Consider the following 141,440-nt stretch of genomic DNA (forward strand, 5'->3'; position numbering starts at 1 on the left):
GTAGATGGCAGCATTGCTGGCCCTCCGGCTCTCTCCTGGCCTCCTGGACCCTCCTTGCCCTGCACAACATGTCCCCACGGGGCTGAAGCAGAACTCCTTGGCCTGTACTGGCTTCTCATGGGCGGTGCTGGACAACACGCAGTTTGAGTGCCTGGGAAGCAGCGGCACACACCAGCACACACACAGTGGCCAGGGCCACATTGGCCACGTGGTCCTGTCCCTCTGCACCGAGCTGCAGAACAAGGAGCAGGTGGTGGAGGTGGACCATGGGGCCTTAAGAGCTCGAGTTCTCAGGCTGCCAGAAAATCCATTATTTCCAAGGAGGGGTCTTTACCAAATTTAATACAATGAATTTGAAGATGTGGTGGCTGAAAAACTGCTTGTCCCAGATGGCCATGGGGTCAAATACACCCCATGGACCCTTGACAAATGGTGGGCCCTGAACTCACAAGAGCCTCAGAGCTGCCCCTCCTTAGTCACACTCTAATAAGACCCAATTGCCATGCAAAAATGTAAACATTAAAATGACAGATAAAGCATGGGAAATTCCCATCACCTTTCCACGTTTTGGGAGCTTGCTATTGTAAGCACCACCATGGAGGGCACCGTAACTGTATCCAGGCTTAGTGCCTCCAAGGACTCAACCCTGCCTTGTTCCTCACCCCTCTGCAATCAAACTTCGCAGAGCTGTGAGGGAGTACTGGCACAGCTGACAAACAGGGAGCGCTGCTCGGGCAGGGCAGCGGAAATGCAGAGGAGTGTGCGCCGGCTCGAGTTGTGTGTGCGTGTGTGCAGCCTGAAAGTTCAAAGCACGCTGGAACATGGAAAGAAAGGTATTTGCCTGAGTGACTCAGACATGTTCCAGCATTTTCCCACAGGCTCCTGCACGGCCCAAAATAACTGCAAGCCTGGATCCGGTCCCCTGGCATGTGACCGCATCTGTATAATGTTACAGAACAGCGGGCACACCAGCCACGCTCACAAGGGAGCTGCAGCCATCACGGGGAGAAACAGCCATGGGAGGCATGGGCTCGCCGACACCAGAGGCCCAGTCCCTGGTCACCTGTCATAGACGGGGAGAAAAAAGTCCGGAGGGCAAACAGTTTATCCAAATTCACACCGCTGGGGATGAGAAGAGGCCAGTGGCAGAGCCAGCCCTAAGCTCCCATCAACTCTGTTATTTATGGGCTTGGAGTTCGGGCTTTATGGTTCTCCTGGGTGCCTACGTGCCACAGTGTGGACACATACAGAATTAAGGGGTGTCAGAATGGACCTGCCCTTCAGGGATCTATGGTTCTGCTTTAGAAATGATGTTAAAACAGCTAGAACACAACACACCAAAGGCCCAGGAAAGTTTGAGGAGGGCCGGCCTGTCCACAGGGGAAGAGTCACGAGAAGGTGGGCTCAGGTGGGCAAAATCTGGGAAAGAGAGCGGAGAGGCAGAGCTGACATCAAATGGAGGGGGTGCTGAGCTGAGAGGGGAACGCAGGGGTGCTGTGGAAGGCTGTGGAACGCAAACCCAGGCATCTGGGCACCAGCCTTCAGGCTGCAAATGGCTCCCAGTATGGACGCCATGATTTGCTAGTTCCAAGTCACCTGCTTCACCTGAGAAAGAGGGATAATCCCCTAGCATTTTTTTTTTAAAGATTTATTTTTTTTATTTTTATTTATTTGTACAAGCACTGGGTACAGTCAGAAGCGCGGGAGGGTGAGAGAATTCACCAGAGCCAGAGCGGGGAGCAGAGCAGGCAGAGTGACGAAGTACACTGCTGAGGGGAACAGCGGGCGGCAGGAGAGGTCTGCGGGCCATGGGGGACCCTCCTCCAGTGTCTGGGAAGCAGCTGGGGACCGAACAGGTGATGCAGAGGCTGCAGGCAGCTTCGCGACCCAGCGCTCAACCGCTGCGCCACCAGGGAGGCCCAATCCCTAGCATTATGACACATTTTTTAAAATGTGCTGAGGAAGAGGCCTAAGGTTACTCTCATACTTGTGGGGTGTATCATCCTTCCTTCATGGCCACCCCACTTGCCACGGTGGTGGGCCTAACATGGCCTTCGGGGTCCTGGGCCTTGGATTCAATTCCCGCCCCTGCTTGCGACTCTGGGTGTGTCACTCGTGTTTCCTCACTCACCTTGTGAGGATGTCAACAGCAGCTAGTGCTGACCATGGGCCAGGTGCGCCCCTCGAGTCTGAACTCCACCTCCCCTGCTCCATTTTACAGCTGAGGAAACCAGGAGAGGACAAGCGAGGTGATTCGCTTGTCCCTAAGCTGATACGTGAAGCTGTGGTTTGAATCCAGTTCTGACTGAAGCCTGTGTTCTGGACAACGATGTTCTCTTGAATTAGGGCGTGGGGATGATTAAAGAAGCCAACTCTTGGCAGATGCTCAGTGGATATGACTCCTGAATCCCTCATGGGCCATGTCACTTTCGTTAGGAAGAGCCGTGGCAGTTCTAGACCCAGCCAGCACCCCCTGTGAGGCCCAGGGACCACCCACACGGGTCTGACAGCTCCCACCCTGATATCCAGGCACCACCTAGTTTGGAGGATTGAAAATACTCTAACTACGTTAAAGGTAGTTGATGATGGCGATAAGCATTAAAAGTAATATTAGTCTAATTCCATAACAACCCAAGGAGGCTTCGTGTTGAGATCAATTGGAAAGAGACGCCCGAGTCACAGAAAGAAATGATCACGTGCTTCCTCTTTGTTCCTTTACAAAAAAAATAGGCTTTTCCCCATGTACACCTCTGAGTTTGTAGGATCACTCGTGTCTTTGGCCGTCGGCTCGTACTCCCCAAATGAGTTCACCCAGGAATGATGCTGGCGGCTTCCCATGGGAATGACTTCAAGCTTCCTCAGCAAGCACACCAGTGTGTATTTTTGTGTAGCCTCGTCAGGCACCAATATTAAACTCGATACAGTCATGGGGAATTCAGCCTGGGGGCTCTGAAGTCAGCAGGCTCCCTGGGAGTTCCACGGTGTCAGGCCTATCTTTCTCTTCCTTTTTATTTTCAGGTTCACTGGGTGAGCAGTTAGAAAAACAAAATCCAGCCCATTAGGGAGCTATGGTCCTTCCCAAGCTTTTAAAAAAACATTGACGCAGAAGGAAGGATCCTTCCACCTGGTGGCTTCCGGGCACATCTGATCCCTCACCCGAGGCTTCTAGGAATCCAACCTGGGGAGACACCCAGTCCTGGACCGGTGTGGGGGCTCTCAGAAGTGTCAGAGAGAGGACCCCAAGACTCACAGGCACATTCCCCTTCTCTGGGGACCTGGGCCCCAGCCTGGGCAATACTAGCAGCGGGCTTCCCTGTGCTAGCCTGAAGCAGCTCAGCCCGGAGGGAGGTGAGGCCGGCAGGCAACTGAGGCCAGGTGGGCAGAGCAGCTGTCCAAGGGCCCGGGGCTGGGCCTGTCTGAAGAGGTGCGCACTCATCTCTGGGTCCACAGCCGAGACCCCCTGGGTTCTAGTTGCAATCTGAGACTGGCAAGTGACCGTGAGTTGGTCTCTCAGGAGCTGGGCAGGGAAAAAGGTTACCAAGTCCAGGCCAGGCTTGTAAACACCCCTGCCATTCCATTCACCTGAGCCAGGAAGAGACACGCTAGGTGCTATTGTTCTTTTCAAAGTTTTAGAAACCACAACATTTGGCATTACATTATTTTATTTTCTTTTTTTAAAATGTAGCAGTTAAAGTCACTCCACATACAGATATCCCTATGCTCCTTGCACATTTTATCCTAGCTACAATCAGGTATTTCAGCTATGAGATGAAGAAAATCATCCCATTTAAATGGCAACATTTCTGTAAAACGGGTTTTTTACTTTTGTGATGGGAAATAAGACTCCCCACCTGTCCCCCCAAACTCCTTCAGTCCAGAGCTCACAACCATGGCCTATACGTGGTAGCCCGGCACAGAGAGGGCCCCCAAACAATAGCAATGGGGTTAAACTTTTGAAACAAGCAACTTCTTTATGGTACAGGGTAAGAATACAGAAGAAAAGCGTCATTTTCCTCTTAGCCCTTTTATTAGTGTGTTTTACCTCCACCCAGGTTACTACGGATCAAGCAGCTATGAATAATAAAAACCAACTGATTTAAAGTCTCTGAAATGCATGCAACTTAAAATTCCCTACAGCACACAGTCAGTTCCCAGTCTCTAGGTCGGAGCCGAACGCGGTGAGACTAGGGTGCTGGTGGGTTTCCAGCTGAGTCTGTCGTGCTGCTGGGGTTTGGCGTTGCCCCTTCTTTGGTTTCTGGCGGCTGGGGTTCAGTTTTGGGGTCTTCTCTATTTCCAGCACTTTTCTTATTCTTGTCTGCTGCCATCTCTATGATTTCCTGCAACGGCTGATCGGTCTCAAGGTTGCTGGGCTGGAGTTCGTAAACCTGCACTTGACCTGGGACATCTATTGCTTTCTGTTCCAGTTTTTCCAAGATGGTCTGAACCTTCCTGACGCCATCTCTCCGGGCCTGACGGACGTCAGCTCGTCCTTCAGGGTCTACGGAATCCAAGGCCAGCAGCTCTTTGGTCAAATACTCTTCTATCATCAGATACTTTTTGTCTGTCTTCTTGCCTTCAAAGTTGTCTACGGCCTGCTCCAGCCCCTGCACCTTCTCCAGGATGGCTTCTACTTTCAGCACACCTGGGTGTTTTGGGGGTGCCTCAGCTTCTCCTGGTTTGGGGGGTGTGGCTTCAGCAGGGGCAGGGCTGGGGGCTGCTTTCTCTTCTGCAGCCACGTTCTTGGGAGAAGAAGAGGCAGCAGGAGCAGCGGGGCTGGGAGGACAAGGAGCTGGGGCAGAGGGAACCTTCACTTCTACTTTCTCAGCGGGAGGTGGGGGCTTCTGGGAAACAGGCTGAGAATCCACCTCCTTGCGGATCACCTGAATCGGGATGTGTCCAGGAAGGAGTTCAGGTCCAGCTGGGCCTGGCTTGCTTTCTGGTTTGTTTTCAGGTTGGGGAATAGGCGAAGATCCTCGATGGGTCATGGGCTGCTGAGGAGAGGCAAGGACACAGAGATATTTTTAATAACTGGCTGAGAGTCACAGGCTGTTGCTTGTAGCTAGTACCGATTAGAAAGAACTGGGGATTGGCTTTTTAAAAGTTTAACAGTATAAAGGAGATTTTCAAAGTCAACCAACAGCTGTTACAGAGCAAAAATAAGGTATTAATCATGTATGAGGCCAGGCCATTTGTCATGCCTCCATTTACCACCTGAGACTATGGGCCTGTTACCTCTCACTGTAGAGGTGTTCCTTTGGCAGTGAAAAGACCAATCTGATTTTCAAAAATGCCTAAAGCTCACGTGGGCTGCTGGGCTGGTTTAGCTCCAGGCCAAGTCCTGTGACTCGGGTCCTTGGGTGGGGGTGTGGGGTGCCCTCTTCCTGTCCACTGTGGCACAGTCCTGCTCAGGGTGTGACCTTCCCATCTCCTGCTTCAGAACAGTTACAATTTTTTTTTAAAACCCATGACAGCCTAATGGTTTCTCCCCAGACTGATGCATTTTTTGAGAATAAGTGAGTTGCCCAAAATAGTTAACCCTAGAAGCTTTTTTCATGGGCACAGTGTGCCAGAGCTAACACTAGCCCGGGCTGAGACACTCTTTAATGTGACAATAAGCCACAGCGATATATTCTGAAATGAGCACAGCCAGAACAGAAACATCTGGGCTCTTCTGAGAGTACCATGAGCTTTAGAAATCACATACACTCCAATTCCATCAATTGGGAAGTAAGAGAGGGACAACATTATTTTTTAAAGTCCTCTCAATTCCAATTATAAAATTCCACTATGTTTGCTAAGGTCAAATCCTTGCAAGTCTCCAAAAAGGGCTCTTTGAACAAGCTATAAAAGGGAGGTCAAACAAAGATAAGGAGGTGAAAATAGGAGTAAATATTGTTCAGTGCTCATGGGAAATACATGGGAGAGACATGCACTGCTCTGCAAGTAGGCACTCAGGACGCCTGAGCTGGGGTGAGGGCCTGGGGGTCACTTAGCTAGTTGAACCCAGCAACCCCCATCTCATCAGATGTCTTTTGCCAACTCAGATGTCCTCAACTTTGGCCCTTAAGCACTCACGCGAGGGCCACAAGCCCCCTCCTTGGATCTCACAGCAAAGGTTGAGTAAGAAGTGACTTGAGACACACTTCAGAGGGGAAGCCCTCCAGCTGTATTCTTCAAAAATGTCAAGGTCATGAAAGCAAAGGCAGGCCGAGGAACTGTTCCAGACTGAAGGAGATGAAAGACACGACCTCTCAGCGTCGTGCTCACGCGCCTGGACGGGACCTCAGGGAGGGGGGAGACGCTGTACAAACTTGGAAGTGGTCTCTGTGCCAGGTAACAGCACTGGGAGGATGTAGATTTCCTGTATCTAATCAGGATTAGGAATGAGAATGCCTGTTTCTTGGGAATATATTTGCTGAAGTAACTAGGGGATAAGAGGGCATGATATCTACAACTCTATCTCAGTTATATAAACCATTTAGAGAGTGAAGAAATGACAAAGCACATGCAGCAACATGGTAACAAGAGTGAAAAGGGCACACTGGTGTCTCTGTACAAGACTTGTAATGTCTGTAAGGTTGAAATTATTTACAAATAAAAAAAGCTCAAAAAAAGTGGTGCTTTGTTACAGGGTGCTGGACAGGATCACCAGTTACAGTGAAAAGACACCCACACTTGTTTACAGGAGGTCTTCCTTCCAAAAACTGTGCCAGCCAGAGGCGGCTCAAGGCTGCTGCCTGCTCTGTCACTAAGGAAGCTACAAGTTGCTGAAATCAGAAGACCCCTCCCCCTCCAGGATGACCCCAAAGTCTCCAAAGAAAGGAGCAGACCAGGCCTGCAACCTTCACCACCTCCGGCAGCTACTCAGCAAGCTACCGGTCCTCCCTGTGGAGGAGGAGGGAGGTGTGAGCCAGGGCCCGGGTGCCAAGCTGGGAGCTGAGCTGAAGAGATAAGACACACACCTGATAAGGGGGCAGAGCATCAAGTGCTGAACTGAGGAGATTCATAAGAGGCGCCGGGGGAGGAAGAGGAGCAGGCTTCATGGAGGAGGTGACAGGCTGGTGCCTTTGAGGATGGGGGAGCTTGGGTTGTGAAGGCATTTCTGGGGGTGGATTGAGCATGAGCAAAGGCACAGCGCGAGGAATGGGCAGCACGGGGGTGCACAGTGCAATGGGGGTAACAGTGAGGAAGGACACAAGCAGAAGAAAGGCTGGGGTCGAGGCTGAGCTGTGTGGAAGAGTATGTGAGCCTTGAAAGGGCATGGGGGGCACTAAGGAACCTGCACCCCAGGTGTGTGATGCTAACTAAGTTCTACCCACAGTTTCCCACCAGGGTGGCTGGAAGTGTAAGGAAGTTGCAACAAACTATGAGCAAAAGCTGCAGAGAGGGCCTGCTGAGCGTCTGTATCCTTGTCCTGCAGCTCTGCTGCTGACCAGCCATTTCTGGGCTCCCCCGTTCTCCCAATTTCACGTGTGTGAACTAGTTAGGGCTGGCGGGGTCCCAGGGTACCTGCATAGAGCTCTCCGCCCCCCTAGAGTCGCTGCCGTGGCCAGGCAGGACCCCAACTCCCATACCTGAGGCCTGTCCACCACGGTGTGCACGCGGAGGGGCGACGGCGGGGGCACGGGCGTGGTGCTTCTGGCCGGAGAGCCCTCTCGGCTGGATGTGCCCCGGGCGGGCGGGCGGAACGGCGACGCGGCCCGCAGGGGCCGGGGGTCCCAGTCGTCCCCCTGGATCTTGTGGTACACGGGCTGGTGGGTCTGGTAGTCACCCTGCTGGGCCGGGTAGTGGGTCTTCTGGGCTTGGTGAAAGGAGGGCTGGGCAGCCGGCCGGGTGACGTTCTGCTCGTGGATCACAGGGATGGGGATGTAGCCCCGGGGGAGCTGGTGACTGCCCAGGCTGCTCCTGCCGGAGGAGGGCAGGCTGGCCGAGGAGGACGAGGATGAGCAGTCGGAGGCGGCTGGAGACTGGGATCGCTGCAAGACACAAAGGGTGGAGGAGGCCGGCCCCATGAATGACCCCGAGCCTTGGCACTATGACCTCGATCCTGTGTGCAGCTCAGGGACACACCTCTCAGTGGGCCTCCTGTCAACCTTTCCATTTTCAAAATGTGGGGTGAAGCCTGGGAGCTCTGGCGTCCAAGAGGCCTGGGTTCCAATTCTTAATAGCTCAACAGCTTTCAGAGTCTCAGGTACAACACAGAAGAGCTGCCCCTCTGTCCCCGTGCCCAGGCCAGCCTGAAGATGCAGTGACAGCCCCTGGAGGCGTGGCTCAAGGGCCACGCACAGAAGGGACTCCATCCACTGGTGGGACTGCTGCTGACTTCCCTTCCTCTTTCCTCAGTCCTGTCCCAGCTCATTGGCTGGGCACTGGGAGCTGGGTGGGTCCCTGTGTGTGGCCCAGACAGGCCAGGCCCCTTTCTCTGCCACATCACCTTCTGTTCACCAGGGAAATCAGGAGGGAAGGGTGTTTCCCCAGCTGGCTTCCCAGGGTCCTGTTAGCTCAAGATTGTTAAGATTTCTCTCATTAATGCGTCACTTTTGATTTTTGCAATGAGAACATCACCCGCATAGGTACTGCTTCTCCAACAAAGGCGAAGAGCCTCCAGTGACCCCACAATGTTGCTGAGTTTTTACCCCCAGGTTGGCAGTGGAGCCAAACAGATAGGGGCAGACGATCCCAACTGGGTGCAGAGTGGCATGATAACTGGTGCTCAAAAGCAGTGCCAGAGGACACGGGGCACGGCCCGCAGACGGGAAAACCAAAAGGGCTACTGTTTGGAATCCCTCGGGGGCACCAGCCTCACCCTCAGCTAAGAAGCAGCTTGAGAACTAGGCCTCAGACACCAGCTTAGTTAGCGTGAGGCTCACCGCCTTCTCAGGAAGCAGCTGCTGTCCTGCCTCCTTACTGTGGAGGCCTACCTGGGAGGGCAGGGAGGCTGTCTCATTTTCATATCAACACAGCTCCGAGCAGTTCTCCCACCACCTGCGTGCTTCTGACACAGAAAGCCCGGTGGGACGGCGGACACTGACCGGGAGCCGGAAGGCCAGGCCTCTAGTTCCAGCCGCACCACTTGCTTTTTATGCATTTGCACCCAATTCCGTAACAACAAAATAAGCCACGGGATCCCTGCAGCCCACCTGAAAAACACTCCTGTGACAGGCCGGGGCACCATGCAGGGACAAGGTCAGCCGTCCTTGCTGAGTGACCTCGATGCAGCAGGCCAGGCCCAGATGCCCTGTGTTTCTCAGGTGCCTGAACCTGGGCACTGGCATCAGGGTCTGGGAACAGCCGAGGACGTGGCACGGCTTCCTGGTGGCACCCCACCGGCATGGGCAGGACCTCGCCTTACCTCAGGTCCGTGGGAGGCTGGGGGCTGGGCTGCTGCAGCTGCAGCTGCTGCCGTGGCCTGACCACACTGTTTATCTGGCTGGGTGGCTTCCGCCACACCCCGCAGAGGGGACTGGGACCTCTGAGGAGCCGCGGTGGCCGCCTCGGTTCGGAATCGCTGCGTCCCAGCCAGGGGAGAGGCGTGGAAAGGATGTCGGCCCTCGGCGCCCTCGTGGAGCACAGGAATGGGGATGTAGCCTGGTCGGAGCTGGGGGTACACCGCCTGGCCTTCTCTAGTGGACAGCAGCCTGGGGCCTTCCCGAGAAGGGCCATTTGTAGAGGATGGCGTTTCCTAGAGCCGAAAGGAAAACACAGGCAGGTTAGAATCCAGGCAGGATGGCTGAGCACAGGGAGCGCGGCTGCTCCAGGCACCTGCGTCTGCCAGACACCCCCTCCCTTCAGAGGTTTCAGTTTGGCCAGCATTTTAAGAATTAGGAGCATCAAGAAAGGGGCCAAGGTACTTGCTGAGCACAAGAGAAGCCCCAATTTCCTGAACTGGTGAGACAGGCCCCTGGGCGCTAACAGCAGCGGTCTGTGCAGGAGCTCACAGCCCACCACTGTCTCCCCGGTCAGAGGAAGATGCAATTCCTCACACCAGGGACAGTCAGCTCCCCGGCTTCCAGGAGGCCCTCACACTGCCTAAGGAGACTGTGCCGTGCTGGACCAGAACCCAGGCCACAGTTCGGAAAGTTCTGCAGAGAAGGGGCAGTCAGCAGGGGCTGCCTCCTCGGGAGTAATTTCAGAACAAGCAGCAAGAAAGGGAGAGACACACGCAGGGAAGCAGAAACAGCACAGGAGGAGAACAAAACCGGGATTAATTATGTGGCTCTTAAAACGCAGCCAAGCCTGCTGGGCAGGCCGGGGTCCCTCTCCAGCTCTCACGCAGTACTCCCTGCAGCGGCCTGGCTATTTTGGGACCCCTGGGAAGGCCAAGTTCCAGCTGCACCGCAGAAAGAGCTCTCGTTTCAGACAACAAGGCCGGCGCTCACCGGGCGATGTCACTGCTCCCCAGGAGAGGCTGGCAAGCCGTGTCGGGACCCCCGCGGCTCCGGGGCTTATGTCCTGAGGACTAGTGAGTCCTTTTACAGAGCAGGGGGCTATGGGTTTGTGCCATTGGCCCATATCCAGTTAGGGGAACTATTATGGAGAGCTCAGTTAAGGAGGCAGCTCTCCGCACACAAACGCCGGAAGCTGAGATCTAGGAGCAGGCAGTGTGCACCGCCACGGCCGCAGCCCTGGCCACCAGCAGGGAATGCCGAGGGCTGATTCGTGTTTGGAGCTCTGGAGTTCACTTCTGTGTTTGTGTGCAGGCGTGTGCACCAAGAGGCTGAGCCCAGAATTTAGCCCTTTCAGAACCACAGGCAGCTTCCCTCCTGCTGAGACCCTGCCCGAGGGCCTCCACCCCCGGGAAAGGCCAGGGTGACACCGTGTCCTTGTGGACACCAGCAGACCAGCACTCTCAGATTAGACTGCCACGTGCTCAGGCCGCGGCATTATTTTTGCCTGCTTAACTCCCGGGGCACCTAAGAGCAGGGGGAGGGTCCAGGCTTCACAGTCAGATCTGAAATGCTGCCGTGAAACAGGCATCAAAAGGACTGGCAGCTCGGGGTGCTGCAGAAACCAGGCAGGTCCTTCCAACCACACGCTGGCACCCTTCCTTCCAGCCCCAAGAGGGGCCTGGACAAGTCCTGGGACCCTTCTCTGCTGGTCACCTCAGGGCACTGTTCCTCTCCACCCAGGCACCCCAGGAGCTGAGCCGTGAGCCAGCCTCCACTGACTACCTCCTGCTGAGTGTCCTGCTACCAAGTGTTAGGGGGAAAAGGATGTCCCAAAGCTATTTCCATATAGGCTTTGTGGACTCCACCCCCACCCCAGGTCAAAGCCAAAGACACTGGGAACTCCAAATCCCATCACCACCAAAGGGAAGGTGGCTGGGACCTGAGGGTGGGGTTAAGCAGCCAAGTGAGTATAAAGGCAGACACGTGGGCTTTGGGGGCACCCATTTTGGGCTCTCCACCAGCTCGCAGCGTCCGGCCATCTCTGAGAGTGACTTTGGGTTTCCAGGTCTTCGGATCGGGTAGGACGCATTAAAGACTTTATTTCCCTATTTTCTCCCTGAGTTGTACATTTTCCTTATTTCTTTTTCTCTTGTAAATAAACCTTTTATTAACCCTTTTGTGTGTGTCTGTAGTAGAGTATTCATAAGTCCCTTTAAAGCGCGCGGGTGAGGACACACAGCCAGGAACCCGTTTAATATCGGGGTTGCTTTATAACATAAGCACCTGGGGCACCCAACCAGCAAGGCATGATCCCTCCTAGCCAGGGCCTCTGAGGCAGTTTAAGGAAGCATAAAGCAAATAGGAGGCAAACCTACCCGGAAAGCAGGAAGCCCTGCAGATGGGGGAATGCACAGGCTCCCCTAGACAGGATCCAGGTTTATTCTGATCTGGGGTAATTCTCTCAACCATGGTGAGCCTCAGTTCCCTTCCCAAGGCAACACCCACCGGGCAGGACTGCTGTGGGGTCACTGGGAGCCACCCCAGGAGGCTGGCAGGAGGCACACAGCACCCGATTCCCCTCCCCCAACAGGCACACAGTCTGCTACTTAGACCCCCCCAGATGTCAACGGAATCAAGACTAAAGGACTAACTGATGGTGACAGGAGTCAGATGGAGGTGGCCCCCGAAGGAAGGGGTGGAGACTGGGAGGGTCTTCAAAGACCCTGCTGAGGGGGTGGCAAACAGGCAGGTCTCCCTGAACAAATCTATGGAACTACATACCTCCTGGGAGCCCCCACACTGCCGATCCCCTACCACATTCCACCCACATTATCCAGGTTTAACAGGCGAGGGTCGCCGGCCCCACGATTCAGCCTAGACGTCCTAGGGGCCTGGCTGAGGCCTGGCTCCTCCCAGGATAGCCCACCAACAGCTGGGCAGTGATGCAGCTCACTGGAGTTTGCACCTCCATTAAAAGAGAAGAAAAGGGAAGGAGACAAGGGGAAGGAGGAAGAGGATTCGCTCTGCACTTCCCGGGAGACAACCTCCAGAAGTCAGTTTAGGACCTGGGTCTTAAATGGCTTAGGATCAGCAGGGGAAACCTCCGCTCACTGCAGGGAAGGTGGGGTCAGGGGCAGTGAGAGGGGGTGGGGCAGACGCCACAGGGAAAGATAAGGCTGGAGGCCCAGAGGGTGGAGCAGCAAGGGAGGCCCCATTCGCTGCCCTGAGAGCTGCTGACTCCAGATGCCGCAGCAGGACAGGAGGGCAGAAAGGACACGCCAGGAAATGAGGTGAAGAAGTCAGGGCAGAGAAACAAGTGTGGGCAAAGCAGGGCTGAGGGCCTGGGCAGGAAGAGAGTCCTAGCATGAAGACAAGGAATGGAGGGGCTGCCTGCATGAGGGAAGCCTGCGTGCTGCCGCAGGCGTGAGGGCCGAGCAGCCTGGGGTTGACCAAGAAAGGGTGTGCCCAGCGGCACAGACTAGAAGGCGTGTGCGTGTGTGAGAACGATGGTCCCGAGGCTGCTGTTCCTCCAGCCCTCAACTTTCTGTGAGTTAAGCCTCATGTAATAAAAACCCACATCTTTTCAGAAGTTTCCATGAGAAGGCAGGCTCCCCAGCTTCCACCTTGGTGGGGATTTGTTTTTTCTAAACAAATCCCTGTGGGCCTCCCTGGTGGCACAAGGGGTTAATAAGCACACCACTAGGAAGCTGTTCGCAGCCTCTGTAGCACCAGTAAGTTCCCCAGCCAGGGAGCTGACCCACATGGCGCAGCAGACCTCTCCTGTCTCCCCGCTGCTCCCCTCAGCAGTGTGTTCCAGTACATCCGCCTGTTCTGCTCCCCACTCTGTCTCTGGTGAATCCTCTCACCGGCCCCCCCACCCTGCACCTCTGGCCTGTACCCCAGTTCTTATATGCATAAATAAATCTTTAAAAAAAAACAACACTGCATTAGACAGTAAGTTAAAAAAAAAAAAAACCCACATCAACCTTACAGGCTAGAAAAGCAAACATTTCTACCCGACTCATCAAATCACAAGTGAAACACCCCCCTTCTCCCCAGAAGGTCACCCAGGGAATACCAGCCTCATACCTTCATGATTTGACTCTCATTAGTCCTGCCCATGGCAAAGCCCAGTGTTAAAAGGCACTGCCCGAAAGATTCAACTTGTCCTTGGCCTCTTCTATGGTGTTCCTATTACAGACTAGTTTTCTAAAGGTAAATTTCAAATGAAAAAAAATAAAAGAAATAACGGTACAGTGTTTATGTCCTCCGAGATCAGGCCTTTTCAGTCCCATGAGGTGTCTAAGTTCAAGCACAGGTTCAGGAAGAACCTCCTGGCCACAACAGCACCTTCCGGTGGACTCTACCTGTCCCCCTCTGACTCCACTGGAGGCGGGATTCTGGGGAGTTGCTATTGAGTGGTCACAGGGACCAAGCAAGGCCTGGTGCCTCCTCACTGCCTGCCTGCAGCTTCCCAAGGGTGCTGATGGCGTTCTAGGCTCCTGTCCCCCAGCTCAGCTTGTCACCCTTCTCCCTGGGTAGAGAAGCCAGGCGGGCGCACAAGCTCATCAGATCCATCAGCAAATAAGAGGCGCCTCGGGCCTGCACTGCTGACCTCACTGCACTTATTTGTAAAATGGATTAGTTGATTCTCCATTCCTTGTGCAAGGATTAAAATCCCCCCCAGGTGTGTCTCAGTGCCCCAGGGCACTAAACCACTCCATGGGATAAAAACCAGGAAAATTTACTCCAGAAGCTGAAACCTGCCTTCTGAAGTACCAGATATTATTACCAGAGAAGCCTGCGGTCAGGTCTGGGCCTGGGTGACCCTTGAGCTTAAGGCTGAACTTCACCCCAGCAGCGTGGGCAGGCAGGGAGAGGCAGGTGAAAGGAGACTGTCCTATACTCCGGGGTCTGTCCCTAAACATGTGGGGCCTCACATTTCTGGGCCTGTTTCCATAGCGGCAAAATGGCAGGGGGAAGGGATGGTGTGCGGGACGGGGGAGAAGAAATGTTCTGGGAAGCAGTGGTCCTCCAGCTCCAGGGGCCAGGCGTGCAGGGAAGGCAGAGTGCACCACCAGCCAGCCCCAGGAAGTCCACTTCAGCAGGTATGTGGTGAGACCCAGCAAGACTGCACCGCACCCGGGAACTGACCGCGTCAGGGTCCTCCTGGCTCTCCCCTTTGCAGTGACCTCTGATTTCCATCTACCTAAAACTCAAAACCCAGGAAAAGTTGATGCCTAAAAGTCAAAAGTGACCACGCTAGCTGCTCTCGGTTAACTATCAGAACCCTCTGGAACTCAAGGTGGCTCCCAGAGTTTCAGGGCCCAAATGAAGAGGTGGCAGCCCCTGCAGAGATCCCAGAAGGACTCTTCCTGTGTCATAAAAGCAGGTGGGAACAAGAGTCCTCCAGCACCCGCAGGGTGCCAACCTCCGCACTGGGGTTGCCTCAACCCATCCACATCCATGCCCTGTACACTGTGTGGCCTCTAGACCCTAGAAATGCCCCTCAGGACTCCCCAGCCCACAGCCCCATGGCACAGCACTCTTAACCAAGTGGGCTCAGCACCTCCAACAGCAGCCTTCGCAGTGGTCTGATTCGAGAGCAACTGGCAACAATAGCCACCGAGGGCCACCCGAAGCCCTGGAGGCTTAAGTGGGACACGGAGCCGATTATCTGGGTTTTTAGGCCACAACAGCCACGCACTGGTTCAGTGTTGACTTTTACTGATTATATCTAAAACAAAGAAAAAAAGATGAGGAATCCTGGAACTCCCCATGTATCTAGGACTTGGCTCAAAATTAACTGGTTTGGGACACCTTTTTCAGGCTGCAAACAAAAGGAAAACTTCCTTCTATAGTGCAAATCCCAAGTTCAGCTTCAACCTCCTACCCCAACTTTCCACTTGGTCCGGTGGCCGTAGATGTGACTCAAGTATGGTTCCAATTTGATATATAAAATGGCCATTCGCATTCCCACAGCCAAACTTGGAATTGCTTCCGTTTCCACTGGAGTGTGATAAGGGGTCGGAACCACCGCGCCGGCGCTGTGCGGGGCACGGAGCAGACACAGGCCGATTGTGAATAACAGGCGGGGTCCACATCCACCAAAGTCCACTTACAACACTTCTGGTCAGACCAGTCTGTGCCAACCACAAACTCTAAGCAATCCCGTCCCAGGTGACTGGACACTCACCTGATACTCTATCCCCGGATTAATGAGATGCAAGGCCCAATGTGCCTCTGCGGGGGGAGCTTGTTTTTGGAAGAGGAAACTCAACATTGCTTCTGTGTCCAACAAAAGGCCAGCCCAGCACGAGCACTGGCCTTTGAGCTGCCATCTAGGGCTCCTGGCTAGTAAGACTCAGTTTCCCCAGCTGTACAAATCCCATACCCGGACCTCCCTGGTGACAAAGGGGTGAAAGACAGCGCTATCAAGCTATCGCCAGCAGCACCGCGCAGCAGACCTCTCCTGCCTCACCGCTGCTCCCCTCAGCAGTGTATTTCAGTAGACCCTCCTGCCTCCCTACTCTCTCTGGTGAATCCTCTCACCCCCCGCACCTCTGGCTTACACCCCAGTTCTTGTATGCATAAATAAATAAATCTTTAAAAAAAAAAATCCCATACCTCCAAGGGATCTTTGCAAGATCTAAGTGAAATAAGGCAGGAGGAAGTCACCAGAAAACTCTTTCTCCACAAGAACAGTCCATGCTCCTATATAATCACCCTCCCTCATTCCACAAATAGTTATGATGGACCTGGTTTTTCTTGAGCAGCAGTTGACGTGGCCTGTGGTTTACAAAGGCTGGCTCCTTGATGGTCTCATCATGCTCAGTCAGAACTCTCACCTGGTAGAGTTAGAAACCCCTTTATCTGAGAACCTTAAGAGCACAACTTAGCTAAGATGCCATTTTCTCTGAGAACTGTAGCTGAAATTTCATAACCTGGAATTAAACACAGTCAGAACCAACTCCAGGTCCTCTACACTCCTCTCGTCCACAGGCCCCAATCCTGCCTGCACTCCGGGCAAACTCAGGGCTGAGCATCAAAGCCCAATCTGCAGAGACTGCTCCTGGCACACATGCCCCTGGGAGCTGGTGAGGAAAGCCAAGTCTAGCAGGGGTAGGAGTATCCCCCGGGAGCAGCATCTGCTGGTGCCTCCCCAGCATCCTACCACCAGCGAGTCTCTGGGCGCTGCTCCCCTGCCGGCAGGAGAGCTGGAGGCTTGGTCAGAACACAGCCTCCCCAGTGTCCCACCCACCCCTGCAGCCCCCTCAGGGACCCATGGGGCAGATGTGGCCACGGTCACAAGGGAAGTTACTGCAAAACCAGGCCGAGAACCTGGGGAATTACCAACTACCTACTTCCCTCCACTTCAGAAAAAAGTAGCAGCACCTGCTTTAATCAATGGATGGAAATCACAGTGGAAAAGTACCTACAATTTGCAAAGCAGGAAGCAAACTGTCTGAACTGAGACGGAGACCTCCTCAGGGTACAATTCATGGTTTCTCAAGGACTTGCCTCGTGCTCCAGGGGAGCACTGGTCTGTCCCCAGCCTCTGCCCGCTAGACACCAGCCACGGGGGTCTTTCCTGGTATCAGGGTTGCAGCGCTTTGTCAGACATGCATTCTCTACAAAGCACAATTTCCCCCCAAGAAAGAAATCTCCATCCACTACCTGCAGCCTGAGCAAGAGCAGACCTTCTCGGACCAGTGTGGGGACCTCGAGGGGGAGTCCTGGGGGGGGGGGGCAGCTTTTCAAAACATCCCTGCCCCAACCACCACACGGGCAGGGGGGGTATGGCAATGAGAAGACCCCTCCCTCTCCTTCCACCTGCACTCAGAACTGGGTCCAAAGCACTCAGAACTGGGTCCAAAGCAGCAGTAGCAACAGCTGGCCCTGACTTAGCTGTCTGTTCCTGCCAGCACAGTCCCAGGTCCTCACAGGGGCACCAGTGGAGACGCCTCCCAAGTAGTCAGAGCGGAGGGTAAACAGTGCAGGAGCAACACCCCAGGCCTGTTTTCAGGGGAGGGCAGGTTGGGGGTGGGGAAGTCTACGGGCTGATGGGGCTGTGGGCTGCATGTCTGGTGGAGGCTGCAGAAGGCCCAAGAGCTTTCATCGACCTCCTGGCTTGAGTTCCTGCCCGATGCCTACAGGCCCCCGGCAGTGGGGGTCAAAGATCAAGGCAGTGGGAAGTGGCACAAGGCAGGCAGGAGAGGAGGCCTTGCTTCTGAGAAACAAGACTTCAGGCCTATCTGCTTGCAGACACACCCATGACCAAGAAGGGCCCTTCTGTGGGGAAAGCCAAGTGTCTACCTGTCAGTCCTACTTGTGGGTGGAGGCACAGGCGTTTCCATGGATAGCGTGCTCATGCGTGTGATCACACCCTGACTCAACATTTCCCACAGCCCTGGGCCCCCACAGCCCTGCGCCCCCACAGCCCTGGGCCCCCTGATGCCTAAAAGTCCAAAGTGACCACTGTAGTTGCTCTCAGTTAACTATTAGAATTCTCTGGAACTCAAGGTGGCCCCCAGAGTTTCGGGTCCCAAATAAAGAGGCGGCAGCCCCTGCAGGGATCCCAGAAGGACTCTTCCTGTGTCATAAAAGCAGGTGGGAACAAGAGTTCCCACAGCCCTGCTGGACAGGTACTTGCTATGCCCATTTTACAAAAGGGGAGACTGAGGCGCACGAGGGCGGGCTGTTTATCTGAGATCACCAGACTCCAAGGATCTGTTACCTCTCACTATTCCTGCCACCTGTGCACTGTGTGACAAGTGTCTGTGGTAATGTCCTCAAGCCATCTTCCTGGGGTAAAAGGCTGAAGGAAGAGAAGCACTTCATTTTGCCCGGTCAAGCTGGGCTGAGGCGCAAACCTGGAACATTCAGTTCGAGCGTGCTCCGTGTCAGGGAGCCATTGCTCCCTGCTGAGTCATTGCCTGGCCAAGGCTGGCAGGGAGAGTAAGGGCAGCAGCCAGTTCTGAGTCACCACAGCCCCGGGCCTCTGCACGCGCCCAGCTTGGGGCTTCTGGGGGGAGAAGACCCAGATCCACCTGCAGGAGAGCTGGAGAGCGGGTCTCTGCTCCAGCGTGCCCTGGGGTAGGACTACCTGCAGGAGTCAAAGAGCGAGGGCAGCCTTGTCCTCTGCACCCCCGTGCTGACCTGCCCTGCAGTTCCAGCATTTAAACTGTTCACTCATTCGCTGTCCTAAGCCCACCAAAATAACTGAAAAAATAAAAAGCCCACCCTCAGCTCTACTTTAATGAATACTAAGGAAGTGATTTTGAAAGTGGAAATGTTTGCTCCCCAACAGAATGGCAAGGCATTTCCTGAAGGAGGCTCATCTCCTCTTACTGGGGACTTGGCGCTGTGCTGGGGGCACCGGGGCAGCCGAGCCATTTCCAGGCACTTGATGTCAGCAGCGAGCAATCAGCAATTCTGGGCTTTTCTGAATTGACAGTGAGTAAGAAGCAGTCTGAGCCGACTGCCAGCCACATGGGGAAAAAAATGACGGGAGACTTGGTTCCCAGCGCCCCAGGCAGCTCGCTGAGCAGCTGTGGATTAGCGTGTCTGCCGCCAGCAGCTCCCAGTGCGCAGCAGGCCCGCTCCAAGATGCTGTGTCACTGCTGGGGACACAAAAGAGCTTCTCTAAATCCAGCAGGATGAACCGACAGAATCAACACCCACATCCTCGGTGGAGAAAAGGCCATTCAGAAATTCAAGAAAAAAAGAAGCAGGCCTCTGGAGGTGTGTGCAGTCGGGGGCCACACTGCAGCGTGGGGACCCCGCAGAGGGACACCAGCCACACACAGGGGGTCTACACGCCCTTTAACCAGCCTGCCCTCACCAGAGCCCTGGCCCACATTTTACTCTTCTCCACACCAAATCACTGGATTCTTACTGGGCCCGAGGCCCTGCCAGGCACTGCAAGGGTGAAAGATGAGACAGTCAAAGGCTCAGCCCACAGGGACGTGACCCCAAGGCAAGGCAGCCAAATGGCACCTTCAGGAAGGAAGACTCCAGTTGGAGCCTCGTGGAGTGCAGAGCAGGGACAGCCTGCTCCCAACCAGACAATGTGGGAAACGCTGTGGAAAAGAGCATCAAAGCAACAGCACCGCGCTCTGCGTGGCGTTTGACAGGGAGGTGGTGGCCGGCAGCAGGACTCAGGGATGAATGAGGAGCGAGGACTTGGCCCATCTCCTGGGTTCAGGCAAGAAGCCAGCATTTCTGACCGGCCCGTACAGAGGTGAACTCAAGGCTGTTTATCCCTGGGGCTGTGCCTGGCAAGCACTGGGTAGGAAGGACTTTGGAGAAGCAGCTGGACCCCCAGGGACAAGTCTGTCTCTCCCTCAGGTCCTCCCAGCCCCCCAAGGACCTTCTGTTCTGTCCCAGCCGACAGGTCTCAGGACACCCATGTCCCCTCTCCAAATCTGTTTTCTCACACATTGGACACACCTAGTAGTTTCTAGCTCAGAGAGCTGTTTGGAGGGTTTGAAGAGAGAAGTTTGTACAGGAACCTTCCAGTGTCTGGCACATGTATATAAATATGTTGACAGACAAAAAGATATTAGGTTTGTTTCTTCCTAAAGAAGCTTTGCCAGCTGCCTGGCTTCCTGAAAAGCTGCCATGGCCCCCAAAGAACTCTCCATGGGAAAACCTACAGACTTCATCACGTCAGGTGCAACATGAAGAGAGGGCGGTGAGGCACTTCCCACGTCCGCAGAAGGAGGGGATCTGGAGTTTAGCTTCAAAAGTCCAGCTGTGAGTCTGAGACCTGGGTGAGCTGGGAGAGAATAGGGGGGTGCAGGTCAGATTCGCTAGCACTGGGGAGCCAGGAAGGGCTGAGGACACCACAGTCAGGTGACAGAAGGTTCTCTGGTCTTCATCAGGATGCAGGGTCTCGGGGTTCCTGACAAGCAAAGCCCTTGTGTAATGCTCCCAGTTTTCCTATGTAAAAGTGCCTTTAATATTCAGGAGCAACATGAAAACAGCGAAAGTCTGAAGGATAAGAGTAGGTTTGGATGATGCTTGGCTTCCTATTTTTGATGATCAACATCGGGTATTTTTAAATGTCAATAGGAAGCACTGAACATGTAGAGTGGTTTATGGAAGTCAACCGTGTGTCATTCCAGAAACAAGGACAGCACTAATCAAGCCTCATGGGTGCTGTGAAGCTCTCTGACTCACCACCAGCTCCCCCGGCCCCCTAAGAGCATCAGACAGCTAAGCCTTCCTGGGTCCTGGCTAACATCAACCACCACCACCATCCCGTGTACCACGCTGCCCCCATAAAGGACGAATCCACGCTACAAAACAGGGGACAAATCAGCGTGTGCCAAGCCTAGCACAGCCTTCTTGAAAGGGGAAAAGAAAGGTCCTGGGTGAGCTGGACTCCTGCGGCACTTGGCCACCCGCTTTATCCTCCCCAGCAAATCACTGTTCATCAGTCTCGAAGGAATTTGCTGCGCTGACTCCAACTGGCTCGAAATACAGAGGAAAGCATGGCCACTCGCTCACTTCCTGACTGTGCTCTGGCTCCGCTAAGAGGCACAAGAGCTTGCAATCGATCCCCCACGAGCAGAATGAGCTCATCTTGAGGAAAATTCAGGAGGCTCTGCTGAACCTGAAGCAGAATAAATGGGTTTCTCTCCTTCAATCATAACTCAAAGCATTTTCAATTTCCTCTGAAAGGCTGGTCCTGCCTCTCTCTCTCACAGGCCGGAGTGTAATCTGTCAAACGTCTATGGTGAGCTTGTGCAGGGGGGGCAGGGCAGCCAGGGAGGAAACACTCCGGCTCACTTCTTCCTGGAGAACAGGAGGCTCTTACCGCTTCCCCACACCCATCCTGCCAGTCTCCATCCCTTCCCATGCCCACCCGCTTCATTCACACCCCAGAAGCCAGTTTCACCAAGACGGAAAATGGAGGGTCAGGTGCTAGGCAGGTGCTACTTGAGGGGTTCCAGGGCCCACGTATAGCAAACACGGAGTCACAGCTCCCCCACAACCAAATGGGATCACCGTCCATCAGTGGCTCCCAGATATCAGTCTGGTAGAAGCAGAATCATCAGGGAAGATTTTTTGACTTACAGATTTCTGCGTCCCACTCTGAGCAAACAGATTCAACATGGGGGGCTGTGGGGGTGGTGGCGTGGGGGTGATTCGACCAGCAATCTGTGCCCCTGAAAGTCTTTGTTGGAGCCTGCCAGGCTTAGGACTCAATCTCCTCCTACAAGGAGGGTCTCCTAGTCCCAGGGAGGTTGGTGAGGGAGCGGCCAGTGCCCTGCTCCTACCTGACCTGTTTATCCCGTAAGGAGAGCAGGGGGAGCGGCTGCCTGGGCACTGTGCATCTCCCGACTCCAAGGAGAACACCAGCCTCCCTGCCAGGGAAGGGGCCAAGACTGGTATGAACTTGCCAGGAGATTAACGGGAAACCCAAGTGCGCAAAGAATTGGACCACAGGGAGACTGCAGAGGGGGAGGCTCCACTGCTCAGAGCAGAGCTGGATAAAGTCCAATGTTCTGCCTCTGCCAGCCCCCCCTTTGCAACCAGGGGCCAGACACTTGCTTTCACTCGCCCCACCCCCACCCCCTCACCCAGAAATGGAGAGGGTCACTCCAACACTTCAGGGGCTCTGGGAGGATCGCCTGTGAGTGCCAGACTATAAAACAAAACACAAAGTTCTGCTGTTTTTCTTCTTTCCGCAAAAGTCCTTTTCCTTTAGTAACATGGTCAGACTGTAACACCCAAAAGCTGTCTTCCTGCAACCCCCACCCCACCCTCGAAGGGGCTTCTGCTGTTTTCTATGCTCAACAAATAGCTTTGCAATGACTGAGGGCACCTCCTCTCTAAGGTGAGGATGCTCTGAGGATCCTCGTAGCTCAGCTCTCCCCAAATCGCCCTTTGTTTTACACCAGGGTCTTTTTTCATTATGGATTAAGAAAAGGATTTCTAACATAAAATAGTACTGAGGGATTTTCTGTTGTCTTAAGTCTGGAGCAGATAGAATTTAAAGAAGCGAAAGTGAATTAGTCACCCTGATGTTCTGTGGCTATCAAAGCACTGAAGCCAGCCCAGAGAGCAATGAGCTGCACGTCAGTCCTCTTAAGTTCTGGTGCCAGGCCAACCAGCTTCGAGTAGTTAATTTGGTAAAGAGAACTCATTTCTTCAGCTGATGACATCCAGTGACCGCCATCCAAGCAGTCCCAGCACAGAGGTCAGCCACCCAATGCTGGGAGGACACAAAAATAACCCAGTATGCCAGTCTGCATACTTCTCCGTTTCATAAAAATCCAAGCCCCTCTCCCTTCTACTGAGCCATGCACTGCCTCTTAACGGGCCTTTCGGCTGCAGTTCAATCTGGGCTTCAGTATCAGCTGAGTGACCTTTGGAAACACTCTTGAGCTTTCTTTACCAGGAAAATACAGAGGCTGATCTAGAAGATCTCGAAGGGCCTTTCAAACTTCTGTTAAATCTTCAAATCAATTTTTCCAGCATCAGACTTCTGATTGGGTAGCTCAGAATTTCTATTTACTGAGAGCAATTATAGCAGTAACTCAACCTGTTTTTTCCCATGAAAAGGTTTACGAAACCATAAGCAGGGCCAAGCCCATTCACAGGACGGGTGCAGGAAGATCTCAACTTGCTGGGTGAGTTTCACATTGAAAACAAAGAGCTGACAACCCGGGTCTTACCCTGCACTCAGGTGGATATGTTCATACTTGAGCTTCACTCACCACAAAGGGTGACAGCAGATAATTTTTTTTAAGCACGCTAACAATCCACATTCATGCAGGCCGTAGGAACCGGGCCGTTTTGGGATGAAAATTAGTTTCACCCAATTACTGCCGGAACAGATGTGTAGAAAAGCACATACGTGTGTGTGTGCCCATCTCAGATAATTCACATCATGCTCATTTTCACATCAATCACACAGTTTTGAAGAAATGTTAAGTTGCCGAACGTACATCTCACCGTTGGGCACCAAAGTTTCTATATTTTTAAGGAAAAAAAAGTGCACAGAAATGAAGGTGATGATTCAGGTCTTTCTTTGTACAAAGTGTCTTTCATTCTGTGAATTTCTGAATCTTCAAAATAATGTATCAGCTCTTTATGGGTTTTACTTTTATTTGGCCTGGATAGCATATTACCCTTTCTCTAACTTGGTCTTTTTTGCCAAGCTTTTCCTTTTGGAAAATAAAATTTATAGCAAGTTGCAAGAGTAGTACGAGGACACTTTTTTTTTTTTAAATTAAGAGGATGATTCCATATTTATCTTTCCAAACGAGCGTGCTCCTAAGGGTTCAGGAGTATATCAGGCACACATCTGCTGCGCTCACAAAAGGACTACGACTCAGTTACTTGGGTATTAGAAACAAATCCGAGGTATTTTAATGCCCTAACAAAGAAGGGAACGTATGCCATTACCACATCATTCTCGCCCTGGCCAGGGTGAGGCAACGCGGGGCGCCCGGGCCCTAGAGGAAGGCGCACATCCTCAGCCTGGAGACTGCCCGGGAGAAGAACGTCTTGGTTGAACAAGTCATACCAGGGTTTATTCTTATTGAAAAGTTTCAAAACAACACGGTTTTAATTTGAAATCCGGGCGGGGGGAGGGAAGCCTTTGCTCGGGTTTCCTGAGTCACTGTCCGAGAGGAGAGACCCTCGCCCGGGGCAGGAGCTCACCGGGGCGAGCCCCGCGCCCCCCGCGCCAGCCGGGCCCCGGCCTCTGCCCCGGCGCGAGCCCAGCCCGGAGGGCGCCGGACCTCGGCCCAGCGGCGGCGGCGCAGAGGCCTCGCCGGCCTCGGGGGCTGCCCAGGCCGCTCTGTGCGCGCCCGGCCGGCGCCCGCCCTGGGCCTCGGCCCTGCGAACCGGGCCGCGCGGATCGCAGCTCCGGGGCTGCGTTTGGCCCCGGGACGGGCACCCCCCCCCACCTCCCTCCCTCCCTCCCGAGCCCGGGCCCCCAAGGGTGCGCTGGGCGACCCGGCTCCGGGCGACCCGGCTCGAGGCACGCGGCGGGGCGCCCGGGGAGCCGGCGCCCGGGGTGTCCGGGCGCCCCGGGGCCCTCGCCGACCTCGGGGCCCCGCGCCCCGGCCCGCGCCCTGGCCGTCGAGCCCGGCTCACCTTGGGGCCCTCGGGGGGCACGCGCGGGTCGTTCCACGTGGTGGTGCGGCTGTTGTGGTCCACGAAGAAGGGCCAGCCGGTCTGCGGGTCGATCTTGATCTCCCAGCCGGGGGGCAGCGGGTCGCGGTCGCCGCTGCCGGACGCCATCGGCACCACCGGGGAGTGGGTGGCTGCGCTCATGCTGGGCCGGGCCGGGCCGGGCTGGGCGGTGCGGGCCGGGGCGGGCGCGGGCTCCTCCGGCGGGGCGGGTGCGGGCCGTGCGCGCCGCGACGTGTCCCGAGGCCGGCGCCGGGCGCCCTTATGAATTGAGGGAGGGGGTGACGTGGCCCGAAAGGGGTGGAAGTGTCTGGAAATAGCCTCCCCGCTGCCAAGGGGGACGGAGGCGACAAAGGGAGGCAGCAACTGGCCGGCTAGAAACTTCTGGTCCCATCCAGAGTTGGCGGCGGCTCGGGTTGGATGCGGAGCTCCGCCCTGAGTCATGGGCTATAATCGGGGCGGGGCGGGGCGGGGCGGGGCCTGGGGCCGCCCCTCCCCCGCACCCCGCGCCCCCCTGCGCCCGCGGGGAGGGGGGCGTCGGCGGGTGCCCGGCGCCCCGGGGAGGGGCGCGCCCGGCGAGGGGCCTGCGGGGCCGGCGAGCCCCGGGGCGTCCTCCGTGCGCCCTAGGCCGGCTTCGGGCTCAGCCGCGCCCCCACTTCTTCCAGCTTGTGGGTGTTCCCGGGCCTGGGAGTCCGCGCCGGGCCGCCGCCGCTCCTGCGTGTAAAAATAAAAGTCATCGTTAGGCATTAAAGCCTTTGGTTTCGGAGGAAGGAGACTCGCCCACCGCCGCACACCCCCCCCTTGGCACCCCATGTAATGAATGGCTCGGGACGAGGACGGCCCTCAGTTTCGTTTTAATCACTCCGGGATTAAGGGCCTTGGGGAGCAGCTCTGGAACTCACCTGCTGTCCTTTAGCAACCCCAGAAAGACTGCGTGCGCCCCGGGCTTATCCTCGGGAGCCTCCTAGCTCAGCTGCAGAAACTTTCATTGCAATGAACAATTTTAAAGAAAAATCATTTTGGGGGCTTTGGTCTGTGTGTGTGTGTGTGTGATAGAGGCTGATTCTTGCCATCTTAATTGTTAACTTCCACTTGGCAAGTGGCGACTGAACCGAATCATTGACGCTCATTTTTTGGGTTGATTCCATGGTGGTGGCACTTGTAAACTCAACCAAGCCCCACGATTCCTCTGAGAAAAGAGATCGTCTGGGAGGGTCCATTTTAGATCTCTGAGCGTGCGGAGTGGTTCCCCTTACCAGAAACGTCTTTGAGAAGTTGCCTTGTACTAATATTGGGCCCAGTTTTCAACTTGGATTAAAATACTTGAAAACTGGGCCTCCCTGGTGGCGCAAAAGGTTAAGCACCGCACTATGAAGCAGACCCGCAGCTTCTGCAGCACGAGTTCAATCCCCAGCCGACCAGGGAGCAACCCACATGGCGCAGCAGACCTCTCCTGTCTCGCCCACTGCTCCCCTCAGCAGTGTGTGTATTTCAATCTGCCTGTTCTGCTCCCAGCTCTGTCTCTGGTGAATCCTCTCACCCCCCTCATCTCTGGCCTGTACCCCAGCTCTTGTATGCATAAATAAATAAATCTTTGAAAAATAAAATAAAATACTTGAAAACTGTCAAAGACAACACCTCTCCTCTCTTCCTGCCCTCAAATTACTTTTTGAGCAAATGCTAAAGAGACCTTTGCATCATGTCCAGTGCAGATTCTAACTTGCATAGATCTGCTTGTCAGCTCTGAAGTCCAAAAAATCAGAGGTTATTCAAGTCTCTGGACTGATCAGGTCGCCAAACACACACATAAGCAAGTGCACTAACTTAGCATAAGAAATACTGCTATTGGGCCTCCCCGGTGGCGCAGAGGTTGAGCGCTGGGTTGCGAAGCTGCCCGCAGCCTCTGCAGCGCCGGTTCCATCCCCGGCGGCCGGGCGAGGGTCCCACATGGCGCACAGACCTCTCCTGCCACCCGCTGCTCCCCTCAGCAGTGTACTTCGGTCCTTCTGCCTGCTCTGCTCCCCGCTCTGGCTCTGGTGAATTCTCTCACCCTCCCGCGCTTCTGACTGTACCCAGTGCTTGTATAAACAAAACAAACAAATAAAAATCATAAATAAATAAAAATACATGCCTCTTAAAAAAATAAAAAATAAATAGTTAAAAAAAAAAAAGAAATACTACTATTGAAAAACCTGGGCCCTCAAGTTCACTGGTCAGTGTCTAGCTTCTTCTTCCTTACATCCAAAGCCCTGAGCCCAAGGATGGGCCCCAGAGTCCATATTCAATAAACATGGGTGTTTATTGAAGTTGTAGTCCAAAGTGGATTTTATTTCTATCTTCTTCCTTTGCTCAATTTGTTTTCCGCTACGACTACAGTTTATAACCGGGAACATTTTTTGCTTTGCAGGCTGGCTTTGCTTTTTTGCTTGAGAGAAGCAAGTCTGGGGTTGACATAGCCCCACCTGAGGGTTGTACTCCCCTGGGGTCTTCATGCAGGTTTGTTTTAGATGGAAAGGTATGTCCCGGAGGGCTGGCTGGGAGAAGCCACTTTGACCCATGCTGAGAAACAAGGAGCATGTGTGCCCTTAGTGACTTTTTCCCCCCTCCAGATCTTAGGCTGCCTGTTCCCCAGCTGCTGTGGGCTGATGGCTATGTCCCCTCAGAATTTGTATGTTGAAACCTATTACCCAATATCGTGCAATTTGGAGGTGGGGCTGTTGGGAGGTGATCATGTCATGGGAGGGAGGTTGGAATCCTCATAAATGGGGTTGGTGTCCTTATAAAAGAAGATCCTAGAGAGCTCCCTCCCCCCTTCTTCCATGTGAGGACACAGTGAGGAGATGGGAACCAGGAAGTGGGACCCCCCAAACGCCGAATCCTCTGGTGCTTTGATCTTCTATTTTGAAACCTCCAGAACTGTGAGAAATAAATTTGTTTATAAGCCACCCAGTCTATGATTTTCTCTTACAGCAACCTGAACTGACTAAGACACTAGGCCCTCTGGAGTTCTTTGCCCAGATCAGAAGCCTAATCATGATCCTGGATTCTCCTTACTCTCTACCTTCCAGTTGTCACCAACTCTACCAATTCCATGCTCCTTGACTCTATGCTTCTATTTCTTCAGTCCCCCAGCCAGATCCAAGTCACCCATATCTTCCTTTTTAAATGAATCTTTTCTGTTGAATTCTTTTAAGATGTGGTTTTAATTTTTAAATCATTTTTAGCTCCTTTGAGATATAATTCACATACTAGATAATTCACCCATTTCAAGTGTACAAATTCTGAGTGTATTATAGGAAGACTAATGCTCCTTCTGCCCTCTTAGGTTCTCGACTAAGCCCCTCAGTCATAAAAGTCAGATTAGCAAGAGAAAAACAAACAGAAGTTTAATAATATAAGAGATGCAGGAAAACTGAGTGATTCCCACCCTTATCTTTCCTGTGGAACCTGGCAATTGCCTCTAATCTTGTCCATGTCCAGTTCATTACCCACGAGGCAGCCAGACCACCTTTTCCAAGCACCTTTTCCTAGTAACTTTTCTCTGGTTACAAAGCTTTAATGGCTCTTATTTCCCCTTCTATATCCAAGTGCACACACCTTGGCCTGGTGTGCCCCAGACCCCTCCCCCTCTCTCAAGGGTGCACACATACTTTGTGCTGGCCGAGTTGAACCACATCACAGGCACGCTGCACCTTCTCTTGTCTGTGCATGTTGCTCCTCCACTTTCTTTCCCACCTCAGCATCTCCCACTCCCTGGGCCTAGCTCACACCTCTTCATCTTTAGGGATCAACTTTGGCTTCACTCTCCTTCACCGTCCTAGCCTGAGTCACCTGTCCCTCCATCACATGACCTGCATTCAATTGCTTGCTTGACGATCTGATTTATTTGTGGATTGAGTTTCTCAAGGGGAGGAGCAGAATCCTGATTGCCACTGTGTCTTCAGCATCTAGAACAATGCTGGACAGGAGGTTATGAAAACAACAGTAATTGGAATGGCTACCACTTATTAAGCATCAACTCCAGGCCAGGTACTGTGTTGAAGGCTGCATGTGAATTATCTCCTTCCATCTTTGTGGTGGAGGCTTGTGATCCTGAAGAATTTATTCCTCCAGCTGCCAGGAATGCTGCAGGAAGACTAATCTCAGTGTCCTTTCCAGTTGACTTAGCTGAAGGAAGCTGCGTTGCCCAAGGTCATACCTCCTTCCAGTGTGCTCTGCAGCCAGCAACTGCTCTAGTTATTGGTCTAACTCAGGATAGGGCTTACCTGCTAGCCCAGCTCCAGAGCGCCCTCTGGGGTTGGCTGCTGCTTTCCCTGAGGCTGCTCCACCCACCACCCAACTTCTCTGCCCAATCCTACTTCCTGCTTCCCCTGATCAAATCCTGCCACCTGACTCCTATCTCTCAGTCTCCTTTCCAAGGAAGCAAACCTGGAACAATCCTCTTAGCAACCTTAAGGGTAGGTATTATTATGATTCTCCCTTGATAGATGAAGCAATTAAGGTGTAGAGACACTAAGTAAACTGCTCAATGTCAGAAAGCTCATGATTTGTAGAGGTGGGATTTGAATTAAGGCAATTGATAAATATTAGCCGGACACCCAATAAATATAAGTGTATCGATGGTTTAGTCCCAGCAGGCTCCAACAAAAAAGATTTATAATTCAAAACAAAGCTTTGTGTACGTAATTTCTCTCAATGTCGAGGAAACAAGGGCAGCAGCAGGCTGCCAGAGTCACGTGGCTGCCCTGTCTGTGACAGGCCGACCTGGTTGATGCATAGCACAGGTCACAGAGGGGCTGGAGCTCAGCTATAATGGGGAGTTTTTAATGCAAATGTCACCGAAAAGACGTCAGGGTCTGGATGATTTCATCCTTTTCTAATGGAACACATGACCTGGCATAGAAAAACCATGTCTCCTGATCTGTGAAAAATGCTCAGCATCCCAAGTTACTTGTGTTTGCCTGTGGGTGTTACTGGAGATGAACACATGGGGCCGTGTGCACCTGCTCCAGCCATCTCCTCCTGAGGGCACCGTCCACTATGGACAGTGTAGTCAAGGGGAGGTCTGGACCACTGAATGGAAGTTCTGGCCTCTTTAATACCTGAAGGTCAAGTGCATCGACAGCAGGTCTTAGAGCAAATAAGGTGACAGGAGATATCTGGTCTGGTTATGCTACGGAGACCTTGAGGATAAACTCTGGAAATACACCCTGGTGGAGGGAGAGGTGGGAAATCGATATGGCTTAGCTGCAGAGGTTCAGATTCCAGCACTAACTTTGCATCTGTTTGTTATTAAAAGTTAAACTCTGTGCCTGCAGCAGCCCAGTGCCCCTGACCTAGTGTGACAGGTACATTCTGTACCAGGTCTCTGGATCTTTAATTTTAAACTATGCTATCTTGCTATTTACCTGCCTGTGTTCTTCCCTGGAAGCTTGACAGGGGCCACAGGAATGGACAACTTAGCGTTGGCAGCTATTTTTTAAAATATCAAGGGCACTTCAGGACCTGATCTCATTGATTCCACCCAACCGCCCTAGGAGGCACAGATTAGGAAGCAGACTTAGAGATCAGTGACTCGCCTAAATTCACATAGCAGACCAGCAGGTAGCACCAGGCTTTGAAACCCATTCAGTCTGATTCCACAAACTGTGCTCCCAGAGAACATGGCCTCGCCCACACCTTAATTTCCAACATTAACCTCCACCGCTGTGGAAATGGTACATTTCTATTGTTTGAAGCCTGCCTGTTTGTGGTATGGGCACACCTTGTTTTATGGTGATTCACTTTACAGAGATTCACAGGATTTGCATTTTTTACAAATGGAAGCTTCGTGGCCACCCTGGTCAAACAAGTATAATGGCGCTATTTGTCCAGCAACACGTGGTCACTTCATGTGTCTGTGTCACATTTTGCTAATTCTTGAAATCTTTCCAACTTCTTCATGATTATCATATCTGTGATCAGTGACCTTGATGTTACTGTTTTGACTGTTCTGGAAATCACTGCAGATGTGGTGAAAATAGGGAGAGAACTAGAATTCGAAGCCCGAGGATGTGACTGCCTGGCCGCCACGTCATGACACAACTTTTAAAAGATGAGGAGCTGATCCTTGTGGGTGCAAAGAAAGTGGTGCCTTGAGATGGAATCCACTGATGGTGAAGAGACTGTGAAAATTGCTGAAACGACAGTAAAGGATTTAGAAGATGATGCCAACTCAGCTGATAAAGAAGTGGCAGGGTTGGAGAGGCTGGATTCCCCTTTTGAAAGTTCTATCGTGTTATCACACACCATCACATGCTGCAGAGAAATCTTTCCTGAAAGGAAGTCAAGAGTGGCAAACTTCATTATTGTCTTATTTTAAGAAATGCGAAGCACCCCAATCTTCAACCACCACCACCCCCATCAGTCAGGAGTCATCACCATGAAGGGGAGACCATCTACCAGCAAACAGTAGGCCACTAGGCTCTCAAATAACGTGGTTTATTGAACGTGGTTTTGTTAAAACATTGATGAGGAAAAAAAAAAAATCCCAGCGATTGTTGACATGGTTTCCTTATACATTGTTTCACTTAAAATTAAGGTCCTTCTGCCTGCTCTGCTCCCCGCTCTGGCTCTGGTGAATTCTCTCACCCTCCCGCGCTTCTGACTGTACCCAGTGCTTGTGTAAATAAATAAATAAATCTTTAAAAAAAATTACAGTTTCTAAGAAACTATTGAGCACAGTAAGGGGGAATTTTCCATACTCTCCACTGAAGGCTCAGATGACCATGAACCATTACTAGCAATAAAGTATTTTAAGGTATGTGCGTTGTTTTCTCTTAAGATATAACAGTACTGCACACTTAATAGACTACAGTATAGTGTAAACATAAGTTTTCTATACCCTGGGAAACTCCCAAATTCCTGTGGCTTCCTTTATTGTGAGGGTCATGTATGGTGGTGGCGTGGAACCCAGCCTGCAGGGTATTTGATGTGGGCCCAGCAAGTGCAGCCCGCACACTCTGTTGCCCCACCCAGGGGTGGCTTCTGTGATCCACCAGAGCAGCCACCTTGGGAGCTGGATGGACTGTGTCACCTGTCCCTGCCCAGGCCCTGCAGTGCAGGGAGGAAGGAGTTCTTGATCCACCATCTCCCCATCAGGCAAAAACTCTCCCTCTCCCATCCGAGGAACCAAACCCTCGACTCACTGAAGTGAAACTCTTAAATGTGTTTTTAAATGACCTTTTTTCCTACCATGCATCAAAGTCCTCTCACTCTTAAGGCTGGGTTCAGACAACAAGGGGAAACCTGCTCCGGCCTTTCTCCTGGCTTCTGGTGGTTTGTGGAGAGTCCCCCATTCTCTGCCTTCATCTTCACATCGTGTTCTCCCCAGGTGCCTGCCTGTGTCCAAATTTCCCCCGTGTGTGAGGACACATGTCACGTGGGATTAGGAGCCCAAGCTGCGGTATGACTTCATCGTAACTGATTTTAATATCCTTGACCTTGTTTCCAAATAAGGTCGCATTTTGAGATACTGGAGGTAGGATTCAACTCCTGACAGTTACTTAGTGGAAAATAAACCTCCTTCCCTCTGGTGTTACCAAGCCTCTAGAGAAAACCAGCACCCCTGGGTTCCTGGGTATTCTTCAGGGGTTCTCTATGCATTCACCAGTGTGAGTGCACACGTTCTTCCCTGGCACAGAGGCTGGCCCACCGTGTGCCCATCCCTCCTTACTCTCCTCAACAACGCTCCTGTGGAATTTTCCATATCAGCCCTCACAGACCTTCCTTGTTCCTTTAAGTGGCTGTGCACTAGTCTATAATTTATTAAACTGGTCCCTATTAATAGATATTTAGAGAGCCCCCAGTCTTCTGCTATTCCAAACAATGCCACAACGTATATTCTTGGGCACATCATTTTGCAGGAAGCAGAAGTTCATCTATTAATACCTGGAAGCGGAGGTGCTCAGCCAAGTCGCTCTCCAAGGAGGTCAGGGAAGGTCAGCCTTGCCCCAGCCACGTCACAGTGGTGTTTCCCCACGGCCTCATCCAACCGAGTTAGCGAACTTTCTGGTCTTTGCCAGTCTTGTATTTCCTCATGTACTTTTAATTTAATTTGCATTTCTATCATTATGAGCATAATTGAGCATCTTTTCATGTGTTTAAGAGACATTTGGAATCCCCTCCCTTGGAACATTCTGTATTTATCCTTTCCCCATTCTTCTTCTGCGACTGAGGAGGAATGAAAAGGACTTTTGCAGATGCAGAAGGAATTTTTAAAAGGGCACCAGGTAATTGCAGGGCACATGAAGATGGGAACTGGTGTTGAAATGCGGCTTGGGAACTCCCATCTCCCAGTTGCTGGAGATTTCTATGCCAGTCTTCTCTGCTCCTCCAGCCTAAGCAGCAGCAGGCTCAGGAACCTAGAAGAAGGCTGGTAATTTGATTCTGGGTTCAGCACTGAAATCTGAGCTTGCACTATGCATAGGCTGAGCTGCAGCAGGCCCCTCTTCTGAGGCTGGGTTAAGCCCCCTAGTGCAGGGGGCTGTTAAGTGTAGTTGGGGGCAGGGACATACCAGTTGGGGGCTCTCTGTGTGATCTGGTACTAGACTTGAGAGAAAGGCGAAGCTTGGAACAGATACTTATGTCATATATACTAAGAGACGTGGGTCAGACATGTCTCCCTAGGACACACCATGCTTTTGTGTTGGTCTTTTGTCTTTTCATCACTGGCCAGGGCTGTGCTGAGTCCAAATCCAAATGAAGAAACATTTCTGTCTAAATCTGCAGGTGTCTTGGAAGGTGACTTCCAAGAGTATGGCTACAGAGTTGTTTTCAGAATAGTTTATGTAGATGGAGAGCGAGAGTGTGTTCTATACACAAACACACACTATTGGTTGTTTCCCCGGTGAGCCCTGGCTAGTACAACCGCTAGGGTTGTGTGATCCTCAAGGCAGCATCTGACCTAGCACAGGACAAGAGAGATGCTGAGGGAGGAGGAAGTGAGGGCCCCAGAAGTCAGAGAGACTTGGAGCAAGAACTGGAGACCTGTGAGCGGGATTCTGAAGTAAAGTCAAGTTTGTTTTTTTAAAAAAGATTTATTTTTTGATACATACAAGAACTGTGGCACAAGCCAGTGGCGTGGGGGGGGGGTGGGTGGGTAGGATCCACCAGAGACAGAGGGGGGAACAGAACAGGCAGGCTGACTGAAATACACTGCTGAGGGGAGCAGCGGGCAAGTCAGGAGAGATCTGCTGTGCCATGTGGGTAGCTCCCTGGCCGAGGATCGAACTTGTGCTGCAGCAGGTGCCGACAGCATCATACGTTGCATCTTAACCCCTTGCGCCACCAGGAAGGCCCAGCAAGGTCAAGTTTGAACAGGTACAAGAAGGAACGCCCTTCGGGTAGTAAAAGGGGAGAGCAAAGGTGTAGAGCTAGGCCCAAGCAGGACATGTTTCTGGAGACTCGGGTACATGGCCACAGCAGCTGTCATAGGTGCAAAGGACATTGGTTAGTGGAAATATGTGTTTGACGCTTGTTTCTCTCTTCAGGTTACAAAACTGGTGTTTGGAGGTCAGGGGACATACGCATTAGCTAGATCTGCTAATATAAGTTGTTGAATAATATTTGTGGAATGAACGAACTCACTTTGCCCTTCTATTGAATTATAATCTAGGGCAGAATTAATTTCCTTCCTTGTTGCAAAAGGGGTCAAGAAATTGGCAATGATGGTTATGAGAATTACTTTTTTCCCAATGGGGAAATAATTGCATTACTTTCCATTTCCAAACATACTCATTAGCTAGGACATGGAAGCAGCCTAAATCTCCTTCAACAGACAGAACGGATCACAAAGATGTGGTGCGTACATCCCATGGAATGTCACACAGCCACGTGAAAGGATGAAATGCAGCCATTTTCAACACAATGGAAGAATCTGAAAAACTGACATGCAGCAGAGGAAGTCAGAACAATAAATATTAGACTTAATATAACACAGACAATTCGACAATGTGCACCACTTTCAAAAAACAACTGGACATCAACAAGCCCGGAGGGCCCCGATGTTCCGAGGAAGGAGAAGGCCAAGGGATACAGAGTTGGGGGGAAGGGAGAATTCAAACCCTTCCAAACCCCTCTCAAATTGACATTCCATCTCAACTCCATTTGACTCACTGGCTTATCATTTCATTTGCTTTTTCTTATAAATGCTTATGTTGCCGTTGGTGCCATAGCAGTAGGTGAAATTCAATTCAAAATATGTAACAACTAAAGCCACCCACTCACCAAGCCTTCATCTGCCAAGTGAATCTTCAAAGGAACTGAGAAGTAAGTGGTTCTCATATAAAATTTTCAGCTGCAGGCACAGGTCAGAAAGCACAATCAAATGTTTTTCATCACACCCAGCATACCTTTCATAAACAAGATTAAGAGGAAAGGGAACTATTATTATGAATCCAATTATAGTTGCAGCTTGTGGGAGATGAAGCTCCATGAAAATCAGTCCAATTCAGAGAGGAAAAGTTTGCTGAGGATGCAAACAGATGGGGTTTCCTCTAGAACTTTACGATCTGTGAATGTCACTTTGAAGAGTTTGCCTGGAGGAAAACAACCTACAGGTGGGATTTCCAAACGCCATCAACAGACGAGGACAACGAACAGAACATCCCAGGACTATCTTGTCTACCTCACCCCTCTTCCGGCTCTAGGAGCCCACGTCAAACGTGGAGTGACTTCTGAGCAGAAGCCAATAAAATCAGGAATGTATTAATTATCATGCAAGTATCACTTGTACAAGAAACAAGGCAAGGCTACTATTTGTTGTAAATATCAATATTTCATGAGGCCTTGCACAGCCCATGGCAAGGGGGGCCCTACAGAGATCCACCCTATATCATTCCTGGTAGGGAAGTGGAGTCAAACATAGACTTCTTTTATTAGAGATTGCCTCAAAACTCCAAATAAAATATGGAATTTTGGGGCCCCCCTGGTGGTGCAAGGGGTTAAGACACAACCTATGAAGCTGTCCGCAGCCTCTGCAGCACGAGTTTGATCCCCCCGGCCAGCCAGGGAGCAACCCACATGGCGCAGCAGACCTCTCCTGACTCGCCCGCTGCTCCCCTCAGCAGTGTATTTCAGTCAGTCTGCCTGTTCTGCTCCCTACTGTCTCTGGTGAATCCTTTCTCACACACACTCCCACCCCGGCATCTGGACTGTACCCCAGCTCTTGTATGCATAAATAAATAAATCTTAAAAAAATAAAATATGGAATTTTGTTGGGAGGGTTAAAAAACAAAGCTTACTTGTAAACAACTGAGACAATGCAGAAAAATATAAAATAGAACACCTGGTACCCAGAGATGAGCAGGGAATGAAAGCGTGAAGTCACCATTAGCTGTAAAAGGGGGTTATTGTTGCCATGTGATCAGATCTTTCCTTTTTCATATTCACTGAGCAACTACGACTGTGTGTTAGGGACTGAAATGGTATGTTAGACACGGAGCTTCTCTGCCTTCGGGGAAGGGCTGACTGATTCGAGGATGTGTTCTAGAATCAGAGCTTTTCCCGACTGTGCTGTCTCGGTGCCACCTCTTGGCTGCTGGACACACAATCTTTTGTTGTTGTGTTTTCCTTTCGCCTTCCAAGGCAGTTGAACAAACTTCTCAGCGCATTTCTCCATTTTATACAAACGTTTTTTTAAATTTGAAGGGCTCTTTTCACTTCTCTCCTTAGACCCCTCTGGAAACTCAGCCTCCTCCATTTAGTGATTTTATTTTAGGTTGTTGTTTGCGTTTAAAGATCACATTCTTTTCCTGGGCAGCAGCTCTGCACCCTGACAGGCTAAACTGGTTTTGTTTTTATCACTATTCACTAACAAAAAGTTAATACTAGTAACTTTTTTTTTTTTTTTTAAGATTTATTTATTTATTTATACAAGCACTGGGTACAGTCAGAGGCATGGGAGGGTGAGAGAATTCACCAGAGCCAGAGCAGAGAGCAGAACAGGCAGAGTGACGAAGTACACTGCTGAGGGGAGCAGTGGGTGGCAGGAGACGTCTGCGCGCCATGTGGGACCCTCGCCTGGCGGCCGGGGATCGAACCGACGCTGCAGAGGCTGCGGGCAGCTTCACAGCCCAGCGCTCAACCGCTGCGCCACCGGGGAGGCCCAATACGTAACTTTAAAGTGCACAAATAATATATAAAGTATGTCCTTGTTTGGAAATGTGTTTTAAATTTTAAACTCATGTGTAGGGCCTCCCCGGTGGCGCAGCGGTTGAGCGCCGGGTTGCGAAGCTGCCCGCAGCCTCTGCAGCGCCGGTTCGATCCCGGGCTGCTCCCCGGCCACCAGAGGAGGGTCCCACATGGCGCGCAGACCCCTCCTGCCGCCCGCTGCTCCCCTCAGCAGTGTACTTCGGTCCTTCTGCCTGCTCTGCTCCCTGCTCTGGCTCTGGTGAATTCTCTCACACTCCCGCGCTTCTGACTGTACCCAGTGCTTGTATAAATAAATAAATAAATCTTAAAAAAAAAAAGAAAGAAATTTAAACTCATGTGTAAATGACCCATTTCATCCAACAAGACTTCATCTGGCCTGTCTGAGCCACCTTTAGTTATTCTTACACCTTGTAAACTGGAGTTTAACCCACTTGTACCTGGGGGAAATCTGCTACGATTTCCCCAAGCCCCTTTATTTTGCCAGATTAATTTCGTTCAAAATCCTCCTGGCTATCCCTGGGTGTGGATGGGCCGCAGGAGGCCAAGACTGATTGTGGACTGCAGCTGACTGTTTGCCTTCCCAGTTTGTCTACGATCCTGCAAGGCAGCCGGCACCCTCTGGGACAGGCCTGGCGCCTGCCCCCCTGGGAGTCTATACAGTATTCCAGGCCCACAGCTCTGGCTGCTAAAGTTAGAGGCAGCCCCCTAGCAAATAGCAGGTGGGCCCAGGAGACAAAGAAGGCCAAGCTGAGCACCCCTGGGCTGTCCCCAAGCCACGAAGCCCATGGGAGGATTTCTTCTCATTTTTCTTTCTTGCTAATATAAAGCACAGAACTGGAGTTTGTGGTTAAATTTTTAAAATATATATTATTTTCTTTTTAATTACAAAAGCAAGGTAAATAAACTCTGTAAAAGTTGGAAAATACAGAAGGCACAGGAGAAAATAAAAATTTTACAAGTGGGTGGGAGCTTGAGGGGACGACCTTAAAGAGGGGATGGGGAAGAGCTTGCCAGCAGTTAGCTCCTGTCCACCTGCAGAATCCACAGAGCAGGGAACCGGAGGGCCAGTCACTAGAAGGCCTTCCTGCTCTGACCTGTGACTAGACAGCCCTCAGCCTGCTGGTCTGGGCAACATGACCCTTTGCCCCCACCGCTGCTCTCACATGGTGGGTGAGAGCCAAGTGAAGCAGGGCTGTTCTGTAGGGAAAGGTCCCAGGGACGGAATACCACATCTGTTTGTTCATTCATCCACAGTACTTTAAATATTTATTGAGTGACTACTGTGGGCTGGGCACCATGCCAAGTTTGGTGTATGTATGTTTGTGAACATACATAGACATTGAAGTTACGCAAATAGGAACTGAATCCCAATTGTCAAAACCAAGAAGGAAAAACAGTCCAGGTCCAGAAGTCAGGGAGGGCGTCTTTGAGGAAGTCACACAAGAACTGCACCTTGTTGGGTGAGTAGAGTCAGCTGGACAGAGAGTGTGGGAAGGAACCATCCCACAGCATGTGTGAAGGTCAGGTCCTGCAGGCTGAAGGTAAGGAGATGGACAGGCGAGCCCTGATTTTACAGGGCAGAAGGGCCTCTAAGTGGGTGGGAATTTATCCCAAGAGCAAAGGGAATCATTGGCAGAATTTTATTTTATTATTTATTTATTTTTTAAAGATTCATTTATTTTATGCATACAAGAGCTGGGGCAGAGGCCAGAGGTGTGGGGGGTGAGAGGATTCACCAGAGACAGACTGGGGAACAGAACAAGCAGACTAATGGAAATACACTGCTGAGGGGAGCAGCGGGCAAGTCAGGAGAGGTCTGCTGTGCCATGTGGGTAGCTCCCTGGCTGGCCGGGGATTGAACTCATGCTGCAGAGGCTGCGGACAGCTTCACAGGTTGCGTCTTAACCCCCTGTGCCACCAGGGAGGCCGCATTGGCAGAATTTTAAACAGAGGAGTGACGTAATCAGAGTTGTTGTTATGGGAAATCATGTGCGCTGTGGAGAATGCCTTGCAGAAAGGCAAGAGAGGTGGTCAGGAGAATAGTTAAAAGGCTGACATGAACATTTAAGGGAGGGATGCTGTGCTGGGACTAGAACGGGAATGATATTAATGAAAATTGGGTTTGATTGCATGTATAGCTGTGTTCTTGGCATTTTGCCTGCATGAGCTCAATCACTACAAAAAACTAAGAAGCAGGCATCATTACTATTGCTGTTTTATAGAGAACACTGAGGCTCAGAGGAGTTGAGAAAGTTGCCCAATGTCACATAACTAGTGAGCGGAGAGCCAGGGTTTGAGCCTGGGCACTCCAGGTCTGGAACCTGCGGGCTTAATTACAATCTATATTGGAGACAAGTAGATAGATCCAAAACTTGGTAACTGATTGGTTTCTTCCATGACCCCAACTAGATGACTGATGCCATTGTGATGATTGAAACAGCAAGCTCAAAACAAAAATGTGTTATAAGTACAGCTTTGTGGGAGAAACATTGCAGATGAATTAGTTTACATGAATGTAATAATATTAGCAGCAAACACTTATATGGAGCTTTCTGTATGCCAGGTGTTCTTCTAAAACCTGTATGTGTATTAATTCACTTCATCTGCACAAGAACCCTAAGAAAGTGTCAATGTTGGGCCTCCCTGGTGGTGCAAGGGGTTAGGATGCAACCTATGAAGCTAACTGCAGCCACTGCAGCACAAGTTTGATCCCCAGCCTGCCAGGGAGCAACCCACATGGTGCAGCAGACCTCTCCTGACTCGCCCGCTGCTCTCCTCAGCAGTATGCCTGTTCAGTCAGTCTGCCTGTTCTGTTCCCCACTCTGTCTCTGGGGAATCCTCTCTCTCCCCCTGCACCTCTGGCCTGTAACCCCAGTTCTTGTATGCATAAAACTTTAAAAAAAAAAAAAAGGAAGAAAATGTCAGTGTTGTCATCCCTTCTCTGGTCTGTATGAATGTCTGTGTCCCCCGGAATTCATATGCTGAAATCCTAACCCTAAAGGTAACGGTATTAGTAGGTGGGGCCACTGCGAGGGGCTTAAATCCTGAGGGTGGAGTCCTCATGAATGGGATTATTGCCCTTATGCGAGGCTCCAGAGACACCCCTCATCCTCACCATATGGGGACACGGTGCGAAGGGGCCAGCTGTCAACCAGGAAGAGGGCTTTCACCAGATCTGACCACGCTTGTGTCTTGATCTTGGACTTCTAACCTCCAGAACTGTGAGAAATAAATTCCAGCTGGCTTTAAACCACCCATTCTGATATTTTGTTACAGCAGCCAGAAGGAACTAAACCAATCCCTATTTCACAGATGAAAAACTAAGGTGCAGAGTACAAGTGACTTACCAAAGGTCACAGAGCAAGAGGGGTCGGGCTATTAGCCCAGGCAGGCGGACTGCAGAGGGCAGGCTCTTAATTACAGGTGGGTGGCTTCCGGAAGCTTCTGCAACACAATGGTCCCCCTTCCCAAGGCAGGTCTCTCCAAAGCAACCCACTTCACGCAGGGGCTTCTGCCTCCTAAGTGACTCTGTGAACATGACCTGTAGGACAGAAAACCAGCTCTGGAACATTTCAATAATAAAACCTGCAACCAAGCACGCTTAGGTAAGAACCACGAGTCTGCAATAAGTTGCTTCTTGGCAGGGTCTGCACTGCCAAAAAATGGGGTTTCCTTTCCAGATATTACTGTCTGAATTGGTTGGGAGGTTATCTATAGGAGGATGAGGAGTTATTTGTTGAGGAGTCCAGAGGGAGACTTTTCTCAGGCTCCGGATGAAATCCTTTTACTATACAGTCGGGGCTTCTGGTGCTCAGTAAAGCTTGCTTCATTTGGAATTACATTTACAGGGATTACCATTAAAGGGAACCAGAGGAGGGACATCATCAGCTGCTCATCAGCGGGGCTGTCTTTGTGTGCTGGAGAATATTGCTTTCTTCACATCATAGCCAGCCCTGGCGAGGTAGAACCTGAAGAGTGAAGGAGGCTCCTTTCCGGGCCTGCTGTCAGGTAAGTTCCCGGAGCCACCCACAGGCCTCCTTCCAGTTTCAGCTCCTTCCAGAACTCACTGCTCTCGGGAAGAGTCCAAGGTCTCGGCTGGGCCTGCCAAGCTTGTCACAGTGTCAGCGAAGCTAACCTCGCCAACTCTTCTCCCATCCACCCTGCCTCCAGCCCACTACAGCATCTCACCTTCCCCCCAAATAGCCTGTCGGAAATGCCATTCTCCCTTCCCTTCTGCTGCCGTCACTCATCTCAGAGCGGAGGTGTTCTTGGGGAGTCTTCTCCTATTTCCCGGAGAGAAGGGGTCATCCCCACCGTGTTCCCCCAAAACGGTGGGAGTGCTTCCCATCTGACCTCATTACACAAGTTATAATTACGTGCTTATGGATGTCTTCCCCTCAAAACAGAGAGGCCAGTGTCAGCCAATGTCTCTTCACCTGTCCTCCGTCTCCCCACCTGTGGCCCCTCCATCCATCACAGTGCCTGACGAGTAGCCACGCTGGACGGGTCACATTCCTGAGATCTCTCCCACCATGGTCTCATCTTAGGGAGACAGTCCCGACTGCGGTCTTGAGTGAAGGTGTCTGTTTTGGAAAATGTAGATCTTGCCTCCCCCAAATTTCCAGGCTAGGAGTGGGTCCCCAGAAACCAAGCCATGGGCTGGCACGTGACATGGAATGAACTGGCGGGAGAAAACATGGCCAGCGCTGTCTTGGCTCTGGGCTACCATCTAGCACTTGTTTCTGGGAGGCCTATCTGGGGTATGGCCTTTTTTCTTGATTTCTGAGATCCATGGAGTCTCCAAAGAGGCCTCCATGATCATGGGCTCCTGGTTCTTGCCGTGGTAGAGGCCCCTCCAACCTTGAATCAGGCTGACTCATGTGACCAATGGGATACTGCAGAAGAAGGGCGTTTTGCTCCCAAGATGGAACATAAAGACATTACAGATTCTGCCTTGTTTTTGAGACTCCCTCCCCCAAGGGGAACCAGTCACCACGATGGGAAGACCCTGGGTAGCCTTATGGAGAGACCCGTGGGAGAGGAGCTTGTGGGTCACCTTGGAAGTGGATGCCCCCGCCCCGTCGTCAAACCTTTGGCTACCTGCAGACCGGGCTGCATCGAGCTGTATGAAACACTGAGCCAAAACAACGCAGCTAAGCCACTTCCCAGCCACGGAAACTGTGTGAGATAATAAATGTTTGCTGTTGTGTTAAGCCACTGAATTTTGGGATAATGCATTATGTAGCAATAGATAACTGATAGACATTTTCGCGTCCTTAAAATAAAAATTTCTCGTGTTGGCGTGTGTAAATACTTGCTATTTACTCACTGCTGCCTCGTGTGGTGATAGGGATCCCACCATGTAGGAAGGGACAGTTTATCCTTGGAGATTAGCACCTGCTCCAACAGAAGCAGACTCAAAGAGAACTTTCTCGAACTCTCTCTCTCTTTCTCTAATATATACCAAAAGTTTGATCAATTAGAATTTCTGAAGGGGGGAGAATAAAAAAAAAGAATTTCTGAGGCATTTTTCACATACATTTCATTTGATCCTCTTAGCAATTGACATAAATGATTGTACGTCTCAAATATACTTACAGCTACAGATTAACTTTACATTGAGAATGTCTGCATTAATACATGGATAAAGCACGTTTTGCAGGCCCTTCACATCTCTGTAGATTTGCTTATTCGACAAATATTTACTGACTTCCCACTAGGGATAAGGAGTTAGAAGACATATAGAAAGGAGGCAAAAATTAATCTTGCCTCCTGGGAATTTATAATCTAGCAGCGGCCCTGGAACATTAGAACATGACCAAAGATAACTAAAATACAATGCAGAAGCTTCTGAAGCCCTTCCACCGAGAACTGAGCGCTGGCCTTGTCCTGAGTAATGTGTTGGAACACACCGTGGAGATTTATTTAGTGGATCTCACTGAATAACTCACAACCTTATGAAAAAGGCAGAGTTGGGGGCCTCCCTGGTGGCGCAGCGGTTGAGCGCTGGGTTGCGAAGCTGCCCGCAGCCTCTGCGGCACCAGTTCGATCCCTGGCTGCTCCCCGGCCACTGGAGGAGGGTCCCACATGGCACACAGACCTCTCCTGCCTCCTGCTGCTCCCCTCAGCAGTGTACTTCGGTCCTTCTGCCTGCTCTGCTCCCCGCTCTGGCTCTGGTGAATTCTCTCACCCTCCGTTCTTCTGACTGTACCCAGTGCTTGTATAAATAAATGAATAAATTTAAATAAATATAAATAAATTTAAAAAAAAAAAAAGAAAAAGAAAAAGGCAGAGTAGCAGAGTGGTCAGTTCAAAGATTCTAGAATCAGTCTCCTGCATTTGGACCCTGAGAGAAGGGATCCTGGAAAGTTACTGACCCTCTCTGTGACTCAGTTTCCTCACATGAAAAGGGGGGATAACAATAGGTTCCTGGTTACAGAACCTGATAATAGTGTCACACACAGTAGAGGATCATAAGAGATATGTCATGTGAAACACATGGGACAGAGCCTGACACCTGAGCAGCACTAATATGGCGAGTCTCATACTGTCACCTCGAAGATCCCATTTTAGTCTAGCAAATGGAGGCTTAGAGATGTTTAGTGAGCCACGCCCTTGCTTTTAACTGTCTCACTCTAATAGGTCCCCAAAGGGGGTAAAGGGAGGCAGACCAAGAGCAGACCAGAGTAGTTCCAGCAAAGATAAGGGCGAGTTTGTTCACGACTAAATGCAGAGTCTCATCTGAAAAGCGTCCTAAAACGAGGCCAACTGGCTTCTGGCCACAGGTGGCTTTTATTACTTCTCCTCACAGACAACTGGTTGTTTCTGGCAGAGACGACCCACTAGGGTGGGGGAAGACAGAACCATTTTTGCACAGTTCCCCAGACAGTTTATCGAACAGTCTAGAAACACCAGGGATAGCAGGATTACTAATCACCCTGTCTGCTGATGTAAACTCTATTTAGATACAACAATGTCTTTAAAATAACCTGAAATACAATTACCACCCCGAGGATGGGGCTGGCTGAATGACTAGAGAAATGTCATTCAGATTGTTCATTAACTAATTACAGCGCACTGCAAACAGCGCTCTGTGAGGCAGGCCTGTGGGTGAGTCACCGCGAGCGCAGGAGCCAGACGGGTGCTCAGTGAGCAATTCTGGCGCCAGCATCCAAGGGGGGTTGGGGTGGGGGGGCATGTTTGAGCAACAAAGGAGGACTCTTCCCTGCCTTGAGATCCCCCGAGCATCTGTGGGAAGATGCTCTGAGAGCGATCCAGAAAGACTTCATGCCAGGGTCACAGGGCTTCAGACAACACCCGGAGGCAGAATCTCAGAGCTGGGGCCCAAGGGGCGGGTGGCCCGTCACCCGTTCCATGAATGAATCTGGTGACTCTGCCGCCTTGTGTGTGTGTGGAAGAACGTTTATTAGGCGCAGAAGGGCACCTGCTGTCCTGTGGCCCAGGAGTACCTGTCGACCTTAGCACGGGGGCGTAAGGGACTGAGTCCCACACCCCAGGATGGCCGGTCACCCCGAGGCAGGGCTGGTGGTATTGCTGCCATAAGGGGTTTGAAAAAATTGTTTGAATTCATCAAAGTATTTGCAAAACAACAAGGCGGCCTGCGACTGTCTGTACCTTGGTTGCCTCCACTGTAAATTGGGTCAACTGGTGTCATCACAAGGAGTTGCTGGAGCAAATGACATGAAGATGTCAAGTCTAGCCTCATGCTTGGCAAGGGCCCAGGGCTCCATAAATGTGCATGCTATTCTTCTTGTCATCGACCACACGCCTTGGGAGAGCGGGTTCAGACCCCTGCTCCTTCCCTCACTCGCTCTTTCTCCTGCCTTTGGCCAGCCTTGTGATGAAGAACGACTCAAAATTCTTTCTCTGAGCTTTTAAAATCAAAGATAGTGACGATACACTCTCTCCTGAGCAGCAAAAGCACCTGACAGGTAGGGGCTAGAATTGGCAGATTCTTCCCCACCTCCACTCTGTTTAGGGAAAGAACCTATTTTTTTTTTTTCGTTATCAAGATAACTTTGGTTTACAACACTGTATATAATTTATTTTATTTTTTAAAAAGATTTATTTATTTATTTATACAAGCACTGGGTACAGTCAGAAGCGCGGGACGGTGAGAGAATTCACCAGACCCAGAGCAGGGAACAGAACAGGAAGACTGACGAAATACACTGCTGAGGGGAGCAGCGGGCACAGCAGGAGAGGTCTGTCCTGCCATGTGGGACCCTTGCCGGTGGCCAGGGATTAAACCGGCGCTACAGAGGCTGCGGGCAGCTTCGCAGCCCAGCACTCAACCACTGAGCCACCAGGGGAGGCCCTGTATATAATTTAGGGGAAAGGGCTTGTACCTCTTCAGATGTACGTCACTATATCACCCCCCCATCAAAGCATTTTACCCCAGGCCATTGGGCCTTCTCCTCCCTTTGTTCCAACCCTATTCTCCCCTCCTTCTGTAGCAACCTCAATTCTGCAGTCATATTTCTATGGTATGGTTTGTCAGTTCTTTTCTTTATATTATTCCACATATAAGTGAAATCAGTGGTTAGTTGTCTTTCTCCTTCTGAATTATTTCACTTAGCATTATTCCTTCTGGTTCCATCCATGCTGTTGCAAATGACAAGAGTTCATCTTTTTTATAGCCGAGTAGTATTCCATTGTATACATATAACGTATCTTATTAATCTACTACTCTGCCATTTGGCATTTAGGTTCTTCCCATAACTTGGCTATTGTAAATAGTGCTGGGCCTCCCTGGTGGTGCAAGGGTTAAGACAGTACTATGAAGCAATCTGCAGCCTCTGCAGAATGAGTGCGATCCCCGGCCAGCCAGGGAGCAACACACATGGCGCAGCAGACCTCTCCTGACTCGCCCGCTGCTCCCCTCAGCAATGTATTTCAGTCCATCTGCCTGTTCTGTTCCCCACTCTGTCTCTGGTGAATCCTCTCACTCCCCATATCTCTGGCCTACACCCTGGCTCTTGTATGCATAAATAAATAAATCTTTAAAAAAGAAGAAGAAAAAAAAATAGTGCTGCACTGAACATAGGAGTGCATATATCCCTTCGAATTAGTGAATTATCCCTCCTAGGTATCTTTCGATAGATACCTAGGAGTGGAATTGCTGAATCATAGGGTAGTAGATGTATTTTTAATATTTTGAGGACCCTCCATACTGTTTTCCACAGGGTTAGACCAGTCTACATTTCAACCAACAGTGTACGAGGAAGGGTTCCTTTTCCTCCACACCTTGGCCAATGCTTGTTGTTTTGGTCTCATTGAAATGGGCCATTCTCAGCAAAGTGAGGTGATTTGTGGTTTTGATTTGCATTTCCCTGATGATAAATGATGTTGAACTTTTTTTCATGTGTCTGTTGGTCAACTGTATGCCTTCTTTGGGGAAGTATCTATTTAGCTTTTCTGCTTCACTTTTTATTGTGTTTTTGTTTGCTTGTTTATTTTCTTTTTATTAAGTTGTATGAGTTCTTTGTAAATCTTTGAATATTAGCTCCTTTTCAGATGTGTTATGTGTAGACATTTTCTCCTAGGTGGTAGGTGTCCTTTTGTAGAAAAAAAAAAAACAAATTCTTTAAGATAACACAATTGAATTTCTTTAAGATAAATAAAAATAAAATTCTTCAAGATAAATGCAACGGGCTATACAATCTGATCTTTCCATTGTTCTCCAGAATGAATGCCCAGACATTTCTGGGGCCAAAGACAGGATTAGCATTTCTCAACCTAGTAAACACACCCATCTGGCTTCTGCACGGGGAACATTAGTGCTCCAACCGTTTCCTGTAATCACTTGAACCATCTAGGCCGCAAGCTTGGAAATTAAATTCAAGAAGTGATTTTTCCATCCTGGAAGCTGTTTCAATTACAGCTTCTTACTGACGAATCTGGGATAAGCTGCAAAGGAACAGGCCTAGCACTTCGGTAACGGTCTGCTCAGCAGGAACCTGAAGACTGAGAACATCACCCTGGACAGAGCAATAACCCGGCTCTGGGCTCCTGCGACATGCCAGGGCTGATGGAGCTCAGGGGCTGTTGTGGGGGGTAGAGGGAGGCAGGGGCAAATGGAGTGTTCATGTGAGGACTCCTGCAGTGCCTGCTGGGGTCATGGGTGTTATCTAGGTGCCCCAGCATTGAAGGCTGCAGCCAGTGGCTAATCTTGAATTGGTCTGGCTCCTTGGGGGACTACCCTCCAGTTTGGAAGCCTCCCCGTGGGGGCAGTGGGATCAGCTTGTGCATAATCACACGCTTAGGGAACCAGTCCATTGCTCCTGATTATAACCTCCAGTTGGCCTTTTCTCCCTCCTGCATTCCTGCTTCTGCTGAGCTCTGCTTATGATTCCAGCAGCTTCAGACCATCTTCTCCTCGTGGAAAAAAGGGCACCTGCTAGAAGTGATGCAGTCTCGGTTTTAATTCACATCATAATAGAACTTGTTGAGACTGAGTATTTCCACTGCTCCTCTAAGGTTCTTAAATTATTCATGAGTTTGTTTGTTTTTTGTTTTTTTTTTAGATTTATTTTTTTTATTTATTTATACAAGCACTGGGTACAGTCAGAAGCGCAGGAGGGTGAGAGAATTCACCAGAGCCAGAGCGGGGAGCAGAGCAGGCAGAAGGACCGAGGTACACTGCTGAGGGGAGCGGGCGGCAGGAGAGGTCTGCGTGCCATGTGGGACCCTCACACGGTGGCCAGGGATCGAACCAGCGCTGCAGAGGCCGGCGGGCAGCCTCGCAAGCCAGCGCTCAACCGCTGCGCCACCGGGGAGGCCCCTCATGAGTTTGTTTTTTATGATAGAAGTAATGCAGACTCAGGGTTTTGTTTGTTGTTTAAGCTCACCTAAAATAATAAAGGACACTGAAGTTCTATTACTTTACTTCTGACCTCAGTTTCCTAATCTGTACATGACAGATCATAGTCACACCTTCCATTTAGAGATGGAAACAACTGAAGATGCCTGACAGGGAGCCTGGCACCTGACATGGTAGTGATGATCATCCTTGGCACTGTATTTCCAGAGATGGCTTAGGGTCTCCTCCAGAAATATTCCATGCTCACAAGAAAATACATGAACCGATTCCAGAACACAGAGAGATACTAAACCTTATGTCTGCAGCTTGCTGTTTTCACTTAACAATAACCTTGGGCATGTTTTCACATTAATACATATTGATTTCCCACATTTCTTTTAAAATAACTGAGCAGAACTCGATGTTCTGCAATATATATGCCCAGAAGTGGACATTTAAAATATATAATTACATATTTGTTCCTGGAGGTTTATATTTGCAAATGCTTACAAACAACGATTAGAGGAATTCAAACATCCTTTACAAAATTTACAAATCTTGTAAACTTGACCTCCAATCTGTGCCACCAGGCGGCTGAGACACATACTGGAGCCTCAGGCCAAGAGCACTGGGAACCAGACTGGACATGCATGATGGGGCTGGTTAAAAGCAGGGTGAATTACTATGCTGATTCTAGATTAATTTGGAACAGAATAGAATGTTAAAGGAGGTGTACTAGTTGTTAGTTTAAGCCTTAAACTACAATATTGAGACCAATAGCTTTACTATTATTTTTCCACTTGGCTTACCAGCTCCTCAAATTCAATCAGTGTCCTGCTGTTGGAAGGTATTTTGAAGTGTGCCAACTCTTAATTGAAATGGAAGTGCCTGAAACCAGAGTTAATACTAAGAGCAACAGGGAGTCCAATTTATGGAGGTAAACTGTTGCTAGCTTTGCATTTCAACTACTTTTGGGCCTAGGAATCAATTTACATTCTGAGAATAGCCTGGATGGTTGAGAACTGAGTTGGGTTGGGCCCGAGGTGCAGCTCCAGCGGTTCTGCTGAGCTTTGGGTTGCCGCGGACCAGCACAGCGATGGACGATGAGGCCGTCTCAGGGTTGAGAGATTGCGCAGGGTGGTCAGGGATTCGATGAATAAATGACACACAGACACACCTGAAGAGAGTGAAAATCTGAGTGCGTCTCTATTAAGCTAGTGGTCAGTATATATATGTTTTTCTAAAAGCATAGGAACAGTGAACATCAAAGAGATCAGTTTGCTCATAGACTTAGCTTAATTGACAGGGCAGTGATTTATGTCCGAAGTTACATCTGGACCTAGCCTCATTCCTAATTGGACAGGCTATAAATTCTTTCTACTGTTTTATATAATTATTTTCTAGTTGCACTAACTATCATTTTTACTCATAATTAATTGTCATGGGTGAATTTATTTTATAATGCAGTTACTATCAAAGGTACTAAAGTTAAGCACATAATAGAAAGATTATTAAACCAACAATTCTATTATAACACAGCGTTTAGTAATGTTTCATTTGCATTAACCTAATTATTAAATTAGGTATGTTTTTTAAATAGCAATCAATGACCAGAAAAAAGGAAAGATTTTAGAAAGACAGTTGTAGCAGAATAAAGTTTGTGGGCCTTGAGAAAGCGAGATAAGGTTCCAGGTGGTCAGCATTTCTTTTAATCATCTTTGTGGCAGCTTCTGGTGGTCATTATTTCTTGGCAGGCATTCGGCTTCTCTGCATCTTAGGGAGTTTGCTGTTCTCCCCCTGCGCGCATGGTTCCTTGCCCACGCCGGACCTCAGGGACCATGGCAACAGCCATTAGCCCTGAGGGTCACTGCAGGGGGGGGTGCAGCATTGGGTTCCCTTGGAATGTAAGAAATGAGTTCTGCTAGGGTCTAGAGGCGTGACTGGGTCAGCACCTGGCATGCCTTCCATCAACAATTATGAGTGCACTAGGCACTGTGCTGGGAACTAGAGCGACCGTGGGCAACAGAATGGGATCCCTGTCCTGTTAAGATTCTACTCGGGGAGACACATAAACAAGCAGGCAAACAAAATAATTGAGCTTATGATTAGCACCAACAAGGAAAGAAACAGATGAAAGGAACCAGGGGAATCCACGTTCCCTAGGTGGCTAGGAAGGGACGTGTGAGCAGAGAATTGATAGATGAATAAGGCTGAGCTCCAGGAAGAGCTAAGAAAGACCATTCTAGGCAAGAGGAAGAACAAGGGCACAGGCCCTAGGGCGGGAAAGAGCTCTCAGCGTGTTTAGTGATTCAAGGGACGCACAGGGGGCTGGGTCATAGTGAGGAAGAGAAGGAGAACTATGTCAGTGGGGTTCTTTGGATCATGGCAGGTATTTTTTTTCCCCTTATTCCCCACTGGGTCAGCCAGCTGCAACCTGGGTCCTTTGGGACAGAGCTCCCTCTGCTGGTTCACCAACTAGAACCTTCGGGATGTTGACCCTTCCTATGGTGTCATGAACTTCAAATAACTGCCATCATCGTAATCCATAGCAATCTGTTTATTACAGAGTACGAGTATCTGTGACTGCAGATTCATGATGTTAATAGGAAGTAGAGCAAGGGCTTTGGGATTGGCCTGGGGGCCCCATCAGCAGTCACCTTTGGCGTATTTCTCAATATCTTTGACTCTCAGTCTTCTCATCTGTAAAACGGACATAATGTTGTGTCAGCTGGGTGTCCAGTCGGGGAAACAGAAATTAATCTAGTTGGTTTAACTGAGAGAACGTGGAAACATCATTAAACAGGTGCTAGCGAACTGAAAACAACATAAGTTATGTTGAGGAAAATAATAACTAGAGGAAGCAATGCCCATGTCTTGGCTGGGGAAAGAAGTAGGGGGTGTCATAACTGTACCAGTCATCTTGGCTGTGTAACAAGTCAGCCCAAATCTTGGCGCTCGGCATTCAAGCCTAGAGCCCTCCAGGCTGGCGAGGCAGTTCTCCTGATGGTCCCTCTGGGCCAGGCTGCAGCTTTCAGCTGGAAGGTCAGTTGGGACATCTGGGTGGCTTGGCCTCTTTCTGTCCATGGGAAGCTAAACTGGGCCTCCTCACCTGCAGTGGGAGTAGCCACTCCCACTGAAGAAAACAAGCCCCAAATGCACAAGTGCTCCTGCAGCCTTTGTGTCCTGTTTGCTGGTGTCCCAATGCTCCAAGCAGGTCTCCTCGCTCACCAGAGTCATGGTGGAGGGACTTCAGGGGCAGGAGCCATCAAAGGTCGTTGGTGCAACAACCCATCTCAAGAATCTACACGTTGAGAAGAGGGGGTTCCCAGCTATAGCTGTCCCCTCGGCAGCTTGGAGGTGGGGTCTCACTGAGCAGGGCTCAGACATCTGAAGAGTGGGAGCCTCCCGGTTGTGCTGGGAATGTGGAAAGAAGTTGGAAACTGGAACCATCTGCTGCTTTGGAGGAATCAGTAAGCAAGGAGGAAGAAAGTGTCCCTTCTCTCCTCTTTCTGCCTTCCAAACTCCCTCTAGTGGCCCCTTATTGACCAACTGACAAGGAAGAAATGTAGTTTGCAGACTCCCAGCCCCGCCTCACAGAGCACAGTGCAGCATGGCGGCAGCTGATGCAGAACCCATGGCCTTGTTCAACGGTGCTCAGCCCAGGCGAACGACCGCCCCATTACATAACTACCTTTACTATTATTAACTCAATCTTCTGTAATTGCAACCTGCAATTGCACTGAACTTTGACTGCAATAAGTACCATGTGGTGGGAGAAACTGAAGAAAGAACTGAGGTTTTATTCTATCCTAATAGTTTCTTATTGACCAGTGACCCTTATTGATGAAGACAGTAACATTTGTCATCTCTGGGGGAGCCTGTGTTAGGGGTGAGGGGTGTCAGGGATGGCCACAGAGAGTCTGAGGGGATCTCGCAAATATTTAAATAAGACACTGAACTTGAAATCTATACTTTGTAATTGCAAGAGCTGGGCTTACTGAGAGAGAAAAGGCTTCCTGCTTCAGAGACGAAGGGCCTGGGGAGCTCAGGGCACAGAGCTCATGTCAAAAGTGCAAAGCAAAAAGGAAAGTACAAGGCCCCAGGAAGAGTTCTCATGGCCTCAAAGGAGAAAACAGTGACCAAGTGGCAGGAGAGTGAATCACAGGGACTTATTTGGATCTGCTGTGTTGGGTCAGAGAGAGAGAGAGAGACAGAGACAGACAGACAGACACACGCCATGCTTTGGCCTTCTCCATGAGTTACAAGGTATACACAGATGAAGGAAAGAGCTATGTTCTGTCTCAAAGAGTCAGGAACAGCCTCATCTATGTCTAGCAGGAGACAGACAACAATGTTAACTGGGGAACTGAAAAGAATTTAATCAAAGATCTATCTACAAAATACGTGGGCCGGGTTGAGTAAAGGCAGCAAGGAGTTGGTAGTGTGCTCTGGTGCTACGAGTAGCTGGGAGCTGTTAACTACCACTCTTAGCCATGAGGGAGCAGGGATAGGACCAATTATTCGAACCCGGTGAGCTACGTGGGAAGGGAAGCCTGACAGGAGATGTGATGGGAGACACAGTCAATCCATTGTAGTGAGCCTGCAGGCAGGACATTGGGGAAATAAATGCTCTTCTCTCTCTCTATCGTTCTTTCTCTCTCCCGCTCTCCTTCTTGCTTGCTCTCTCACTCTCACTCTCTCCTAGTAGGAAGGCTGCCAGATTACATGGTACATACTTATGCCAAAAAAATATTTCTTACGAAGCTATAGTAATCAAAGTATGGTATTGGCATAAAAACAGACATATGGATCAATGGAACAGAATAGAGAGCACTGAAATAAACCCACGCATATAGGGTAAATCAATGTAAAACAAAAGAGTGAAGAATATACAATGGGGAAAGGACAGTGTCTTCAACAAATGGTGCTGGGAAAACTGGACAACTCCACAAAGAATGAAACTGGACCACTATCTAATACCATGTACAAAGATTAACTCAAAATGGATTAAAGACGTGCATGAAAGACCTAAAGCCAAAAAACTCCTAGAAGAAAATTAAGGACCTTAAGTCTTGGGGATTTTTTTTTTTAATATCAGTGGTTTTTTTTTTTAAAGATTTATTTATTTATTTATGCAAGCACTGGGTACAGTCAGAAGCACGGGAGGGTGAGAGAATTCACCAGAGCCAGAGCAGAGAGCAGAGCAGGCAGATGGACAAAATACACTGCTGAGGGGAGCAGCGGGCGGCAGGAGAGGTCTGAGCGCCATGTGGGACCCTTGCCGGCGGCCGGGGATCGAACTGGCGCTGCAGAGGCTACGGGCAGCTTCGCAGCCCAGCGCTCAACCGCTGCGCCACCGGGGAGTCCCTTGGAGATTTTTTTTTTTTTTTTGCATTAACACCAAAAGCAAAGACAGAAAAAGCAAAGATGAATAAGCAGGATGACATGAGGCTAAAAGCTTCTGTAGAGCAATGAAACAAAGTGAAAAGTAGAAAATATTTGCAAATCATACATCTGAAATGGGGTTAATATCCAAAATATGTAAAGATATCATACAACTCAATATCAAAACAAACAAACAATTCAATTAAAAATGGGCAGAGAATCTGAATAGACACTTGCCCAAAGGAAACACAGAGGTGGCCAACAGCTACATGAAAAATTGTTCAACATCATTTATTATCAGGAAAATGTAAATCAAAATCACAATGAGCTATCACCTTATGCCTGTTAGGACTGCCTATTATCAAAAAGACAAGAAATTAAAAAATGTTGGCAAGAATGTGGGAAAAAAGGAAGCTTCATGCACTGTTGATACAGTCACAATGGAAAGCAATATGGTCTCCATCTAAAATTAAGAAGAGAACTACCATATGATCCAGCAGTTCCACTTCTGAGTATTTATGTGAAGGAAACAAGCTTACTATTTGGGAAAGATAGCTGTGTTCCATGTTCACTGCAACATAATTTGTAACAGCCAAGGCATGGAAGCAAAGGAAGTGTCCACTGATAAATGAAGAGATAAAGAATATGTGGTATAGATAAGATATAATGGAATATTACTCAGCCATAAAAAGAAAGAAATCTTGCTACTTGCTACAACATGGATGGATCAAGAGGGTATTATGCTATGTGAAAAAATGAGACAAATATCATATGATCTCATTTATAATTTAGAACTTTAAAAATAACACCAATTCACATAGAATTTTGGTTTGGGTGTGATGGGACTGTTTTATTTTTTTTTAAGATGTATTTATTTATGCAGACAAGAGCTGGGCACAGGCCAGAGATGTGGGGTGTGAGAGGACCCACCAGAGACAGAGTGGGGAACAGAACAGGCAGACTGAAATACACTGCCAAGGGGAGTAGCAGGCGAGACAGGAGAGGTCTGCTGCGCCATGTGGGTTGCTCCCTTGAGGACCGGGGATCGAATTCGTGCTGCAGAGGCTGCAGATTGCTTCATAATGCGGTGCTTAACCCCCTGCACCACCAGGAAGGCCCCATGATGGGACTGTTTTATAGCTTGATTTTGTGATAGTTATATGACTGTAGGTGTCTAGTAATTTTCTGGTTACCAGAGACAAAGAGTGAGAGTGGAAAAAATGGGTGAAGGTGGATAAAAGGCACAAATTTTATTTATTTATTTATTTATTATTCATTTATTTATATAAGCACTGGGTACAGTCAGAAGCGCGGGAGGGTGAGAGAATTCACCAGAGCCAGAGTGGGGAGCAGAGCAGGCAGAAGGACCGAAGCACACTGCTGAGGAGAGCAGCAGGCAGCAGGAGAAGTCTGCGCGCCATGTGGGACCCTCCTCCGGTGGCCAGGGAGCAGCCGGGGATCGAACCGGCGCTGCAGAGGCTGCGGGCAGCTTTGCAAACCAGCGCTCAACTGCTGCGCCACCGGGGAGGCCCTCAAATTTTCAGTTACAAAATAAACAAGTTCTGAAAATACAAAAAGATTAAAAAGTCACCCCCATTGAATGGGAGAAATTATTTACACAATATATAACCAATAAGGAGTTAATATTCAAGATATATTTAAAATTTTCAAATAATTCAACAATAAAAAATTAATAAATTACCAAATGACTAGACAATTCACCAAAGAGGGTATCCAAAATGCCCATAGATACGTGAACAGATGTTCTTCTCTTCCAGTAAGAGAAATGCAGATTAAAACCACAATGAGGGTCTCCCCGGAGGCGCAGCGGTTGAGCGCTGGGCTGCGAAGCTGCCCGCAGCCTCTGCAGCGCCGCCGGTTCGATCCCCGGCCGCCGGGCGAGGGTCCAACATGGCATGCAGACCTCTCCTGCCGCCCGCTGCTCCCCTCAGCAGTGTGCTTCGTCAGTCTTCCTGTTCTGTTCCCCTCTCTGGCTCTGGTGAATTGTCTCACCCTCCCGCACTTCTGACTGTACCCAGTGCGTGTATAAATAAAAAATTAAATCTTTAAAAAATAAATAAAAATAAAACCACAATGAGATACCATTTCATGCCCATAAGAATGACACATATTAGAAAGACTTCCAGGCCCTCCCTGGGGGTCCAAAGTGTTAGTCTCAGCACTATGGAGCTATCCGCAGCCACTGCAGCACCGGTTTGATTCCCAGCCAAGGAGGTGACCCACATGGCGCAGCAGACTTTTCCTGTGTGGCCCGCTGCTCCCCTCAGCAGTGTATTTCAGTCAATCTGCCTGTTCTGCTGCCCTCTCTGTCTCTGGTGCATCCTCTCACCCTCCACACTTCTGGCCTGTACCCCAGTTCTTGTATGAATACATAATCTTAAAAAAAAAAAAAAGGACCTCCAACAAGAAGTGCCAGAGAGGATACGGTGAAAGAGGAACCTTATTACACTGTAGGTGGGAATGTAAACTGGTGCAGTCACTTGGAAAGCAATCTGAATTTCACTTAAAAAATTAAAAATGGAAACACTGCAAACCTACTCTGGGGTGTCTATCCAAAGAATATGAAGCTATCCATGCAAAAAAACCACATGTTCCACAATATTCATAGCGGCCTATTTACAATAGCCAGGACATATAAGTGATCTAAATGTCCAATAGAGGATTGGATCAAGAAGATGTAGTGTCCATGTTATAGAATACTATTCAGTCATAAGATGAAATGCAGTCATTTTCAACAAAATGAAGGGAGTTTGAGAGAATTACATATAGGAAAGCAAGTCAGGATGATAAAAACAAATCCTGGATGTTTTACATAGCAGACAATTTGATATCATACAATACATTAAAAACTGGGGGGCATCAATAAACACCATGAGGGACAAGGGGACATAAGTGGTGGTGGGGGGAAAAATAAAAACAAACAGAATGCCTTCAGAGTGGCTCCCAGATTTGTAAAAACAAACAGCATGATGGCTCTAGTTAATAACATCATATGACTTATTTAAAAAGTTGCTAAGAGAGTAAAGCTTAAAAGTTCTCATAAGAAAAAAATAAGTATGTGTGGTGATGGATGTTAACTAGACTTATCATGATGATCATTTCACCCTATTCAATCATTATGTCATGCACCTGAAATGTTATATCCCAACTACATTTTCATTTTTAAAAAAATGAGAAATGATGTAAAAAATATTAAAAAATAAATAAAAATTTGAAAAAAATGGGAAAAAAATTTTAATGTTTTTTCCTGAAATTCAAATTTTATGGGTGTCCTGTATTTTATCTGGCACATCTAGCCAGCGCTCCCCATCAGCTGAACCTAGATGGAGAAGCTGGATACCAGGACAACCCTCAGATACGGTCATAAAGGTGCCCTGGCATTTTATCCTATAGGCAATGGAGACATTAAGGAACAAATACATTTCTTATGACTGAAAGGAATATTCAACAATACTTTAACATTCATGGAAACATTACAGATGGTAGTATAAAATACACATTAGCAGAATGAATAAACGGCAATGATCACACAAAAAAATATAATAAGGCAGTGAAATTCAACTGTGGCTACTATCAACAATGTGAATTGGTTGTGTTGTTTCTACCAGTCTGTTTATTGGTGGCTTAAAAAAATTAAATTTCTTAAATGATGAGATTTTTAAAAATCAAAGCATATTTAATTGATGTAGGGTACGTCTTAGATTCAATAGATAGGACACATATATATTGACCATTATCCCTATTTTATCTTTATTTTTTTTTATTAAGGAAGCATTGGTTTACAAAAATCAGTATGGTTTAGGGGCATATGTTTACACCTCTTCAGATGTCACCCAACCACGCCCAGCACCAAAGCACCCATAATCCTCTGCCTCAGTCCATTTGGGCCCCTCCCTGTCTGGTATCCGCAGTTCTGCAGTCAGATTTCTTGGGTTTGTTTTGGTTTAACTTTGTCTGTTCCTTTGTCTTGTTTCTTTTTATTCAACATCTTCGTGAAATCATCCGCTTTTTGTCTCTTTCTTGTTTCTCTCGGCATAATCCCCTCCAGTTCATCCATGTAAGACGTGTAATTTTTAAGATAATTATTACATTGTAGAATTATTCTCCATTGTGATGCATCCTTAATATCTTTAAGTAGGCAATTTTTGTGTTACCATAGTTTCTTTTCAATAGAATAACTGTCTCTTATTCATTTTGGGGCATATTTTATGAAGCTATAATTACATATAGTCATGTAACTATCACAAAAATCAAGCTATAAAACAGTTCTATCACACCCCAAAATTCCCTCTACCCTCCTTTGTCATCAACTCCTCCTCCAGCCCTCACTCATCTGTTTTTCACCCCTACAGTCTCATCTTTTTCAGAATTTCATATAAATGAGGTCATGCAGTATGCGGCCTTTTGAACCTGGCATCTTTCATTTAGCATAATGCATTCAAGATTCGTTCCTGTTGTGAATGCTTATTTCATTGCTAGCCACTGTATGGGTAACGTACCTGTTATCCATTCAGAAGCTTCCAAATAAATAACCCCATTTTATATCTATAAAGGAACTGGCTCATGTGTTGTGGGGGCTGGTAAGTCTAAAATCTATAGGGTACACTGGCAGGTTAGAAACTCTGGTATGTCTTCTATTTTAGTTTCCAGACAGAATTCCTTCTCCAGGAAACTTGTTTTTGCTCTTCAGACCTTCAACTGATTGGATGAGGCCCACACACATTACTAAGGGAAATCTTAGACTGAGATCAAGGAAATCACAGCCAACCTGCTGTGACTAGTGACCACAACTATAGCAACATTTGCACTGATATTTGACCAAGTAATTGTCACTACAATGGTGTCAAGTTGACACATAAAATTAATCATCACAAAGTATTTCCATATTTTGATGAATATGTATAAAGCTTCTATAAACACTCCTGTATGGATTTTATGTGGACACAAATTTTTAATTCACTTGGTAGGGTGCCCATACTACCCTCCACTGGGTATGCCAGATTTGAAAGAAAAAAATTTAGCAAAGGTAACAGACATAATGGAGTTAAAAAAGCAAAACTACATGTGCTCTATGCACATAGTATTATATATACTTTTTTATAGTTATAAAGATGAAAATGAAATACATATATACATAAAATTCCATTTTAGGAAATAAAGGAATGGTAAACTCATAATTCAGGATAAGACTTACATATATTATCAAGGAGGAGAGGAGTGGGAAATAAAAGAAACTTGTAAGTACCTGTAAGTTATTAGCAGGGTACTAGTTTCTAGGTTAGCTGGTGAGATCATGGTTCACAATTTCATTAAAACATGAATAAAATGTTTAAAAGAAACCAATAGTGGGCCCTCCCTGGTGGCGCAGGGGTTAAGTCTCAGCGCTATGAGTTCGATCCTTGGTCAGGGAGCTGACCCACATGGCGCAGCAGACCTCTCCTGTTTCCCTGCTGTTCCCCTCAGCAGTGTATTTCAGCAAATCCGCCTGTTATGCTCCCCACTCTGTGCATCTACACACACACACACACACACACACACACACACATCTTGCACCTCTGGCCTGTAACACACATACACACACACATACCCTGCACCTCCAGCCTGTACCCCAGCTCTTGTATGCATACATAAAATCTTAAAAAAAAAAACAAAAAACAACCCAACAGCAATAGTGTGTTACAAACCAAGGACTATGACAAATCCAATTCCATGCTCAATGTCTGATTTTTTTTTTTAAAGGAAAAGCTCCTCTGTCTCTGGAGAGTGACTGTCACTGAGCTGCTTCCAGTGTGACTCTATGACAATGACAGTGTGACAATGATTACATATTTATTTTAGTCCTAACAAATTTGAATGAAAATATCTGGGGAAAAAACAACGAACAAACGAAAAGATCAGCGGCAAAGGGATAGCATATTCGATGGAAAGAGAATAACCAGGAAGGAAAGGTATGAAATTTTATAGGCCAAGGTGGTAAAGACGGAGAGGGAACAGATTTAGATGATATCAATGACAAATCAGAGGGAAAATGGATAGGAGTCTGCCAATCAAATGAATGCAGAGAACAAGGGAGATGGTGGAGTGGACAGCTGATGTTTCTAGCTTGGAGAGTGATGTCATTCATAAAGATAGGGAATGCCAGAGTACAATTTTGAGGGGGGCAAAGAGCCCAGATTATTTAAAATTCAAGTATGGAGCTCAGGAAATGGGGTTAAAGACGGGGAAACTTTGCATATCATAATTTTTATTCAGTGCCTTGCCAGACCCTGGGCCAAATGCCTATTCCACTGACTTTTTACGACAACACTCTGGTGTGTTATACACACCTGACAAAGGAGAAGGCTGAGGGACCCGTGGAATGCTGAGCAGTTTTGAGGACCCCACTGAGATCAGAAACTGTGAAGTTTGTAATGGTGCCCATTTGCAAGGTTATCCAATTTTTTTCTCTAGCAGTCCTTGCCAGCTGGTGAAAGAAGTGCATGAAAGCAAGCTAGTTAGGAATTTCTGATGAAGGGCAAGGGGATGAGAAGTTAAGATAGAGACTCTTAAGTGACTGTGCCCAGATTAAGGACCTGGTCTAAGAGACTGAGATCAAGGACATGAACAACCATGCAGAGGAGCATGTTTTAATATCTTTGGAGGATTAACAGATTCCCAGTTCCCAACTGTCTCAGTCTATAGATTTGGGGACTCTATATTTTTGTGTAGATCGTGATTTTTTCCCAATTGTTTCTAAATGACTTACATTGTAATCTCCGTCTGGTAACAGTAGAGGTTGAGACTGCAGTGGGCCATGCTTTCAATGTGTTTCTCATTTGTCTAATTTCAAATTTAGATAGACCTTTTGCCATATGTTCTAGCTGTTTGGTTTTAGAAATAGGGCCTTTCATCATCTGCAGGGCACTTTCTGTCCTGAACTCCAGTATTGGGGAGGGGAGTTAGTTTTCTCACTGAACTGGGGTATACAAGAACTGGAGTACAGGCCAGAGGCACGGGAGGGTGAGAGACAGAGACAGAGACAGAGCAGGGAGCAGAAAAGGTAGATGGATGGAAAACACTGCTGAGGGGAGCAGAGGGAGAGGCAGGAGAGGTCTGCTGTGCCATGTGGGTTTCTCCCTGGCTGGTCGGGAATCGAATCCGTGCTGCAGAGGCTGCGGATAGCTTCACAGAGCTGTGTTCAACCCGCTGCGCCACCGGGGAGACCCTGATTTTTATTTTTATCAGGTTTATGCATATATAGTGTAAAGAAATTGATCTTTAAATTGATCTCTAGAGCTAATTAGGAAAGATAGAAATTACCCTCCTGGAACCTCTCTCATGTGCTGTTCCCTAGAATCATCCATTTTCAATTCTTAATTGTGTTTTAGTGTTATTCTCCCTATCTTTAGACAACTTGATTATATCACCAATTCCTGGCTTCCCAGTTTCCGGTATTATCCACTGACCTTCCACTACAGGAGATAAGAATTTCTCATCTACCTCTCGCCTACCACCCCCACTCATATTTTCTATCCTCCCATCCTCCTATGTGCCAGATTATAATTTTGGTTAAATATTCAGTTTTTGTTATTATGACCCTAGAAATGCTACACACGGTTGAACCATGTTTTTCCTTTCCTATACAACTGTCTTTTCAAGGAATTGGTAAATGTCTTCTTGTTCACTCATTCGCTCCATATCTAATTAACACATTTCCCCAATTCTCCCTCAGTTGGTATTCATCACAGTTCATCTTAAGTGTGCATTTCAGTGCCATTAAGAGCATTCATATTGTCATGCAACCACCACCACTATCCATCTCCAGGACATTCCCCATCATCCCAAACTGAAACTCTGTACCCACTAAAAACAAGCCCCCATTCACGCTCCACAGTTCTATTTTGTGTCAGAGTTTGACTATTCTGGGTACCGCGTATGTGTGGAATCATACAATATTTGCCCTTGGCAACTGGCTTATTCCAATTATTACGATGTCTTCAAGATTCCTCCATGTTGTAGCATGCTTCTCCTTTTTAAAGGCTGAATAATATTCCCTGACAGGCCACATTATGTTCACTCATTTATACAATGATAGACACTAGGGTTGTGTCCACCTCTTGGCTATTGTAAATAATAGCAATATGGGTATGTAAGGATCTCTTCAAGACTCTGGTTTCAATTCTTTTGGATATATACATTCAAAATGGAATTGCTGGATCACATGACCCTTCTAAATTTTGAGGAACTGTTATACTGTTTTCCATCACAGCTGTACCATTTTACATTGCTATTGACAGTGCATAAGGGTTCCAGTTGTTTTTTTTTTTTTTAAGATTTATTTATTTATGCATACAAGAGCTAGGGTACAGGCCAGAGGTGTGGGGTGTGAGAGGATTCACCAGAGACAGAGTAGGGAACAGAACAGGCAGACTGAAATATACTGCCAAGGGGAGCAGTAGGCGAGACAGGAGAGGTCTGCTGCGCCATGTGGGTAGCTCCCTGGATGGCTGGGGATCGAACTTGTGCTGCAGAGGCTGCGGATTGCTTCATTGTGTGGTGCTTAACCCACTGCGCCACCAGGGAGACCCGGGTTCCAGTTTCTTAATTTCTTTACATTCTTGCAAACACTTTTTAAAAAAATAACAGCCATCAAATGGGTTTTGTTTTTTTATTTTTTAATTTTTATTATTATTATTATTTTTATTTTTTTATTTATACAAGCACTGGGTACATTCAGAAGCACGGGAGGGTGAGAGAATTTACCAGAGCCAGAGCGGGGAGCAGAGCAGGCAGAAGGACCGAAGTACACTGCTGAGGGGAGCAGCGGGCGGCAGGAGAGGTCTGCGGGCCATGTGGGACCCTCCTCCGGTGGCCGGGGAGCAGCCGGGGATCGAACCGGTGCTGCAGAGGCTGTGGGCAGCTTCACAACCCACAGCTCAACTGCTGCACCACTGGGGAGGCCCCCTAATGGGTTTTGGATAGTAGTCTACCCTTTTGATTGTTCCTTATCAATTCTTTTACATAGTGCCTCTTCCTCGGGCTCCTTGTATGTTAGTGTCCACTCATGTTCTCTGCCCTCTTCTTCCGTGATACTTTCTCTAACTGTATGTCTTCAATTACACCCACAGATTTATTATTCCCAAAGCCAGTCTGGGCCTCTACACAAGCTCATACTTCTATATCCATTTGTATCTTGGGCATCTTTAAATACATATCCCCTTAGCAAATACAAAACCAAACTAACTTTCCCTAAAAGTTCTCCCTCCTGGATTTCCTCTGAGTGAAAGGCCCTACAATCTGGGCAGTTAGCCAGGCCATTAACATGGGAGTTATCTTAGCTTTCCCTTTCTCTCTACCCTTATCTCGTATCCATTGCCTTCAGTCTTTTTGCATTGCTGCTGCCGATGGTCATTCAATCTATACTTCCTTATCTCTAGCCTGGACTACTGAAGTAATGTCCCAGAAGTTCTCTCAGCCTGAAATCTCTCATCCCATTAATAATCCACATAACTGCTTGTTATTCTGCTGCAATACAGATCCAATATTAAATCTCTGCTTATAACTTCCAAATACATATGGAAGGGTAAAGGGACCATGAATGGCCAGGACGCGTCTAAAGAAGAGCAGGGAGACATCAGCTACCATTGTTAGAATTTACTATAAAGATGCAGTTTGGTACTGGCATAGGCACAGAAAATCTGATCAAGGAAAGAGAGCTCAGAAACAGACCTCTGCATGGAGAATGAGGCTCTGATATGAGACTATGGTGGCCAGGAGGTGCCTTGCTCACACCTCGCTCCCGGAGAACCTCCGCAAGGAGTGTAGCTAGTGGACAGCTTCCCGGTCTCCTCCGGGTGAGAAACAGCACCTCCAGGGCCTCTCTTCAGGGCTGCTGTCAGCAGTGAGGAAGGTGAGGTGCTGGAGCTGGGCCATCTATGCCCACCATGTGACTCCTCTAAAAGACAGTCTTTGCTCTGGAGCTCCCCAGTGGCCCAGGCAAGACTTTCTTAGAGCCACACCAAGTGTGAGTTCATTCCTAGCCAATCCTCCTTCCTCCTTTCATAAGAGTCCAGCCTATATTGTGAGCATCCTTCCTTCTTTCATCCTTTGTAAGAATTTCCCTCAACACATCTCTTGCACATTTAATTGAATCTTGGTATCTACCTCTGAGAGAACCCTAGCTGCACAATGACAGATGGGGCATGCCGGACCCACTGGGAAAGGCTGGGTGTAGTTCTTCAATAAAAGGAGTGAAAAAATAATGATTTTTCATGTGAAAAAATATTAAATTCCCACACTCCTCATATACAAAATTTACCTCCAGGTACGTAAATACCAAACACAAAATTTCTATAATTTATACCCTGAGGCAGGGGTAATATTTTCTAAATAAGACACACTCATACAGGTGGCCTCCCTGGTGGCGCAAGGGGTAATCACAGCACTGTAAAACTATCCACAGCCACGGCAGCACGAGTTTGATCCCAGCCAGGGAGCTGACACACCTGGTACAGCAGACCTCTCCTGACTTGCCAGCTGCTCCCCTCAGCAGTGTATTTCAGTCAATCTGCCTGTTCTGTTCTCTGGTGAATCCGCTCACCCCCACACCTCTGGCCTGTACCCCAGTTTTTGTGTGCATAAAAAAAAATAGACATACTCATACACAATAGATTTGCCCTCTTTAGAATTCAAAATTTTTGTTCACCAGAGGCATTTAAAAAGAGAAACAAGTAACAAAATGGGAGAGGATATTTGCAAAAAACGTAACTGGGAAAAAATTAGCATTAAGAACTCCTAAAAATCAACAAGCACATATAACCTTATTAATAGAAAAAGAGGGAAAATATATCCAGCATACATTATTTCCCTATGACTGTCTTTCTTGTATTGAGGTAGCACATTTGTTGCCATTGATAAACCAATTTGATACATTATTAAAGCCCATAGTTTACAATAGGATTAGCTGTGTTGTACATTCCTGTGGGGTCCACCATTACAGTAAAGTACAGAACAGTGATACCACTGTCAGCAAGCCCTACACACTCCATTCAATCATCTCTCCTCTCTCCCTCTGGCAACCATTGATCTTTTACCTTTTCTATAGTTTTGACTTCAGAATATCACAGTTCTGACTCATACACTATGTAACCTTTTGACTGGCTCCTTAGCAATTTGTATTTAAGATTCCTCCATATCTTTTTGTGGCGTGATAGCTTCTTTCTCTCAGTGAGTAATATTCCATGGCATGGATGGGCCACAGCCTACCTATTCGCTTATTGAAGGTCACCTTGAGTGTTTCCAATTTGGGACAATTATGATAAAACTACTGTAAACATGTGCAGATTTCTGTGTGAACAGAAGCATTTCATTCATTTGGGTAAATACCTAAGAGCTATTTTTACCTTCCTAAACAATTGTCAAAATGTCTTCCAAAGTGATTCTACCATTTTGCATTCACTCTAGCAATCAATGAGAGTTCCTGTTTCTTTACATCCTTGTCAGCATTTGGTTTTGTCAATAGCCTGAATTTTAGCCACTTTCAGAGCATACTACATTAAAAACAATTCAAAATACGTGTACCTACACAACACTTTCTAGGTATATACACATATATATACATATCTATATATATTCATATTTTAGAGAACATTTTAGATAACATATATATGCATGTACATATATGGAATAAAGCTTTGTAAGGAGGAAAAGAAGACATAGTAAAGACAGGACTCAGAAAGGTGGTTATTTCAGGTGAGGGGAGGAAGGAGAATGAGTTAGTGTGTGTAGGAAGCAAACCACACAGTTAGTGGTAAAATACTGTCATTATAGGGCCTCCCTGGTGGCATAAGGCGTTAAGTCTCAGCACTATGAAGCCATTGGCAGCCACTGCAATGAGAGTTCAATCGCTGGCCAGGGAGCTGACCCACATGGCGCAGCAGATCTCAACTGTCTTATCCACTGCTCCCCTCAGTGGTATATTTCAGTAGATCCGCCTATTTTGCTCCCCACTCTGTCTCTGGTGAATCCTCTCACCCACCCACACCTCTGGCCTACACCCCAACACCGGCTCTTGTATGCATAAATAAATAAAATAAATCTTTAAAAAATATTGTCATAACTTTTTGGGTGGAAGTTTCACAGTTGTTATTGCATTATTAAAAGTAAGTTAATAAAGGCAGATGTGGTAGATTGAATCATGGCTCACCAGTGATGATTATGTTTTAAACCCCAGGACCAGTGAACATGTTATATTCTGGAAAAGAGACTTTAGTGTTGTGATTAAGAATCTTTGTAAGTGAAAGAGGCAGAAGGATCAGTCAGAAAGTTAAGGTCAGAAACAGAGGTCAGAGGAAAGGAGGCGCTACATGGAGAAAGGGGTGAGGAGGCAGAGAATGTAGCAGCCTCTAGCAGCATAAAAAAGCAAGAAAGCTATTCTCCCCTCGTCTTCAGAAAGAAACAGTGCTCCCATATGTAGTGAAGGGATTTCAGACTTCTGACCTTCAAGACCTATGACATAATAAATTCCTCTTGTCTTCAACCACTAACTATAGAAAGCTAAAACAGTGGGCCAGACATGGATCAATAATGAATTGGATCATATATCCAGTTCTATACCTAGATCCAATAAAAAAAATAAATAATGATTCCTCATTAACTGGAAGGCAAAGCTAAACATGTTATAAAGCCCCTACTCACCTCTCTAGCTCTCGAGACCCCTATTTCACGCCTCCTTCCCTTCTCACTTCCCCTCCCCTCCAAAAAAAAAAAAAAAAAAACCACTCTAATTCACATACTTTAGGCAAGAGTCCTGGCCTCTGTGCCACTGAGCTGTCCACACGGGACTCCTATGGGGCTCAATTCCCTTATCATGCTCCTATGAAGCTTTCTAGGTTGAAATTCCCCTCGGTCTCCTTATCGACATTACAAGTGCTTTGGCTGCAAGGCTGACTCGGCTCACAGGATTCAGGATTAGGATCCAGGGCAGGGGAACCGTGGCTGGCAAGAGAATGGCACCTCAACATGCAGAGCCAACCCTTCAGGCGCTGTTTATTTGGGACCCCTCAGCTCTGGCAATAGGTTGAAAAGTCTTCACCACCACCTTCCACTAAGCAACTGCAGCGTGGACGAGATCAGTAACATTCACCAAAAATACCTGCTTGGGGGGGGGTCGAAGCGCACCGCGGGCCGTGGCGGGGCCGGGGCGGGGGTGGCGGAGGAGCAGACCCGACCGTCACGGGGTGGGAGGAACAGCTCCCAGCAAAGCAGAGCCGCGCGAACATGGCCTCCCTCATCTCGCCAGGCTGCCATCTGCCGCCCACGGGGGGTGGGGGGGCGTCTGTAAACAGAAACGTAGGTCGGTGCACGTCCCCATCCGAAGACTGTTCTCTCCGCTCTCAGGTTAAGTGGGGGGGGGGGACAACGCCCCCCCGGCAGAGGAGTCATCTGAACGGGGGCTGCGTTTCTCCCCCACCCCCACCCGATAACGGTGGGGGAAGCTCTGAACCGTGGACAGCAACCCACAGGCAGCCCACCTAGGCCGGGAACGCCCATCTGCAAGGAGACGCACCCAAGGACGCGGCCAGCCCTCGCGAAGCCCCAAAGGCCCTGGAGAGCGCAGCCCCCCGCTCGGCGGGGCCCCCGGGCCTCCGGGGCGTCGCGCGGGGCGGCGGTTGATGACCGCGGGCCGGCCGTTTTGATTCACAGAGGAGGGCGGGGAAGGCCCGCGGGCTCCGACACCACGCGGAACCCGAGCGCCGTCTCAGCCGCAGTTGAAGAAACCGCTCTCGGCCCGGACGGAGGCGGAGCAGCAGTTCACACAGAGCCAACCGAGGAGCCGCAAGATGCCCGGCGCCGTCCGCAGACGGCCCCCTGCGCGGGGCACTCTGGGACTTGTAGTTTACTTCCCAGACAGCGTTTTTTCCCACCGCGCTTCCCCGCCTTTCAACGTCGCTTTTATTCTCCTCCTCCCTTCCCAGCACGCTGACTTCCTGGTCGCCGCACGACCTTACGTACGACTACGCTACCCAGAAGTCTCCTCTTCATGTCTTGGTGCGGCGCGGGCGCCAGCCGTCCGCTTGAACTACAGTTCCCAGAAGTCTTCTGGAGAAGTGCTTCCCTCTCGCCTTCCAGGACCACAATTCCCAGAGACTTGAGTGTGGCGGCGCTTCTCTTTTTCCTCAGTCTCTCCTTGAGTTGGTTGGGTTCCGCTCGGCCGGCAGGCGCACGGTGGCGACGTGGCCGGCCGTGGCCAGGCCCGGGATTTCTTCAGCGGCCCGTTTTTCTAGCCCCCTCAGCTATCCCCCTGGCAGGCCGTCGCGGTTGGCCTGAGCGGTGACCTGGCGGGCCGCGCCTGCGCTCTGCCCCGTTTCCTGCCTGGCTGGTGGCGGCGGCCATTTTGTTCATCCTCCTCCTCCTCCTGCTCCTCCTGGTTGGAGCGCAGTGTCCGGAGCGGGCTGGGGGGAGAGCGCCCTAGAGCCGGGTTCGGTGCCTTTTCCTCTGTCCCCAGCCGGTGCCCGGAGCCCCCCTCCCCTTCCTCCCCACCCCCTCCCCTCCCCAGCCCTGCCCTCCCCCTTGTCCCGGGATCGCTCCGTCGCACCCACCATGATGGAAGACGACGGGCAGCCCCGGACTCTGTGAGTACCGAGACGTGGAGTGCCGGCGCCGAGAGGCCCGGACACCGCGGGCCGCTGAGGGAGGGAGCAGGAGATCGGGCCCAGCCTGGACTCTCGGCAGCTCCGCGGCCGGGGTGGCGCGGCCGCGCCGCGCGTTGCTCCTCCGTCCCCTTTTCGGCGGCAGGGAAGCCCTCCCTTCCCCCCAGCGCAGTCACTGCTCCGGCTGGGGCCGGGGGCGCGTCTCGACCCCTCCCCCGCGCGCCCCTCCTCGCGCGCCCCTCCTCGGCGGGGTCTCTGCCCCGCGGGGGCTGTCAGACCCGAGCGAGCCCCGGAGCTCCCTCAGCCTGGGGGGCGCTGGGCTGGGCTGGGCCGGGCCTGCGGGGGGTGGGACGGGGGTGGGACCGGGGCCGCCTCCCCTGCGGGCCGGGGGGAAGGGGCGCCCGAGCCCCCCGGGCCCCGGCTCCAGTCGCTCCCCGCTGCTGTCCCAGCCAAGCTGTGAGGAAGCCGGACACTTCCGCCGCGCCAGCCCCTGCTCTCTGCCCCACGTGCCCCCGCCCACGCTGTCAGAAACACTGCCCCGGCGCCCGCTACTTTTGAAGTGCGAAAGGACGTCTCTGGCGGCCGGAGCCTCGCTCCCTTCTTGGATCACGAAGTTTCCCCCGCGCGCTCCTGCCGCCGCACTGACAGCCCGTTGTTAAACTGCTTTCGCTCCTCCGGTGTGCACGTCTCCCCACTGTGTGTGCGCGGCGGGACCGTCACCGTGGGATTAAAATGCTGGCTCTGTCTGCTATTCCGTGTGTGTCTCCTGAGCGCTCTGTCATCCGTCTTGCTGTGCCTTTTTACCTGAAGCCCAGTCTAATGAATGAATTTCATCTTCCAACCGCTCGTTCGAGTTTCCTTCTTTTCCCAATGAGGAGTGATGACTCAGCATTTGCATTCCTTTCCGGATAGTGTGGCATTCCCTTCTTTTTTCCTGCGTTAAAAAAAAAAAAAAAAAAGAAGAGGAGTAATTTCTCATTAAATGCATGAGCTGGGCATCTTGGGATTTCCTAGCCTCCCTGGAAGCTCAGCATCCCCACCTCGAGTAGTAGGAGTCAGATCGCTGCTTTGTTTTCTTCTGCCTCTGCTCGTATTGATGAGATCATAGTTCATTTGGCTCTGCTCTCTGATGGGGACATTACTTTTGGGGAATAGGTGAAGGTGAATGGGTTCTCAGGAAGTTTAACCAGCTTCTCCTCTCCTCACTCCTACCAGAGCAAGTCCTCCGTAAAGAAGATAGGTTATTAATGTTCAATATTGATACAGGTTTTTATTTTTGATTTTCGTTTTTGTGTGTGTGTGTCTGGCCTCGCAGTCATTTTATTCCTGTTTCTCTGATGTCTCTCCAGAGTATTTGCCATGCTGTACTGAGACTGTCAGGTCAACTTAAGCATAACAAATGCTTGTATGGAAAGCCTGCTTAGTAGAACTTTCATGTTTGTGTTTATGTGTTTATGTACTGTCTTTCATTTCTGCCCTATCTTCCCAGAAAAGAGAATGGGACACACTTGAAATTTATCCTTCTGAAGCCAAGGCTTGGTATTTGGTTAGAGATGTGTACTTTGATGGAAGCACCTGGGAAAGCTGTGTTTAGGCCTAGCTGGGTTGTATTTAACAAAGATAAAAGTTAAATTGTATCTAAAAATCTGAAGTGTCATCATGGCATCATAATAGCTACTGAATAATTGGTAGATTCTCAAGCCACTTTTCTCATTAACTGTATCTATTCCCTATGAAGAAGAATTCTGGTTTTGTTGTGTAACTCTCTTTGCATCTGCCCTGTCTTCATTTCCGTCACCCTTTCTCCAGTAGGCTTAATACGCTAACTTCTTTGTAACTTATTTCTTACCTGCACACTTAAGTTGTCTTATGTTTACAGCTCTCTAGAAATGTGACATTTATACATAAAAATAAAAGCATCTTGAGCTTAGCGCTCCCTGTTGTCAGTCACCTTTACTACTGCTGTCTTCTTTTTCCTTCTCCCCCTCTTCTGCATGGGAAGGGGTATTTTGTAGACTAGGACTGCCTGCTGCAGCAGTTAGCTCACTGCCTGGAAGATAAGAGGTACTCTAATGTTTTACCATGATTTTACTTTTTTTCTTAAATTAAGTCCTGATTTAAAAGTTCTGATTGACTTAAAATTATAGGCAGGCATGACTGTCATATGGTGCATTCTGTACAGATTCTTATGTTTCTTAAATGTAAAATTTTCAGATAAGGGCAAATGTTTCACAATTGAGATTTTTGTCAGAATTTAATAAAATAAATGCCTAACAGTTGTTTTTTAAGTACTCATTTTACGTATTTCTCCTCTGAGGGTTCTTTTAGTTACAAGTAACGTGATGAAAACTTTGAAGTGACTTTAGAGGTTGATGTCTAGTAGGGATTTGTTTTCTTTATTTATGGAGAACCTTTTACTTTACATTTTAAACTGTGGATTAGATTTTCAAATGACTAGTATGTTTTAAAACAATGTACTTTTAACAAAACTTATCTTAAACTGTTTCCTTAAAATGCCTGTGTGTTACTAGTGAGGTTTTTTTCCTGCAGACACACACAAGCTAAGACATATGGTTCTATCATCAGAAAACAATATGGTGTTTATAGCCTAGGTAGGTCTTTAAATATTCATTACCTACAGTATTACTAATTTATTTGATGGTATTTAAAGTAGCATAGAATTGCTTTGATGTTGATCCTAAAGTTTATTTGTCATACAGTGCTTTAAAGTTCTATTTTCTGATGTCCATTCTCATTTCACATTTATGGGGCGGAGGGGGGGGGGAGGCTGTGTATTGATTAGCTTGTGATCTGAAAGAACAAACGAGCTCATGCTGCTGTGTAATACTGGTGTTGGAACTAGACTGCCTAACACCTACCTTGTAGGACTCTCATTTCAGACTTGTGTTGTGGGTATCTTCAAGTGCAGTGATTTGATCCATGGTGTATGTCTGAGTCTATACCACAACCTTAAATTATATAAATTCTGCTGTAGTTTATTTCATGTTCATCTATCCAGTACACAAAAATGACTAGGATTTGTGAATCTGGGATTATACCATGTTATGCAGTGCCATCCTTTAAGGTTCTTCTCTTCCTGTAATTCAGTCAAAGGAAGAAATAAGCCAGTGAGTTATAGTTTAAAGATTTACGGGCAATATTCTATCCCATTATAAAACTGAGTAGCTATACCACAGATTTGGCTGTATTGGGACTAAAAGTTCAGTCCCTCATTCAACTTAATCACTGTTTCTTTAAAAGTGTTTGTGCGTCAATATCCCTTATGCCTTTGGTCAAACCATTTGTACCTTTCCTCTACCCTGCCTCTTTCCTAAAACGAATTGTTGACAAAATTGATCTGTTGTTGATTAGAGGCCATTGAAAAATCTCCTCTTACATAGAAACTTGTTAAGAACAAAAGCAAAATGTTACTTCTGTAGAAAGTTGACCATGGTTTCTTGTGTGAGAGTTTTGGTGATTTCAGTCTTGGTAGGCCTACTCTTTGCAGAGTGAAAGCGCAGTGAAAAAGTGTGATTAGTCTTCTGAAAGGCATGATATTCTTAACTTCAAATTCAGCCCAGTTGGTCATAGGAAGTAGTTTGGCAATGTGAACTTTTGCCTACTGTGAAACTGCCAACTTTTCTAGATGGATTTTAAACTCTGATGTAGGAATAAAGGCATCATTTTCTGTTTTAATGCTTTAGTTTCTACAATTTCTGTTCTTGGCAGACGGAATAGACCTATGATATGCTGCCTTTTCTTTTTCTTGAGTGAAAAGCCATTTTTGGAACTTTCTAATTATTTATTCTTTGAATTGGCCTCTAAATGCAACAATACAAGAATTTGAAGCATTTGTCTTTTTCTCTTGTTTTGTGTCTGTTCTTCAAATAGAAATTTTATATTTAAACATTAGAACTTTAGACTGTGTTGACCTCTTTATAACTTGAGTAGACAGTAGTGAAGTGTAGAAACTATAATTTAATAAGGAAAGGATGTCATTCCCGTCATTGCCAAAAGATGAGGTTCTTATCAGGTTAAGTGTTGAACATTTGTCTTAAATGTTTTTGTTAGTCTTTATTTTGGAACAGATAATTTCACAATGACATAAAGGTACTTAAGCTACAGAGCACAGTACTTTTAAAGCTGTAAAGGTTTATTAAGTATCATGATGGTTGAAGACATAAGAATACAGAACTCTGAGGAAAAGAAAAGGCAATCTAAAATTTAAGTGAATTATGTTCTTTTAATCCTGGTAAATTGATGTTCCATGTACTGTTATGAAAGGCCTTTTTAATATTTATTTTTGTAATTTAATTGCTGTTTTACCACTGAACTTTTGGTAGAGAGTTTTGAAAAACTAAAAAACCTTAAAACTGGATTTTCTATAAATATTTCATAGCATTCTAAAACTTAAATTAACATTTTGCTCTAGGGTATCAGTACTTGAAATGGAAATTAACTTATCTAAATATATATGCCTCTAGAAAGTCTTCAGAATATATGCATTATTGGAAATATTCACTTGAAATAAAATCCTACTAAACAATAATAGTGTCCATTGTGACTGTTAGGTATGGAAGGTAATCAGCCCATGCAGTTTTTTCTGAACAAGGTGATGTTTAAACAGGAATTTAAACAGATTTAAATTGGAATCATCTAAAATTTGTTATATTAAAATGTAATTCTAACTTTGTTGCTTTGCTCATTAGCTTCAATATGTGAAAACCATTCCTATTAGAAGTGAGTTAACTAGCTCTTTAGGTTATGTAATACCTAGAGAACCAAGGTCACTTGTCCATTTTCTTTATAGATAGGTCTGCCTTGTACAGAAAGCAACGATTACATGAATACAGGCTCATAAACCCGTATGAGTGAAAACGGGACCTGCAGTCTCCTGGCTAGCTCCTCCTAATCCTATAACCTTTCACTACTGCTGGAAAAAGTATGTCACTATGTAGCCTACTGATGAGTCTGTTATACTTTAATTATAGGGAAAGGATGGCATAGTGGACCTAACTGAGGTTGTTGTTGGTTTAGTCTTCTATTTCAGTATCATGAAACTTGTGTTTCATTTTTAGAACTTGTGACTTTGAATTGCTAGTACCAACTGCAGTGAAATTCCTACCCGAACTGGAAAATTGCTACTTATTCTTCATAAGTTGTTTATTTTTCATTGACCTTACCTTTCTCAGTCTTACATTTCCTTTTCAGAGTGTTCTAGCTTTTAAAGCAGCTATGTTTTTAATATGGTAACCAGAGATACTAGGCTTATTTTGGGTTCAGTGCTCGGTTTCCAGATGTTGCATATTATAGTTAGGAAAATAAAACTTATGTCCCTTTCCAGAAGAAACTATGTAAAATTTTACAGATGTTTGTTTTATGAGGTGATTCATAATAGATGTGTTTGGGGAACACATGAGTGTACACTGAGTACCCAAAAAACTTAAATAAAGGTAAATCCATGAAACAAGACAAACTAAAGTGGTCATCTCTGGGTAGTGATGTTCTCTCTCTTTTTTTAACTTAACTGTACTGTAGACAAAAATATTTAAATTGTAATTTAAGAAAGTCTTACTTAGCAGAGCAAAACAAAATTATCTAATTTCTGTGGTTTTTTTTTTTTTTTTATAATCGTACCCTAATTCTGTTCTTTGTTCATGTTATAGCTTTGGTCAGGGCCTAAGATAAATTCACCTTATGTCTGCTATCCTTTATGATCAGATGTTCTAATGAATCAGTGTTTGTATTATTTGTGTATATGTTATACATTATTTTGAATTGTGTTTCACATCCAGAAATTGTAGTTGTTATCTTGAGACCTGTTTAAAATTTTATTATTTTGTTCTAACAAATAAAAAGAGAAATGGAACAGGGTTCAGAATAATATGCTTTGGGGCATGCAGTCATATTGATTTGTTCTTTATAAAATCTTTTGAAGTGGTACTTTAGTGGCCTAAGAACAAGTGTTGCTTTCCTAAATAAGGGTTAATCTTTTATAGAATCAGGCTTAAATAAATACAATGAGGAAAGATTTTATTGAAGGCAAAGGAATTTAAAGTGAAATAAATTGTGATGAGTTAAATGATAACACGTAGAGCCAGAGCTGAAGGGAAATGCTGATAATGTATTTTTTTCTTGTTCAGATACGTAGGTAACCTTTCCAGAGATGTGACAGAAGTCCTTATACTTCAGTTATTCAGTCAGATTGGACCCTGTAAAAGCTGTAAAATGATAACAGAGGTAAGATCTCCCAGGTTTCATGTGCTGACAATTATCTTGCTATTTTAATAATTTGAGAGATGTGAGTGGATTGGGATCATTTTAAAATTTCATTTTGAGCCTCCAGTTCTTCTAATTGGGGGGGGTGGGTGGTTTATGTTTGTTGTGTTGCCTTATTTGATTTGGCTGTAAACCAGGTTTAGAATGGAATTTTGAGAGAACAAAGTTTCTGTTGCTGTTATTCTCACATGGGCATTCTTCATGTGATGTAGTTTGCTTCAAGTGATTCTGCTTATAAAAGGTTGTTATAGCTTATCTCAGAGTGTTGAAAAACTAGAGGGTAATTTTTTAAATTCCAGTAAGCATGTTACCAATTCAAATAGTATATACTTAAAATTTAGGAACTGGTGTCTGGTAGAAGAACATTAGGTTATCATATACATAGTACATCACCAGGCGCTATGTCCATTTTCAGTCAGTACTGATGACTGAGCAGTTTTATGTAGGTAGGGATTTAAATTGTTAGGGTAATAATCTTGTTTTCCTGTTTTTCAAAGAAAATTTAACTTTTTATACTTCTCTGGTTAAGACTCTGGCAGTGCCCAGTGATCTGTGTTTCAGTTCTCTTCTTCTTGTTTATTCATGAACACATTTTTTGGACTGTTTACTGTGTGCCAACACTACGGTAAGTGCTAGAGATGCAGTGGTGACTAAGACGGTTCCTAGCACCATAGAACTTTAGAGTCTGATGAGACGGGTGGAGATCATTTTCACCAATGATACAGGATAACAAATGCTACGGAAACAGAAAATTTCAAGTGCTGTGAGCGCATACAGGTCCAATACAGTCTTAGGTCAGAGGAGGCATCTTTGAGGACCCAGTACCTAGGCTGAAACCCAAAAGAATAGTATTCGGAACTAGCTAAGAAAGACTTTGAAGAAGGGATTTCGGGTAGGGAGAGAATGTCGATCCAGTTTGATAAGGTTTAGCGGGAAAGATCAAAACCGTAACCTAGTGCATGGGATCATTTATAAGAGATGCTAGAAGATGAGGCAGGGATGTTTGGCAGGGGTCAGTGTGCTGAGGAGTTTGTGTTGTATATCCTGAGACAGAGGAGAACTATTAAGAACCAGTAAAGCAAATTGACCTTTTGAGTTTTTTCCCTAACTAATGATAATCATCATTCTGATCTTGTATATTTCTCTCCTTTCCTTCCTGCCTTTGATCAATTATTCATTCATTCATTAATCAGAAAATTGCTATCTGCTAGGCACTAGTCAAAACCCTTGGGATGTGATATAATGGTGAGCCAAACAACTAAGTTCCCACGAATTTACATAGCAGTGAATATCGTTAATAAACAAGTAAACACAGTAATTCTAGATATAGAAGCTATCAAGCAAATAAAGCAGTTCCATGATATTGATTGGAGAGTTGTTACCTCTTTGAGCTGAGCTAGGAATAACTAGAGGGTGCCAGAGGAAGAGGGAACCACGGATGTACAGATACAGGCTTTGTGTTGGTAATGAACCTATTGTGTTTGTGGAATTAAAGACCAACATGGCTGGAACCTGGGAAAGTGGTAGTGGAAGAGGCAGGTAGAGCAAGTAAGGGCCATGACAGAGTTTGGGTTGATTGTACTATGGTTGCAATGGGGTTTTAAGTAGGGCAAGCAGGTACTCTGATTAGCCTTTGTGACAATCAGTTGGACTCAGTTGGCTGTGGGATGTAAAAGAAAGGAAGTCATCAAGAAAGACCCTAAGATTCTTGTTTGTGCAATTGTGTGGTAGGTAGTGCTACTTACTTAGGAATATGGGCGTGACTGGGGGAGGCACAGGATGGATGGGGGCGGGCAATGGTGAGAATCAAGAGTTCTGTTTTGGCAATGTTAGATTTACGATGTACATTAGACATTTGAATCCTGCTTGAAAATCAAGATAAGGACAGAAAAGTGATCAGAGAGGTTGTTGATGAGCTGAACATGAAGTTTTCAGGCAGCCTGTTTGGAAGCTGACTGAAGTAGATTTAGGAGAGAATGGGATGTGAGAGTGGAAATAATCACTGGATTTTTTGAGGAGTATTGTCAAAAATTTAACAGTGTTTTTTAAAAACCTGTGTGCATATACAGCAAGTTGAGAGGTAAAGGATTTGAAATGACTATCTAAGCATTTATTTTCCTATCATAAATTTCAGTGTGTGAAAAAACACCTTAGTTTCATGGTTTTTTTTACTTTTTTTTAATCTTAGATTCTAGCTTTCCCTCTATATTATAGAAAATGTATTGTTAATAGCAAGTATATTATCAATTCTTAAGCAAACATTAAAGAAATTTTAACATCTCTGGCAGTTGAAATGTGACAAGAATCAATGGTGCCTTAAGTGAGATGCAGTGCAGTATGATGTGAGTGTTTAAGGGGGAGGGGGGTGTGCGTGTGTACATTGAATGAGATAGTATTGCATGAGTAGACTAGCTTATTAAAGTTATGGACCCCAATATGTTTTGCTATGGTTATCAGTGATAATACCAGGACAGACGAGGTAGAAGTAAAAGGGAAAATTGCAGTTTTTGCTTTTTATTTACTTTTAGATTCTTTGTTCAGTGAATGTTACTAATAAATGTTAACTCTTTTATGAGTGGAATCTAAGTGCCTATTTGGAGTCTTTTCCCACATTTTTTCTTTTCTCTTAAGAACGGCGTTCACATGACTACAACAGTAAGATTTTGTATGCGAGCCCATAGTTATCTTGTCAGTATTAATGATCACACTTTTTTTCCCCTCAAGGAAATGCCTTCTGGTTGCTTCGCCACTAATGTTTTAGACGTCTTGTTTTGGATTTTTCTTCTAAAACTTTCCTGGAATGAAAAACAATGGTTGTTGAACAGATCTTTATTTTATCTGGTATTTTTATCCCTTGTAAGTGCAACTAGAATTCCACATTGTAAATATTTCCTAGGGCATTTTACATTGAACAGTGATGAATGTTTTTAGCATTATGTAAAAAATACATTTCTACGGTGCAGAACTATTCAATATAGGTTGCAGTTTTATGGAATCCATTTCCATTTTGGCTATTAGGTGATATATAACTTAATACCGCTTTCTCATCTTAATATTTATTTGCTAACTTCTGTCAAGCATAGTGTCGTAGGGTACATTTAATAAATACTTCTTATATTGTGGTTTTGTGATAGAGGATTGTAGCTTTCTTCTGGAATACTTCAGTGAGACATAGTTTCAGAAATTATTTCCTTGATTATGAGTGTTTTTTTCTGGTCTTTGGAAGACCAAATTAGAAGTATTAGAATCTCCAGTAATTCAGAATGTTTTGAAAGATAGGAACTTCTTCTCAGTAGCTGGTTATAAATCTGAAATGTTTGTTTTCCTTCTCATTCCTTCTTCATGCAGAAAGGAGGCTCATAGTCTTGTCTTTGTGGCAGCACCATCAAATGTAGTACTAAACCCTAGTTTCTATCAGGAGTAAAGTTTGTGAAGTTGTTTCCTTTCTGTATTTCTTATGGTAATGGATATAATTTATGAAGGATTAAGATGCATAAGTAGAATTCATCCTTTTGAAAATAATGTTGGAGAGGAGCAGCGGTCCTTATCTCTCAAATCTGAACTTGAGGTTTTGTTTGGTCTAATATAAACTTCCATTTTATATTTCACATACTTCACCCGAATTCTATATTTTGATTTGATACTTGTAGTTATGCTTCTATACTGCTTTTATAGTTCTGTTTGAGTGCTACAGTATTCTGAGGCACGAGAGTCAGGTGAAGCTATAAATCTTATTTTTAAAGTGTTAGGCTTTCATAAACTTATGCAATCTCACCTTGTACATTCCTAGCTATCAGTAATGTTTTTTCCTGGATTTTCTTCTCAGCAACCCGATAGCAGAAGGGTCAACTCTTCTGTTGGATTTTCTGTTTTGCAGCATACAAGCAATGACCCATATTGCTTTGTGGAATTTTATGAACACAGAGATGCAGCTGCTGCATTAGCTGCTATGAATGGGAGAAAAATTTTGGGAAAGGTAAGATAATGGATTGATGGCACCTTTTGCTTACATATATTTGCATGGCAAATTATTTTCTATGCTTTCATAGCAAGTTTTTAAACAAATATGCAACTCTGCCAAGTGATGGTTTGCTTTATTCAGCTTAGTGCTTTTACAAAAATAATCCTGCTTGATAAATAATTGAATAAGTGGCAAGTGTTGTGATTCGTAATGACATGCTTAATAATTGTATTAAATATAATCTTTATTTTTAGGAGGTCAAAGTAAACTGGGCAACAACACCAAGTAGCCAGAAAAAAGATACTTCCAGTAAGTACTCCTGCTGCATTTTACTGTGGAAGAGTTCTGAAATTATCCTGGCAGCATTTCCAGCTTAAATAGGGTTTTCTCTTCCCTTTTGTTGCCTGCACAAGGTTTAGTAGCTGACTTCTTAAGTATTTGATTACTAAATGCTTTGATTTCAGATCACTTCCATGTGTTTGTTGGGGATTTGAGTCCAGAAATTACAACAGAAGATATCAAATCAGCATTTGCCCCCTTTGGTAAAATATCGTAAGTATCATAATCAATACTATACCCAGTAGTGACAGGAAAAATTGTATATGATTAACTTGTATTGGAATTAAGATTTTCTTTCCCTAGTTAGTGTGATTTTATTTGTTGTTTGTTTCTTTTGTTTTTTTGATTAGTAGATGTTGTTGAAAATGTTAATGTCATTTCAATGTTTTGAGGTCTTGTTTTAATCTAATCTTGTGTATAATATGTTAAAAAAAATTTAAGTGATTCTGTTTGTTATATTTGAAGCAGATGTTTGGGTGGTATAAAGCTATTATAAAAATATAACTTTCTGTCAAATGTTTTAAATATTTGGTGGTTAAAGATAATGGGTTAACCGAAAATAAATGTGATATTTACTGTATCTTAAACTTTCATATAAGGAGTTTGTAAATGGGGGAAAGTAGGTGAATACTTGGGTATCTTGTGGTTAAGGTGGAAATGTACATGTTTAATTATAATGATAAAAGTGTTTTGATATTTTAGCTGAAAAAGTAGTACTATTATACTATTAAAATGTTTCATTGTCTGAACTATGAATGTGGGGTTAATTAGTAGATACTTTTTGCTAGTAGTATTTGATTCTGCTAGATCGAGGCCAAATGTGGTTTAATAAAATTTATGTTCAAATGTCATTGTATGTTACTTGATCAGATATGTTGGAAAATTAAGTGGTTATAAGTTTTTATAAAATGTTTATCATAATTATCTTTTTGATTAAAGTCAGTTTATTTTATGTATTTATTTCCTGTAGAATTAAAGTACTGCTTTACAGGAATATGTTTCAACTAAGAACAACAATTTTTTTCTTCTGTACAATTTGTTGTTCTGTAGACTTAATTTATATGAAAGAAAGATTTAATTCTTAATTTTCTATTTTGATATTTGCTTTGCTTTTTAATCTCTAAATGTGGTAAGTAGTACTGTTTTAAAAATCAGTATAAAAATGATACAGGTTGCTGTTTTTCAATCTTTATTTATACCTGAGACCTGCAGTTTTTCTAAAGTCCAAGTCACAATTAAAAGTAATAGCATTCTGGTTATTTTGCAGAATTGCTCATAAGAATGGACAGGATCTTGAAGGCTAACTGCAAGGAACTGTGCACACTGGAACTCAGTTGTAGATTTTTTTCTCATTTCTATTTATTCTTATTATACATTATTTATATATACATATTTTAGTATTTACATTTTAACATTCTATATTCAGTGGAGTTCTATATTTCCAATCATTTTAACTTACTCACTAAAATTTCTGTGTAAATTTGTTGTTTTCGTACTGGTGTGCTTAGCATTGTTGTTAGTTTTTTATTCTCCTTTCTTAAATTTCTGAAAATGTCAATTTTTCAAAATTTACAGCTGCCCAAACTCCAAAATGATGGTAGAGAATTGACCAAGAAAAATAAAGAAATCTGTTAACAGGCCATGTATGCCTTTTTAATTCCTATTTTTTCCTCTTTTTCAATTTTTTAATATTTCATATATTTTGTATCACTAGGCAGAAGACATTTAACTATTTAGTGATTGCATGGTAAAGTAGTTAGCATTGTTACAGTAATTTATAGAACCAGTAAACCTTAGAGGACACTAGCCAATAGATTATTAGAAAAGGAAACTATTGTTCCTATTAATCTTCAGACTTGAGCATTTAGTTTAGAAAGCACAGGCTATTTATTAGGTTGCATGTTTATTACATGTTTTTGTCCTACTGCTTTTTTCTAACAGGTAAAGAAGCGTTAGGGAGAGTTCAGGAATGGCTGTAGTTAATTAGGGCTAACTGGAATTTTATTTAAAAAAAATGCTCACAATACAGTGTGTGTGGTTCCTTTTAGTTTTTATTTTGAAGATGACTTTTACTTCCCTCATTTAGCTGTGCTTCTTTTCACAGGGATGCCCGAGTAGTTAAAGACATGGCAACTGGAAAATCTAAAGGCTATGGTTTTGTATCTTTTTATAATAAACTGGTAAGTTTTTTCAACACTCAATTTGGATTAAATACACAATTTACTCATTAATCTAAAACTTAAATATTCATAGATGTTGCCTACAAAAATAGCTTTACGTAATTTTGTGTGTTTTAATAATAGAGTGTAATTCTTTTTTCATAAGCTTGGAAATAAGTAGCTAAGAAAAGGTAGTTCACTACAAAGAAAAGTATTAAAATTTCATTTGTGCATTGATGAAAGTAAGATGTGTTAGAGGCAAAGCTCAAGAGTAGGACACACAACTAATAGAAGAATTTGGAGGGAAGGTAAATTATATTTAGTCTTGATGTTAAAATTTTGTTTTAACTTTTTAATTATCATACTTTTGTAGTTGGGATGTTAATGACTAGCAAATTATGTAAGTGAAAATGTAAACAATTCCTTGATATTTTACATATATTCATTAGGAAAGAGGTGCCAAAATATAAGCAATTTGCATGAGTTATAACATTCAATAATAAAGTGGGCTTTGGTGTTAGCATTTTAGAACAGCTTCTGTGACTTACATTACCTGCATTCTTTGCTTCATTGAAATTCACATAAATTTTTATAATCTAAGCTTATTTTTTATTGATGGCCAGAATACAGCATTTCTAAATCATAATTCTTAAATCGTCTATCTTAAAATGAGTTTTTAATCCTGTGTTACAGTCATAATCCATTGCTACTAGAAGGTACATTTGGGGGGCTGGGAGGGCAGATGATTTAAATTATAATATTGGAGTTTTTAATATAGTCTCAATAAAAGTTACATTACAAATCAAGCATAAAATTAAGATACCTGAAAACAACTTGGGATTTCTGCTTTCCTTTAATTTTTGGTTATCAGGGATTGTGGATTTTTTCCTTGCATATTTGAACTGTGATCAATTTCCCCTTTTGCTTAAATGCTGTCTTGCTGTTTTGAAATTTATTGATTAAAAATAGATTTTAAACCACTAAGTTCAAATAATTTTCTGGTGATATTTACTGAGGATGCTTAGTGAATTAATTTACTCATATGATTATATTGGATCCAGCAGTGCCAGGTTTTTATTACATTGTACTGGATTTTACACACCATTGTTTTCTGGCTTATAGTTGTTCGTTCTCTTTTTTTTTTCCCTCCATAGGATGCAGAAAATGCAATTGTGCATATGGGTGGCCAGTGGTTGGGTGGTCGTCAAATCAGAACCAATTGGGCCACACGTAAACCACCTGCACCTAAAAGTACACAAGAAAGTAAGACATGTTTAGTTACTACCTCTACTATATATGTTAAAATTAGAGCTTTTTTCACAAAATATTGTATCTGTATTAGTCCTAATTTCTGAAAATTTAGTATTGTAAGCAAGACTCATTTCATCTTGAATTTTAATTGAAAATAATTGGTATGACTGTTAGGAGTGGTGAACCAGCTTATTTTACAGATTGTAGCATCAAGGAAAAGTGCAGTTTTCTCCTCCCATTTTTTTTAAGGCATATTTTAATAGTACATAGTAATCAGTTTTATAATACAGTACAACCACCAGCATTATTTGTTTTCTTTTTTCATACGTATAGATAACACTAAGCAGTTGAGATTTGAAGATGTAGTAAACCAGTCAAGTCCAAAAAATTGTACTGTGTACTGTGGAGGAATTGCTTCTGGGTTAACAGGTATAGTGTTTGCCTTTCTAATTCCCCTTTTCTGTAGAGTTCCATCACTACTAGCATCAATTTCATGATATACATGACATACCTTAAATATTTTTTTTATATTTTTGTTTTAAAGATCAGCTTATGAGACAGACTTTCTCACCATTTGGACAAATTATGGAAATAAGAGTCTTTCCAGAGAAGGGCTATTCATTTGTCAGGTAAAATTCTACGTGTTACGTATTATTACCCTTAGATTTTATCCACTCCCTTCAGTCATGTGCCCTCCCTCCCCACAAATATGTCAGGGCTTGTGTTTTAGTTCTTTTTGCAATGGAGAACTTTAAACTGCCTGCATAATGTGCTTGAGCAAAACCCTAAGTGAACAGTTACAAACTAAAGAATATCTGTATTTACTCTGTTAAGCTCTCATTATCTTCCTCTCAGATTCTCAACCCATGAAAGCGCGGCCCATGCCATTGTTTCGGTGAATGGCACTACAATTGAAGGACATGTTGTTAAATGCTATTGGGGTAAAGAATCTCCTGATATGACTAAAAACTTCCAACAGGTAATTCGATTTTTCATAGCACTTCTTAAGGTTTCCATCTTACATATCTGCATAAAAGGTTTAGAAACTCTACAAAATAACAACAAAAATAAAGCATAGAACTGCTTTCAGTTGATTTTATTAATGCTATTTCAAAAATGATTATTTTGTGGTATTAACTGAATCTTAATACTTTCTTTTCACAGGTGTCACCACCCCAATAAACTTAGACAATGATAAATAACAGAATCCTATTCACATAAGGGTGCTTACTTAGTTTTTCTCTTCCTTGTCTCCCACTTTCTTCAAATACTGTGTTTCTTACGTGTTCCCTAAAGTCGTAATTTGCTTTTTCCTAGGTGGACTACAGTCAGTGGGGCCAGTGGAGCCAAGTTTATGGAAACCCTCAACAGTATGGACAGTATATGGCAAATGGATGGCAAGTACCGCCTTATGGAGTATACGGCCAGCCATGGAACCAACAAGGATTTGGAGTAGAGTAAGTTGTTTGGTTTTTCCAGTATAGAAACAGACAGGGCTCTGAAAGAAGAAATAAAGTGGCGAGTCTCCCAAGGAAGACACACTTAAGTTCTTTTCTCAGAACCCTGTCTGTGCTTGAACTATGTAATCTTGAACTATTTGGCATCATAAACACTGTAGAAACCTTATTAAACTGATTTATAATGCTAAAAATTTGCTTTTTGTTACCTAGGTGAAAAGGGCAATTGGACTGAAATAAACATTTAGTAGAATTTGATTTATCCTTCCAATATACTACTCTATCTGCTTGCTTATTTTTGTGTAGTAAAGATCTTTGTCTAGATAGCTTTAGAAATTTAATCATATATTCCTGTTGACTTGTGTGAGAAGTCTCAGATTTATCTGATACAAAGTAGCTTGCTTTTTTTTTTTTTTTACTTTATTGAAAGAAGGGATTGGTTCCTTGTGTTTTTCTACCCCCTAAGTCAGTGTATGACCTCACTGATTTCTCTAATTGGTTGGAACAAATAACTTGTGATTTGAAAATCTCTTATAAATGGATGTCCCATGTGTGTAATATATGCTGGGTAGATAATACATTAAATCTTTGTTATTTTTTTTAAAGTCAGTTTTGAAATACTCTAGAGTAATCATTGTGTTAAGTTGTGGTTACCTTAAAAATTGAAGACTAATGTTAGAATGTATATTCTGCATCTGTGGGTAGGTATCGTTAACCTCTTTGCTCTTATTGTAGGCCTTAAAATTTCTTATTGTGTAGTGTGTGGTAGTTTCTGCTTGATTTGCTGTTTGTTTTGTATAAATGTATAAGTAATTTTTTCTTTGTGTTTGTTTAAGATTTCACTCTCTTTTTTTTTTTTCCCTTGCAAGTCAATCACCTTCTGCTGCTTGGATGGGTGGATTTGGTGCTCAGCCTCCCCAAGGACAAGCTCCTCCCCCTGTAATACCTCCTCCTAACCAAGCTGGATATGGTATGGCAAGCTACCAAACACAGTGAGCTGGGACTCTAAACACACAGTTGTAATTCATGATAGCTTCAGTTTCCTGTGACACTCTGAAGACATGAAAGTAGACATCGAAAAACGGAAATATTTATTTTAAAAATTGAAATGTTTGGAACCTTTAGCACAGCTTTGCTTTGGTGAAGGACACATGTCTTCTAGTTCTGCCTTTTTAAGTTTTTGTTCATGATGGATATGAACATGATTTTTTCTTTTGTGTACAAAAACAAATAAAGTCAATAAAGACAATTCTGACTACAAATTTTGATATAATAGAGAAATGGGTAATACATTTTGATTCTTAGATACTATTCCATTTTTACCTTGCTGTTCAGTATTTTAACCCACTGTGTTTTTAAAAGCGCAAAAAAGGGAGGATCGTGAAAAACTGGGAATAATAAGTTCATCCTGAACCTTGAAACTCCCCACCCCTACCCCAAAGTGGACCACATTCGAAGTCAGCCGAAAAAAGTGTGATATTTGGAAGAAATGCATGATTTTGGAGTCGCTTTGGAGGAAATACTTACTTTCTCTATGCCTAATGAAACCGAAGCCAGACTGATAAAGAAATTTTGCGATTTAAATAAGGAACAACATTGTCTGACTTACTTGAGTGAATACTGGTGGTCCATAGTAAGACATATTTTTAAAACTTAAAAAAAAAATGTTATTATTAAAACTGTAGTGAATTACATTTCATTTTGGGGGGCAAAATTCCAAGTATGGTGTTTGTATTAAAGTCAGACAGTCATACTTGTGCTTTTACATGAAGTTTAAATGGTATACATTGTAAATATTGAATAACTACAGCGTTTAAAGAGCATGCTTCAACATAGAAGTAGCAGCAATGTAATTATTTGAAGTAACACTTAACACATGCCATGCATCCAATGCAATGGATTGATAAAGATGTTTTTAAAAGACACATTTCCAAGGTTGGCTACCATGTAAAATTAAAAATTAACAAATTACTATACAGAGAAAGCCTTAATTTTAATTTCATACAACTCTGATGCATTAATACATTTTAAAATGTCATTGGAAATTAGTTTTTTCTTTTTTTTTTTTTCTTTCTTTACATCACTTGGTATGTAAATACCTTCATGAAAACCTTGTAAACCTATTTCAAGGTTCCTATAAGTTGTATAGTATAGTGTTTTTTAAAAATCTTGGGGTGTTTTTAAAAATTAGATATATTTTGCCCTAGAGTTTTTTTAACAAGATTGCTAAGACATCTTATTTAGACAGTTTGATGAACCAATTTATAATTGGATAGTCAGCTTAAACAGCACACAGAGTTGCAACTCTTATTTTTAATTAATTTCTGTTCCATTTAGGGTAGTGTGCATGGGATGGCAAGCCTGAATAGAGGCTGAGTTGTATGTGTGCAGAGTTTGTAAATGAATTAATGGGGAAGATGTGTAAGATTGAGGTTTGCTTCTGAGGTATTTTTCAGGCTATGTGGATAAAAATCTGCCTCAAATTTCTATCATAACAGTAATGTAAAATAGATAAAATTCTATGTATTTGAATTCTGACAGCTAGGGGGTGCAAAAGTTTAGGCAGTGTATTGACGTGTTTTGAGACCTGGGCACCAAAATGAGAAAAATAACCCTTTACAATGAAGTAGTAAGATGCAGCTAGTACACACAAATTACTATTTTTTTAAACCTTTGAAGTCTTAAAACTAGCTTTAAGATAATGATGGTTTTATGAATTGGTGACCACAACAATTTTGGTATTATTTTCCTTCTACCCCCATTTAGAAATGTAGCTCAATGTATTCAACATGAAAATTCATGGGGTCTGAAGCTACTCATCTTTGGGCCAAATTTTTTATGGCATTTTAGTTTCAACCACGATGATCATCTATTTACACTTTCCTATTACAAGATTTACCCTTACTTCTTTTGGTCATGGTCAGTGTCATTGGGGGATATTAAGGAAAAGTTACTTTATATTTTATAAGGAGAACACTCAAATTATATCAATTATGCCTCCTAGTTAGACATTTCTTGAATATATGTGAAACTTGAAAAACTGAAGCCTTTTTTTTATATATTGATGAAAGCCTATTAAATTCTCAGTTTGCCTTTTTTGGTCTGCCAGTATATTAAGTAGCTTACGGAGATAACACTTGAACACAGCTGCAGTGTTTCCTAGATGTGTGTTCTATAATTTAATAAAACTATCCAGGCTAGTAATATTGCCATAATAAACGTGACTGAAGTGTCCTTCGTCTTAATCTGAAAGAGAACAAGATTTCATGATCAGTTCAGTTGATGGAAGCTATTTCATTTTAAATGGTTTTTAAAATATGAAGCTACTTGTCCAAATGAAATGCAGCATTTTGAAATACAACTGTCAAGCTAACATAAACTCAAGACTCTTTTATTAAAACACACAGTAAAAGTCTGCGCTATCTTGATCCAATTTAAGCCCAAGGGCCGTTGTCTTTTTCATGTTCATTAGAAATAGCAGCAGAGGTTCTTAGGCATACAAGAAAAATGTTTCATATCATAATTATTTTGGTGATGTGTTTCTGACTGCCATCTTTTATGCTCTAGTAATCTCTCTATTAGTATTTCCCACCATGCCATTCCCATTTGATTTTTATGTCTGCTGGCAGTGAGAGGCTAACATGACTGGCCAACTAAAGCCAAAGCTGTAAACCACAGTTGAAGTAAGTCTTTCAATAAAGACTAGACTATATGATAAGTGGCTTTTTCTCATTGTCGTTTATTACGTAATTATTCCTTCCAGGCTGCCCTGAAATAAGTAATTTGGTTTTCTTTAAAGTTACTGTTAAGGTATGTGGAGTGTGGACTTACTTCTGTTTTCTGTATAAGTGTTAAAAATCCCTTAGCCTTGTTGAGTCAAAATTTAATTTCTGGATATAAAGTAGAAATGTGCATCTTTTCTAAAAATGTATGCTCTGTTGAATACCATAGTAAAATCTCATTAATTTGGAGTCCTCCAATGTAGAAACCATTAATTTACTGTCCTACCAGACTGTCCATTTCAACAAGCAGAAAAAGTAGAAAAAGAATTTAGTAAATGATCTAGATGTTTTTTCCAGCAGGTGGCCCAAATTAAATCTTACCCATTAATTCAAAGTCAGTATTTGGGCTTCCATTTAATATATTATAAACATTAAATTTGTATTTTTAGCATGTATTGAAAAGATGCAAATCTGACTTAGAGTATTACTAGTTTATATAAGTCTTCTCAAATTGTTCAAATGAATGGATTTTATTAAATATGAATTCTATGTGTAGCAATAAAATGTCCTAGTTACTGTGGTTAATTAGTGTGGTACTTAAATGCTATATTAATCTGAAAGTTGGGCTCCTGGCTACTTAAATTGGGTCTATTTTGAAAAGTAGTTCAGGTAAGCTAGATACTATAAATCACAAGGCTTATGTGAATATTTCCTTAGGGGCAAGAATGACTTGATTTTAGAATTGCCTGAATGGTGAGTGAAGTTTAGTTCATATGTAGGAAACAGGTGGAGGACACTACGTATCCAGGTTTTGCTTTTTACCTTAGGATAAAAAATTGGCGGGGGTAGGGGTTGGGGGGCCGCAGGTGTGCTACCGTAATTGACTCTTTTATGGAGTTAGGCTTTTATTCGGGCAAGGAGATTAATCCATATAATGTTTCATAGTTTGATTTTTAGACAAGAATGTCAATTAAAGTTGACCAAAGGTATGTATCTGTTAAGTGATTTCTTAAATATTCCAATCTAGTCCTAGTACATGTGCTGATTTTTTTATATAAATAATATTTTATATATTTTTACATCATTTTTCATTTTTATACAATGTATGCATTTTCGTCTTGGTTATAGTGCCCATAAAAATCCTACCACCCATTCACCCATGAACTATCACCATGGTCCCTTGTGCTGTTCCCACCCTTGTTTTGCTCCTACTCCCTTCTCCCCTGCTGTAGTATGTCTCTGATTTATAGTTGCCTATTGATTTTGATTTTTACTTTATTATAATTTGTCCCGTTTCCCCCCCCCCCCGCCGATCCCTTATTTGGATCATCTACATTCCGGCTATGAGTGAGACCACCTGGTACTTTTCTTTTTCTTTCTGGCTTATTTCATGAGCATGAGCCCTTCCAGCTTCCTCCATGTTGCTGCAAATGGCATGAGTTTATCTCTGATTGCTAAGTAGTAGTCCATGGTGTATATATGTACCACATTTTCTTGATCGAGTCATCTATTTTTGGGCATTTGAATGTTTCCATAGCTTACCTATTGTAAATAGTGCTATATGCGCCAAATTTTAACTTTTCCAATTGTTGAATTTTTTTTTTTTTAAGTTCACTAACCATTGTTTCTGTGAGATGTTCCTCGGGGAAAGTGATCTAATATCTTGAAGTCAGCTTGGAAAATACACCAAACCTTAGTAAAAGTGAAGTGCTATAGGATAGGTGTTTGAGAAAGTTGGTGGTGCGGCTGGGCTTAGCTCGTGGCCCTCCTTCATTAGAAACTGATGAAGCTGGGAGCCTGCCTGGTTGTCATATGGTTCTGTAGAACTGCATTTTTGAGGTAAACCAGGCGAGACGGTAGAGGTCTGCTGTGCTTGTGGGTCAGCTCCCTGGCTGGGTGGGGTTGGGGGGGAGAATCGAACTCATGCTGCAGTGGCTGGCAATAGCGTGATAGCACTGAGACCTAACCCCTTGTGCCACCAGGGAGGCCCAAGGCGGACAGGGAATTCTTAGGTAACTACATGACCTCTAGGACTTAGATAACAACTTGATTATGGTTTTCCATGAGTGTTGAATGCATGAATGAGCCTGAGGGGTGAAAGTACTTTAGTCTCCTTAAATCCAAACCGCACCTGGTAGAATCGTCAACTTGGTGCTTGTTAAAATGTGCATCCTGAGGCATTGAGTGCCATCATCCACAAGGTCTTTATTACCCTGATCCAGTTGTACTGTGAAACGCAAAGGTTTTAAATTCTAATATGTCTGGAAATTATTTGTATCTACTCACAGGTATCGAGATAGAATTTTTTATATTAAAGTGTTGGTGAGGGTGTAGAGAAATTAAAATTTTTTTGTGTACTATGGTAGGATAGCAAAATGGTACTACTAACTACTATGGGAAAATTAAAATAGGGAATTTTGTGTTTCATAATTACACTTCTGGATATATAGCCAAAAAAACCAAAGCTGATTCTCGAAGAGATATTTGTACACCCATGTTTATGGCATTCACAATATCCAAGAGGTGGAAGCACTCACGTGCCCAGCAGATGACTAGATAAGTGAAATGTCTGTGTGCACAGTATTCACCTCAAGAGGAAAGGCCTCATGGCCCGTGCTGCACCCTGGCTGGAAGACATTATGCTGGGGGAGGTGTCAGTCCCCAAAAGACCTACTGTAAGATTCCGCTTACAGGCAGTGTCTGAAGCCAATGTCATAGAAATAAGTAGAACAGTGGATACTGGGGGCTGAAGGAGGAGAGAAAAGAGGATTTGTGATGGGTAGTCTTAGATTGCAGGATGAAAATGTTCCAGAGACTTGTTTTACAACTTTACAACTTACAGACTTGTGTACCTGATCCTACTTAAAAATGGCTCAGATGGTAAATATATTGTGTATTCACCCCACAATAAAGTATAATTTTTAATTTTGCAGAACACACTAAAAATAATAAATGGGAGAACCATTACTGCTTAGGTCTAAAATCACTACTGCTTAGGACTAAAAATAATGAATGGGAGACTCATTGCTTAGGTCGAGATGCTATTTGCAGGTTTGTTGCTGTTCCCCAAATTCTTCTCATTTTCTTTTTGACAGAATTAGAGACTTTGTAAGTTCACTCAGCTTTCTCCCTGCTAGGTGACTGTTCTTATTTTCCTTGTGAGTAACAGTACTCGTCCGTACCCTTGGCCTTATCAAGTGTCAATTTCTTGTGACAACATAGTTATTAGATGAGTTAAGATCTCAGCTAATCGGCTTATTTGTGAATTTCCTCTTTCTTGACTCAAATTGCTTTAAGGTGATTTTAATCTGGCATTTTTAATCTAATGGCGTAAAAATATTAGGCATGAAGATATAAGGCGCATCATCGACCTCAGTAGTACTGGCAGGTTCTAAGTGCCTGCAAAGCAAAGCAATCTCTTCCTCAGTTTCCATGTACCCATTTCATTTGTAAAGTTGAGAATGGTATGTTTGCACTTGGAGAATTTACTGTTTATGTTAGGGTGAGAAAACTTTCTGGTGAGGGTAGTGGTGGCTGAGAACAGACTAGGCTTCAGCTAGAAAGATTGTTTGAGGTTGTAATAGTGCCTGGCAACAAAATTTACCTGTATCTATAAATCCCTTCAAAATATGGACCGGATCCAAAGTGGTACTTTATAGCCTATTATGTTAATGTGTGGGATTTACAGTTACTAAAAGTGTTTTGGCATTTGACTGGAAGCCTAAAAAACTAAGTACCATTAATGCATTCTCCTGTCTATCAGTACAGATCATCTAATGGTCCTGATAACCAGAAATTTATGGTATTTGCCTTCCCATAAAGGTAACTCCTTTTTATGGAAAAACTTTGGATCTGATGATTGCCAGAGCTCTGCGTGGAATTAATGCCTACCCTTGAGAGATGTAGGCTGCACAGATTGTCTCTAAAATGCAATTAGCTAGTTGTAGCCAACAACCCTTACTGTTTCTGGGCTTGCTTACAAACTCGTGTATGTATATAGACATAGCTACATGCATGTATGTGTACATGTGTTCACATGTGAATATGCACATGTATTTTTCCACCCCAAGTATCTCCAAAGTCTGTGTTAAAGCTTCATATAGTGCAAAAAATTCACATATGATGTTCCTTAAACACCTGATAAAAATATCAAATGTAAGCCAAAGCACATTTCCTGAGAACTTGGTCAATGTATATCTCTGAAGTAGTGTTTCAGGGAAATTTCCATCTGGCTAAAACTTAAGCAAGATCAATACAATCTGTAGCTCCTGCATTTTTGTCAGACATTATCTTACTTGATGTCACTACTTTTTTTTTTTTCCTTTTACATTTTCTGTAACCACATGTAGATCAAAACTAGGTGAAATTTGATGGCTGATCCGAAGGTTCTTGGAAGTCAAATGGGAAATTTCTGATAAATGATTACTCTTTAGTCCTCCCATTCTCACACACACACGCACAAATATTTTTAAGCTAATAGTGTTTACTAATTAGGACTGTGTTAATACTGATCACAGGTGTATATTCAATAGTATATTTTGATTGTTTCCTTTCTTGAAATTTTGGTTTTTTTCCTGGAGTCGGTTGTCTGATTGGTCTTTGCTTAGTTTTATATGCGTGTCACCAATATAGATCAAACACAGCAACAGATGCACCAGTCATTTGCAAAACCATTCGTGCAAACACTCAGCCTAGCGAGCCGAGCCTCACCACTCCTTTCACCTGCTGCCCTACCCCTGGTGCCCCGCGCGAGGGCTGCCACTCTCTCCTGTCGGCGCCCTCACTCTCTGCGCCCCTGTTCTGGTCTTTTGTGTTTTCTCGTTTTATCCGCAGCGTGTTCTGGGACCCCTCCAGGAAGCCCAAGGGTAATTTGATCTCTGGACCTTTGTATGTGACTTTTTGATTTTTGTGAATTGAATTTTTAAAATTTTGTTGAGATATAATTTATATAGAGACCATTCACCTGTTTAAAGCCCATGAAGGACATTTAGTATTTTTATAGAGTCGTGCAACCATCGCCCTAGTCTAACTGTAGAACTTTTCATCATCCCCAAATGAAAGTCTGTAGCTGTCAACCCCTCATTCTTCCTCATGTGAGGGTCAGGTAAGCTTGACAACTTTGAGGATCTCAAAATGTTAATATCTACTGTTTCACTTTTATCACTTGGAAGCAGGTAACGCATTTTTCTAGGACACCAGACGGTTGGCCTCTGGGCGGGGGAGAGAAGGGCCCTCACAATTCTGGATGCAAACTCTCCCTTCTCTCCTGCCACAGGGGCTTCGCCTGCACCCTCAGCTCACTGCCCCCCCCTCCACCTGTGGGCCCTAAGCCCACAGTCTTCGTATGTCCCAGCGCAGGAAGCCAGAAGCTCTTCCCCCAACAGCTCTGACTTCCCACTGGGGTGGGAGGGGGGCCTGAGGCCTCCTCAGCGACTTTTATCCCACAGGGTTTGCAGCCCTGAGGCCCTGCTGTCCAAGGCCCTAGGCCTTTTGCACCCGGCTCTCATCTGAGGCTCTGCAGGCAACTGGCCTCTTCTCAACGCCCCTGGCAGCCTGCATTTGGGTTGTTGCCGCTTCCTTTGGTTAAATCATCCATCTGCCTCTCCATCTGCCTTCAGATTGGTTGAACTCTCGCTTCCGTGACTACCTCCTTGCCCTTAACCTTGTCCAGGTGGGCTTATACCTTATTATAGAAACACACCTTGTTGCTAATGTCTTGCCCGCCATCGTAGTGGAGTTTGGGGAGAGCGGAGACAAGCATCTCTTCTCTAGATTCAGCAACACATTGTCGAGTGCTCGCTGCGACAGGCCCTCTCCCTGTGGGCGGAATGTCAGGTGCCTGGGAGGACCGTCCGCCGACGCCAGCAGCGCACACAAGTGAGTGACAGCAGGCTGGAAGGTGGAACAGAAACCTGGGGCTGGGAGGAAGGGGAAAGGGGTCTGCAGGGACAGGGGGTGGGTTGCCATGGTAAACACTAATGACGTGACATTTCGATAAAGACATGAAGAAACTGTGGGCGCAGCCGTGCAGAGCTCAGGAGGGGCGTGTGCGGAGGCAGGGGTGAGGAGAGGTACAGATGGGGGGCAGTGGAGGTCCTGGTCATATGGGGTCCTGCCGGTCTCTATAAGGTCTTGGGATTATCTTGGGGTGTCATGGGGAGCTGCTGAAGCTCTGAGCCAAGGGTTGACATGGGGGCTCCCCTCTGGCTGCTGCAGGGAGACTGTGAGGAGCTTGTTGCTATACCCCAGGTGTGGATGGTGGCTTGGATGAGGACAGGGTGGTGGAAGCAGCGCTGCTACAAGCGTGGGCTTCTGGGCTCATTCTGAAGGCAGGACATGGGGCTTATTTGGTGGATTTAGATGTGAGGGATGAGAAAAAGGGTGACAGGAAATAAGTCCCAGGTAACTGGTCTGAACAACTGCAAGGGCGGAGTTGCCTCTAATGGAGACAGGAGCGGGGCCCGCGGAGGGGTGTGTTCAGGGGAGACTCTGCTTGAGAGGCCTTTGAGGTCTCCCAGAGGAGAGGTTCAGTGGCGGGTCCAGCTGGAGAGAGACTGTGGGAGCACGTGCTGTAAAAATGGTACTTAATGTGGACGTGCCAGTGTAGGGTCATTGGCTAAAACACAGGGGTGCTCTGGTGGGGAAGGTGGATGGTGGGGGAAGCTGTGTGGGCTCGGGGGCAGGGGTCCCTGGGAAAGCTACACTTTCTGAAACTCTAGAACGGTCTTCTCAATGATATTAAAAGGCACCAGACTTGATGAGATGGTCAAGGGAGTAAGTGTGCAAGAGACGCAGATGAGTGTGCGAGGCTCCAGGAGAGGCAGGGGAGGTGGTGGTGGGAGCAGCAGCAGGAGGACCAGGAGAGTGTGGCATCGGAGGTAGAAGCGAGAAGGTGCTCCAGGAGGGCCTGGAGGTGTCCCCTGGCCTGACAATGGGCCCAGGAAGAGGGAGGCTCAAGTGAGGTTTCCTGGGTGGAAGAGCAGTTTGCTGGGGGGCAGAGAGAGGTGGGGCCGGAGCACAGCCGTTAGGGGAGTAGGCGCAGGAACTGAGGGGGATTCCAGCCAATTCATCTGAGGCACATTGCTGAGAAGTACTGAGGTGAAATAGAGCGAAGGAGTTCTGTTTTGTTGAGTCTGGAGAAATGCAAATTGGGCTGCTTGCTGGAGGGATCTGCCCCTTGAGCAGGAATCCCCATTAGAATCGTAAACAGACATCAAAGTCTTCCCTTTTGGATGCGCCTTAGGGGTGAGGTATGGCACAGGACAGCACAGCACGCTGCCCCCGGAAGGCCACCTGGCTCAGGAATCCGGCACCACGTCCCAGGTAGAGGGATGTGGGCCTCAGTTCCGTGATCTGCAGCCTCCTACGCTGGTCCCCAAGGATGCCTCCAGCTGTGCTATGCCACGAGCTGTGACTTGAAATGCAAGGGAGATCAAAGATGGGAAAAGTCGGCAGTGTCTGCCTGCTCCTTCCCTGGGAAAATAAGAGTTTAAATAACACAAAATGAATCTTGTACAAATGTGGGCTCAAATATTTGTAGGTTAAACCCAGTAGCAACTTTGACTAGTTGCCAGCTACTGACTCCTGACTTTCCATGCTCCCCACTGCCATTTAACAGTATGCAGGCTGCAGAGATCTTGCAAAACAGGAAGCATAATAATGAAAACTTAAATCACCCATAGTCCCATCTTCTAGAGAGACATACTGGTAACAGTTTGGGTACTAGTTTTCTACAATTTTTTCTATTCAGCAACTGTATCCCCTCTCCAGTGTGAGTTTTTTCTATATTTGTGTCCTGGTTTTTTTTTTTTTTTTCATCCTAAGTATATTCCTAAGGCATCATCCTAAATATTCCTCACTCCTGACAACTGTTAAATATTCCACCACAGGAATCAGTCATTCCATTAATGGGCACTTATAACTTCTATGAATAGCACTACAAAAAGTGTTCTTCTGTTCAACTTTGCATATAAATCTTTGCATCTCTTTTTGCTTTCTTTGGCATAAATTACCAGTCGTAAAATTATACAGTGGCCCATGGGGTGTCAGTATTTTGAAAACTCTTACACATGTTGCCAAATAAGCATCTTGACACATCTGCCCCTCTTGCCTTCCAGAGAGGTGGTAACAACTGCTTTCCCCTCCCCATGGTAGATCAGCTGCATGAAGCTGTTACTCATCCTGCCAACTTCCCATATATTTTTAAAAAAATACTGCTTTTCACTGCTTACAGGCTAAAGTTTATTATCTATGAAAGCAGCTCTGTAGGGGGAGCAAGAGGGGTTCAGACTGCTATAAACTAGTCCCTCTACCTGCTGGGCTCCTGCCACAAACTCCCACCTCTTTGTCTCCTCCAGTCCCACTGGGCTGAGGCTGCCAAGGACAGACACGCAGCTGGGGCCAGCTCTACCGCCAGGACCGATGCCCAGGCCTCTGGACTCCAAGTCAGGTCCTTAGCTACTGACTTCTTTTACTCACCCTCACCTGCCTCAGATGGCCTGAAATAGTCCCTATAAGAAACTCTAAAATATATTTTAAGAGACTATAATGCATACGCAGCTCACCAATGCCTTCAAGGGTCTGAGTAAAATAAAAAACTCTGAACCATAAAGTCAACAATCACAGAACTCCTGCTCCGCCAGAAGATGCCCTGGGCTGTCCCTCCCTGCTTGGTCCCAGTGAAAGTTGTTCCAGCCAAGTGAGACCAGCAGGCACAGCAGCCACAGCCGCCACGCTGGGTGTGTGTTTGCTTTTGGCAAGTTTTAGGAACTGTAAGGCTCTGTACTTTTATATTTGGTCTCCGACACAGTGCAAGTTTTAGACACTCAAAACAGGCATAACAATGTGGGCATGGTCTTAGAATGTCCTAAAAGAAAAAAAATAATAAACTGTGTGCCTGACATCATAGCCATGGGCCCTTATGTTTGCACTTACTATCTGCTAGGCTAACAGGACAGTGCAAGGGATTCGAAGCTGCTGGCTTTTTCCCTTTATTGCAAAGAGGCCTGGCCACCTCAGCTGGGGGCGGGGAGTCATCAGCTCGACCCAGGTCACCGCCAAGGTTTTCTGGGCTCCGGGCGGGGCGGCCCTGCATCTGGAGTAACACACCACTTCGCTGGCCTGGCTTCTCTTCGCGCGGGGCGCCTGGTTTCCTGCCTCGGGAAGGCTTGCGGCTGGGTCTGGAGTTTCTCCGAGGTGCGCTGTGCGCATTCCCTAGTTCTGAGAAAGCGACCTCATTCGAGCGAGGGCTCTGCCAGGGTTTTAAAGTCTTTACAAAGGGGCAGGTCGCTGCCTGCCCCGGAGGTAGCGCAGCTCCATCCCTGGGGAGAGGGAGCCGCGCGCCCCGGGAGGCCCGGCCCGCCAGAGGGGTGCTTTTTAGACTCGCGCTTCTAGGCTGGCTTCGCCCACTGTTCCTGGTCCCCATGGTCCCCTCGAGCTGCAACTGAAATCCCAGAAAAACCTCTCCCGCCAGCAGAGGGGAGAGTGCTCAGAAACACTCTGAGAGGGGAAGGACACGATGGGGCGCCCACGGGAGACGGGACGGGGTGGACTTGGCACCGAGGGGCGGGCAGAAGGAGGGGGAATGAGCGGACCGGGGAGCTCAGAATAGAAGATATAAAAAAAGTGCTGACTAGTGAAAATACTGCAAAGGATGGGGGGGGCTGGCAACTGGGGAACAGTTGAGAAAAATAGCAATTAGTACGCTAAAAATAAAGCCCAATTTGGAGACAAAGCCAGATACACAAGGAGAAAAACAAGACTCGCCAGAAAGACAATTCCTCGCAAACCAATTGCTCAAGAAAATGGGGCTAATGATACCCCGTCTTGGGCTGCTTTTCAGAAGAAAGGAGACAATAGAGTGGACGCGCGGCCCGAGCAGGTGACCGGCGGGGAGGGGCGCAGGCTCCCCGGGAGCGCGTGTCACCCGAGTGGTCCTGAGCGCGAGCGCAGGCCCCGCCGGAAGGTGCGCCACGTGTCCCCAAAGTTACAGAAGTGTCCCCGACCAGCGAGGGCGCGGGCAGGGCCGGCTCCCCGCGCAGAATTCCCCAGGTGCGCCCCCAGAGCCTCCGCGCCCGGGGAGGGGCGACACCCGCCAGCGATCGCGGCTGCTGGAGGGCCGGGCGCCCGCGGGTCGGGGCCGGGCGGGCCGGGGCGAGGAGGCGGAGGCCCTGGGCCACGCCCGGGTTTGCAGAACCGCGAGGCCTCGGTCTCCCGGTTGGCGGAACGGGGGTGACCCCGCCGGCCACCCCTCGAGGGCGCCGGGAGCGGCAAGGCGCGCTGTGCCGGCGGGACCGAGCGCGGCTCGCGCGGGGGACGAGGGCTGGAGAGCCAGGGCCGCGGGCGCCGGGGCGGGCGGGGCGAGGCCGGCCGGGGCTGCCTCTCCGAGAGCCCCTTGGGGCTGCCGGCTGGGGGGCGGCGCGGGATCCCTCCCTGCGAGCGCGCGTCCCGGGGGCGGGGCGGGGCCGGCTTTGGGGGCCGCGGGGCGGCACCGCGGGGCCCCACTTGGGGCGGGCAGGGCGCCCCGAGCGCGCCACGCGGCGGGGCGGGGAGGGGGCGCGGGGCGGGGGCCGGGCGCGCGGGGCGGCGCCGAGCCGGCTCCTCCCCCGCCGGCCTCCTCCGCGCCCCGCCGGGCTCCGCAGCCGCCCGGGCTCCGCTCCTTCCTCCGGGCCGCGCGATGTTCAACCGCGCCGTGAGCCGCCTGAGCAGGAAGCGGCCGCCGTCAGGTAAGGCGCGCGCGGGGCCGGCTGGGGGTCCGGGCGCCCCGCAGGCCCGAGGAGCCGCCCGGCGGGCGCTGCCCCCCCCCCATCTCCCTCCCGCCGGCTCGGGCGCGGCCGGGCGCTGCCGCCCCGACGGGGCCCCGCGCCCCTCTCGGCCGCGCGCCCCGCTCCTGCGGTCCCTGCGCGCGGGGGCGCGGAGCCCCGAGGGGCGCCCGGGAGAGGAAGTTTGCCCGAAAGAGGGAACAGCAGCAGTTTTCTTTTGAGTGGTGGTGTGGGCGGAAAAGGAGATCCAAAACGCCTCCGAACTTCGGAGAGAGTAGGGGCCCGAGATTCTGAAAGCAGAAGGTCCCGCGAGCTCCCCCCTTCTGGAAGCTTCTGCCGCCGCCGCGGGCGTGGGTGCCAGGCGCGACCCGGGCGCTCTGCTGGGGAGCCCGGCCGGGGCTGACCGGCACCTTCGGTTCGGCCCCACGGAGCCCAAATGTGGGGCCACGACGAGGGGAGACCCCGGGATGGGCACGGGCGCATCGGTGGCCAGCGCCGGGACGCGCGGACATCACCCCGGCTTGGGCCGGACCGCCACTCTGGACCAGCCCGAGCCACGGTTCGGGACAGCTTGACAGACCCACGGGGAAGATGACACCGTGCCCCTGACCCGGGCACCGCGCCCTTTGTCGGTCACGCCAAGGCCAAGCCCTCGCGCTCTCCATGTGGGGCTGCGCTCGCCCGTCCCGGGAGGCCGCTCCCCTGGGGGACGGACCCGCCAAGGGGCACTTTACAAAGGAGGGAACTGCAGCCAGAGGCACTTAGGTGACTTGCTCAATCAAGTCACACTGAAGTAGGTGATGGAGAATCTTTGCAACCCAGGTTTGCTTGGCTCGGGAGTGCAGGGGCTTCCCGGCCTCCTGCCTCCTCAAGATCCACTTCTGCGTAGCAGGGAGAGTCAGCAAGTAGGGCTCCCTCTCCCCCATCTGCATGTAATGCTGCATTTTATGAGGGCACTGGTGAGGAAAATGCACTGGAACCAGACTGGCTGGTGGGAAGCCCACCGTACTCCCTGTTCTGGGTGGGGTACAGGCTGCAAAGTGGGAGTAACAGTAGCCCCCCCCCCCTTGAGCTCTTCATTGGAGCTGGTTTCCCATCCATAAAATTATGCTAATCGTCACGTTTAATACTCAGGGCAATCCTAATAAAGTAAGGTTTCAGTCCTAGTAAAGTGGATCTTCACAGAGTTATTGTCACGGGCTGATATTAGTGTCATGTGACACTGTGGTCATGTAAACCTCTCAGTGCTTAGCCTGTGAGTCAGAGAATTGCCTTGGGGTGTTAGTTTAGTTGTTCCCTATTGTGGGGGATCCTGGGCTTGTGCAGCAGTGGTCAGAGCCTTGATTCTGGAGTTAAACTGGTTCCCACTCAGACTTTAATATTGCCTTGGGCAAGTTGCTAAATTATCAGGATACTTGGGAGGTGGCCGCTGAACCATAGGTAGGTTGAAATGAGCTACCACTGCACCCCAGAAATCAGCAAGTGTTAAAAATCAAGCTCCACCCTGCCACCCAAGCTGGTTTACCAGCACACCTCTGTGTCCATTTTCCCATCTGTAAATTGGGGTTCAAAGAGTTATGGGACTGAATTCCTGGGAACACAGTGGAGTTCCTAGCGCAGCGCCTGACACATAATAAGCGGGTGATAGTGATGAGCTGTTAGCTTTCCCCTCTTCCTGTAATAGAGTCGCTGCAGAGTTAGTCATCACTTTGGATCATTTTGGGGTTGAAGTCTTCCAAATAGCACCACTGAATGGTGGGACTTCCATGGTCTGGATGTGCTGCTGTTTTTGGGCAGGTGGCATCCCAGAAAGATTGGGGCCATTTAGGGGACACCAGTGGAAAGCACCTCTTTCAAGGCAGCAGATTTTAGCCTCGTGAAAGGGGTCGAGGTTGCTGATAGATGGGGGAGTAGCTGGACAGCATGGGCTGTTTGTGGGTGCCTGGCCTGCAAGAGCCTGATTTCCTTAGGATTTTTAGGTTTAAAGTTTGCCTTCCTGATGGGGGTCAAATGAGCCTCTGCCAGTTCGCTGTCACCACCCAGCAGTGGAGCAGAAGGAGCCAAGTGGGAGGGGGTGTGGACCTGAGGCAGCGCCCCTGGCAAGCTGGCCAGATGATCCTCGGACCCCTGTACTGAATTTGGGTGGGTTTTTTGTTGTAATTTTCAATTATTTTTCTTGAAGAGGATCTCCAAATTGTATAAACTCTAGGCCCCCCAAAGTGGATCCACTGCTACTGGACCCCTGATTTGGACCTGGCTGCAGGCCCCCCTCCTCAGCGCCTTCTACTGTAGACCTTTCTGCATTATGGCACTGTCTCACTGCAGCGTCTTCAAACTGAGGGGTTGGGGTTCCTAACCTCTAACTCTAGGGTTTAAAATGGGATTCCCTTAGTCTCCTTTCTGAGGTGTCTCCAGTGTGTGCAGGAATTGCTGGATGGGGCTGGGCAGGGTCTTCATAAAATGCTGCTGTACAGACCACACCCCAGATCCATTGACTCAGCCTTGGGGACTGAAAGTGGGGACAAAAGGGGCTGCATTTTCAGCAAGCCCACTCGTTGAGTCTTTGTTGTTGTTGTTTTTTTAAAGATTTATTTATTGATGCATACAAGAACTGGGATACAGGCCAGAGGTGTGGTGGTGGTGGTGGTGGTGGTGGTGAGAGGATTCACCAGAGACAAAGTGGGGAACAGAACAGGCAGACTGACTGAAATACACTGCTGAGGGGAGCAGCAGGCAAGACAGGAGAGGTCTGCTGCGCCATGTGGGTACCTCCCTGGCTGGCCGGGGATCGAACTCGTGCTGCAGAGGTTGCAGATTGCTTCATAGAGCTGTGCTCAACCCCTTGTGCCACCAGGGAGGCCCCCACTAGTTGATTCTTATGCTCTGAAGTGTGAGGACCCCTGGAGGCTTCTATCCTCTGCCTCACTCCATCCCCCACCCCCAGTTTGCACTGTTGAGAGTAACTGGGGTGCTGCTCACCTGAAAAGAGAAGCCAAAGCCGCAGCCTTCCACCCCACCATACAGAGGGTGACCTGCTAGGGGAATCCCCATCCTGGCCACAGAACCCCCCCCCCCAGGCCTGTTACCCGTTATCCCATTAAACCTTGGGACCAGTTTCAGATTTATTGCTGGGCTTAGGTTTTTTATTTAAAGCTGACAGTCTGCCTATCCATTGAATGTCATTGTTTTAACCACCCCTTCTCCCCTGGCCTGTGGGTGCAGTGAGGCGGAGCTGGGCCAGAGAGGTCGGGTCTCTGGTGTCGGCCCAGATCTGGGTCGCCCACCCCGAGCAGCCGACAGGCGGTGGGTGTGAGGTGCCGCAGGGGCTTCATTTGCCTTCACCAACTTTCTGTTTGGACTCATCTCTCTTTCCCTTACTGTTAGACATTTTGGGAACTGTGGCAGGTGCCTGATTGGGCCATGTCCTCGGGCTTCCTGGGTGAAGGGAGTCACTTCCCTCCCAGGGGTGAGTAATCCCTTTGGCCCCTGGTGCGGGCCTCAGTGAACTTGCTGTTTAAATTGTACTAAATTTACTCTCACCAGTTTCTTCTGCTTCCCCCTGATAGCTCCCCACTGCAGAAGCCTGGGGGTGGCAGTGAGGGCTGCAGAGTGGGGGGACAGGCAACAGCAGCGGCTCCTGCTTGATAAGAGCTGTCGGGAGGCTTCCCCTCAAGTGAAACAGTCCCCTGCAGGCTTCTGGGGGACACATTTCCCTTCCAAGCAAGTTCCCTTCTCCCAAGGGCCTTGCCGAGTACCTGTCGGTCAGCTTTGCTGTCCCCTTGGTGGGGTGCTCAGGGACCCCTGATCTGGCCTGCCTTTGCTCCCAGTCCTACTCCCCCACTGCTCCACCGATGCAGTCTTGGGGGCCCGAGCTGGGCGGGAGAGGAGGCTGGTATTCCCACCTCTGTGCCTCTTCGCTCCCTCTTTGCAGCCTCTGTCCTCCCCGCCTGTAAGGCCGCCTGTCCATTTCCTCTCTCCCTGGCCGCCGAGGGGCAGCGACTGGCCTGGAGCCCCCCACTTCACGGGAGCAAGGCACAGAACCCAAGTGAGAGCTGCCTGCAGCTGGGGGCTCCGTGCCCCTGCGGCCCTGGCCATCCCGTTCACTTATTTAGAGAATGAATATGGAGCCACTCTGGCTCCCCCCTCCCCACCCGCTGCCCCCCCTTTTCCCTCTCCTCCGCTCTCCAGTCAGGATGTTGAAGAAGCAGCACCACCCCACTCTCCTTATCATTCCTCCAGGGAAAGGCTGTTTTAATTCCCTGAATCGGAAGGAGCTCATCATCTCCAGGGAGGCATTGTCCCAAAACACATCATCTAGGAGGTGCCGTTTTGGGGGAGAGGCCTGGACGTGGGGGTGAGAGGTACACAGAGGTGAGAGGTACACCTTTCCATGGGCTCCCTTTGTAATTCTAGACTTTTCTACCATGTAAAAAATTCAGTTCACCTGCCCAAGAAAGTCCCAGGATTTTTTCTTTCTCGTGTCCTTGCTCCACCAGCACAGCCCACTCCATCAACACTTCCTCATCCTGATCTCGGTTCTCCACGGGCCACAGACGACCGTCTGCCAGCCGGGGGCACGGTGGGCAGAGGGCCATCTGGGAAGTCCTGCTCTCGTCTCCTCAATTAATGTCAAGTTCCGTGAGAAAGCGGCCCTCTTTCTGCTTTTTCAGTCTGTTGCTGCCCGTCCCCCTCCAGGCTTTGCAGCCACCACCTCAGGTGGAATCCCAGCTCCTGGCCTACTCTTTGCTCCCGCCTTCCGAGCAAGTGATTTCACCTCTCAGTGCCTCCGTTTCCTCATCTGTAAAGCGGACCAGTGGGGCTGAGCTCCAGGGTTGTCATGAAGCCGAGATGGGAGGCAGCGCATGCGCCCGCGGTGCCAGCTCTTCTCGTGGCTGTGCCCTCTGTCCCCACCCTGTCCGCATGGCGTCCCTCGGAGACATGGTGGGGGGTCCCCAAGCTGTACAAGTGTCTTGTTTCCCCAGTGCAGTCTGAATTTTATGTTTCAGCTGTACTGGAGAGGATTAAGTGTGCAATGGCGTGGTGTCTAAACATGTGCACACACCTCAGTTAAATGAGATGCAGCAACACGAGGTGAGCATGTGTTGATGGGAAGCAGCTCCAGTAGACTGGCTGGGTGTAGGGTGGCCACAAACCTTCAATTTACAAAAAAAAGTGCAAGGTTTGCACACTGCAATACAGCAAGATGCGTGTGCATGGAGACGGTGGCGGGCCCCGGGAAGACCCAGCTCCTACTCCAGCAGCGCCGTGGGGCTGGCTGAGCCCCGACAGGAGAGTCGCTTGTTTGCCTCGAGAGAGGGGTCAGGGAGTGGGGGCGCGTTGATGTGTGGCTGCCGGTCCCCATGGAAGTGTGGCGACTCCCGGTCTTCATTTTCACCCCCAGGCCAGGGTTCCTGAGTAATCTTCTTTGGGGGGGCGCCTGTGCCGAGAAATTGAGGATTCTAGGGAGGTCACAAGTAACAGCTCGGTGTTCTTATTTCCTTCCTTCTGATAGAAACTGGAAACCAGTGGCCATCTGTTGCTTAGTCCACTCAAAAGAGGATGTTGAGGCTTGTTTTTCCTTCGGACACAAGAGTGCTTGGGAGCCCCGCAGCCCCCAGCCTGTCTTGAGCTGAGTGTCTCTGAGATGGCAGCGAATTCAGGGGCTGCGTGGAACTCCCCAAGTGGATCCCACAGCGCGGAACGTAAGGAGTGGCCCCTGCAGCTTCGGGAGATATCCTCGGCTTCCCCCGGCTCGGGGTGAGGGGATGGGTAGGGGTTGGGGGAGTGTCCTATGCAGACACCCTGGTACAGGGGACCCCAGAAGCCCCTGTGAGTGAGCACCTGGCTTGCTTGGAGGCCTCAGACCTCGTGTGAAAATATAGTGATCAAGTTTCTGAGCCAAGCCAACCCTCTGTGGCTTGTTGGTCTTTGATGTTTGCTATTATTGTGATTACTTATTATGATGATTCTTTTAAAGCATTTTCATTTTTATTGCTGTTTTCTGCTGATTGCAGTTCATGCCAGTCTCTCCACAAGGGGACAGCTTGCCCAGAGGGTGGTGACCTCAGAAAGCCCATGAATTCTTTTTTTTTTTTTTAAGGAGGCATGTATTTTTATTTATTTATGATTTATTTATTTGCTTGTTTGTTTGTTTGTTTATACAAGCACTGGGCACAGTCAGAAGCGCGGGAGGGTGAGAGAATTCACCAGAGCCAGAGCAGGGAGCAGAGCAGGCAGAAGGACCGAAGTACACTGCTGAGGGGAGCAGCGGGCGGCAGGAGAGGTCTGCGCGCCATGCGGGACCCTCCTCCGGTGGCCGGGGAGCAGCTGGGGATCGAACTGGCGCCGTAGAGGCCGCAGGCAGCTTTGCAACCCAGCGCTCAACCGCTGTGCCACCGGGGAGGCCCCCATGAACTCTTAAGTCATGTTTCTCGAGAGGGTTTCCATGATCCCAGTGTCTCCTGAGCCTTGCCTAGATCATCCGTTGTAACAAACTGACTCTGCTGCTAACTTGGGATGACTTTTTAAAAAATGTACTATGCTCGATGTGGCGCAGGTGACAGGAGGTTTTAGATAAATTTTGTGGTGTATGTGTTTTCCTTGAGTATTCTAAAGCAGTCAGCCTGGTGTGTGTGAGTGTGTATGTGAGTGTGTGCGTGAGCATGTGCGTGCGTGTGTGTATGTGTGTGTGAGAAACCACTTTAGAATTTAGGGGTAACATTTCTGCCTTTTCTGGGGCTTGAATGTTTACCTGTTCCCCTCTAAAATGCTATGAATTTGGGGGTACTTAGTGTATAAGTACTTTGAGGGTATAAGTTGGTTCTGGTGTTGAGGAGGCTGGACTCAAAATATTACCAAAATTTATTATTATTTTTTAATTGATTAATTAAAAATATTATTTTTGTGTAGAAGAACTTAGGTGTAGGCCAGAGGTGCAGGAGGTGAGAGGATTCACCAGAGAGAGTGGGGAGCAGAATAGGCAGATCCCCAGAAATCCACTGCTGAGGGGAGCCGCGGGCGAGACAGGGGAGGTCAGCTCTCTGGCTGGGTAGCCAACTCAGGTCTTAGCGGTGATAGTGCTGAGAGCCCCTTGATCACCAGGGAGGTGCCAAAATATATTATTATTATTATTAAGGGGGGTAGGTGGAGAGGGTTGGAGGGGCCTCCCTTCTTCCCCCTAAGCCCCTTGTCCCTGTAGCTATTTGTTAAAAAATACAATAATAGGGCCTCCCCGGTGGCGCAGCGGTTGAGCGCTGGGTTGCGAAGCTGCCCGCGGCCTCTGCAGCGCTGGTTCGATCCCCACCTGCTCCCCGGCCACCGGAGGAGGGTCCCGCATGGCGCGCAGACCTCTCCTGCCGCCCGCTGCTCCCCTCAGCAGTGTACTTCGGTCCTTCTGCCTGCTCTGCTCCCCGCTCTGGCTCTGGTGAATTCTCTCACCCTCCTGCGCTTCTGACTGTACCCAGTGCTTGTATAAATAAATAAATATATCTTAAAAAAAAAAAAACAAAACAGTAATAAATGGATTAAAAAGATTTCCAAAATGAAAAATATATATCATTAAAATTTTTTCCTTATTTAACCCCCCAATTTAATGATTTGCTGATTGTTCATACAACCGTATGCTTTAGGAATTACAATCAAATACTGCGTGACGGGGGAAGTGGCCTCGCTGGAGGCTGCACAGGCCCCAGGGAGGAACAGCAGCCACCAAGCTGTAGGCATTCAGTTCTGATGAGTGTTGCAGATGCCTTTTGAGTATGGATTTCCGAGGAATTGATGTCTGGAGAAGGTCTCTGATAGATATGACATCATAGCCTCTATAAATAATACATTACACTGTGCTGAAGCAACCAGACTCCGCCATCTGCACCGGGAGGCTGCCCCCATCTTTGAAATAATGGCTTTTCCTGAAGTCAGAGCGGCCTGAATGAAAGTGTGAGGTGTGTGTGCGTTCCTTGCAGCCTGGCTGACCCTGGCCGGCATGCGAGGCTTTGGTCTGCCTGGAATTGGACTCCTACCTTGTGTTCTCAGTCTTTTCCCTTGGCGAGATGGTTGTCGTTCTCAAGGCCTTGCGTTGTGGCCTTTGTAAGTATGAAGATGGGCAGCTATCAAAAATAAAGGTGGTTGTGCTGCCTCATAGTCAAGACCCTGAGCTCTGGAGCGGGGCTGCCAGGACATGGGTCCCTGTTTGCTCCCTGACAGGGTCCCTGTAGGTTACTGTGCCTCAGTTTCCTCATCTGTGAAGGGGGCATGATATTACCCACACCAGAGACTTTTGTGAGAACTAAATGATTTAACTCAAGTAAAAGCTAGAATAGAACCCAGCACGCTGGAAACGCCAAGGATTAACTGATACTTTAGCTAATGACAGATCTATTGAAGATAAGTTTACTGAAAAATAAGTATTATGCCCGAAAAAATATGAAGATCTAAAGTTCTTTAAAGAGACCAGGAGGTCAAACATTTTTTTTTTTTATGGCAAAAATGTTTTACAGTTGAACTGAACACCAGCAAAGAAGTGAACAGAGCTGGACAGGATGGAAACAAACAAATATCATCCCCAACACTCCCTTGCTCACTTGAGCGATCTTGAAGCTCCTAGAAAAATATGTTTAAACTTTTTTAAAAAAACTGTGCATTGTGGACTTACTTTTTTTCTCATGCAATCCATCGAAAATGGACACATCAGTGAAAAAGGATATAAAAGCATTGGATTGTTTTGCTCCAAGTACTTATGTTCAGAAGTAAACCTGCTTGCTATGGAGAAAGGCTATTCCTTTCTCCAATACATTATTGGATTGATTGTGACATTTAAAGTCAGCTGAGATGATTTGGGAAGCCCTTACTTAGATGCATCAGAAAATAGTGGATGTTTCCTGAGTGATGAAAATGCCTCCAGTTCCAGGGTAATCTCTAGGCCAAAGCCAAATGGAGTGGACCTCTGCTCTGTCTCATTGCAAGCTTGGGATAATGACCTGGAAAAGAGAGATACCATTAAGAAGGGAGTTTGTAAACGCTGCTCCTGCCGGATCTGTCTGTCTATATTGATGCCAATTATGAAGGATTAAGAAAAAAATGCATGCATGGCCAAAAGTCTTCATCAAAATGGAGAGACAATTAGGAGGTCTTGGGCAAACCCATTCACTGAGAAAAGTGAAAGACCTGCTAGAGCTTGGGGAGAGGATTTTTAAGTTGGGACTGTTGGGGCAGAAGGTGGGCCAAAAGGCAGGAAGGAATTTCTGTGTATCCAGGGCACCAAATCCAGAAAACCATTTAACTGTGACTTTGGAGAGGAGCTGGGTCTTGCTGTGCTTTTTGAGCCAGCCCTGGAAATTCAGTGCCCTTCTGGAAAGGCATTTCATTATCTCGTCAGCCAAAAAGGTATTTCATTACTTTTTCTGGAAAGGAAGTAGTAGCCGAGGAAAGAAGGACCCATTAGATTTCAGGGTTTCCAAGGCACCCTGGGGTTCGTGGGGGTGTCCTGATAGAGCCAGTCGCCCTCGCTGTAGGTTGAAACACTCTATCCATCCAGTAGTCCCTTAGCTGGCTAGATCACCTTGGATTTTTACTTTCCAGTCTATAAAATAAGGGGGGCCTCCCTGGTACACAAGGGGTTAAGACACAACCTATGAAGCTGTCCACAGTCTCTGCAGCACAAGTTCGATCCCCAGCCGCCCAGGGAGCTACCCACACGGCGCAGCAGACCTCTCCTGACATGCCCGCTGCTCCCCTCAGCAGTGTATTTCAGTCAATCTGCCTGTTCTGTTTCCTACTCTGTCTCTGGTGAATCCTGTCACCCCCCCCCCCACACACACACCTCTGGCCTGTACCCCAGCTCTTGTATGAATAAATAAATAAATCTTTTTTTAAAAATCTGCAAACTGATTAGAGGAGTATAGTTCTAGGAGGGAGGTAGCCATGGTCTAAGGTGGGCCCAGCTAGCTTATCTCTCAGTTTACTAGAAGCTCTGCATAGCCAGTGCACTCTTTGGGCTAAATGGGAATCCACCCCGTATATTGATTTGCAAGACAGTGTGGCGGTGAAACCCCAAATGTGGTTTGGCTTATTACTGAGAAGAATGTCAAGAGTTTTGGAATCCTTTCAGACCAAGGTTGAAAACTTATGGCCGCATCCCTCTTCTGTGGCAGGAGAAATTTGCAGCTGCCTAAGACTGTTCCTGGAACAGTGAACTTGGGTCTCTTTATTTATTTACTTAAGTGAAGTTCTGCCGGGGAAATGGAGTCGACTGTCAAACTATATTCGCTGGGTAAAGAACAGAAGAGTAAATTAGTGAAATGCTTGACAGAATGAGCCCTGTTGCCGAAATTTCTTATAATAATGATCTTTTAATTTGATTTATACTTGGTTGGGAAGAAACCCAGTGTTCAGAAGCTTGCCATTCCAGCATTTGCAAAGAGGGCAGAGGATTAATTTAATATCCATGAACTAAAGATGCACTTTAGAGACGCATCAGGTCCATTTGTGATGTGTTCGAGCGAGTTTGCATCTCGATTAAAGGAATGGACTTGGCGCAGATACTTCCTTATGTGCTCAAGGACCAGTGCCCAGAGAAACGGGCCTCCTCTGGGTTTCTGCTTTCTTAGCCCACGTCAGCCAGTAAATATCTGAAATCCAGGTAGTTTTCCCAGATGCTGGAGATGGAGTCTCAGCTGCCTCAGAAATGGGCATGACCCCTGGGAGACCATGAGAGGTTCTAGCCGCTGAGTTACTCTCAAGTCCATTGCATTCTGACATAACTTTCCTCCAAAAAAAGCTTTTTTGCAGCAATTAATATTTGTAAGACATTTTTATTTATTCTTTTAAGGTGACTTGCTTTTAAGGTGACTTTCTTAATGAAGTTTATTTCTCTCCTAGCATAAAACTTTTCTTCAAAGCACACTTTTCTTCATAGCATTGGCTGTAAAAATAGTTTACTTCATAGATCATTATTTTAAGGAAGGGGAGAGAGGAACTATGATTTGTTGAGAATCCACTGAGCTTCCTCTTTTTAGTCTTCCCAGAACCCTAAAATAGGGGGCTTATCTTTATTTTATACCCAAGAATTTTGCCCATGGTCGCTCAGTTGGCCATGCTGGGTTTTGTATCGGGGCCCTTCCAAAGTGACACCCCTGGTTTTCCCTAGACCCCAGGAAGGGGAAGAATTCTGCAGAGTGAAGCTTGCTCATTGTCACTTCCTCTTTCAGCAAGTAGCCAGAGTGTGTTGTGGGTGTCCCCTGTGCCCCTTCCTCTCCTGGAGAGGCTCCTCAGGCCGACAGCCTTAGTGTTTTGAGTAAGAGAGTGCAGCTGATGTCCAGAGAGAGTCATTCACTTATTCAGTCTACACACGGAAACAGTGCCGCCATGTTGGAAGCTGGATAGGAGGGAAATCTATTAACCACCCTGTCTTTATTTAAGGTGAAATATTTTCTCATTATGGAATATATTGGCAATGATTTTGACTTTTCAAAATATTATATGAACATGTTATTTCTCTTGATGCCCAAGTTTTGGGGATGCTCCTGCAATTTTGGGCCTGGGGTAGGGGGCCTCACTTTCCTCACCCAGGTGCCCGTTTCTTGGTGCGTCAGGCAATGCACTGCTTGCTGGAGAGACAAGATAAAGGCGTAGGGAGTTCTCAGGCTAGTGAGTCAGTCATAGCTCCTTCGAGCGAAGTAATGCTGACACGGTGCACTGAGTGATGGGGAGGGGTCGTTGTTAAGTCACGGTCCCGGCCAGTGGGCTGAGACTTGAGCGTTGGCCAGTGGACACGTGGGTGGGAGGGCTGTGGGGGTGTTGGGAGATGACAAGAAAACTGAGCCTCAAGTATTTTCACCTGTGACATGGAGGAGGAAATGGTGGCGCCTGTCTTGTCAGGTGGGCAGGACCAGGGCAAGTTCTCTGTGTCAAGTGCCAAGACGCGACCCTGGCACGTAACCTCAATACATTAACCCCACGGTGATGGCACTGGGGAGGGGCAGTGACGGTGACCCTCACATGTGGGTGTTTCTAAGTGATGGTCTCAACCTGGCTCTGCAGATATCCATGACAGCGATGGGAGCTCCAGCAGCAGCCACCAGAACCCCAAGAGCACAGCCAAGTGGGCGGCCTCGCTGGAGAATCTGCTTGAAGACCCGGAAGGCGTGAAAAGATTCAGGGTTTGCCTTTTTCCTTGTTGTTTGGGATTGATGCAACATGCAAAGAAGTTTAGAAGTGTGTGTGTGTGTGTGTGTGTGTGTGTGTGTGTATAGAGGTGGGTGGGTGGGGGGAGCAGACCCATCTTAATCACTACCCAAGTGTGAGAGTGAGACCCTCTTCCCTGGGATGGAAACGCTTTCCGGGCACAGGATTGGCTTTGAGGGGCACGCACAGACATTCTGGGTTTAATAGCGTCGGAGCAGAGGAGGTGAGGGCGCTGGGAAGAGGTGTCTGCTCTTTGGCAGGATCTCAGAAGAGCCCCTGGCTCTGCACACCTGTGAGGGGGTGGTCTGGGTCTGCCCCGCCACAGAGCAAGAGGCTGGACCACAGTTTGCCAAGAGAACTTGGCAAAGTGGAGGGAAGTGGAGGGCTGATGGCTGGGGAAGTGTCGAGCTGCCCAGAAATAACCTTTGGGCCAGCAGAAACCCCTGTGTCTGTTAGCAGGACCACCTGTGAATTGCACGAATGCCCCATGTCTGCCTGGGCCCCAGATCTTGCATCTGGGCCAGTCTGGGGTGAGCCCTGATGCTGCTGGTCACTGTTTCCATCCCCGGAGGGGGTGGCAGACAGGGCTACCAACATCCCTGGCCTCCGGGCCACTGGGACTGCTGTCTAGATTTGTAGGGAGGACACTCGTCTGCACACAGCAGAACAGCTAGCTGTCCCCATGACCCCTCAACATCCGCAGAAAGAAAACACACCTCCAACTTAAAGTCGTTTTCATCACAGCATTTTTAGACATGTGTAATATGTTTTCTTTTTTTTTTGTTTAAAGAAAAATGGATCTGATTTTAGAGGAATGTACTTTGTTTAAACACTGTCTGGAAGGAACTAATAAATCATCCACTTTAATTTACTTTTTGGTAATTTATTGTCAGCTTAGATTTGTGAGTAGATTCTTGCTTTGTTTTTACTTTTTCTTACAATGTCAAAGCCATTGCGTTCAGATGCATGTGAAGTCCTAGCATTCACCTTGAGCCTCTCCCTGTCGTTCAGGGCTGGGTCTCTGTTGATGGCAACTTGCTTCTTTGGTAAATTTTGCCAAAACTGTCCTTGAAGGGAAATGTGTGATTTGTTTTATGTTTCTGAGGGCGAATACTGACCTTTTCCCTTTTCTTTATCCATAGGAATTTTTAAAAAAGGAATTCAGTGAAGAAAATGTTTTATTTTGGCTAGCATGTGAAGATTTTAAGAAAACGCAGGATAAGAAGCAGGTATTCCACTCTGCAATTGCTTTCTTGATAATTGTTGACTTTCCAATAGACTTTGAAATTGCTTAAGATCAGATCCACAGTAGACCTGGGGGAGAGACTTGAACTTCCTTTAGATATCTTGTATTGATCAAACAGTGCTAATTTTGTAGTGTTTTAATCCATTTTTAAATGGAGTTGTTTAAATGGACAGATATTTAAAAAAAAATAATGGTGCATGTCATTTAAAATTCCTCATTACATGTGATTTTTTTCCTCATGAATAAGTTACGAGGGTGCTTCTCCCAGAGTTCGACTGCTGACATTATGTCTGGGTGGAGTAAAGTGACAAGCAGTTTGCGTGGGGATAAAAGCACAACATGCATCAGATGGTTTGTCAGTTATTCAGTGTATCTTTACAAGTCCCAACGTTGGCAGCACCCCACACAGGAATCTGATTGTTCCCTGGTAGTTGTGTACCCTTTGCAAGAGGTATCCTTTAATTCCCCATGACAGCTGGATTTTCTGCCACTGAAGATTGGGTATAAAAGGAGGTGGATGAGAATATGAGGAAGGAGGCCTGTGGATTGGGGGTGCTAATAAGGTCCATGCCTGGGTTATTTCCAAGAGGTTATGAGCTAAGTGCTTAGTAAGTAGTGTTCACGAGTGAGACTTTGGGGTGAGGCTATAAGGAGTGGTGGGGGCTGTGGCTTGCCCTGCCGCCTCGAGATGTAGGGAGTTATTTAGCTGACTTTGGCTGTGAATGTTTTGGAGTGAGCTGCTGCCTGGGCTTTCCCTGCTCTCGGTTCTGCCTCCAACAGCTCACTGATGGGCGTCTTCTTGGTGTTTGCTTGCCTAGCCTGGCCCCTAGAGTCCCCAGGGACCTTTCATCCAAAGACATCATCTCCCATCTTTAGCCCAATACCACCTTCTATTCCAGAGACTCTGACATTGGGGTTTTTATGTAAAACCATCTGATTTTATAAGTGTTGAAGCTGATTTTTAAAAATGTAAAACCTTGCTTGCCAAGCAAAACATATCCATGGGCAGATGTGGCGTGTGGGCTGCCAGTTTTTGAGTGTCTCTGGAGCTGGAATCCACAGCGTCGGCAGCCGATATGTTTGCTGACAACAGCTTGGAAAACGTACATCTTTGGTTTATTCATTGGCTCTTGTGCACTGAGACATGCTTCCCCCAAGATGAAGCAGCATGGCCTTCCTCTCTGTAGGGACAGGGGTGGGTTCTAAGATTGGCTCCCTTTTGCTTAAAGACCCCAGGTTGGCTTAGATAGCCACCCTGGCCATGACCCTTGGCTTAGACAGCCATCCTGGCCATGACCTTTGGCATTTACTTCCTTCCAGCTTCTCCTCCCTGGGTGATTTTGCCCAAGCCTCCCGGGTGGTGAACGGAGTCCAGTGAGAAGTGAGCGAGCAGGTGACTGGGCCTGCTTTAGAAAGCTACAATATGGGCTCACTGTTCTACTCTGTCCAGCACCCAGAACAGGCCTCCTGAGAGCCATCCCTGAGTGCTGTTCAGCCCATTCATCTAGCCTCACAGCCAGGTCCTCGCTCAGGGTCCAGTAGACGAACAGATGTCCAGTCCTCTCTCTTTGCGTGTAGGGGTCAAAGGGCCAGACGAGGACCAGCCCACCCCTGCGAAGGCAGGAGGTTGAGTCCACCTCCCCACTCCCTGTTGCTGAGCTGAGACTTGAACCAGCTTTCTGCTGCCTCCTGGTCCTGCTCCCCCACACAGCACTGGTGTGTCTTACAGTTCAGTTTGTGCAGGGCCTGCCTGCTCAGGGCCAGGCCTCCTGGGCGAGACAGACAAGACAGATGCACTTCCTTTAGGACTGCATCAGAGGGGAAGCCAGCTGTTACACAGGACTTTGCAAGTGTGCCTGCCACAGAAATGGGAAGTGTGGCCGTGGGAGCTCAGGCTGTTGGGAAGACCCCAGGGGAAGTGGCCTTTAAGCTGTCACCTGAAGTGGAGGTGGGGGTGCGAAGGCGTTTCTAGAAGGGGAACCACAGGTGGGGAGAAAGGCCAGAGTGAATTGCTGAAGGAAGACCCGATGGTGGAGGCTCATCGTGCTTGACGGCAGGCCGGCTCTGATGCGCACAAGCTGGGAGGCAGGTGGGGTGAAACCTGGAGAACCTGGGTACCGGGGTGAACCCTGGAAAGCCTTGGTGTGGATGGCACTGCTACATTCACAGAGAGGATCTGGAATCCCGCAGGCCCCTCTGTGGCCTGACCCCTAGTACCCAGCAACTGACTCCTTGAAGGTGTGTGTCCTTTGGCCTGAAGGCACCTGGTGGTGCCGTGAGTTGGATGCAGCCAGGACTGGGAAGGGGGCCCCTGTGGTGAGACCCTCAATGCCCACAGTCAGGGTTATCACACAGTCTCATGACTGTTCCTATCCTTCCAGACCAGACACAGGGGCTGTGGTTTGAGAGGAAGCAGCAGTCCGCCCACGGCTGCCGGGCTGGGTGCAGACAGCCAGGATTCAGACCCAGGCCTTCGCTCTAGCTGATCTGGCTGCAGGGGAAGTAAAACCAGGGAGTCACTAATTCACAAAAGCCCTGAGGGCGTCATCCTGGGGCTAAGTCGGCCAGAGTAGAGCTGTTCGCAGCACATCTGGCCCTGGAGGGGGTTTGCGCAGGCTTATCTCTATGGCGAACTAAGGCAGCTGTGGGATCCTTGACACCCCACTTTTTTTTTTTAAAGATTTTATTTATTTATTTATTTGTTTGTTTATAAAAGCACTGGGTACAGTCAGAAGCGCGGGAGGGTGAGAGAATTCACCAGAGCCAGAGCGGGGAGCAGAGCAGGCAGAAGGACCGAAGTACACTGCTGAGGGAGCAGCGGGCGGCAGGAGAGGTCTGCGCGCCATGCGGGACCCTCCTCCGGTGGCCGGGGAGCAGCCGGGGATTGAACCGGTGCTGCAGAGGCTGCGGGCAGCTTCGCAACCCAGCACCCAACCGCTGCGCCACTGGGGAGGCCCGACACCCCACTTTTGCTTCCAGTCTTTGGACTCCCACCCGTGCTGGCTTAGCTTCTCTCTCTTTTACTCCGACTCGCTGCCGGTTCTGTCCGCAGCACTCCCCGCGTCTCCGGTCTCTCGCAGTCTCTTCCTCTTCGGTGCTGTCATCCTCTCTGCCGTGCAGGCTCTGCGGGGTTTGAGGGCGTTGTCTGTCAGCCCCCCTGCACCCAAGTGCCTGGCACACAGTACTGGCAGCTCTCTCCAGCCAGGTCAGCACCCCCGGGGTCCTCCGTGGCCGGGCCCTGGCCTCCCCTCACCTGTGCTGCTGCCGAGACTTGAGAGCGGCCTCCGGGTCCTTCCTTGGGCCTCGTGTCCGCAGGAGCTGTAAGAGCGGACGTCCTCGCTGTCGCCCCTGGACTGTGCTTCACTGCCTGGAAGCCTCTTTGGTAGTGTCTGGACCCTGCATTTAAGGTGGGGGTGGTGCTGGGGCGTTAGGAAGTTGATGCCTCCCGCCCTCCCAGGTTGGGATTCCAGGGGTGGTTATACTTTCCAGGTGTTCATATCAGCAGTCAGCTTCAAAGACATTCTCCGCCTTTGCAATTTCTTTATGGCTTAAAATTTCTCTATGACATTGCCGCTGAGTTAGCATGTGGAACTTTCCTTCTCAAGCAGGGCAACATTTGTCTTATAAAACTTTAGAAAAAGCTCCAACAAAGTGCTCATCCTTTGGCTGAATTCATCCATCCACCCACCTACCTACTCATCAAAATATCCACTTACCCATCCATCCATCCATCCAGGGCCTGTTTGCTACGAGGCAAAGATTGAAATGGATCGGACAGCTTGTGCAGATGTATAAAAACCAAACCAGTAGTGGGGGCAGGGGAATGTGGGGTAATACAAGGTTCCTAATAATCATAATGCAGAGACAAACTTGAACCAGTATTTAAGTATGAAAGTACCTTACATTTTATAGCATTTAAGAACTAATAGAGTTACAGGGGGGGCAGGCAGGGGCCTATGGCATTTATTATTTTAAAATAATTTTTTAACACTGACATTTAATTCAAGATTAGGTCTGTGTGTGTGTGTGTGTGTTTAGAATGTTCGATATTCTTTTACTATTTTTTAATTTTTTTTTAAGTGAAGAAACACTGCTTTATAACGTTATGTAGGTTTTAGGCTCTGGACTTACATGTCAGCATCTGTTTATACTCCACTCTGCTCATCACCAAGACAGCCTTTGACATCCTAATTGAAAGACTTTCCTAAGAGGCTGAAACACCATCTTCTTTATTTAAAAAGGCGTTTAAATGTTTCCAAGCGACACATCCTCTTGTGATATTCACTCATAAGTGGGTGGAGTAAGAAAGGCCCATTCCCTCCAGCCTTCTGGTTCGGGCTGTGCGTCTCTGAACTTTGTCTTTGAATTTGCACTCGCCGGGGTCCAGGCCCGACAGGATTGGGGCTTAGCTGCTCACGTGCAGTCTGGGCCCGCCTGCACCTCTGTTCCTTCCCACCTCACCTCATCTCTTCTAGATGTTATCTACCCATTTCCTCTTACTACAACCGAGGTTTCACTTACTTACATCCCAGTCTACTGCGATTTCATTGTTAAAACTTGAGTGCTTACGGCTCACTGGCAAGCGACAGAGGATGCTGCAGTTACATTTTGTTCCTTGAACTGTGATCTGCTTTTCTTATTTCACACTGGCCGCAGCCCTTTGAAATGCTTCTCCAAGCACACGGTGCGTGGTCTCAGGCCTCCCAAGTCCACAGTCCTGGTTTCCTCGGGCACTGCCCTCTGACCACAGCGCCCACTCGGGCCTCCCAGGTCACCCTTGGCCACCAACACTGGGTCATTCCCTTTGCCCCCTCCTTCTTCCTGCATCCAGTGTCTCCTCCATCCTGAGTCCCCCTCTTACCGTGATGGAGCCCCCAGTAACTTCTGGAGAGAGGAGACACAGCAGGTAGGTGGTTAAAGATCTTGTTCAGTGGAAAACTCTTTCTCTTCCACCTCCCACCTCCCTAGCAGTCTGACGCGGCGTCGAGTTCTCGGTTGAAAGTCATTGAAAATTTTGAAGACATTGTCTTGTTGGCTTCCATTTTTGTTAGAAATCATTTGTTCGTAAGCTCTTCTGTTTTGTCCGCTTTTTCACTCTCTGTATAGTATAAGCCCATTTTTAGGTCACCAGGATTCTGGGCTTTGAAGAGGGGGGTCCACTCACTGTGCACACATTTTCTGGAGCTTTTACTCTGGAAATGCATAGTTCTGGAGAGTGTTCTGTTATCATCATCATTGCCATTCTTGTTGGAGTGACTCCTTTCATTTTCTCTGCCACTTCCCTGGTGATGGTCCCTCCTCCGCAAATTGAACCCTTAAATTTGATCTTTTTTCCCCTCCTAGTTTTTCATCATTTTGGCTTTTGCTTTCTTCTTTTCTTTTGGAGATTTCAACTTCGTCTTCAAATCCTTCCATTGGATTTTTCTGCCTTTGTTTTCTCTAGACTTGTCCCTCTTGTCTCTTCTGGTGGCCACAAGCCCGATGTGTGTAGGTATTCAGCATATCTCCAGTTGAGGCATTGGCTGGGGTCTTGTACACAGTTTCTCTTCAACCTTGATTTCGGCTCCACGTCTCCCGGCCTCCCTCATGTCGCTGTTCTGCAGCTTCCCGGAGTTCATTCTTTTTTTTTTTTTTTTTTTAAGATTTATTTATTTATGCATACAAGAGCTGGGGTACAGGCCAGAGATGTGGAGGGTGAGAGGATTCACCAGAGGCAGAGTGGGGAGCAGAACAGGCAGATCTACTGAAATACACTGCTGAGGGGAGCAGCAGGCGAGACAGGAGAGGTCTGCTGTGCCATGTGGGTTGCTCCCTGGCCGGGGATCGAACTCGTGCTGCAGAGGCTGTGGACAGCTTCCTAGGTTGCATCCTAATCTTAACCCCTTGCGCCACCAGGGAGGCCCCTGGAGTCCATTCTTTATGGTCTCTTTATGGAAGAAAATTCCAGCTTCCCAGGAAGAGTGAGGGAGACAATGCAGAGGAGATAACTGCTGGGCGAGGGTCTCAGCCGCTCCCGGTCACCCTTCTCCTCCCTTCTGGCTGGGTTACCTGATGTCCCCAGGTTTCTGCTCTTCTGGCTTTCTTGTCAGCACCCCCGCCCCCCAGCCTTGCAGGTGCTTGGCTTTGTTCTTCTTCTCTGTGGAGTCATCCGCTGTCCCTCCAACTGCTTTCCATTTCCTGAGCTAGTTCTCGGAAATATTTGCAAATCATTTACATGATATTTTCTTTGCTCTTTCTGCTCTAATTTCCTTATGTATCTTCTCCCATCACCCACCTCTGGCGGTGTGATGGGGAGGGAGGGGAACAGGTGGGTGGAGGCCCACTCATGAGGGAGGCGAGCGGGACACGGAGACAGGCAAGGTGTGGGGCTGAGGGAGGTGCAGGGGTCACAGTTCTCAGTTTCCTGGAGGAGACACCACTGCCCCGGAGGAGACCACTTCACTCTGTGCTGTTAAGCTTCAGGCATCTGTGGGATGTGTTAGCCCATATTTCTAGAAGTCAGTTAGCTAACATGGTCAGTAGCTTGTGGGAGAAATCTTGGGAGACCCTGTGGTTAGGAAAGCCCAGGGCAGAACTCTGGAGAAACCCCAGAATTTATGGAGGAGACAGAGGGACAGGAACCAGTGAAGGAGACAGATAGAGGCAGGATGTCAGAGAACGCCCAGTGGTGAGCAGGCCGGGCCTGGAGGGTGGTCTGCAGAAGGCCTGAGGGACTCAGCTACTTGGAGGACAGCAGTGAGCTGTGGGAGGCCGAGCCGGCAGGTAGGCAGCAGCCGGACTGAGTGGACCAAGGGTGGAAAGGAAGACAGGGCGCGTTTTCCCTTTGAGATGTTCCAATAAGGAATTGGGGCAGGGGGAGATCATTGGCTCTAGGGGACCTGGAGTTAAAGAGGTTTTTATTTTCCCAGTGGAAAAAGTTTCAGAATGCTTACTGGGCGACCGAGAGAAACCAGGCGTGCAGCAGCCCTCTTCTGAGTGCTGGACTGGGATGCCCTTGTGGTGGTTTTGAGTCGACTTCTGTTTCAGGGCTGATGTTAAGGAGAATTTGCTTTTCCTGACCAGCGTTTGCTGAGACCAGCGTTCCAGGGCTGACTCCCACCTGGGGGTCGTCACGGCTCAGGCCTTGCCAAGTCTGGGAGGAAGGCCGGAGGGGGGCAGATGCTTCACAGACTTTGCTCTGGTGCCTCATTACTGGTCCCTGTGGGTCCCTGTCAGCCCCCGTGGGCACACTTGCTTCCCTTCAGTGGAGACTGGGTGCTGGAGAGGGGAGGCTGTCCTTTTTTTTAATACACTGCTGAGGGGAGCAGCGGGTGAGACAGGAGAGGTCTGCTGCGCCATGTGGGTCAGCTCCCTGGCCGGGGATTGAACTCTTGCTGCAGTGGCTGCGGAAAGCCTCATAGTACTGAGACTTAACCCCTGCACCACCAGGGAGGCCCTGGGGAGGCTCTTCTTATAGGTCACAGACCTGGGTAGTTCCGCCACAGCTGGAGGTTCTGTTTCTATCCCGACAGGAGCTAGAACAAGGTTAACGAGGCTCTGGAAAATCTACCAGAATAACTCAAAGGACTCGGTTCTTCTTTTCGCTTGGTGTCCTCAGCATGGACACCGGGCCTTCCCGTGACCAGTTTGTGGTCACAGCCTCAGGGTTTCCCTTTTCAGTCACGCTTCCTACCCGGGTCCAGATAAGCGCTGCTGCCCAAGGCACCACCATGTGTGGTCAGCCGGGGGCGGGGGTGGGAGACCAGGAGGTCAGCCTGGGCCGGGTGCTGGGGGTGCAGGGCAGGGCTGAGATGCCCAGGCTTCTCCCCTACAGGCCCCTGAACCCGCCTCTCCTCCTGTCCCAGCCCCTCTCCAGCCTCAAATACTCATTACACCTCCTTTCAGAACCTCCCGCGAGAACCTGGATTCACCCATCAGTGTGTGTCGGGAGGAGGGGGAGAGAGTCCCAACGTGATTTGTGTGTAGAGTTTGCTCATCTGACTGGCTAAAATTCTACTTTTGTGAAGTTTTGTTAAAACAGGAAGTAGTTTTCCAAAAATCTTCCTTCCTGACAGTGGTGGAGGGAGGCTCATGGTTTCACGGAGCAGGTAGGCCCTTGAGAGAAAGTGGCTCCTGAGACCTGCCCCACCTGGGGTCTCATGGTGGCCTCCAGCCGCATCCCTTGGAACAGCCCTGTCCGTCCTGAGATGCTCCTTGTGCCCTTGAGTCAGGCGTCTGCTCATTCATTACTCACCCTCATAGCTGATCAGGAACAAACACCAGGCCTCGGGCCTTACCCCTACCCTGGGCTCCTGCATGGATGCCCGTCCAGACTTTCTTTCTGCACAGTGGTCAGGCCTCAGCCCCCTGGGGTCTTTTGTCAACTAGTTCCTGAAACCAAAATAAATGAAGGGCTGTATTACCCCCAAAGCAGCAGGAATCGCCTCTGGTGGTTTCCATAAAGCTAGTGGGTTCTCAGAGCCTGGGGCTTCCTAAGGCTCTGCAGCCTGCGCGGGCCTCGGGTGGGCTCAGGAGAGAAGGCAGTCTTCCAGGCTCCACAGAGCCCCTTCACCTGCTCCACAAATCATAGCTCCACAGCTGCATCTCAGAGGCGGTTATGCCCCATGGGGGAGGTGCTGCTTAGCCTGTAACGTTTAGAGAAGCTGCCTGTTCTGTGCTGCTGGAGGGGTGGGCACAGTCATTCTCTCCAAGAGAAAACAGCCCTCTGGACGGTGAAGGACCAGGCTCCCTCAGCCGCCCCAGCCCTGAGGCCTGCCTTCTTGAGGCCAAGCATTTACTGGGAGAGCGTCCCTGCTCCAGCCAGGCCTGGTTTTTCCAAGCGCAGGTGCCGGCACCTTTCCCCAAGGTCTGAGGAGCCTTTCAGGGCAGGTGCTTGCCTGGTGCTGGCAGTTCCCAGCGGGGCTGCACTTGCGAATGTTCTCTCTCTTACTTATGCTTCTGTCTTGTTACCTGGAAAGAACACCCTGCAGGAAGGCTGACAGACCACACAGCCTGGAGGGAACCGTGTATCTCCTGGGCTTGGAACTGAGCAGAAACGCAGCATTTGGGAGCCCAAAACTCTGTCATGAAGCAGACTCCTCAGCTGAGCCTGGCCCCTCTCCTGGCCTCCGGGTCCTCATCAGGGCATGGCAGAGCTGGGATGGGTCCTCAGGGGACGAAGGGCACAGGGTCTGTGTCTGGAGCACAGTAGGAGCTTGAGAGCTGGTTGGATATGTGTGCGTGCTTTACCTTAACTTTTAAAAATTGTAGTGGAGTACGGCTGACTTAAGTTTTTCTCATTTTAACCATTTCTTAGAGTTTTCATTCATCTCTCTTTTCTTTTCTTTTCTTTTTTTTTTTTTTTTGCCACTTTAGCCACTTTAAAGTGAAGAGCGCAGGAGCTTTAAGTATTCGCAATGGTGTAGAGCCATCTCTGCTCTCTAGTTCCAGAATTTCTTCACCGCCCCAAACAGAAACAGGCGACCACGGTCTACTCTACACCCCTTCCCCTGCCCCAGCTCTGGGCTGCTCTCACTGTCTGTCTCTGTGGATTTGCTTATTCTGGACATTCTGTGTGAATAGTGTCCTGCAGCGCGTGGCCTTTAGCTGTGACTGTCACCCATGTCGAGCGAGTGTCTAGTGAGTTTCTGACAGTCATTTGTGTTGGCGGCAGGTTCTTGGAAACAGTGACTTTAAGTAAAACAACATTTAATGAAACCAAATTGACCACAGACTGATTGGTATAAACAAGAGCTAAGTTCCTGCGGAATATTTCTAAATAAAGACATCACCAAAATTCTAAATAAAGACCCTAAAATGCTTCCAGTATTAAACAGTCATTTGTATTCATTCATTCATTTTCCAACCTGCTTATTCCAGTTCAGGGTCTCAGGTGACTGGCAGCTGAGGGGACATGGTGGGGCCCCACCCTGGACGGGATGCCCTTCCAAAGCAGAGCACATCAAGCACACCCACAATCCCCCAACTGAGACACCTGCATGCCTCTGCACACATCTTTGGGATGTGAGAGGGATCTGGGGTCCCTGGAGAAGTCCACACAGACATGGGAGGGCACCCCCACATGGTGGCCCTGCTGGAAATCCATTTTTTCTCATCAGTGTTACAATGAAATAGTGTTGAAGGAAACATTCTTTCAAGATCTGCTGTACCTTGTTCCTTTTTTGACTGAGTAGTTTTCCCACAAGTCCTTACTTTAGAGAATTCTCCTGGTGGTCCTGAGTTTGTACTAAATACCCCTCACTCTGGGCCAGGAGTCTTCCTGTCATCATTTCGGAGTGGATAGTGTAGCAATTTAGTGACAGGAGATGTGGCTACAGATCTGTGGAAGCTGCAGGGTAGAAGCTGGGGGCTGGGCCCACTGACCCCTCCCCGGGGGAGCTGGGCTCTGGGAGGCCGAGATGCAGGGCAGTGGACTGGCCGGTCTTGCTGCAGCAGCTCCTCCAGGCCTGGCCAGATAATAAGCAGGTGCTGTGTCTCCCCAGATGCAGGAAAAGGCAAAGGACATCTACCTGACCTTTCTGTCCAGCAAGGCCTCATCACAAGTCAACGTCGAGGGGCAGTCCCGGCTCAATGAGAAGATTCTGGAAGAACCACACCCACTGATGTTCCAGAAACTCCAGGACCAGGTAACCTGACTTCCCTGCTGCACCTTGACACCATTATTCCCAGCTTGGAAGAATTTAGTGAAACACTAAATGTCAGATTCTCTAGAAGTTGTCCCATTGGCTGAGGCACGTTGAGGTACTGTGGGCGGTGAAAGAGAGGAAAGAGCTCCAGGCTCAGGGAGCCCCTTCAGAGAGGTCGCCTTAGGACTGTTAACTCATGCTCTGCACATAGTTTATTTTTTGTTGTTGTTTTTAAATATTTATTTATTTATGCATACAAGAGGTGGGGTACAGGCCAGAGGTGTGGGGTGGGGGGTAGGTGTATGTGTGGGTGAAGGGATTCCCCAGAGACAGAGTGGGGAGCAGAACAGGCAGATCTACTGAAATACACTGCTGAGGGGAGCAGCAGGCGCGTCAGCAGAGGTCTGCTGCGCCATGTGGGTTGCTCCCTGGCCGGCCGGGGATCGAACTCATGCTACAGAGGCTGCGGATTGCTTCACAGTGCTGCACTTAACCCCTTGCGCCACCAGGGAGGCCTCTACACACAGTTTGAACCAGGAGGGTTATTGGTCTTCTCGGCCCAGATGAGAAGGGAGACTAGGACTATTTGGGGAGCCCACCCCGAGGAATGACATGAGAGAGCTGCCGAGTTAGGAATGGACAGTAGTTTCTGGAAAGCAAGCACAGGAACTCACAGTGGAGGAACCTGGGGGCTGTCTTTTTGCAAACATCCAAACCTCACCCTCTGTCGGGTGGCCCAGTTCCGCGAGCTAGTTCATAACGAGGCTCCTGGGTCATAATGAAAAGGAGAACATTCGGTAGCAGATTCTATTTAAAGCAGGAAAAATTAGATTTATAAAATGGACTTCCACAGGGTAAACTTTAGTTTTCTGGCTAATTTATGAGGAATGCCAGCGGTGCTAGGCTGAAGGGTGGAAGTGCACTCCAGAGATTTTTTTAGACCTGAATTTGCAGACATGACTGCTCTGCTCTTGTGAAATGTTACATACACACTTGCAGAAGCGGAACACAGACAAATAGCAAACTCCTGCCGCCCTGTCCTTCCTGAGGAAGCGAAGGCCTCACTTGGCCCCTGGCGGAGACTGGCTTTTGGCTAAGTTCTGCACCCCTCAAAGGCAAACCAGCCCAGAACCACCTGGAGGGCTTGTGAAAACAGGGTTGGGCCCCACCCCAGGGTTCACTGTCAAATTCACTGGTTCCCAGGTGGGTTGAGACTTTGCCTTTCTAACAAGCAAGTGCTGCTGACCTGGAGGTCTTGGGCTGCAGCTTTGAGGAGGACTAGTCCTGGCATTGCTTGGTCTTTCGGTCAGCTGGAGTGATCAAAAAAGCTTAAAATTTTTTTTCTTTCATTTAAGAAAGTCTTCCTCTGTCCCTTTCTGTATCTGCTCAGTCTTGCAATATGAGAAGTCACAGGGGTGTGTGGGGCTCACCTGGAGTGTCCAGCCCCAGCGCACACCCCAGCCCACCGGAGTCCGCAGAGTCAGGGAAGAACAAGTACAAATGCAAATCGGAGAAGTCAGTTGGGAATTTGCCAGCTGGCACAGCGCAAAGTGCAAATTCTCAGGAATTCTGAGTCTAATGTGGGCGTTCAGGGACCCCAGCTGGCAGGGAGATACGCTGAGAGCCTCCTGGAGGTAGCGATTTTGAGCCATGGATTTCTGGAGGCCAGAACCGGAAGGTCCAGCAGAATGGCCGGCCGTGGGGATGTGGGGATGTGGGAATATCCACCCGTGGATAAGAACTTCCTGGGCACTCTAAAGGGGCAGGGTTCAGGGCCTGGACTGAAGCCCCTGTGGTCTAGGAATTCTCATTAATTACATCTACTCAGGGCCCCCACGGTGCCCCACGCTCCCCTGTGTGCATTATCCCATCTATTATCCCGTCCAATGAGGACGATTACCCCATTTTGCTGATGGGAGAAGACTGGGCTCACCTGTCTTCAAGACCACACCCTGCTTGCCACCATCCCAGTCTGGGCTCAGGGGCAGCCTTCCTGGCTCCTTAGCTTCCTGGGAGGGTAGTTGGAGCTGGGGCACCTGTAAGGCTGTGCCATGCAGGCAGACCTCCTTCCCAGGGCCCCAGGTGCTGGGTGGGAGGGATGGGGGGGGCCTGACATCTCCCGTGTGGTGGGACTTAGGGCTCCCGGGGGCCCAGATACCCTGTGGCTGGGGCTGAGGGCATTTCAGATGGAGCTGGACTTCGGTCCGCAGCCCACCCCACTGGATGCACAGATTGGAGAGGTGGGCAGGCTCAGAAAGGGGAACAGATGGGACAGAGTGGGTAGCATGAAGGTGACAAAGAAAATCTTACAGTAGTTTTTATCTGCCCAATTATAAAAGTCTCGCATGCCCCACAAAAGAAACTCAGGGAGCCAAAATACAAAGACGAAACAAACCGAAGTACCCGTATGACCCAGACCTGCAAAGGCCACTCAGTTGTTTGATCTTTAGACTTTGTCTTTTTTTCCTGTAAATTTGCATATGCACACACATTAGAACAAATGTGGTACAGTGCGGTTCAAACTGCCTCATGGAAAGGACGCATTTTATATCCTCTCGTTAAAAGACATTTGTTTGAGACGGAGACAGAGGCGCTAACTGTCTCTTCCTAAAACGAAACTGTCTGAGGACCCAGGATTTGGACTCAGAGCTAACTCCACAGCGAGTCTCCGCGCAGGCTCCCGAGGGCCTTGCTGGTCACCATCAAAGGTGCACTCAGCTCAGCTGTGGTTCTCTGCTCCGCAGGCCCCCACTTTCCCAGGTGGAGGAGAGGGAAGCCGAGGGGATTTCACATCACTTTTAAAAGCCTTTCAGTGGCTTTGGCTGCCTGAGCACCACGTGGCTTCACCCTGGAGCCAAGGCACCCCCGCCCCCCACCAGGAACACTGCAGGGTGGGTGGGGTGCTGCATGGTCAGGAGGCTGCTGCCTGCGCAGCGTGGACTCAGGCACAGCTGGAAGGTCCTCACCGAGCATCAGATGAGATGACCCGACATGCAGGCCTCATTAACAGGAGAGCTTTTCGGGTCTTTATCCAGGTCCTGTTTATTCTTGGTTCACACACAGATTCTAACAGGTTCTGGGTCTTTTCAGTTCGCAGCAGAATGGAACTGCTGGCGAGGGCTGTGGCTTGTCGGGTGAGAGGATGATGACTAGCAGGCAGGGAGGAGTCAGATACCAAACTTAAAACCACAGCACAGCACAGCGATCTGGAGCCACCGAGTGAGGGGGCGCACAACCCCTCCCCCCCAATACACAGTGGTGGGGGCAAACCTTGATCCGTGACTTGGTCCGTGATCCTGATGACCTCAAGGCAGGAAGCCAAAGTCAAATTGTGGCCAGTGTATGATGTGAAGATGTTGTTGGATACTTTAGTAAGCATTTCATCGCAGTGCTACCTAAGGGAAGTTTGGTATTTTCTGGTACTTCAGCCTCAAATTAGTGTAAGAGCCGGGAAGCAGCGACCTTACACCATGAATTACAATTCCTTGCCATGCCTTTTTTTTCTTTTAAAAATTCACTCCAGGTGTATTTCAGTTCTGGTTGGTTTGTCAGTGTGCAGATTGGATTCTTTATGCTGCAAGTATTGATGGAGGGAATGTGCTAGGAGCTGTGTGCAGCGCAGAAGTCAGCCCCTGTCTGCCCAGGGGGATCAAAAAAGACAAATGCTAAGTAGGAAATACAGCAGGTAATGGACTAAGAGTAACCAGGAGGGACCTGTCTTGAGTCTTATGGTCAGGGAGGGCCGACTGAGAGGGGACTGAGATCTGTGACATGGGGAAGCCAGGTGACAAGTCTCAGGAGCGGGACCATCCAGGGAGAAGCCACCACAAGTGCAAAGGGCCTGGGGCAGGATTTGCCGAGTGAGGCTGGAGCATGAGTGATGAAGGTGACAGAAGCTAGGTTGGGAAGGACTGGCCGGGCCTCTCCCGCCTGGGTCAGAACTGGCATTTCCATTTTAGACTGTGCAAAGGCAGAGAAGGTAGTTCATAGATTTTTGTTTAAATGGAATCAAAGTTGCCCACTCCCTGTCCCCACCTGCCCCAGGCATTTGCCTTTTGAGACATGGGGTGGGAAGGACCGTATATGACATACTTTGAGATTTTGTTTTTAAATCAACTTATGGTACAGAGAGGGCACCAGAATAGCATTTAACTCTCTTCCTGATGGCAAAATGTATAAATAAAACACCTTTATTTTTATTATGTTTTTTTAAAAATTTATATATATTTTAGAACACGGTTCATTTTTTAAAAGATTTATTTATTTATGCATACAAGAACTGGAGTACAGGCCAGAGGTGCGGGGTGGGGGGTGAGAAGATTCACCAGAGACAGAGTGGGGAGCAGAGCAGGCAGACTGAAATACACTGCTGGAGGGGAGCAGCAGGCGAGGCGGGAGAGGTCTGCTACCATGTGGGTAGCTCCCTGGCCAGGGATCGAACTTGTGCTGCAGTGGCTGCCTATAGCTTCATAGTGCTGCACTTAACCCCTTGTGCCACCAAGGAAGCCCCACCTCATTTTCATTTTCTAACAATGTTTGCTTCCCCCCCACACCCAGGTGTAGTCCCTATAGAATTTACTTCGCCAATTCACTAATTTGCCCGTGCACCATCACCAGAGTCCCCTGAAAACACCTTTATTTTTGACACCCATAGAAGGCATGTCCTCTAGACTTTGAATTTGAGTCTTAAGGACTCCACAAGACTTATGGAGACAGATCAAACACACACACACACACACACACACACACACACACACACTCTTTCTTGAACTCATGAGCTGTGAGGGGATTTTGCCCCACGCAGGGGATTTTTGTCTAACATGGCCCATCCACCTCTGGTCTGTCCAGGAAACAGGAGCACTGTCCGGGGCATCAGAAACTTCGGTGGCCCGCCCTGGCACTTCGGAACAGGAGCTAAGCTGAGCTGTTTCCTCTTCTCATCTACCCTCTGCCAGGGACCCTCAGACCTTCTCCTGGGCACACCCCAGCTCCACACCAGTAGCCTGTCCAGGCTCAGGGATACTGTCACCTTGTCCCAGGGGGAGCTGGGCCCGGGAGAGCTGGGCTGGCTTCCTTCACACTCTGTTGTCTGAGGGCCACATGTGAAGGGTATTGAGAGAGCACATTCTAGAACTGAGTTGAGAACTTGTGGTGCTTGACATTTTTTTCAGCAATTTTCATATAAAAATTGTCAGGGAAGAGCTTTTCATCCCCTTTTATGTTCTTTGGCTGGTCTAATAATTAAATTGATACAAGACAGAGTAACAAGAGAAAAAATATTTAATTTCGTAAGTACAGAGGCTCATAGATATGGGACCTCGGAAGTGACCAAAGCAGACAATTTTACACTTTTTGGACAAAGAAGCAACAAATCTGCCAAGAACCGACAAAGTAAGGAAACGCGGGCTTGGGTGCTGGTTGGTGAAGGACAGGTCTGCGCGACCTCCTTGGCCCTGGGCACCTGTCTGTGGTGACCAGGACGCATCTCTATCTCCTGGCACAGGGAGGCCGCCTCTCACAGGGGAGGTTTATCTCCTTTTCAGGGGCCAGGAAGTCAGCAAGGCCTTCTTGCACTGCCTATTTCTCACATAACTTTAATTCAAAAAATGCCAAGTGGCACCTCATCTAAACTAAACCCAGTTCTGCAACTCCCATTCATAAAACTATTTTTCTTCTAGTTTCATTAAAGGGTTAATTTCCCCCCATGCTGCATTTGAAAGGACATGGCAAGGGCTCTGAAAACAAGTGAGGATACACATTTAGTTTGTGTCTCCAATGTCCTTCTTTTCTTTTTTTTAAGATTTATTTATTTATACATACAAGAACTGGGGTATAGGCCAGAGGTGTGAGGGGTGAGAGAATTCATGAGAGACAGAGTGGGGAATAGAACAGGCAGACTGACTGAAATACACTGCTGAGGGGAGCAGAGGGCGAGTCAGGAGAGGTCTGCTGCGCCATGTGGGTTGCTCCCTGCCGGGGATTGAACTCATGTTGCAGTGGCTTCTGATAGCTTCAAAGTGCTGAGACTTAACCTCTTGCGTCACCAGGGAGGCCCTGTCCTTGTTTCTGAGACATGTTCAAAGACTGACTAGACTTGGAGTGCACTTGCTGGAGACAGACACAGCCTGTACTGACACGCCTTCCGGCTGGTGAGGCCTCTCCTCTGCGAGGCTGGGTGTGCTGTAGTCATTGGGGGCAGCTTCACCTTCAAACACCATGTGTGTCTTTTTGCTTGAATAAAGGCAAATCCTGATCTAGCACCATCCTGTCGGGAGCTGGCGAGGGAGAACGTCTGTGGCCCTGTGCACTGGGCACGTGGGCAGGACGCCTCCCTTCTCCTTTCAACAAGACCCCACCCCCTGCCACCTGCAGGCTTGAATCCCACGGCAGCGATGCTAAAGTTCACAGCCCTGGGCCTGCAGCTCACAGATGTGGGGCTGCTAAAACCCAAGCCTGCTGAGCCACAGCTGTCTTGACCTCTCCCCTCAAAAACAAAAAAACAAACAAACAAACAAATAAACAAAAAAGCCCAAACCTGCAGAATATAACTTAGTTGTCAGCTTGCATTTTCTGCTTCATGGCTGCCTGGCTCTCTGAAGGACCATCTGCTGTCTGGCTCTGCTCCTCTTCTGGAACTCCACCTCCTGCTCTTCCTTGCAGGTGACCTTAGGCATGTTGCCAGGTGAGGTCACCACCCAGCCCTGGTGATGCCAGTTCTCTTCATGAGAGAAGCCTGGTTTTGTAGAACCTTCTGGAACCTTCTAGGGCCATCTTGTTTTCTGTGCTCAAGCTAGGAGTGAGGTGACATCAGTGTGTCCAAGGGTTGTTTGTGTAAGTTATCACAAGCTGAGTCACTTAGAACAACAGAAGTTGATTTTCTCATGATTCAGGAGACTCCAGTAGCTCAGTTCTCAGAAGCCTGAGAACAAGGTGTCAGTCAGGCTGTGCCCTCTGCGTGCTCCGGGGGGCTTCTTCCGTGCTTCTGCCTAGTTCTGGTGGCGGCTCCCCTTCCTTGGCACGTAGCTCTATCCCTTCCCATTCACCCTCTGTCTTCACATGTCCTTTTTCCTCTGTCTCTCTGTGTGTCCTCTCTTTCATTACAATTTTTTTTTAATTAAAGTAACAATTGTTTATAACATTATATAGGTTCCAGGTGTACAGTTTTATAAAGCAGTATCCCTATATATTACACTATGTTCATCACCAGATGTCAGCTTTCTTTCCCTCACCATACCTGATTTACCACCCCCTTCCCTTTCGGTGACCACTATTTTGTTCTTACAGTCTAAGAGTTTGCATTTGTTTTGTTTCTTTATCTTCTATGTATGAGCGAGATCGTACAAATGTTTGTCTCTCTCTGACTTATTTCACTTAGCTTAATTCCCTCTAGATCCATCCGAGTTGTTGCAAATGGCAGGATATCATCTTTCTCTTTTTTAATAGCTGAGTAATATTCCACTGTTTGTATATTTCATCTTCTCTATCTAGTCTTTCGTTGATGGGCATTTAGATTGTTCTTATTCCTGGCTATTGTGAATTATCTGTGATGGACATGGGGGAGCCCATATATAACACTTTCAATCAGTGTTTTTGCATTCTTTGAATACATGCTCAGAACACTCCTTTTTTATGTTTATCGAGATAACATTGGTTTATAATGTTACACTGTACATATTTTAGGGGTATTTTAGGGTACCTATTTTAGGATAAAAACACTGTACATATTTTAGGGGTACAGCTTCACACCTCTACAAATGTACATCACACCTGTCACCACCAAAACACCAGTAACCTCAGCCATTTTCCAATGGGCCCATCCCCCACTGTCTCTCCCCTGCTCCCTGATAACCTTAGTCAGAAACGCTCCTTATCTCACAAGGCCACCACGCCTGGACAGCGGATAGACCCTAAATCCAGGATCACACCTTGTCAGGTCCTCCAGGAACACTATTTCCAGATGAGGTCACATTACGAGGTTCTAGGTGGACATAAGTTTTGGGGGGAATGCCATCCAACCCACCACATTGATCTTTAGGGATGGTCATGCCGCATTAAACACACAAACACACTCTAAGAATATATTTGAGATATCGCGTTTAGTTCTAGTACATTTTTAAAATGTAGTGTTTAGTCATTAACAGTCACATGATCTTTATGCAGACTTTGTTTTTAATGACTACATGCTGATCTGCCACAGAAATGGCAGGGTGGCCTAGTGGCTAGGGGTGTGGGGCAGAGCTAGACTCTCCAGGAGCTCAAAATGTGACTGTCTCTGGAGACAGGGTCTTTAAAGGGGTGATTACTGTTCAGTGAGGTCATTGGGGTACCCCACTCCCATCTGACAAAAAGAGCAAGTCAGGACCCAGATGCACGTGGAGGAAAGACCACGTGGGGACGGGGGACAGCCGTCCACAGGTCAAGGAGGGAGGCCCAGGAAGCTGCACCCCTTCTGACAGCCTTGATCTTGCAGCCTCTGGAATTGTGAGCAAAGAAATGTCTGTGGTGGATGTCACCCAGCCTGCGGCACTGGTTATGGTGGCCCGAGAGGACCGCGGGTCACGGCACGGAAACTCTTCCTTGGCATCACCTGGGCCTGACAAGGGTTAAATGAGAGGAGGCTGTGTGCGCTGCCCTGTGCAGTCGGAGGTGCTGGTGGCACTGCTGGGCCCCCTCTGCATCTCTCCAGCGCTCTGGCTTCCGCTCCTTCACAGGGCACACACTCACTGGGCGCCGTCTGCCATCGCGCCGTGATGGACCGGCTGGCTCGTGCACCGTGAGAGGTCTTAGATGCGTCATCCATCTTCCAGGCCAGCCTGGCGGAGCACACCCACCACGGGGGCCTGTGGTGAGACCCTGGGCTCACTGCCCAAGGCCGGCGCCCAGGATACCCTATTGGGTGGCAGTGGGGAGCTTGCTCTGCAGACCCAGGCAGAGTCAGGCAGCTGACCCCGGGCAAAGGCGCCCCTTGGGAGTCACCTCCCTTTCCTTTTTCCAATCTCTCGGGCACCTGTCCCCTGCAGGTACCTCCCCTGCCACCCGGCAGCAGCACCAGGGGCGCGGGGCGGGGAGGTTCCTGGAGAAGGAAGCCCCAGCTTGAAGGAATTCCTGGGCATTCCACGGCTGCCCACGCTGGGAGGGGCCCTTACGTTCTTGCTAAATAGTTGGGGTGCGAGGGGAGAAGAGCCTGAGGTCTGTGGGGCGCGGGGCTGAGCGCGGGCACGGAGCATTCCCTGCAGCTGAAGTGCCTCCCCCGCCCTCCCCGGCTCCCGGGCCGGGGTCCCGCCAGCCCCTGCTCTTTCTCTTCTTGCCTTTGAAGCGTGAGCCTCGGAGCCATCGCAGGCAAACAGGATGTTCCACTCCCACACGCAGACTGCACATGAGACACTGGGTTGAACCGCATCCTGCTGGCAGTGGTGGGTCCATGGTGGGGGGAGCGGGGCCGGGTGTGAGGAGGGGCGCTCGTGACGCCAGAGCCTCAGCCCCTCCATGAGCATCCGTTCCGGACTCTGAACTAGGGGGGTGTCTTCCAGCTCCCCCTTGGGGCTCCGGGGCCTGGAAGGGCTGAGCGATGCAGGTGGTGACGCCCGCTCAGCACGTTTGTGGGGGTCCACCGAGCGATAATGGCATCCATCCCCCCTGCACCCTGGCTGTGATGGGATTTTCTGGGCGTTTTTTTAAGAATTTCAGGTAATTTCTCTAAACCTCAGCGAACGAGTGTAGGGTTACAGCATTGCTCCAAAATAGCCAACCGCTGTGAGGAGCAGCAGTGGGGGCTTGGGGGGTCGTGGTTTCTGAATGGTTGGAACTTGGACAAGACAGCCAGGGCACCCGGGGAGCGCAGCCATGGGGCGAGAGTCCCAAGAAGACCCAAATCCTAAGCCTTTCACCGGGCTGTGTCTGTAGCCAAGGGATTAGACGTCTCCCCTGTGGGCAAAGCCATCCTGAGAAAATGAAGGTCGGCTCCGTCCAGTCCCGGGTGGGTATTCTGAGCCCTCCCCTCCTCCAGATGTCTCCCTTACAGCGCGCTGGTGCCTGTCGGGAGAGCACTGGCTTAGAGGATGTCAAGGTTTTGCCACCCACTTGATAACCGCGCCTGGCAGAGAGAGACGTTCTGAGCACCTCTGGAATTTTCCACTTGTGGAGCCCATGGTGTTGCCGTTAGGTGAAGGCACTGGGGTGCACTGTGTGGGTTTTTAGTCTGCAGAGGGTCCTGAGAGTTCAGTGGAAAGATCTGAGAGGAAAGAAAGGAAGGAGAGGGATTTCTCCAAAGAGAGTGTACCCCGGGGCTCAGAGGGGTTTTCCTTCCTGCTTCTCCTTTCCCCCACCCCTGTCGGGCAAGGGACGGGGCCGTGGATGGGCTGGGAGTGGGGGATAGTGGGTACTGGGCAGAGGGACCATGGCTGAGAAGAGAGGGGATGCCCTTGAGGGCCCGCCTTGCAGCAGGAGGCCACTCTCCAACCCAGGGGCCTGGGCTCCCTCTGGGTCCTGAGCCCCCATTCCATTGCGATCATTTTGCGGGGGTCCCAACTCTGGCCAACTGCCCTTTTCTTATTTAGGGCCCGTTTCCAACGCTCCCCTTGTAACGGCTGCACTTTCATCCTCCCGCCTAGCCTAAAACAAACCCATTTTGCTCTTGGCGTAATGATAGGTTTGCTTGAGGTCTTGGACGCCAGGCCTGCGGGGCTGGACAGTATCAGCATCATCTGATAAGGCCTCTGAGACGTGTTTGTCTCTGCGGACAGTGTCAATCCCTCTATCTCAGACTTGGAGGAGAGAGAGCCCTGTGTTATCTACCCAAAGACTGTGGAGATGGTTAAATCTCTTGATCCAGGGATGTGCACCAGTGTGGAGGGACTCTATACTCCATGAAAAATACACATAGATGTGTCTGTGTGCGCCCCTCAGCTGTGAGAGTCCTTTGCAATCGCCTGAAATCTGCCGGGGCTGCACCAGCTGACTTCGGCTTTCTCGGCGTGGGCCTGTCCCTCGTATTCGCCTGCTCTGGCACGAGATGGGAGGGTGGTGAGCGCTGGGTGGGCGAGTCACAGCCCGGTCGGCCATGTGGCTCACACGCTTCTCCTTCTCGTCCTTAGATCTTCAATCTCATGAAGTATGACAGCTATAGCCGCTTCTTGAAGTCTGACTTGTTTTTAAAATACAAGCGGACGGAGGAAGAGGAGGAAGAGCCACCCGATGCCCAAACAGCCGCTAAAAGAGCTTCGAGAATCTATAACACCTGAATGTCTGAGAAGCCGGCAGGACTGGCAGCTGTCGGAGGCGGTGGGGCCCGGCCCCAGCCCCAGGACCTTCCGTGGGATATGTGTATTTTCAAAACCTTCAGTGGGATATGTGTATTTCCTTCACTGCTTGGCCAGTAAGTTTTGCATGACGGTCGCTGATCTAGCTTAAGAAAACAAATAGCTTTGAAATTTTAGTACATACACAAACACACCTGGAAAATCCTCACACTGAGCATTTTATAGTTTGATTAAAATTCACTTGAAGCCATCAGGTGAGACTCAGAGCCACCTATTGCCTGCGAGTCTTTCCCTGGCCACCGCGGAGGGGTCACGCATGTCCCCAGATCCCCCGCAAGTCAGCTCAAGAAGGAGTCGACCTGACAAACTCAGGGCCTCTGGGGTGTTGTCTGTCCGGCGTGTGTTGGGGTAAGCACTTCTCAAGAGCAAGTTCAGTGCTGGGAAAAGAAACGTCTGCCTTGACAGCTCCTGCAGATTTGGGGGGCAGTGTGTGAGTAGCAGGAGAAGGTTCAGTTTCTTACGTGTGGGTTTGTCCTGGTTTTGTTCGCAATCTGTGACATTTCATGCGACACAGACAAATAGCTCATCTTGACAGAAACAGGATCTCAACCATGAAGAAAGACAGACAGCGGGAAGTGGTTCAGGGGCCCTGTGGCATCTTGACTGGTGTTAAATGTTAAATGGGCAGGTGGGATGCCCCTTCTCCCCTGGCCCATCTGGGGGTCCATCGTGACCCCTCTGTTATGTCCCTACCCCTTGCTTGTTAGTTCTGGGCTTGAGACTTTCACAAAGGGAAAGAAGTGCTGTCTTTATGAGTCCCTTCCTCTCAGGAGGGAGCCTGGAAGTGAGCTCAGTCCCCTCCCCCCCTGCTTCCCACCCCCCCCCCCACCGCCCAGCCCAGGGCCTGGTGTTGAGAGCGAGGCCGCGGGGCCCAGGTCGGCCAGTTCCCTTCTGCTCATCGTCCCTGCATCTGCTGCTGCCAGACTGTCGCTGGCATGTTTGCCAAACCTTAACCTCCTGTTTGTACAAACCAAGCCACCAGCCGCTGTGAGCTGTGAGCTGCGGTCTGACCTGCCCACGTAGAACCCCTGCTGGCGAGGGGCTCTGTACAGTTTCTTGGGATGCTTCTGAGCCAGGGATGAGTTTCTCAGTCCCACTGGGATGAAGCAGGCGTGCTGGTTCTGTCTGGGGTAACCTTGTCCACTTGGTCACCAGGCTCACCTCTCCCCTAGAGGGGAGACTCTTGGGTAGCCCCCTAGATTCTCTAGCCTAGTTGTCCATTCATCATGGTCTAAAACCCAACCTTCCAGCTTGGGCCGGGGGACAGGATGGCCTTTGGGGAGCCCTTCACTGCTGAGAACCAGGTCTCCTGAGTTTATCAGAAATGGCAATTGCTACATCCAACAGGGGAGTTCCCCACTTCTCTAGTTCTTCCCAGGCAGGCCTGGGTGCCTGCCTTCAGAACCTTGGGATGAGACAGCGATGCTGAGAATGACACCCAAGGGCCCTGACACCTGAGAGCTTCAGTCCCTCTTTAACCAAAGTGGGCAGATGCATTAAAAAAAAAAAAGGATTAGAAACGACACAGGTTTTCTAGCTCAACTTAGAGTTTATGCACCAGAGCGATGCAGGGCTGCAGACCCACCCCTCTAGAGCACTGGCAGGTTGGAATCACTTCCATGGGCTCTGAGGCACAGGGCTGCTCTCCCACTTACCTGGTGATGTGGGTCAAGTGTGAGAGCCCAACAGAGCCTGATAAAAGAGGTGACTGGAGGTAAGCATCCCGCCAGTGTCAGGGAAACCCCAGATGTCAAAGCATCCAAGCAAAAAGCATGATCAGCAAGGTGGTCTGCAAGGCCCCAAACTAGGCCTGCAGGCCATGGATGTTGTATTTGATGGGACATGTGCTTTAAAATTTAGGCAGAGCATTTGGCCACAGACCTCACCATTCTCTGTTGCCTCCAGCAGGCCACTCATGTTCTGCTAGCTCCATTGTTTGTGCCCTGATCTACATTTCCCATGTGCAGACAGCTTGGCCTGCATGGCCTTCCCTTTGTGACTTTGCATGTGCCAGTTAAACCTCCAAATTCACTCTCCCTGCCTGCCCGGCTTCCTCAGAGTACAGTGTGGTCCACGGTCCCCTCTCTTCTGCCTCCTCAGCTGAGCCTGATAGGATCACCATAAGCTTGCAGGGCAAACTCCCAATGACTCCCATTGCCTCATACACAAAATCTTAGAACGTGGGAGACCAGCACTTTCTCCCATTATAGAGTTGGGAAACTCAGAACCAATTATATGACTCACACAGGCACATGCTTGGGAGTGGTGGAGTCTGAGGCTGGAACCAAGCATTTGCTCTGATCCCAGCTTTGTGATGGGCCCATGTTCTGCCTGGACAAGGGAAGCTTGGGTGGAGTGAACACTTGTCTTTGGCAAAGACGGACACACACAGTCATGCTTTGCTTAGCAACAGAGATCTGTTCTGAGCAATATGTCATGGGGTGATTTTGTGCCAAGATCAGGTGATTTTTGTGCCAAGTGACACAACCCTAGATGGCATCTCCTACTTCACACCTATGGTGTAGCTGATTGGGACCACGTGGTACAGCAGCCTGCTGGCCACCGAAAGGTCCGTCAGTAACGCCCGGCTGTGCTCACACAACAGATGTTTGATGCGCTCCTGCTGTACCCCAGCCAATTACCAGACACAGGAATGTAGGGGGTGATGGAACGAGGCGTCCGCTGCCTTCAGGGAGGAGCTGAGTCAGAATGGGGTATTCACGACAAACTGCCACAAGAAAGGGCCTGGCCTCTGGAGAGGGACGGATGGGATGAGCTGGGCTGGTTGCGGTCACCCCTCAAGTTCCCAAGCTCAGAGGTCTTCCCCCCAATATTAGGATGACTGTCCTTAAGGGGACAAGCTTTTGTTCCAGTCACTGGTGAACGCTAGACAAGGAAGAGTCCGTCCATGACGTTTGCCACGCTGTCTTGCTCCCGAGGACTCGGGCGCCTCACAGGTTCGAGCTGGGGCTGACGGGCCGGTGCCCAGCTCCCAGGTTCCGGCTCTGCATTTGGAGCACGTTGTTCACGAGCTTTGCAGACTACGAGGCCAGCACAGTCAGGACTCACGTTCTGTCATTATTTACTTTCATTCTGGCTGCGGATTTTTTCCTACTTGCATTTATCTAAGCGCTGAGTGGTCTGTTGTACACCAGCGTGCAGGGGCTTCAGATGCCATTTCTTCCAGGCTGTTGCCTGCCGTGAAGTGAGTGCTGTGAAAGACCCGGAGCCTGGGCGGGGAGGGGAGCCCTCAAGCACAGCTGGGCCAGGTGGAGTCCACGTGGAGAGGGCCCCCCAGTCTTGGATAAAGCCCTGGTTCTCCCGGGATCTCCACAGCACCCCAGCTTTGCCAAGCCAAAGCGGTTCAAGCAGACAACCGGGGTTCCTCCTCTTGGGGGCTCTGAGAGAAGATCTTACACCTAAATAGGTGTTGGATGGAAGGGGTTCCTGGTGTAACTCCACCTAGAGGGAGGGCGGGTTTTCTCCCAGTCCCAGCAAAGCCATTGGATAGTGGCCTGAGGTGGGTGCAGTGAGCTCGGCTCATCTCTACATCTCGGTCCATCCTCTAGATTCTTCTCCAGAATGCAGCTCCAATGTGTCTGTGCCCCCCATTCTCCATGGGCCTGGGCCCCACCATGCTGCCTCTCCGTCTCTTGCCCAGATGGGATTGCCTCCATGCTGGCCAGTCCCCACTCCTCCCTCCTCCCCATCTTCCAGAAGCACTACCCTGACCGTGCTCACCTGCCTGCGCCCCTGGTGTGCCTTTTCCTTGTCCTGAGGATAAACGTTCAGATCAGGCCTGTGGCCACCTGCTCCCCATGAGCCCGGCCCCACCGTGCCTCGCCCCTTGTGGGGTCTGCCTGGTGGGTCTCTCTGCAGACCCATGAGCGGAACAGGGCTGCTCTCTGCAGCCTCTGCCCAGGCGCCTCCTCCCACGTGGACTGGCCACTCCGTCATCTGGGGAGGCCTCTCCCACAGCCCTCCGAGCAGCCCTCTGCCCTACGATCCCCCAGTCCCTCGGGGGCCTGCAGGTGGGGGGCTTGTGCCAGCTCTCCCTGGGGACAGGACTGGGCACGTTGCTGTGCATCCTGCTACTGCAGTGTCTGCTCCTCCATGCAGCGGGGACTGACCTTCCATTCGAGCTGCATTCTGGAGAAGAATCTAGAGGACCGACAGCTCGGATGTAGAGACGAGCCGAGCTCACTCTGCGCCCACCTCAGGCCACTATCCAATGGCTTTGCTGGAACTGGGAGAAAACCCGCCCCTTCCTCTAGCGGAATTACACCAGGAACCCCTTCCAGCCAACACCCAAAGCCACCGCGGCTTACGGTTGGCGGTGCCAGGAGGACCAGCCCGGTCGTTTGGACCCCACGGCCCACCAGACTGGGCCAGATTCAGCTCTGGCCACTCCGTTCCACATGGTCATTCCAGCTTGAAACCGGGACTCCCTCTGTTCTCTCGGGGAGAAAGAAGGCCCTCACCCAGCCGTCTTGGCCCAGCCCTCCCTTCCTGGGGGACGCGCAGCCAGGGAGGCAGAATCAAGTGCTCCCTGGACAAGTCTGGCTTGGCGTGTGCAACCAGCCTCCCCGTCACCCCCCGCCTCTAGCAATATATCACGACCATCTTTCTATGCCAATAAACATAATTACACACCATAAAAAGAGTCCAGTTCCAAGATTATCTAGGGGAGATAAATGTTTCCCTCATGCTAATTCCAGCACAGTTTATATGCTGTTTTGCAACGCTGGCAAACTGTTTTCTTCTTATTTAAGCATTTAAAACTCTGTTTTTTAAACTGTTATGGCATTCAGATCGCCTAAGAGTAACAGATGTCTGCGTGATTGAGTTGTTCCCAGGAAAAGAATTTGCTGCTGCTCGGTCTCCGGAGGAAGGATGTCCTTGCAAGGATGTGGCTTTGGGTGCATATGGCCCCCTCGCCCTGTGAGAAGGGGGTGGGCGGAGGCAGCCTGCAGGCTGCTTGTAAATATCTGCATCCAGATCCTGGTGGCCAGCAGGGAGGAGGCTGCCCCTCAGTCGGGCCCTCCCCTCCTGCAGGGAGTGTGTCTCCTGGTTTCCCAGGTGACCTGCAGGCATGGACGCGTGGGTCTCTTCTGACTCCAGAACCTTAGCAGTGGGAAAGCCTCGATTGTCAGTGTTACTTTTTTTTTTTTTTAAGATTTATTTATTTATGCATACAAGAACTGGGATATAGGCCCGAGGTGTGGTGGCGGGGGTGAAAGGACCCACCAGAGACAGAGTGGGGGGCAGAACAGGCAGACTGAAGAAATACACTGCTGAGGGGAGCAGCGGGCGAGTCAGGAGAGGTCTGCCGCGCCATGTGGGTAGCCCCCTGGCAGGGGATTAAACTCGTGCTGCAGTGGCTGTCCAGCCTCACAGTGCTGCGACTTAACCCCTTGCGCCACAGGGAGGCCCCCTGAATTACTACTTTTTACTATTGGTTAGATCCCATCATGGAGCTCCACTGCCTAAGTTTTCCCCCCACTTTTTAAATTTTTTATCTTCCTCTGGAAAGAATTAAAAAAAAAAAATTCTCCCTCCACTGCCCGAGCCCTGCCCCGCCCCATCCCTTGTCCGCTGTGTGAGTGTGGGCGCATCACCCCCCTCCCAGCCGCCCATCTGCCCAGAGGGTCCTCACCTGTTGCACGGGGGTGACTCTGGCCCCCGCATAAGGGCAAAGAGGTGACGCGCAGGTGCTGCCCGGCTTCCTGCTCGGGCTGGTCCCCGCCCCCGCCGAGCCTGGGGTCTTCGCCCACAGCGTTCTTGGGGCCCCAGGGAGACCCCAGGGCCGGGGAGCGCAGGTGAATGTGATTCAGGTGAGTGTGCATCTGTTCTCACAGCGAGAGCCCGGGGGCAGCAGGGGTGCGGGGGAGACCCCTGGAGGGTGAGGCCAGCCTGGGCCCGGCTCCCCCTCGGGCCAAGGGGCTGAAGGCCGGGGAGAGGGCGAGGGTAGCAGTGGGTGGGTGGCCCTGAGGGCCCCGCAGGGAGCTGGTTGTCTCCTCAGGAGGCATTTTGCCTCCAGAGGAGGGGAGTCCACTAGGTGACCTTTGGGGAGTCACCCCGTGTCTCTCCCTGTGCCTGCGGGCGGAGGGGGGGGGGCGGGGGATGGTTCCCCAGGGAGGAGCAGCTGCTGCAGGAGACGCCCTGGACGGAGGCCCCTGGGCGCGACCGGCCTCCCGAGGGCGCGGACCCGGCCTCACGGGGCCTCACGGGGGCGCTGCCGAGCCGCGGAGGGAGAGGCCGCCCGGGGCTCTCTGCAGGAGGCGGGCCTGCCGCGGTGGGGCGCTGTCCCAGGCCCAGGGGTGTCCCGCGCCCCAGAGCAGGACTGGCCGTGGCCCCTGCGCCTCTCTGACTGCAAAGGGCTCCTTGTGCGAAGGGATCCGCCGGGCCCAGCCCGCGGTCCCGGCTGCCAGGCGTGAAGGGCCGGCCTGGGCGGAGGGGCGGGGCAGCGGGGGGGCCTCCCCGGGCCCCCCCCAGTTCCAGGCTGCTGAGGTGGGAGGAGGAGGTTTTGAGGTACTTCAGGCTGCTTTGGTTTCACCGAATCTTTAAAACCCAGTCGACCCTTGGTCCCCCCAAAACCCAGATATCCCATCCAGCCATCAGGGGGAGACGGTTTCGTTACTAAATGCTGCGTTTTAAAAAACACATGGAGTTAGGTTTTGAGGCAAGTTTATTACTTAAAAACGGCAGGACTTTGTACTGCCTGGTACTAACGTTTTATTAACAAAGAGATCCAGAAGTGCCTGGCAGTGTGCCCGGAGGCTTAAAGCTTTAAAAAGGTTTGAGGCATAAAATCTCACTCTCTCCCATTCCTGGGTTTTAAGAGTGTACCTATAAATCCTCATCTTTTATCGTGGGCATTTGCTCAGAAAAGCAGAGAGTATTTTTTTGTAGTTGTAATTTTTGAAGCTTCCAAGATAAGGTTAAAAGGCCTCTCTTCCCTCCGCAGTAGACTTTTTAAAGCTAAGGTCCAGCTAACCTTCGGTGAAGTTTATCAGTCCCAAGCAGGCAGCTCAGCCAACGTCCACATGGGTCTCCACACGTGTGGCCAGCACCAGCTCCAGCTCTAGAACACTGTCAGCAGCGGGGGTACCGTTTTAAAGGGGCAGCTTCTCAAGAAGTCCACTCCAAAGCAGCAATGCGATGTGAGCTCTGGGGCTGGGGGCCTGGGTGACACTGGGGTGGGGGGTGCCAAGGAGCCAGGCCCTACCTTGGTGGCTGATCTCAGTTCTCAGCACATGGGTTCATCCCTGTCCCCAGCTCTGCCTCGAGCGGTGTGGAGTGACAGCCCAGTGGCCCCTCCTCAAGCAAGGAACTCGTTGAAATTTTCTTCTTTTTCCCAGAGTGAAAGCAGTACCTGCCAAATCTTTAGCAGCCAAGGTGCCATTTTGCCTTTGCTGTGTCCAAGTTGGAAAGGACTTCAGTGGGTCCATGTCTTCACAGCCCTGCTTACCCAGCGCTTCTGTTTCTTACCCCCAACCCATCACTTTAAAGAGGCCTGAGATAGGAAGAATTCCACAACGTTCACAGAGTCCTAACAGGGCCTCCCTGGTGGCGCAGGGGTTTAAGTCTCAGTGCTATCAAGCTATCTGTCGGCAGCCACTGCAGCCATGAGTTCCATCCCCAGCCAGGGAGCTGCCCACATGGCACAGCAGGCCTCTCCTGTCTCACCCGCTGCTCCTCTCAGCAGTGGATTTCAGTAAATCTGCCTGTTCTGCTCCCCACACTGTCTCTGGTGAATCCTCTCACCCCCCCACACCGCTGGCCTACACCCCAGTTCTTGGACGCCTAAAGAAATAAAATAAATCTTCAAAAAGTCCTAGCAACTTAGTAGCTAATTAAGAAAATACAAAATTACAGTGAATAAAGAGTATTTCCTTTTTACTCCCAAATAACTAAAATTGCTTACTACGGGACTGTGTTCCTTCCTGGGGTGCCACATGGCTTCCCAAACCTTGGTGTCAGGTGGACACAACCACCCTTACATTCACAGTGATTGTTGTGTGGCACTTTTTACCACAGCAATCACTGAAAACCCTGCTTTGCAAAGAGATGACTGGATTGGAAGAAAGTAGCATGATCTAGTGTTGAAACTGCCAACTGTGTAAAAATAGTTCCAATAAAACCATGGTCTGCATTTAATCATTATTGCCTCTGCCACATTTGCTCCTTCTTTTCATATTTTTTGCCAAACTATTTTAAAGAAAACGAGATGTGATGCTTCACCTGAAATGAAGATGTTTATTATGCCTTATAAAATGAACAACTATTTCTATGTCATCTAATACCTACTCTTTGTTCCAACGTACCAAGGTGTAGAACACTTTGAAATGTCTTTGTTCAAACCAGGATCTGATCAAAGGTCAGACATCGTGATGCCTCTCAATTTAGACCTGTCTCCAAGTCTTCCTGATTTCTTATTACACTGCCCTTTTGAAGAAACCAGGCTAAGTATAATCTTAAAGTATAACTTACACCAGGGAAACTCACAGTGGCAACGATTGTTGTATTCCCTTTGAAACTGAAAATATCC

The 141,440-nt window shown here is 48.2% G+C and overlaps 3 protein-coding genes and 1 long non-coding RNA gene across 12 annotated transcripts; 2 read left to right on the top strand and 2 right to left on the bottom strand.

Annotated features, from left to right (window-relative positions):
* Window positions 1-3,466: 3,466 nt before the first annotated feature.
* On the bottom strand, window positions 3,467-24,686 carry BAG3 (BAG cochaperone 3). Of its 2 annotated transcripts, none has more exons than XM_037496129.2 (4): window positions 24,507-24,686; window positions 9,353-9,682; window positions 7,575-7,976; window positions 3,467-4,988 (listed from the first exon to the last, which is right to left on the bottom strand). In XM_037496129.2, exons 1-4 carry the CDS (start codon window positions 24,684-24,686, stop codon window positions 4,185-4,187), a joined length of 1,716 nt encoding a protein of 571 aa, XP_037352026.1. In that variant the 3' UTR covers window positions 3,467-4,184. The 2 variants fall into 2 exon arrangements, with proteins under 2 accessions (XP_037352026.1, XP_037352025.1); XM_037496128.2 differs by having other exon boundaries at window positions 3,467-4,991.
* A 3,061-nt stretch (window positions 24,687-27,747) lies between these two features.
* LOC119233940 (uncharacterized) lies at window positions 27,748-66,567 on the bottom strand. 3 transcript variants are annotated; one of them, XR_008550098.1, is made up of 4 exons: window positions 66,509-66,567; window positions 66,095-66,277; window positions 40,082-40,275; window positions 27,748-30,856 (listed from the first exon to the last, which is right to left on the bottom strand). It is a non-coding gene; the product is annotated as an uncharacterized LOC119233940 (long non-coding RNA). The 3 variants fall into 3 exon arrangements; XR_008550097.1 differs by having other exon boundaries at window positions 27,748-30,718; window positions 66,474-66,567; XR_005122502.2 differs by having other exon boundaries at window positions 66,474-66,567.
* A 454-nt stretch (window positions 66,568-67,021) lies between these two features.
* Window positions 67,022-84,295, top strand: TIAL1 (TIA1 cytotoxic granule associated RNA binding protein like 1). 5 transcript variants are annotated; one of them, XM_037495716.2, is made up of 12 exons: window positions 67,022-67,574; window positions 73,736-73,832; window positions 77,698-77,847; window positions 78,087-78,141; window positions 78,297-78,384; window positions 80,276-80,351; window positions 81,485-81,593; window positions 81,915-82,010; window positions 82,126-82,210; window positions 82,437-82,560; window positions 82,899-83,038; window positions 83,908-84,295. In XM_037495716.2, the coding sequence occupies exons 1-12, from the start codon at window positions 67,543-67,545 to the stop codon at window positions 84,032-84,034; spliced, it is 1,179 nt and encodes a 392-aa protein (XP_037351613.1). In that variant the 5' UTR covers window positions 67,022-67,542; the 3' UTR covers window positions 84,035-84,295. The 5 variants fall into 5 exon arrangements, with proteins under 5 accessions (XP_037351613.1, XP_037351614.1, XP_037351620.1 ...); XM_037495717.2 differs by having other exon boundaries at window positions 67,030-67,574; window positions 77,749-77,847; XM_037495723.2 differs by lacking the exon at window positions 67,022-67,574 and adding an exon at window positions 72,475-72,534.
* Window positions 84,296-97,371: 13,076 nt separating this feature from the next.
* RGS10 (regulator of G protein signaling 10) lies at window positions 97,372-133,129 on the top strand. 2 transcript variants are annotated; one of them, XM_037496362.2, is made up of 6 exons: window positions 97,469-97,484; window positions 103,033-103,222; window positions 109,557-109,675; window positions 110,843-110,929; window positions 121,428-121,571; window positions 132,665-133,129. In XM_037496362.2, the coding sequence occupies exons 2-6, from the start codon at window positions 103,165-103,167 to the stop codon at window positions 132,809-132,811; spliced, it is 555 nt and encodes a 184-aa protein (XP_037352259.1). In that variant the 5' UTR covers window positions 97,469-97,484; window positions 103,033-103,164; the 3' UTR covers window positions 132,812-133,129. The 2 variants fall into 2 exon arrangements, with proteins under 2 accessions (XP_037352260.1, XP_037352259.1); XM_037496363.2 differs by lacking the exon at window positions 103,033-103,222 and having other exon boundaries at window positions 97,372-97,484.
* Window positions 133,130-141,440: the final 8,311 nt, after the last annotated feature.

Source organism: Talpa occidentalis, unplaced genomic scaffold, assembly GCF_014898055.3.
Source record: "Talpa occidentalis isolate TD23 unplaced genomic scaffold, MPIMG_talOcc4v2.1 talOcc4.8, whole genome shotgun sequence".
Lineage (NCBI taxonomy): Eukaryota > Metazoa > Chordata > Mammalia > Eulipotyphla > Talpidae > Talpa > Talpa occidentalis.

Bases quoted from the DNA above. Each gene is read 5' to 3' on its own strand.
- BAG3 (XM_037496128.2), bottom strand. From the start codon at position 24,686: ATGAGCGCAGCCACCCACTCCCCGGTGGTGCCGATGGCGTCCGGCAGC. The intron at 9,683-24,506 runs GTGAGCCGGGCT...TTTCGGCTCTAG, and splicing joins TGCCCCCCGAGGGCCCCAAG to GAAACGCCATCCTCTACAAA. The intron at 7,977-9,352 runs GTAAGGCGAGGT...TGTGTCTTGCAG, and splicing joins CAGCCTCCCACGGACCTGAG to CGATCCCAGTCTCCAGCCGC.
- TIAL1 (XM_037495716.2), top strand. From the start codon at position 67,543: ATGATGGAAGACGACGGGCAGCCCCGGACTCT. The intron at 78,142-78,296 runs GTAAGTACTCCT...CTTTGATTTCAG, and splicing joins CCAGAAAAAAGATACTTCCA to ATCACTTCCATGTGTTTGTT. The intron at 81,594-81,914 runs GTAAGACATGTT...TCATACGTATAG, and splicing joins ACCTAAAAGTACACAAGAAA to ATAACACTAAGCAGTTGAGA.
- RGS10 (XM_037496362.2), top strand. From the start codon at position 103,165: ATGGCAGCGAATTCAGGGGCTGCGTGGAACTCCCCAAGTGGATCCCAC. The intron at 109,676-110,842 runs GTTTGCCTTTTT...CTTTATCCATAG, and splicing joins AAGGCGTGAAAAGATTCAGG to GAATTTTTAAAAAAGGAATT. The intron at 110,930-121,427 runs GTATTCCACTCT...GTGTCTCCCCAG, and splicing joins AAACGCAGGATAAGAAGCAG to ATGCAGGAAAAGGCAAAGGA.